Source organism: Ochotona princeps, chromosome 2 (genome assembly GCF_030435755.1).
Source record: "Ochotona princeps isolate mOchPri1 chromosome 2, mOchPri1.hap1, whole genome shotgun sequence".
Classification (NCBI taxonomy): Eukaryota; Metazoa; Chordata; class Mammalia; order Lagomorpha; family Ochotonidae; genus Ochotona; species Ochotona princeps.
The window spans coordinates 10,381,454-10,521,365 of record NC_080833.1 but is presented as its reverse complement, the minus strand read 5'-3'; the positions used below and the strand labels follow the sequence as shown (position 1 = coordinate 10,521,365).

Here is a 139,912-nt window from a genome sequence, read left to right as displayed (position 1 = left end):
GCTCATCCTCGACTGCTCTCCCAGGCCACAAGCAGGGAGCTGGATGGGAAATGGAGCTGTCAGGACATGAACCAGTGCCTGTTTGGAATCCCAACACATGCAAGGTGAGGATTTAGCCACTAAGCTGTCATGACATCCTCTCCCAAAAAAAAATACTCTTTAAAGATTTACTTACTTGAAAGATACAGTGACACAGAGAGAGGAAAGAGAGAGAGCCTCACTTGCTGGCTCATTCCTATAATGCCTGCAACAGTCAAGTGTGAGCCAACTTACACTAGGAGCCCAGCTCCCACGTGGGTGCAAGAGCCCGAGCACTCAGGCCACCTTGTGCTGATTCTTCATGTGCATTAGCAGCAGGGAGCTGGATTGGAAGCAGAGCTGCCAGGACTCAAACTGGTGCTTCCAAATGGGCCACCAGCTTCACAGCTAACAGCTTGACCTGCTGCAGTACAACCTTGGCCCCTTCGAGTCGGAGCCAACAGCCTTCATTTTGTTTTGTTTTTGCCCCTTCCTCCTAGTACGCAGGTATCATTGGGGTTTACCTTTTCATGAACCATGTCACCTGGACAGGTGCTGACTCCAGGCTGGTTCGCAGGTCATACCTGCTACTTAGACAGCTTCAGCTCCTGTGTTGTGTGCATCTGTTAAAAGCAAAACTCAGCAGGGCTGCTGTTGTGGCATGGCAAATAAAGCTGCCACCTGCATCATCGGGATCCCAGGTGGGCACCAGTTCAAGTCCTGGCTGCTCCACTTTCAACCCAGCTCTTTGCTACTATGCCTGAGGCAGCGGAAGAGTGGCCCAAGTGCTTGGGTCCTTGCGCTCACGTGGAAGACCCGCTCGAGTTCCAGGCTCCTTGTTTTGATCTGGCCACGGCTATGGCTGTTTTCGCCATTTAGGGAGTGAACCAGAAGCTGCTAGATCTTTCTTTCTGCCTCTCCTCTCTTTAACTCTGCCATCCAAGCAAACAAATAAATAAATCTCTTTTTTCTTTTTAAAGATTTCTTTATGTTTGAAAGGCAGAGCCACATAGAGGGAGATGCAGAGAGAACTTCTCATCCTCTGGCTGAAACAGCAGGAGTGGGACCTGTTGAGAACCAGGAATCAGGAGCATCTTTGAGATCTCCCAGCTGAGTGCAGGGACCACTGCATTCTCTGCTGCTTTTCCAGCTGTATTGCCAGGGAGCTGGGTTCTAAGTGAGGTAGGATGCTGGCGGCATGAGTGGCAGCTTGATTGGCTAATCCTCCTCCTGCAAGTGCCGGGATCCCATACAGTCACTGGTTCTAGCCTGGCTACTCTGCTGCCAATCCAGCTCCCTGCTTTGGCTCTGGGAAAGCAGTAGAAGATGGCTCAAAACCTTAGGCCCTGCATTCGTGTGGGAGACTTAGAAAGAGCTCCAGACTCCTGACTTCAGATTGGCCCAGCACCAGCCATGACAGCTATTTGGAGAGTGAATCAGCGAATAAAAGGTCTCTTTCTCATAAATTCCACCTTTCAAACAAAATAAATAAATACATTTCAAAATGACAACAGCAGTGAGTTCTAACTTACGGGAATCTCTGAGGGCTGTCGCCAGCTCGAGCTCCCTGCACCCTTGGTCTGCGTCCACTACTTTTATTGTTTTAATCTTTCTCCCTCCCACCCTTTTGAATGTCTCCTGCACTTTCTGGCCAACTTAATCACAGCCAGTGGAGGAAATGCCATCTTTGACTTCCCAGTCCAATGGAGGAGGGCAGGCAGGAAGGGAGTGCCTTTCCCTAAGCCCCCGAAGGCAGTGGCTCTCCGGGTCTGGCGGCTGCCAGCTCTGGCCAAGTTGGCTGAGCCTTCCTGACAGGTATGTAATGACTGTAATTAACATGGGAGACTGTGGTGCATGTTGGGTAGCTGTTAGGCTTGTGGCCAGGGAGACAGCAGGCGGCCTCCATGACTCACTGAGAGAGAAAGAGAGAGAGAGAGAGAGAGAGAGAGAGAGAGAGAGAGAGAGAGAGAAAGAGAGAGATTGAGAACTACTGGTGTACTCTGGCTGCTGGTGGTGGCTTCCAGTTCAGGGTTCTTGGAAGCCTCTGGTAGCCTATGTTCACCAACACCAGGCCTGGTCCCAAGCCCTCAGTCAACAGAACAAGCATGCAGAAGATTGTCTGGGCCTCTGTCCGCCAGGGCTGTGAGGACACAATGAGCGCTCAGCACCTTGGCTCCTGCTCAACGATGCTGGTCGTGCCTATCATCCCCACTGCCATTGAACAGATGAGATAGCTGACGCCCAAGACTGCCAAGGGGTTTGTGATGGCCACACTGTGGCCAGGGTGCATGTCTGACTGTGCCTGACTCTGAAACTCCCACCTGGAGAAGTCACCTAGACAGATGTTCCAGGCCCCTAGTGGGGCTAAGAAGCATTTCAAGACATGCCAAGTGTCTCCCTGAGCTTGTTGCCCTGGGTTCCGAGCACCGTGATCCTGTCCACCCTTCTCCTTCTCTGATCTGTTTTCGTGCCCCAACCACCTCCTCCAGGGAGCCCTCCTAGACCCCAATCCCTTCCTCATCTCAAATCACAGGATTTCACGTGATTCACCACAGGCTAGCCAGAGACCAGCCACTGCCTGAGGCTCCAGCGACGCAGCAATGAAAGAGACAGACTAGGCCCTTTCTCCACACAGCTGACAGTTCAGGCGTGGAAAGGCATAATACAGATGCTTTAAACCAGTAAAGTTAATTGCCAACTGGAGTCAGAGCTACCGAAGAAGCAATCAGCAAGGTCTGCGAGAAAGTCTCACAGAAGCGGCTTCATTCAAACTGAGCTGTCTGGGATGAAGAGGCCTCAGACACTGTCAGGAATATTCGGACTGGTACTTGGCATAACAAATAAAGCTGTCACCTCGGGTACTGGCATCTCATAAGGGCACAAGTTCAAATCCCAGCTGCTCCACTTCCCATCCTATTCCCTGATTATGGCTTGGGAAAGAAGTAGAGGGTGGCCCAAAGCCTTGGAACTTTGCACCCACATGGGAGACCTGGAAGTAGCTTTTGGTTCCTGGTTTTGAACAGGTCCAACTCTGGCGGTTGCAGCCATCTGTGCCGTGAACCAGCAGATAAAAGACCTCTATCATCCCCTCCTCCTCCTTCTCTCTCTCTCTGCCTTTCAAATAAGTAAAATAAATTTTAAAACAAAAAGAATAGTGTTCTGTGCAGGAAGGCTTGTGCAAAGGCCCTGGTGGGGTGGGGAATATGGCCTCAAGGGTTTAGGAGAAATCCATGGAGACATCTATGAGCAGAAAGTGGAGAGAGGCAGGTACCAGAGCAGGGTCAGGCCCCACAGAGCCTTGGCCTCCGGCTGGGCTCTTGCCTGTGACGCTGAGTGAGGCGGGTCACTGCTAAGTTGTCCAGGGAGGAAGCCATGCAGGGAGTGAATAGGAAGGAGGGAGCTGCGGGGGCCAATACGGGACTGCTCAGAATCAGCTGCAGGGCAGGGGCTGTGAGGTGACAAGAGGTTGGCAGGTTGGGCTCTGGGGCGTCCCGGGCTCATTCTCTCACTCTCCGCTACCCACTGGTGCCCTATCCCTCCCTGGGATCTATTGCCCATCTCCAAACACCTCTGCCAGGAAGGCCTCCCTAACTGCACATCTCCAATTGGGGAGCCTCTCCTGGGGCTGTGCACACCTTTGTCACGCACAGTTATGACACCAGCAGCAACAGCTGAGGGTGACATCTGGGCCGGGGTTGGTCCCCGAGCCCACAGGCTTCAGTCAAACTCACTTCAATGGAGCTGCTTTGCCCCAAATCCCTCTAAACTCCCTCTGGCTCGAACAGAGGCTGTAGCTTGGGGCTCACAGTCTGCCTGGTAAGGGGGTAACCAATGGGTGCCTACCCCAAACCACTCAGGTCAGTGTCAGCTGGACCCTCCCCACCCCTACCCCAGTCACAGGCCTGACAACTCTCCCTTCTGAAGCTACCTGGCCACATCTCCACCCGTGCCAACCCCAGCCACCCAGGCCCTCCTCTTCCCATTTCCCCAAGGAGCACTAATTTAGTGCCTACTGTGTGTCTGGCTCCCTACTGGTCCCTGGGATCAAAGATACAGAGCCATGTCTCGGTGGAAGGAGTGGGGGTCACAGCCTGGAGGAGGCAGGTGGGGAAACGGATGCTGGGGAGGGTGTTGGTGTTGATGGTGATGGTGGTGATGGTGGTGATGGTGATGGTGATGATGATGATGGTGGTGATGGTGGTGACGGTGATGGTGATGGTGATGATGATGATGGAGATGGTGGTGATGGTGGTGATGGTGATGATGATGATGGTGGTGATGGTGGTGACGGTGATGGTGATGGTGATGATGATGATGGAGATGGTGGTGATGGTGGTGATGGTGATGGTGATGATGATGGTGATGATGATGGAGATGGTGGTGATGGTGGTGATGGTGGTGATGGAGATAACAGTAGAGAAGATGATGATGGTGGAGCAGGATGGCAGAGGGGAATGGGGAGGGATAGGGAAGGTAGCAGAGATGCTGGTGGTGATGATGACAATTGGTAATAGGGATAGGAGGGGGCAGAAGCGCCCATGGCTGAGGGGTCAGCTTGTCCCAGCCATGGGACTAAGCACTTGACTTACACTCATCATAGCAGCCCCATGAGGTAAGATAATGACCTTAACCATGGGCGGCACTTAGCACTCACTGAGTGCCAGGCATTCTGAGTGTGTCCTGTTCACGGAAGCTGCTGCTGTTGCGTTTTACAAGTGATGAAACTGAGGTGCAGAGAAGCATAACGACCTCCCTGAGGTCAGACAGCCAGTGAGCAGGAAGGCGGCCGTGAGCAGTGGATTCCATCTTCCTGGGCAAATCAAGGGAGGCTTCTGGGTGGAGGTGACTTTGAGCCAAGTCTCACGGGAGTAACAAGGAGAAGGGCAGTTCCAGGCGGGAGGATCAGTGGCCCAAAGGCCCAGATGTGTTTAGGGACCTGCACTGGAGGGCCGGGACAGGTACATTCAGGCTGCAGAGGCAGGAAGAAGCCGGGTTCCAGGGAGGCAGGGGCAGGCTGGGGGACTCAAATTCTATCTCCAAAGCAACAGGAGACTGGAGCCCCCATGCCTCATAACCCTTCCTTAAACAGGGCCCATTCAGCAGCCCCCACTGTCCCACCAAAGGCTGTGGCTTCTACTGCTGCCAACACTCTTGTCACACCCCAGACTGGCAGCCCTTGGGCCGCCCACAGTCACCCCAACAACTGCACCCAGGTTCAGCACATGGCTTCTCTCCCATACATGCACCCTGCACCTGTCCCCCGCCCACACACCCTCCAAGACCCCATCCACCTGTCTCCAGGACCTCCTCCAGGAAGCTCTCCCTGATCTCGCTCTCTCCTAGCTCTTTCCCAGTAGTGCATCACGTGGCAGCTGTCATCCGGTGGGAAGGAGGGAGGCCCAGCTGTCTTCTCCTGAGTCCTGTCTCCTCGGCTCCAATGGAAGGTCCTGGAGGGCCAAGTGGCGTGCCCAAAAGTCAGTGTGGAAGGTGTGTGCTGGGCCTGGATTCTCAGCACGGAGCCCTCCAGGAGCCGGGCTTGGGAGCATGCGTGGTCTCACTTGTGGTCGTGCTATCACTGAATTCGAGTAGCAAGCGGGTCTGTCACACAGAAAGTACTCCAAGCTCTATGTCAGCAGCTCCTTCAGGCATCACCCTGTCTGGGGGGGAGGCAGACAGCAGGTGCCCAGTAGATCTGGCCAGCTCTGGGAGTCACTTCTACAGGGAGAGCCACCCTACCAGCATCTTTCAGACAGGAGCCTTTGTTAGGGGTCACTATGTTCCCCCTCACTGGTTGTTGCTGAGGGCGCCAGCCACCAGCAACACTGGGGCTTGGATGGGCCCCAATCCTTCAGGAACTGGAGGCTGAGTCCCTCTGACCTATGCTAACCCAGCCCCATACAAAAGGCCTTGGGGAAGAATCTGGATCAAAGCCCAGAGGGACCCTGCAGGGCAAAAACAGCAGGCTGACATCACTCTGCCCCCAGACCCCCCCGCAGTGGAGCCAGGGAGCTGCCACCCTCCGAGCTCTGCCTGTGCTAGGCGGGGCTGAGCCACTCTCAGGCCTTCCACCTCTCTCTCTGTGACTACCCCCATGGCACATGATGCACACCTCCCACCCCCTGAGTCTGCTCACATCCAGCGAACACCGGCTGTGTACCACCAGGCCTGGAACCCAGAACTGGGGGCAGAGGGGAACAGGGAGACAATATGAGTAGGTGCTCGCTGGAATGATGCCTGCTCATGGATCCCAGGGAACAAAGACCCCACTCCTTATTAGGGCTGTGGGAGATGCAGAGCCAATCACAGGACTATGTCCTAGCAGAGACCCAACCCCTCACACCTGACAATGCAGGGAGCAAGTACAACTGCAGAGTGGCAGGAAGGGATTCTGGAACTACCAAGCTGCCCAGCCAAGGTGCAGGCCATGGCATCTAGACTACGATGCATGTGGTCAAGGACTGGCCTGTAGCTGAGGCAGCAAGGATGACCTCTGCCCTGGCTCGCTTGCGCGCTCTCTCTCTCTCTCTCAGGGGGCAGTGCAAGTGTGAGGGACCAAGCCACCAGGGCAAAACCCAGAATGGAAGCTCCTTGAGCCCAAGCAAGGGGTTCCCGTTGAGGCTGCGGCCTAAGCTGACTAAGGCACGGAGGGGCAGGGACTGGCCGGGGCCATCCTGCCCGCTCGTGTAGCCTGCAGTGAAGAGTGGCCCAGAGCCATGCAGCCTGGACAGACAATGAGCCAGCCAGTCCAGGGCCCAGCCAGTCAGGGCCCAGGTGAGTCCCTGAGTCACCAGTCCCACTCGCCAGGCTGGTGTGGCTTCCCAGAGGCCCCGTCATCCCTCGTGGTAGCCACTGGGCCGCCGAGCTGTTACTCACGGGCCAGAGCAGACAGAGGTGAGAGATGGGCCTTGGCCTTGGCCTCTGGCCCACTCATGCCCCAGCTTCTCCCCTTAGGTTCCTTCTCAGGGTTCTGTTGCTGGGGCCTCCCTGTGGGACCTCCCTCATCAGACTAGGGTTTACCCCCTCAGACTCTGGTCTCTACTAGGCAGAAGCTGAGCCACCTCTTAAGGAAGCCCCAGGCAACCAGGGTCTCTCCAGGGCTTCCCAGGACTTCTCCATCCCCTGGGAGTTCCGGAGACTGTCCCCCCAACTCAGGGGTACAGTGACCCTGGCAGGCTTTGTGCTCCCCGCTATAGGGCCTCTTCCTGGCAGAGGGCCCCCAGGCACCTGGCCTCACCCCAGAGCCTCCTGTTGCCTCACCACGAAGCAGACGGCAGCTGCCGCCTCTGCCACCTGCCTAGGGCCAGGGGAAGGGAGGTGCCAAGGAGATAATGACACGGTGGCATCAGCTGCTGAATGGAGGGCTTGTGGGTGAGTCGCCCTCACGTGGGCACTGTTATCCTGATTATAAAAGGAACCACAAGGCATGCCCACACGGCACAGGGCCTGTGCACGAGTTTCCTTCCTGCCGTGGAGGAGGCACAAAAGCCAGGAAGGAGCCTGGAACGCAAGGCAGGTCCTGGGCAGTTGGTGCCAGAGCTCGCGGTGCCCCTGACCTACAGTCGCCATCCTCCTGGCTCTGACCCTGAATCCTTATCCCAGCAGACACAGGTATCTGTGCTGCGTCTGGGAACTGCTTTCAGGCTGGGTGCCTGGGCGCACATCTCTCAGAATCCTGGTTTCTCATCTGAGAAATGGGGACAGGAGCTGCCCATCTCCTGGCAGTGTGCCACCAGGTGCTCAGGACCCCGCCCCAGAACATCAGTGATGTCTGTCAAGTGTCTACAGGTGTGTCCTGAGCACCTGCTCCAGGCTTGAGGTCTCACTTAAAATGTCACCTGCAAGTGTCTGAGGACAACGGTGTTTCTGCGGAGCTGAGCCGCCGTTCAGGGAAGCCTGGTCTGACCAGGGGGTTCTCCTAGATCTCTCATGTCTCCCCCATCCTCCAGGAGCTCTGGGGAACACCCCCTCCCTGCTTGAGGAGGCTGTGAGTCCTGGCAGGCTTTATCCTCACAGGTCAGGAAGCTGGCTTAGAATGCATTTCCAAGTCGTGCTCCCTGGGAATTGGGGTCAGCAAAGGGGATTTGCTCTTAAGGGGTCATTGGCTCCCTCAGGATCAACACTTGAGAGAGAGAGAGAGAGAGAGAGAGAGAGAGAGAGAGAGATCTTCCATGCACTCATTCATTCCCAAATGGCTGCAACGGCGTGGTCTGGACCAGGCTGAAGACAGGAGTCTAGAACTTCATCCGGATCTCCTACATGAATGTCAGGGGTCCAAGCACTTGGGGTATCCCTCGCTGCTCCCCAGGCATGTCAGCAGGGAGTTGGAGCAGAGGCAGAGCAGCCGGGACTCCAACCGTCACTCCAGTACAAGGTGCCAGTCCCCTGCTAACATTTTGAAGTCTTTTGTGTTGACGTTTCTTTTCAGAACTTTTGCCTGTTAACACATATAAGGGGACGTTCAGCTTTGTAAGGAAATGAGATCCAGACAAGTTTCTTTTTGATGCAAAAATTTCTGAAGTGTATGCATAGTTTTCTGTTCCAATTTATTTCAAAAGCAGAGTTATAGAAAAAGGGGAACAGGGAAAGAGAGAGAGAAAGATGTTCCATCTGATGCCTCACTCCCCAAATAGCCACAATGGCCAGGGCTGGGCCGAGCCAAAGCCAGAAGCCTGGAATTCCATCCAGGTCTCCTACATGGCTTGCTGCAGCCCAAGGACTTGGGTCATCCTCCAGACTTTCCCAGATGCCTTAGCAGGGAGCTGAATTGGAAGTAGAACAGCAGGAATCAAATTGGAGCCCAAAAAATGGGATTTCGGCATCTCAGGCAGTGGTTCAGCCTTCTGTGCACAGAGCCAGCCCCAGGCACAGCCTTGTCATTAATACATTTCCCATGAGCTTGATGAAGATTTTGCACCCAAGTAAACTTGCCTTGTAATGTGATTTTCTCGTGAGCTTTGGGAGGTTCTGCCACCCCAGCATGCTCCCCACCTTTGAATGGGCAGCAGGTGAGCACACACACCTGGGCATCAGGAAGCAGGATTTTTCTGCAACCAAATGTCATTTTTGTCTCCCTGATGGTAGAAACCTAAATCGGACACCGAGCAGCCCCAGGCATGGGCCAATTAGGATACGTTCACCTTTGAGCAGATCATGGCAACGAGTTGCCTCAGCGTTTCTCGCCCCTTCCAGGAAGCCAGGAGTATTTGAAATTCCAGTTCATGACTTGCGAGCAGCATCACCACATCCCCGGCCACAACTGGGGCCATTGGCCCTCGGGTGTTGTCAGAGGCAATCGTGAGGCACAGTTTGTGTCCCTGCTCCCCGCCCTGGGGCCTCCGCTGCCTTGGCCCTGTGCTACCTGCTCGGATCCCTGGTCTGAGATGGGAGAACTTGAAGGGGTGCTGAGGAGTGGTCTTTTTCAAAAATTTGTAGTGCATAAAAATGGTGTCCAATGATCACTGAAATCTGAGATTTGGTCAATATAAGTGACTTCCCATCTTCTTCCCATTCTGCAAATGAGAACACAGAGACCGGGAGAGGCGCCATGGAGGCCATGCAGGTGGTGAGCAGGGGAGCTGGCCTTCGGACCTCCACGGTGTCCCGGGCTCTCCCATCCATCCTCCGGTTCTCAGTTGACGCACACCGGCACTGCAGGGGGAAGGCAAGAAGCGAGGAGTCCCACTGCTGTACCATGGAGGACACTGCCAGCCAGAAAGCCAAAAAGCTTTGGGCTTCATGACCCAGCAAGTCCAGTCCCAACTCTCCCCTGGGGTGGACATGACCCTGTCCCAGGAGGCTCCCACACTCACAGACCCGCCCACATTTCTAAATTGTGCCCATCTGCAGAACTGGCCTCAACCACCCAGAACTCAAAAACCATTATCTTGTACGTTCTGCCACATCTCTGGGCAGCTGCACAGGGCTGCCGGAGGGGAAAGTGGAACCACAAAGCTGGGATTAATCCTCCACCCCGCAATTACCGCAGTCATGTGGGAAGGGCCTGGTTGCTCCCAGAGTCTGGAAAAGCAAGATCAAAAGCCAATCCCAACTGCGGCAGAGGGAAGTCGGGCCCACTGACCAGGGGGCGGCTACTGTGTGCAGAGTGGAGAGGCTCAGAACAAACAGGCTTGGGAAATTCCAAACTCAAATCCCACCCCACAACCCTGGGAACCAGATGATCTATTCACGCCTCCAGCATTAGCATCATTTAATAATACTAATAGTAATAATAGTAATAGCAATCACTCCTTTTTAAGATTTCCTTTTTAAGATTTATTTACTTACTTACTCATTGAAAGACAGAATTACAGGGAGAGGAGAAAGAAAAGTCTGTCTGTTCACTGGATCACTCCCCAAATTGTCTCAGGGGCCAGAGCTGAACCAGGCTGAAGCCAAGAGCAAGGAAAGCCATCCGGGTCTCCCACGTGGGTGGTGGAGGTCCAAGCACTTGGGACATCTTTGGCTGCATCAGCAGGGAGCATCAAGGCCTTGAAACAGTGCCCATATGGGATGTCAATGTCACCGACAGCAGCTTAACCCTCTACACCACAACTCTGGACCTATTTGTTTTATTTGAAAGGCCTAGTGAATAAGATGGAGAAAAGAGAGAGAGACAGATACTGCATCCACTGGTTCATTTCTTAAGTAGCCACACACCCAGGACTGGGTCAGGCTGAAACCACAAGTCCAGGTCTCCCAGGTGGGTAGCAGAGACCTCAGCACCAGGCCATCCTCTGCTTTCCCACGCGTATCAGCAGGGACTTTCCCTCCGCTGATCAGCAGTGGAGCAACCAGGACTTGAGTTGGTGCCCCAATGCAGGATGCCACCATCAAAGCTGGTGGCATGACACTGCACTGCCACCCCAGCTTGGAGACCTAGGCCCCTCTGGGTCAGGGAGTGTGTCTGACTTGTCCTGCATTAGGTCTGTCCCCAGCACAGGGACTGGCATTGAGGAGGTGTTGAAAATGGCATGGTTACCCTCTCTACGAATGCAAACATCCTCTCATGTAACTTCACCTCCCTTTCTAGATGAGGAAGCTGGCTGGGAGAAGCCAGGACGGGGCACAAGTCTGTGACAGCTCCGTCTAGGTGCGTCTTCCTCCTGGATCTCTCTGATTTCTTTTCCTTTCCTTTTTTTGTTTTTTTAAAGATTTATTCTCTGCATTTGAAAGGCAGAGTTAGAAAAGGTGACGTGGAGAGATCTTGCTTCTATCGGCTCACTCCCGAAGTGACCAGGTCTGGACCAGGCTGAAGCCAAGAGTAAGGAACTCTCTCCAGGTCTCCCATGGGTCCAGGGGCCCAAACACGTGGGCCATCTTCTGTGGCTTTCCGAAGCACACTAGTAGGGAGCTGTATTGGAAGTGGAACAGACAGAACACGAACTGGTGTTTGTATGGATGCTGGCATCACAGGTAGAGGATTAGCTTGATATGCCACCACGCCAGTCCCTCACACTGAGTTTTATAATCTCAATGTTAGCTGTCCTTTTATGATAGTTTTTTGCTTGCAGTATGAGACAGCAACCAAGACCCAAGTCCCACACCCACATGGGAGACCCTGAAGAAGCTCCTCGCTGCTGGCTCCTGGCCTCGGATCAGCTCAGCTCTGGCCATTTGGGGAGTGAACTGGATGGAAGATCTTTCTCTGTAAGAAAGAGCACGCTAGAGATGCCTTGCCCTCAACCTGGAGCCTGAGCATGCGGCAGGCGGAGCAGACACTAAGGATGGGGAGCTAATCCTGGATTATGCAAATGAGGCCCTCTAATGGCTTGGGGATCCAAGCCAGAAACTTCCTCCTGGCTGTAGTCCCAGGGAGACCCCACCACACAGCAGGGTCAGAGGGTCACAACTGGGCTGACAGCAGGGCTGGAGGAGGGTTGCCAGCCAGGGAGGAGTGCCGCACAGTCACCCCGGCCCGCCCGGAGAGACTCTCCCCACCTTCGGATGACAACAGGGCTTTGTTGAGCCACCCCCATCCCCTACCCCTACCCTCAGCATGGGTGCTCTTCTGTCACAGCTTCCATGGAAGCCAGATGCATTCACTGGGGAGAGCAGGTGTCACAGCCCTACCTCCGTGGGATCCAGTGGGAACTCAGCCCCGGAGTCACCCAGCCCGAGGGCCAGGGCCGATTTTCAGAAGCACCTTGCTCCTCTCTAACACGCAGGGCCAGTGTCCCTGCCTATCAAGGAAGCCCTGGGCCAGGAACCACCCCAGGCCTCCCTCCATCACTTTGATCTTGAGCCTGGCCAGGGTGCCAGCAAGGAGGAGGATTAAGGGAGAGTCCTGGATGGGGCTGGAGCCAACAGAGGCCCAGGCCAGGCCCAGTTGCCAAGAGAAGCGAGCGCTAGGGGGTGGGGGGAGAGCGGAGGCAGAAACTTCCAGATACGGCTCCCACTCGCAGCACGATCCCTTGTGTCCTGCCCCCCACTCCCAGCTAACCCGGGATTCCCTCTAGTCAGGTATGTCCCCACGTCCCCAGGGACCTCTCAAGGGGAGACAGTGTCACACGGAGGTGTAGAAAGAGAATTCCAACCTGGTGGGAACCTGTGCCAAAACCTCCAGCGTTCCACAGTATTTAGGAAGGATTAGAAGCAGGGAGCACTTAACACAGATGGCCATTAAAGTCCCGGTAAGCTCCACTCCCACCCCCAGGAAGTAGTTAGGGGAGGGGGGCTCCTCCCAGACAGCCAGAACAGACCTTAACTGAGCCCAAGGTTTCAGCACCACCCTCCCTTCCCCTCCCCACTGTGGGATCCCAGGAGAATGCCTGGTCCCTGAGTGGGTTACTAGGAGCGGAGAGAGTGAGCAAAGCGGAGGCAGCCCGCGGGAGCCCAGCAGTGTAGAGTCCCCGCCGCATGGACACCTGGCCTCCCTCCATTTTAAGATGTTTAAGGCGCCTCCTCTTCCACGCAGCCCCTCCAGCACATACACTATAGTTATCTCCCGCCGAGGAGGAAGCTGTGGCCCCACGTGGGCCACCGGTGCAGGCAGAGCCGGCTCTGGCTCCTGCGCGGCGCGCACACACCCAGCCTCCCAGCTTCCCAGCCCATCTCCGGGAGACTTTGCCCAGCTGTGGTGTAACAGGTGGGGCTCCTGGGCCCACGACTGGAGCGTCCGGGCTGGTCACTGCGCCATAAACACTGCCATCATTATTGGCTGCGAGTTTTACCGCAATCCTGCGAGAAAACTGAGGACTAGATCAAGCAGTAGGCAAACCGCGCAGGGAGGAATCGAACCCTGAGCCCGGTTGCACCCAGCGCCACTCCAGGGATACCTGGGACCACGGACCATTTAGGGCCGCAAAATTTCTCTTTGAGAAGCTTATGTTTCTTCCAGAAGAAGATTCACACACACCACACCACCACCACCAGAACCATGACCATCCTGCCTCCCCAGCCCTGAGCCTCCAGCCTGATGAGCCAAGCCAGGAGCTGCACCCGCAGCTCTGGGCGCTCAAGCCGCAGCCAATAGGCCCCGGCGTTTCTCCCGCCCCTGGGAGGTGGACTTGAGACTCCGTCTGCGATTGGAGGCGGGCGCCGCCCCGCCCCTCGAGGGCAGGGAGCTCCAGGCCGCAGCTACCCGGAGAAGTCGGGGATTAAGTTGCTAAAGCGTTTGGCCGCCCGCGGTAATCCTCGTTAATACCTCGCTAAACCCCGGCTGCCGGCTCATCCCCAGCCCAACCGGGCCTGGCCGTCGTGGGTCAGGGATCGGCCAGGAGTGCCTGTTCTGCGCCCCACTCCGACCTCACGTTGTACCCCTCTCCTCCCCACGCCCAGAACCCCCAGGCACAGCCACCAGCCCTTGCCCTTCACCTCAACCTCCCCACCAGAACAAGAAGGGTCCCCGCGGTTGTGGTCCAGGCCGACGTCCCCATGTCACAGATGGGAAGGGTGAGGCCTGGCAGGAGGGACCATACCAAGGGCTGGCAGAGTCAGACACACCTGTGGAGTCCTGCATAGCAGGCTTGGCCGTAACTGTCGCTTGGTTTGGCCTCTAAAGTCGGGAGTTAGCACTTAGTCTGATGCCAGGCACGGTGGTAAGGATTAAAGATAAATGAATGAATCTGCCCAGAGTGACACACCAAACTGATGACAAGGCTGTGACCTGGAGACTTAAGTGGGAGAAGGGAGCACACGTGTGTTCTGGAAGGGATAGAAAGTGCAGGAACATGTGCCTGTGTTAGCCCAGTAGCTGCCAGCAAATGCAGCCTGCCATTTTTCTGTTTTCTCTTTAGTTGCACTTAGCAATGGGAAAACTCTTCCATCTCCAGTGCAGGGCTGGTGGTAAGCTTGCTTTTCCCTTCCATCCTGTGAGCTGGAGACAGCGGTAAGGGGGGGTGAGAAATTCACCCAAAGCCCTGCAGTGGCGACTCAAGCCGAGGCCGATGCTGCCCTGCCCCAGGATTCCCACACTTTGGGTGCCACAGTGCTGCCCAGGATTCTCACACCTGTGGTCCCATGCCACTGCTCTTTTACTAAATTGGGCTCCCAGGAGATGGCAGGCACCTCACCTTATCCTGGTGCCTCAGGCTGTTCCCAGCCTTGTGGGCAAGTGACCCCCAAAAGCTTCAGGCACAAGTGGCCCCCTGATTACCCTCCTTCCTCCAGAGCTGCTCCTTTGCAATAGTTCTCCCAGGGAACACACCAGGTTCATGCTTTCCCCAGGGAACGTGCCAAGTTGTTGTACCACACAATGGTTGTCCAGCTGCTTATAACTGATCTGTGTTGAATCGACACAGCAGCATTCAGCATATCCATGGGGTTTCTGTGATGTTTCCATGATTGTATTTGTTGTCCAGTTTCCACAGAGAAAGCTTAGGATGGTGTCTTCAGAGAACTGGGCCCTTGCCGTTATGCAACTTGGTTCCACTGACCTCTCCTGGCACTCAGTAACAACTGGAGGCTGAACAGGGGTAAGTTACAAGGGGCTGGGTTGAGACGGCAGAGACAACCCACAGACCCCTCCTCTCCTCCCCAGTGCTCGAGGCAGGCATCGCGTTGATCCCAGCACGCTTTCCTGCTGGCAGCCACCCACTATCAAGGGGAGAGGTGCCAGGAAAGATGAAACAGTATGTCTTCCCTGGACTAAGAGAGTGTAGGGTCTGCCTGGCCTTGCCCTTCAGCCTGATGGCCTCCAATCCCACTGGGGTCCCTGGCCCAGGGCTTTCTCTGCTCCAAGAAAGAATTTTCCTGCCACAACAAGGGGCGAGACACAGCTGGGCCACCGGAGAGCATGGGCCTGCTTTCTAGCCCTTGCCAAGAAGGCCCAGCACGGCTGCAATCACACATCAGCCCCCAGCCCAGAAAGACCACATCAGCTCCAGCCACAGCTCCAGCCACAGCTGGGAAATGAAAGAAGTATTGACGTCTTGGGGCTGGCATTGTGGCACAGTAGACTAAGTCTCTGCTTGCAGCACTAGCACCCTACATGGGTGCTGGTTTGAGTCCTGCTGCTCTACAGCCCATCTAGCTCCCTGCTTATAGCCTAGGAAAGCAGCAGAAGATGGCCCAAAGCTTTGGGTCCCTGCACCCATGTGGGAGATACAGAAGAAGCTCCTGCCTTCAGATGGGCTCAGCCCCGGCCATTGCTGCCACGTGAGGAGTGAAGCAGCAGACAGATCTTCCTGTATCTTCCCTCTGTGGATCTGCCTTTCCAATAAAAATAAATCATTTTCTTTTTTTAAAAAAGGGTTTGTTTTCTCTCTCTCTTCTTCTCTCTGTAACTCCACCTTCCAAATAAAAACACAATAAATCTTTAAAAGACAAGCACAAAAGAACTACCATCCTTAAGCCATCTGGACAAGAACCCATGGAATATCACCTTTCTTGCACCCTCCATGCTTGTGTACATGCAACCACTTCCCCTAGCCAGGAGAGCAAAGTCTATTTCTGCCTCACTCCCTTCTGGAGTAAAATTTCTACAGGTAGAATTGCTTCTTCATCCATCATGGCCTTGGCCCAGAGAAGGCAATCACTCAGTGTCTGTGAACCTGCTGCCCCAACCCCCAACCAGGCCAGTGGCAAGACCTGAAACAGCTACTGAGCAGCCGGAGACGGACTCACTGCACTTGACTTACAGGTGACTCCCACAGAGACCTGCTGAGGGTCCCCTGCCCCTGCCACCAGCTAAGCCAGGCACGACCCTCAACTGTCCTTCCCCTGCATGCTCAACCCTAAGTGTGCACTCAGTTATATTCCAGTTCATGCGGGAAAGAACTCACGCCATCCTAGCCGACACGCTGCACCACGTGTTTCAGAAAACACCTTTTAGGAAAGGAAGAGACGGGGCCGGTGCTCTGTGATAGCGGCTTCTGCTTACAGCACTGGCATCCCATATGAACACTGCTCTTGAATCTCGGCTTGCTTCACTTCTGCTGCAGCTCCCTGCTGATACACCTGGGAAAGCAATAGAAGATGGCCCAAGTGCAAGGGCCCTTGCACCCACGTGGGAGAGGTGGAAGGAGCTCCTGGTTCTTGCATTCGCCTGGGGAATAGACCAGAAGACAGATGGATGATCTATTTCTCTCTATCTATAACACTGCCTTTCAAATATGTAAGTAAATCTTTAAAAAGAAAAAAATATAGAGAGGGACTAGCATGGTGGCACAATGAGCTAATCCTCTGCCTACGATGCTAGCATCCCATATATAGGCACAAATTCATGTCTTCACTGCCCCGTTTCCAATCTAGTTCCCTGCTTGTGGCCTGGGAAAGCCACAGAGGATGGTTCAAATCCTTGAGTCCCTGCACCCATGTGGGAGACCTGGAGGAAGTTCCTGGCTCCTAGCTTCAGATCGGCTTAGCTCCAGCCGATGTGGCCTTTGGAGGAATAAACCAGCGAATGAAAGATCTCTCTCTCTCCTTCTCTTTGTAAATCTGGTTTCCAAATAAAAATAAATAAATCTTCAAAAGCTAAAAATAAACAAATAGAATTTAAAAATAGAACAGACAAAATGCTAATATCCATGATAAACAAAGAGCATGCATGAATAAACAATGCAGTAGTTATTCATCTGGGATTCCTGTGTCCCAGGCACTGCTTAGTCACGGATGTGCATAATGAACGAGGGAAGATCCCCGCTCTCACAGAAGGATGTGGAGAGGAGAGGGGAGCAGTAACAGCAAAGACACACGCCGCCGTGGGGCGGGGGAAGCAGCCGACTCAAGGGATCTCTCTCTTTTTTTTTTAATATATGTTTTTATTATACTATTTATGTATCTGAGGTAAAGGGGGATATTGAGGGAGAATCCCCACCCAGTCTCCCACCCGCCCAAAGTCCCGGATGTGGGGCATGCTCTGAAATACTTGCTCAAGTGGTCTTAATAGTCCTCCAGTTATGGATCGCTGCCAGTCACATCACTCCCAGCTCGATGAGGTCGTTGAAGAATCCACTGATTGTCACAGTCCATCACAGAGTCTTCATTTGCCCAGTATTTCGCTGCCCAACGTTTAGCTGAGGTGGTTGATTGACCTGTTCCGTCCTCCGTCCTCTCCTAGCCAGGGCTCTGAGTCCAGCAGTTCGATTGGGGAGATCACCAAAGAAACTTTGAGGTATTCCCAGATCAGATTCCCCTGTGTTCCAGCAAGCACCGGGCCCGGCACAGTCGATCTCCACGATCAGTTGGTGGTTGCAGTCGCTGGGCTGGCTCCGCTCTCAGTCCCGACTTGCACTGGAACCAAGGGTGTTGCAGTCCAGCCTGGTTCTGCCCAGCACGCACTCGACTCTTTCATCAACCAGTGGGGGCTGCAGCCCAGTCGGGGTGACCCACAATAACCCCCACCAGGCCCGCCCCCCACCCTGGCCTGCCAGTATGCATAGCAGACTAGTCCAGTCTGTCCTGCTTCCCATTTGGCTCCAGTACCTGTCAATGGGCATTGAAGCTTAGTTCCCTCCAACCAACTCAACTATCCAGCCCTCACGGATATTGCTGAGTGCCTCTCCTTCTAGCCACCCCAGCCCCTGTCCTAGTTTTCATGCCCTCCCGCGGGAGTAGTGACCCAAGAGGGGGAACCCCACCACTTCCCTCTTGGGTCTCTCTCAGCCCCGGTTTATGATCTCTTTGGGTGGTTCTGTGGTTTGACTTGACAGAATTAGCCCCCAGTGCCAGCTTCTGCCAGCTGTCTGCGGTTAAGCCCAAACAACCTTCACCCACTCCAATTTATGCTAGAACCAGCAGGAATAATCAGCCCAGCCTTTTCCCTGATCTAGTCCACATGCGGCGCTCAGGTGTTGCAGCCCTGCCCAGTCTGGTCTGTCCCCATCCCAGCCCACACTATTCAGTGAGAGTAGCTGTCCAGGGAGGGGACCAGCCCCCCCATCCCCCCGCTGGCTCTGCCCTCTCCCTTCCTGGTTCTCACACGTGTTGTTTGGGTGCTGCATTCAAATCCAGTACAGTTAATCTCACCCTGGCATTCCATATCATGCACTAGTTTTTGTCGCAACCAAACCTGGCCCGACCCACACTCTCCTCTGGTGTTCAGGTTTGCCAGTGGATGACATGAACTGATTTAGCCTGGTCCACCCCTGACCCATGCCAAATGTATGCCAGTGGGAAACTTTCCATGGCCCATTCTGGGCTGTTTCCTATCATACTTCTTGAGCTTATTTTGCGCATACCAGGGGGTCCATGAGCCAGCCCTTCTCAGTTCACCTTCTGTCCTAGCAGGAACAATGGCTTTTCATGGCTGGCTTTCATCTCACTCTGGTTCCCATTGCTGGATGTCTCAGCCCAGCCATGGCTCGTCCATACCCATGTATAGCTCACACATGGCTCAGTAGGGGATTGAGACCTAGCCAAGTCAGTCCCACATCCACCCTGGTTCCCCAGGATACCAGATGGTGCTGGGGTCTGGCCCGGCCTGGTGCATCCAATCCCAGCCATATTAGTGCCATGGGAGACTACAACTGTTTCCTAGTTAGAACGCAGCCCCCATTCCAGCACACGTGCCCCTTGGTGGGAACCTCAACCCAGATAGGGTGTCCCCCCAGCTGTCCAACTTGGCCTGCTCCTAGCTGCAGATCACGCACCCGACAGTGGCTGTTCTGACTCAGCTTGTCTCAGGACCTCTCCTGTCCTGGCCCCTGCCCCAGACACCGTGGCCCAGCATCCCCGACTAAAGTAGACCTGCAGGTGCAAGCGCAGAGTTACATGTCCCTATCACTGGCAATCGCCAGGAATTCATGCTTCACCTATACTAAAGTTGGTCTAATTCATGAGTGTCCCTGAGCAGCTATTACAAATCATAAAAGCCCCAGAGCTTGCCACTGGGTGGCCAGCAGGCAGAGCCTGGCACCAATTGGTGCACTGGCCACCCGAAGCCAAGGACTCATCCACCACCTTGCGGGGTGGTTTAGGCTCGAACCCTTAGCCGGATTCTGCTTAGCTGAGGCGCCTCCCCGCAGCTGCCACCCTGTGAAGTGGTTCAGTCCGTCCCCGGCCCCAAGAATGGAATCCGCCCTAACTTGTCCTGCCTCCATGGCGGCAGGACGGAGCCAGATTAGTCCAGCTCCCAAATTGCCCTCATGGTTTGTGAACGAACTGGGGTCCGCTTACCGGAGGGATCATTGCTCCATGGGCGTGGAGAAGACTAAAGGCTCGTCCACCACCTTGCAGGGTGGTTTTGGCTTGAACCCTTAGCTGGATTCCGCTTAGCCGAGGCGCCTCCCCACAGCAGCCACCCTGCGAAGTGGTTCAGTCCGTTCAAGGGATCTCTTATAGGTCATAGCACCATCACAGGTGACCCAGGAAATGTCCTCTCGGAGGGATGCCGCCTGGCTTCCCAAAGTGGACTTCACCTCCCTCCACATGTTCTAGTCAGGAGGAAAAGCATCCAAGGGAGTTTCAGGCCCTCACTCCAAGGAAGGAAGTAGGAACCTTCCAGAAGCCCCACAGCAGGCATGTGGGCTCAAAAGAAGCAGTCAAGTAGGAAAATGTGGAGTCCAGGAGGGGCCCAGGCAGGAAGCCAGGGAGTGAGGGGAGGTTGAGGCAGGACAGGGACAGGAGCGGGTGACTTCTCCAAGACCAGTCTCTGCATAGAGAGTGAGCAAGTTGGGGCCAGAACAGAAGCAAGGAACCAGCGGGAAGAGCCTGGCCCAGTCCAGGGATGTGGATGAGGACAGGGCACGGTGGCAGGATGCGTGTGGCTTACATGCAAATGCTACAACATCACAGGGCACCAGTGCTAGGAGGGTGGAAGCAGTGTGATCTTGGTGACTGGCAGTCATGGCATGTGCCCTTTGGGAGAGGCTCTCACAAGAGGCTTGGTTTTGAGAGCCTGGCTGAGCAGAGCTCCTCTCTCTGCATGTCTCTCTCCACAGCCCACCACGCTCTTCATAAGCCAGAGCAACGAGATACCCGATCTTGGACTGTGAACCTCCAAAATGGTGACCCAAAGTCGAGCTCCTTCCACGGAGGTGCATGTGGTGGGGTCCAGCTGACCCAGACAGGACTTTGAGTACCTGCAGGCATTGGGATCCGAGGGAGTTCCTGAAACCAATTTCCTGCAAATTCCAAGAGATGACCACGTACCCATCTGGGAAGATGGTGGAACTTTTCCTCAGAGGAGAAAGGGGGCTGAAGCGTGATTGGAGAAGTTTCAGAAGAATAGTAACAGCTCACAGGTTCGGTCTTTCCTCTCCTCCTGGCGTCTCTCGTGGAGAGAGATCTCAGCCTTAGGAGTTAGGACTTGGGTCTTGGTATTCCCACATTACAGGGTTACCCTCCATGTTGCAGGATATTTAGCAACATCCCTGGCCTTGGGCACACCCCCATCCACCCAAGATCTCTCCCAACACTGCCCAATGACCCCTGCACAGCACAAGACCTCTCGCATCATTCTAAGGAACACCCTTCAAGGCTGATCCTGTTAGCGTGCCCATTATACAGACTGAGATTTCTTTCTCTCTTCTGGACAAGTTTGGCTTGAGTACCATCGACCATCCATGGGGCTATATCATACAGGCAGGTGTATGGATGTCCATGGCCTGGGAAGGTGAGAGAGGATGGCTCAAGTCCTTGCACCCAGGAGCTCCTGATTCTTGCCTTCGGGTAGGTTCAGCTCAGGCTGTTGCAGTCATTTGAGGAGTAAACTAACGAATGGAAGACTTTCACACAGAGAAAACTCTTTACTTCTCTCTGTGAGCCTACCCTTCAAATAAATATAAATTAATTTCCAAAAATCTGGGGCCGGAATAATAACTCAACTGCCTAATCCTCTGTCTTGCACCACCAGCATCCCATTTGGGCACCAGTTTGTATCCTGGCTGCTCCACTTCCCATCCAGCTCCCTGCTTGTGGCCTGGGACAGCAGGGGAGGACAGCCCAAAGCCTTGGGACCCTGACTGAACACACATGGGAGACTGAAAGCAGATCCTGGCTTTGGATCAGCTCAGTTCGGCTGGTGCAGCCATTTAGGCAGTGAAGTAGTGCATGGAAGATCTTTCTGTCTCAGACTGGGCTAGTCTGCTATACATACTGGCAAACCAGGGTAGGGGGCGGGACTGGTGGGGGTTATTGTGGGTCGCTCCGACTAGGTTGCAGCTCCCACTGGTTGATGTAAGGGCCGAGTACGTGCTGGGCAAAACCAGGCTGGTCTATAACACCCATTGGTTCCAGTGCAAGTTTGGACTGAAAACAGAACCAAACCAGCAATTGCAACCGCCAGCTGATCATGGAGATGGACTGTGCCGGTCCCGGTGCTTGCTAGAACATACCAGAATCTGGTCCTGGAATACCTCAAAGCTTCTGTGGGGATCTCCCCAATTGAAATCCTGGACTCAGAATCCCAGCCAAGAAAAGACAGAAGAAAGAACAAGTCAATCAACCACCTCAGCTATATGTTGGCAGCGAAATACTGGGCAAATGAAGACTCTTATCAATCAGTGGATTCTTCAACGAACTCACCGAGCTGGGAATGGCAAAAATGGCAGCGATTCATAACTGGTGAACTATTAAAACCACTTGAGCAAGGATCTCAGAGCATGTCCCACATCCGGGACTTGGGGAGGGTGGAAAACTGGGTGGGGCTTCTCCCTCAATATCCCCCTTTACCTCAGATACAAGAAGGAAACAATATGGACATAATAGTCTTACCCACTTCCCTATAGCCCCTGAACCTTTTTACCGTAATTAACTATGTAAAGATTGTCAACAATATAATTAAAAAATAAATATACATAAAGAAAAAAATAATAACAATAAAAAAGATCTTTCTGTCTCTTCTTCTCTTTTTAAATCTTCCTTCGCAACAAAAATAGATAGATCAAAAAAAAAAAAAAAACCTGTGGCTGTCACACACCCAAGCCCATCTTCCTCCAAGCCCTCATCAGCTGGCCTTCCCCGCCAGCCATCACTGTCCTTGTCTTCCCCAGAACCACGCTCCCTTGGCTTCTCTTCGACTCCTCTGCCTCTCCTCTACGTGCCGACGGTGTCCAGGGCCTGGTCCTCCACTTGCTGTCCTTCCCTCCTCGTGGGCCACCTGCTTATTCCTCCACACAGGGAGCACAGCCCGCTATGATCTCATTTACACAGCAGCTGATGAGAAAATGTAGGCAGCCAGTGTCCAGTGAAAGGACGGGCTCCCCTCTAACCGCAAGCAGAGAGGGGTCATCCAGACATTGAGTGGCTCTTTGAACCTGTCACAGTGGCAGAGATTCAAAACGTTACCAACACTCAGCAATGGTATCCATGGCGGGCTGGGGGCACTCACACGCACCTTGGCCAGCAGGAAAAGGGACCAATTCTCGGTGGCGCCCAGTAAAGCAGACAGAATGACCAGACGCCCCTCTGTACCTGTAAGGGTCGGTTCCAGGACTCGCTGCAGTCAGCAGAATTCAGCACCATTCTCGGGTGACTCATCCCTACACATCCTCTAGTACACTTTACATCCGTCCCTCCTGCACACGTCGTAACACCTGACACAAATGGAATGCTCTAGAAACAGCCGGATAGGTTAGGGAATCATGTCTGGGAAAAAGTCTGTATATGTTCAAGACCAACCCAGCTTTTTCAACCAACCTGCAGTTGTTTGAATCCATGAGTACAAAACTCACGGATATAGAAGACCAACTGTTCTTCACCCAAAGCCTTTTTTATTTCAGGTTTACAGAAAAGAAATTAGCGGAATAAGACAAAGGACCCTGTACCCTTCTTCCAGATCACCTTCATTCCCCTACTGACCACACTGTGCTTCTCCCCTGCCCCGCCTCTTCCCCTTCCTCGGCCTCTTCCTCTCTGCCTAGAAAAGGATGCACTTGAGGATGGTACGAGAGCTCTCATGCCATGCATGGGCAATGTATATAGTGTGTATGTGTGTGTATATATATCTTTGCAGTTCATATCTTTGCATATATTTTATATATCATGTTTTTTATAATATCCACCTCACTTAATGGTTACTTGCAATCATGGTGTCCTTTTTGGTAAATACTTGACTCTTTTTTTTTAAGATTCATTTATTTTTACTGGAAAGGCAGATATACAGAGAGGAGGAGAGATAAAGAGGAAGATCTTCCATCCAATGGTGCATTCCCCAAGTGGCCGCAACAGTTGCAGCTGAGCCACTCTGAAGCCAGGAGCCAGGAGCTTCTTCCAGGTCTCCCACACGGGTGCAGGGTCTCAAAGCTTTGGGCTGTCCTCGACTGCTTTCCCAGGCCACAAGCAGGGAGCTAGATGGGAAGTGGGGCTACTGGGATTAGAACCAGCACCTATATGGGATCCTGGTGCGTTCAAGGCGAGGACTTTAACTGCTATGTTATTATGCCGGACCCAAATACTTGATTCTTTTCCAGACATTTGGAGTTTTCTGGCATCACCAGAGCATAATTCCCAACACCAGGAAAGGGACGCTGGTCCACCCCCAGTTAACTGCTCCGTGCCTGCTACCTGGCTCTCTCCCACTGCCGGCATACCATCCGCCTTAGCAAAGGAAATCCAGACGCATGCGTTGTGCCTGGCTCAGGCCTCGTGTCTCTCTAGTTTTGTTTCCAGCTGGAACAGCTCAGTGGTCTTGTATTTCACCATGACCTTGATCATGCAGAGACATCTCTAGGCAAATGACTTTCTGGAAAGGCCCTGCTTGTCTGGTGGCTGCCTTGGGACTGCAGTCAGGTGAGAGTTGCCCCTGCCTCTCTCCCTGCCTGCCTTACAGCCTGGCCCTCAACATCCCCAGCTGCACCCTTCTCCCTTTCCTGTGGGGCTCCTTCCCATGTTACCTGCTCCCAACAGCCTCCCCAGGGCTCCCTGAAGAGCAGGTGTCCTCCTTGTGGGCCACCTGCTTATTCCTCCACACAGGGAGCACAGCCTGCTATGATCTCATTTACACAGCAGCTGATGAGCCTATGCCAGTCTCTTCCATAGAGAAAGCCCACGTCAGCAGGTGCCTGATGGGACTTGTTCTGCCTCTCACTCCAGAGCCTAACTCATGTCTGGCACCCAGCAGGTGCTCTATACACATTTGCTGACCAAGTAAGTAATGGCAGCAAACTGAAGCCAAGTCACAGAATGGAAATTATGATACTGCTGAGATCCCATGGAGTTTGCTGGAAAACTCAATATACCAGGAAGCTTCCAAACATGCGTGGCAATGTACATTATCTTACAATCCCATTTCCCATGGACTTCTTGACGTACCCTTGGAAACTTCCAAGGTTCATGAAAGTGCAGCTCAAAGGTAGGTTGCAGGCAGTTAAGGGCTTGGGAATACGGAATAAGAGCTTGGGATGCTCTTATTGCATATCAGAGTGCCTGGTTCAAGCCCCAGCTGCTCCACTTCCAATCCGGCTTCTTCTGATGCACATGCTGGGAGGCAGCAGGTGAAGCTCAGGGGCTTGTGTCCCTACAGAGCTCCAGGCTCCTGACTTCAGCCTTGTACCCCTGGCTGTTGGGTGCATTTGGGAAGTTAAACAGTAGATAAAGGATCTCTCTCTCTCTCTCAAATATGAATAAACATTTTTTTAAAGGCAGGTTTCTTTTTGACACAAAAGTTCTCAAGACTCAGGGCTCCCCAGCCTTCTTCTGTCCTGGGGCTCTCACCCACCTTGCTGCCTGAGTTGCCAAACCCATGGAGGGAGACATGGATAGAATTCCTGGCTCCTGGATGTTGTGGCCATTGGGAGAGCTAACCAGCAGATACCAATCTCACTCTTTCTCTAACCTTGCCTTTCAGATGAACAAGTAACTCCTGAAAAGCATGCACAATGGCTAGTATTACTCCCTAGTGGGGGCAGGGTAGTGGACTCAGCATTAAATAGCATCCTGACCCCTGGAGCCGTTCCTTCATGGGGCCTCTTCCATCAGAGCTCCCCCTGGAGGAAGCCGGAGCCGTCTCTCCCCGTCTCCAGCAAAGTTCAGCCTTTGGGCTCCCAGAATCACTGCATGGTCTCCCCAGAAGTACTGGTACTTTCCTGCGTGTATTTCATAGGCATCTGACTAGGGCAAGTGACCTTGATTTTTATTTATAGCAAAGACCCGGACCTTCCAGAATAGCCATGAATCTAAAAACTGAGTTAACTTAAAATGTTGAGAAAATAATTCAGGTTAGGACATGCACGTGAGAACAGTACAGAAGCTGAGCCCACGGGGGACAGAAAGACTAATGGCAGTTTTGGGGCCTGCAGTGAGTCCTCCGAACCCCACCAGCACCCCCAATCTTCCCCTAACCACGCCCAGAGCCATCTGACACCTGCTGATCTCTGAGTGTCCCTGGGGTTCCTGGGGACCTCGGCTTCAAAGAGAAACACAGGACCACCCGTGATGACTGTCACCCCAGACTCCACTGGGATTGGGACAGAGAAACCCACAGCCATTACCTGCAGGAGGGTGCCCTCGGCTAGGAAGCCCTCCGCCCCCCACATCCCAGAGTGGGGCTGATGAAAAGGGTTTCTCTCTGGGGCACAGCCCTAAAACCCTGCACTGCCTGTTGCCCTGGCCCTGCCCCCAAGGCCCTCTCTCAGGAAGATGCCACAATCTGCAAGGTCCCCACCCCCAAATTATAGAGCAGGGCCACCCCACCTCCCAAGAGGGGAATGTCAGGGTAAAGCCCAGCAGCGTCCTACCCCACCCCGCTGCACCAGGAACAAGTGGCCCAAAACCCAATTGCCCAGCCAGAAACTCTCCAGGTAAGGCCCCGGTCCACTGACAGAGAAATGTGATATTTTTAATATTTATTTGTTTTCTTTGCAAGGCAGAGACAGCGAGCTCTCCCATTCATTGGTTCATTCCCCAGTGATTGAAGCAGTCTGGCTAACACTCCGTCCAAATCTCCCAGGTGAGTGTCAGAGACCCCAGGGCTTGAATCATGGTCTGCTGCCTCCCAGGGTGCGCGTTCACAGGAAACGCGTGGAGCAGCCCAGACTCCATGGTCCGGCTTGTGGGTGTCTCGGGCAGCAGCTAAGGCGCTACATCCGAGGTCCACCCAGTGTTAACGTTTTTTAATGATCGGAGGGAAATTTTCAAGGAAAAAAATATCATGATACATGCAAATTCAATTAAACCTAGTTTCTGAATTCACAAATGCTTCTTAAAAAAAAAAACTTCTTTTTTAATTTGAAAGGTAGGGTGACAGAGAGAGAGAGAGAGAGAGAGATCTTCCATCCTCTGATTTGCTCCCTAAATGGCCACAAGAGCCAGAGCTGAGTCAGCCTGGAACTCCCTCCAGGTCTCCCGCATGGGTGGCAGGGGCCCAGGTACCAGAGTGGAGCATCAGCCGGAAGCAGGACACAGACAAAGAAGAACCGAGGAGGCAGGAGGCAAAGGCATTAAATGTGTTCTTTGTGCAAACTTGCCAGCGGAGCCCACTTCAAGCAGCAGCTCCTCCTTGTGACAATGGCATCCCATACAGGCACCTACTCGAGTCCTGGCGGGTCCACTCCCCATCCAGTTCAACCGGGAAGCAGGGAACTGCTTCTCCCACCTGCCTCTCCAACTCCCATCAAAGCCTGACCATGGGTGGTATCGCAGAGCAGCTGGGAGCCAGCTGGGATACTACCTCGGGGAGGCAGGCTGCGGGGCCAACGGGCACATCGGGAAAGGGTATAGCAAATGGAGGCCACCGAGCTGCAGGAGAGCCTGGGGCAGTCAATGAGGGTGTCATCAACGCTGTGAAGGGCAAGACAAAGAAGGAAGAGGAGAGGGAGAAAGGAGAGGATGATGGTAGTGGCGAGGAAATGGGTCCCAATGCCATTTTTTCTTGTCACCCCTATGCGCAGCTCACTCCATTTAAAGAAAACAGTTGTGGGGTTGGCACTATGGCATAGTGGGTTAAACCTCCACCTATAGTGCCAGCATCCCCTAAAGGAGCCAGTTCAAGTCCCAACTGCTCCATTTCCCATTCAGCTCCCTGCTTGTAGCCTGGGAAAGCAGTGGGAGATGGCCCAAGTCCTTGGTCCCCTGCACCCCCGTGGGAGACCTGGAGGAAGCTCCTGACTCCTGGCTTTGCACTGCCCCAGCTTCAGACATGTGGCCATTTGGGGGAGAAATGGAAGGTTTCTCTCTGTGTGTGTACTTCTGCACTTCAAATAAAACAAATTTTTTAAACTAAAGAAAGTAACCTCAATGTCAGGCTAGGTCTGTGTGTGCAGTGTCTTTCTCTGTACTGTTAACACACTGCTGAAAACGTGTCTTCAGCCAGCCATGTCCTGGAGGTGTTTCCAGCGACCCTAGCCCTGTCTGCGTCCACGTGGCTGGGTGTAAATGGACGTGGACATGAACAGCGGCCCTGGCGGGCACACAGCACAAGCTGGGCATTTCTTAGGTGATCAGCTTCGTGTCCTGGGTCATCTCTGATACAGCTCTTACTCCAGCTACACACACAAGGTAACCATACACACACACTCACACACAAGTTAGAGCTGTTGTGCTGACAGTCTGGATGTTTCTAAGCAAACACATTTTTTAAAAAAATTATTATATGAAAAGAGAAGTCAGCCATCTCCAACCACATTTGATCCTGGCTCCAGGCAGCCCACAGGGCTATGTCACGGCTCTCACTCGGCCGCGTCAACCAAATTTCAAACACAAACCAGAATGCCCAAGCTTTCCTCTGTAACCAGGGGAGGAGGAGAAGCCTGTCACCGCCCTTACCCAGTTCCTCTGAACTGTGCCCATCTACAGACGGCACCTGGCCCCCACCCCCAGCCAGCCCTGTTCTCTCTTGCTCATTCGGTCATTCAGGAACCATTTCCTGACACCTCTTCCGCACCCAGCCCTCGGGAAGTTGACACGGGTGGGGGTGCAGGGGTACTTAACACCCAGACTTGCCCTGCCCTCCCCACCCACGCACTCAGCACCTTCCTGAAATTAATCATAGAATCTTCAAATTATAGGATGGGAGGCGCGAAGGTACCTGGCCAGGTGGGACTGACAGGACCTGCGGGCTTTGAAGTTCTCCATAGCTTTTTTGTAGATGCCTGGGATTGGAAAAAAAAAAAAAAAAAAAAAAAGCAGGCACCCTTCCAATGCTAGGATTAGGGACTCCTGTGGAAGCTGAATTATCAAAAAATAAAAACCAACCAAGCACTAAAATGGTGAGATTGTGACTAGCACAGGGCTTGGAGTTTGCAGGCATCAGGTACGCCCCCACTTGCTGGGCGTGAGCCCCAGCAGCCGTCCTCTTGTCCTCTCCGCGGAGATGCCTCTCTAAGCTCCCAGCCCCTGGAGCATCTGACAGCACAGCCTCTGCTCGCATTACCTGCTGATTCCCAGATTGGTCCACAGTCGATTCTACTTCCCATCCCTGCTCTCCACTCCACCCCTGAAGACCACCAGGGCCATCCTGTCTTCCAGCCTAGCCCACCTGCTTTCTCTGCCCCACCAGCTCTTCCCTTCTCTCCTCACCTTCTCACCCCTCCCGCCCCATCACCTGCAGCTTCGTTCCCCTGATCCACAGCTCCCCAGCCTCACATCCAACTCGGGTCTACAAAGCACTGTGAGTCTTCAAGCTGCCAAGCTGCAGAACGGGCACAGCTCCTTGAAGCGGCTGTTGAGGGATATAGCAGGAAGCAGGAAGCATGCTCAGCCAGGCTGTGATCCACGGAAGGACTTGGGCCAGAGGAGCCCAAACTCTCCAGGGCATGCTGGGTCGCCACAGGTGGTGAGAGAACAATGTCACCATTCAGCCCCCGCATGGTGCCTCTAAAATTCCTCTGAAACACCAACCCCAAAAGCACTATTGTAGCAGCCGGAGTGGTGGCCGTTTGTTTGTAACACGGGCATCCCACATCAGATTGCAAGTTTGAGTCCTGGCTGCTGCGCTGCTGATTCAGCCCCCTGCTCACTCACCCAGGAAGGCAGCAACCAAATTAAGAACCAGAACCCCAACACCTAACAACAGACCCCAAGCCCTGGCTGTTTGCCACAGGTACCACTGCAGAGTGATTCGAATGAGGCATTGGACCCATGCCCAGGAAGAAGGGGGCGCATCCTGGCAAAGGAGGTGCCTCCCAGGATCATTCCATGAAAGAGGATGAGCTGCACCTGCTGGGAAAACGAAGGTTGAGTGTGGGAGAGGGGAGAGACGAGAATGGGGTAGAGGTCTGTCACCTATCCTGGCTGAGGGTTGAGATCTTTGCTCTGAGACAAAGCCAAGGAAAACCAGCCAGAAACAGATCTGTGCACTTACTGAGCTCTCACTGTTTGCCTGGGGCTGGGCCGCACCCCAATGTGCTCCGTTTTCTGAAAGTGTTTGACAGTGGAGCCCGGCGGATCTGACCAGAGTTCAGCTCTGACACTTGCTGGCTGTGTGACCTCACTCTCTCTGGTCCACGGTTTCCTCACGTGGAGCTCAGCTGAGGGCAAGACAAAGTCTCTTCCTGCTACCCTTCCAAGTTCTCTGCTGTGCTCCCAGCACCAAAGACAAAGAGGAAAACGAAGGCACGTTTTAGAAATGGTCCCCATGGGCCCAGCGGCTGGCCTAGTGGCTAAAGTCCTCGCCTTGGATGCACCGGAATCCGATACGGGCGCTGTTCTGATCCCAGCAGCTCCACTTCCCATCCAGCTCCCTGCTTTTGGCCTAGGAAAGCAGTCGAGGACGGCCCAATGCCTTGGGACACTGCACCCACGTGGAAGACCCGGAAGAGGTTCCAGGTTCCCAGCTTCGGATCAGCGCACACCAGTCGTGTGTCTCACTTGGGGAGTAAATCATTGGATGGAAGATCTTCCTCTCTGTCTCTCCTCCTCTCTGTATATCTGACTTTGTAATAAAAATAAATAAATCTAAAACAACAACAACAGCAAAAGAAATGATCCCCATGAGGCAAAGGAAATGAGCAGACACTTTTCAAAGGAACAAATCCAAATGGCTAACAGACATATGAAAAAATGCCCACACTCCCTAGCAATAAGCGAAATTCAAATAAAACAACACTGAGTTTCGACTTAACTCCAGGGAGAATGGCCCACAAACAGAAAGCCACCACCAACACCTGCTGGCGAGGGTGTGGGGAAAAGGGAACCCTACTCCACTGCTGGTGGGATTGCAGGCTGGTACAGCCACTATGGAAGTCGGTATGGAAAATATTCAGGCAACTAAAAATTCACCTACCATATGACCCATCAAACCCACTACTGGGAATATATCCAGAGGATCTGATACATGAGAAAGAAACTTGCACCCCTGTACTCCCTGAAGGGCAATCAACAATTGCAAAAACATGCAAACAACCTAAATGTCCATTGAAAGAGAAGTGGATAAAGAAACTGTGGTATAGCTACTCTATGGAGTACTACTCAGCTATCAACAAGAATAAAATTGTATCGCTTGCATCCCAGTTGGCTCAACTGGAGACCATTTTTTTTTTAAAGATTTATTCATTTTATTACAAAGTCAGATATACACAGAGGGGGAGAGACAGAGAGGAAGATCTTCCGTCCGATGAGTCACTCCCCAAGTGAGCCGCAACGGGCCAGTGCGTGCCGATCCAAAGCCGGGAACCTGGAACCTCTTCCGGGTCTTCCACGTGGGTGCAGTGTCCCAATGCATTGGGCCGTCCTCGACTGCTTTCCCAGGCCACAAGCAGGGAGCTGGATGGGAAGTGGAGCTGCCGGGATTAGAACCGGTGCCCATATGGGATCCCGGGGCTTTCAAGGCGAGGACTTTAGCCGCTAGGCCACGCCGCCGGGCCCAACTGGAGACCATTATGCTAAGTGAAATGAGCCAATCCCAAAATGGGCAGATAACACATGCTCACATAAGACAACCTAACATAAGACAACCTCCATTAAAAATACATAACAAAAAAACACATAAAATAAAGGAGAACACACACACGGATGTAATGGAGACCAGACAACCAGGAGTCAGGAAAATAAACAGACGGCATCTCTACTAAGGAATGAAGGCAGACTCTCAATGAAACTTCTAAGTATACCTAGACAACAAAACACTACACTCAGAAACCAACATGCACTCCTATGCTCATAGCAGCACAATCAGTAATTGCAAAAACATGGAAGCAACCAAAATGCCCATCAACAGAGGATTGGATAAGAAAGCTATGGTTCATCTACTCCATGGAATACTACTCAGCTATTAAAAAAAAACAAAATGCAGTTCTTTGTGGCCAAATGGGCCAAACTGGAAACCATAATGCTAAGGGAAATGAGCCAATCCCAAAAGGTTAAATACCACATGTTTGCCTTAATTTAAGATGATATGATGTTATGTATAACATGTTATGTTATGAATGTTATATGTTGTGTATAAACTAAAATTGAAGTGTAGGTGAGGTGGTCACAGAAGGTGGCTGGGAACTCGCATTTACTTTTAACATATTGGTTACTCATTACTATGTCAATTAATTCCATAATGATGTAAATTTTTGCTGATGGTATGATGGAGCTTTCAATTGACTGGGATGATACTCTGCTGGCTCTGTCTTCAGACCAGAGAGGGTATACCTAAGAAGCCGTTGAACTTGACTGGACAATAAGATGTTGGACTCTAGGTTTGGTATACGCTTGCAATGGGGGAATCTCAACTGAACTTGAGCTGTGGTTATGCAACAAGGTGGAGGAATCCACCATGGTGGGAGGGTTTGGGGAGGGGTGGGGAGAACCCAAGTACCTATGAAACTGTGTCACATAATACAATGTAATTAATGAAGTAAAAATAATAAATAATTAAAAGAAAAAAAAAACACTACACTCGCCAACAATGTCACCTACATAAAGAGCAAGAAGTTGGAACCACTTCTCTTTAATTCTAAGTGATCGACCCCCGGTGGTGCTCAATGCTAATATGGCTGAGGCGTTGTTTTGCTTGTCCTCTTAGGAAATGGCTGGCTATTGTTTCAATTTGCAGGTTTTTTTGTGTGTGTCAAATCTATTTTTGCTGTGAATTTTACTTTTTCACACTTCCTAGTCATTTGTATCTTTTTCAATAAGTTCATGTAATCATCAGTCAATCACCCGAAGGAGACTTGTTGATTGCTTGTAAGCACCTGAGGTTGTAAATGCCCCTTTCAACACTGGTTTTGCTACAAAGAAAAGAAACGGTCTGTGAGACACGGGAAGCTTCGCAGGAACATGAATTCCAGAGACACAGTCAGCCCAAGGGTCCTGAGTTGCACTGGACGGGAGTGGGGGTGTGGGGAAGGCAGAGGGACAGGGGGCAGCCAGCAGGGGCATCCGTGCTCGCCCTCTGCTGCTGCTCGCACAGCTCTGCATCCCGGGAGTGTTACAGACACAAGGTTCATCCCGGCTCCTGGTTCTGCAGGAGGTCCAAGGTCAGGGGCTGTGTCCATGAGGCCTCCTGGCTAGCACAGGTCCAGGGTGGCACGAGATACTCCATGGAGAGAGAGAGGGAAGCCTCCATGTTTCTGTACATGTGTGCACATACACGTGTGTTGTGTGTATGTGTGAGTGATGTGTGTATGGTTGTGCACATGCCAGGGCATGATGTGTCTGCATGGGAATATATGTGTGTATGTATTTATGTGTATACACGGTGATAGATGTGTATACATCATGTGTATACGTGTGTGCATGTGCTTATGGGTGTACATGTGTGATGTGTATATACGTGTGTATGTATTTATGCATATACACGGTGATAGATGTGTATACATCATGTGTATACGTGTGTGCATGTGCTAATGGGTGTACATGTGTGTATATGTGTGCATATGTGTGCATATGTTATATGTATGTGTGTGCATGTGTGTATGTGTGTTTTCCTCTTCTTAGAAGGCCACCTCGATTCAGCCACCGAGCTCTGCCCTAGTGACCTTTTTATAAAAAGATTGATTTGTTGAAAGGTAGAATGGCAGAGATCTTCTATCTACTGGGTTCCCTCTGCAAATGGTCACAATGACCAGAGCTGGGCCAGGCCCGAGCCAGGAGCCAGGAACTCCATCTAAACCCCCTACCAGGAAATTGAGGGGGAGGGAATCCCAGACTATACAGAATTGTACAATACAAATCAAAATTCAGGAGAATCCAGATGGCGGAATAGGGTAAGGATACGTTTAAACAGATGGAGAAACATTAGCCAGTGTGAAGCAGAGAGGGCACATTCCAGGAAATAGGAGAGAACAGAACAACAGCAGAGGGCACCTGGAGACTGACAGACACAGGAAAGCAGCGGACACGATGGTGTGGTATTGCAGTGACTGATACCCTAGTGACATTTACCAAGTGGCGATCTGAACTCCACCACCAGCTGGAACTCCACCAGCAACAAGGTGGGAAGGGATGTTTACCGGGAGCTTCAGAGGTGAACCCAGACAAAGAACTGCCCATCTTGCTGGTCCATTTGATTTGACCAGGAGCAGAGACAGAGCGGCAGGTCCCAGATCGGCAGTGTGGGAACAGGGTGGATTTTACAGCCCAGTCTGCTCCCTAGAGCCGTACTGGTCGCCATTTTGTTTAAGGAGCCAAAGGCTAAAGGGGCAGGACTGCGCATGCACTGAGCTGGAAGTGAACTCATTTCTGACTCAGTGAACTGCAACAGTGTGGCATCCTACAGGTTCCACACAAGACAGGTCCAGGTAGCCCTTAGACCTGATGGCCAGCAGATCAGGAACTCTAGTAGTGGCACATCAGGCACCATTTTGTACAGTGCGACAAAGAATTTAAGACTGCAGGGGACAACAGTGAGCTGTGCATGCACTGAGCTTGGCGAGAACTCACTGAGCTCAGTGGATTGCACTGGTCTCACAGAAAAATAATACCAACTATGCCATTGTATGGGTCAAAATATGTCCTTGTGGCCCTCAGACCTAACAGTCAACAGGGTCCAACAAGATCAGCACCACCACCAACTTACCTGTATAGGACACCTGGTGTCTCCCTAATCCTGGGACCTGTTCCAACCAAAAGTTGGAGAAAGATTGTACAGACAATGGTGCAACCTTAGCACAGGATCACAGGAGGTGGAGATTGGTGAGCCAGGAGCTGGGGCTACAGAGATCATGGTAGAAATCTAACATAAGAACCCAGGCCTGGAACTCGCTGGAGGGAATGGCACAAGTGACTGCAAACAAAGAGCCATGTGCCAAATGCAATAAGCAAAACTGAACTGTTTTACCTGTTGGTGACAGAGCTTGGAAACCTGCCCCAAGGAGAAGAATCTGATAACTACAAGTACAATGACCAAGAGCAAAAGAGGAGACAAAGGCATAATGAATATTACTGAAGACTCCCCTGCAAAGGAGCAAAACCCTTTGCCAGCGTCAGAGTTCACTGAGGAAGACATTGAGAAAATGGGGGACACAGAATTCAAAACACTTGTTATAAAACTTCTTATCAACAATGAGGAGCATGTAAAGCAGGCGCTCAAGGAATTCAAGGACTATGTCACACTGGAAATGAATCAAATGAAAGCTGATCTATCAGAAATGAAGAACACAGTGAAGTGAATTAAAAGCACAGTGGAGAGTCTCCAAGATAGAATGAAACAAGCAGAAGAAAGAATCTCAAAATTAGAAGATATTTCCTGTCACCAGGGGAAACAAACAAAAAGCTGGAAGCAGAGCTGGGTCAGGACAAAAAAAGTATTCAAGAATTGAAAGACACTATTAAAAGGCCAAATATAAGAGTTATGGGAGTTGCAGAAGGTGCAGAAAGAGAAGCTAGGTTATGGGAGTTGCAGAAGGTGCAGAAAGAGAAGCTAGGTTTAAAAAATGTATTTAATGAAATAATAAGGGAAATTTTCTCTAATCTAGGGAAAGAATTGGAAAATAACATCCAGGAGGGGCATAGAACTCCCAACAGGTTTGACAAAAAGCGATCTTCACCAAGACACAGATAATCAAGTTCTCTTCAATCGAACATAAGGAAAAGATCGTTAAAACTGCACGTGAAAAAAAATCAACTGACATATAATGGAATGCCAATTAAACTCACAGGAGACCTCTCACAGGAAACTACAGGCCAGAAGAGAATGGAGTGACATATTCCAGATTGTAAAAGCAAAAAAATTGTCAGGATAAGATACCCAGCAAAGCTTTCCTTTGCCTTTGAAAATGAAATAAAATTCTTCCACAGTAAAGAAACGTTAAAAGAATATGCCTCTTCCAAACCTGCCCTACAAATGATACTTAAAGATGTTCTCTCGCATTTACTTTCAACATGTTGGTTACTCATTACTATGTCAATTATTTCCATAATGATGTAAATTTTTGCTGATGGTATGATGGAGCTTTCAATTGACTGGGATAATACTCTGCTAGCTCTGTCTTCAGACCAGAGAGGGTATACCTAAGAAGACGTTGAACTTGACTGGACAATAAGATGCTGGACTCTATGTTTGGTGTATGCTTGCAATGGGGGAATCTCAACTGAACTTGAGCTGTGGTTATGCAACAAGGTGGAGGAATCCACCATGGTGGGAGGGTTTGGGGAGGGGTGGGAGAACCCAAGTATCTATGTAACTGTGTCACATAACACAATGTAATTAATGAAGTTAAATAATAAAAAAAAAAAGATGTTCTCTTGACAGAGAAAAGGAATAATACCCACCAAAACCAAAGGCAAATGCAAAGAACATCCCAGTAAACTAATAACAGAAGACTTAATCAACGAACAACTCACAGCTAAAATGACAGAACCAAATTACCACCTATTTGTATTGACCCTGAATGTAAATGGCTTAAACTCATCAATCAAATGTCATAGATTGTGGGTTTGGGGGAATAAGCCAACAGAAGGGGACCGAGCTAGCTCTCTCTCCCTGCCTTTCAAATAACAGAGCTTTGGGCCTGGCGGCGTGGCCTAGCGGCTAAAGTCCTCGCCTTGAAAGCCCCGGGATCCCATATGGGCGCCAGTTCTAATCCCGGCAGCTCCACTTCCCATCCAGCTCCCTGCTTGTGGCCTGGGAAAGCAGTCGAGGATGGCCCAAAGCTTTGGGACCCTGCACCCGTGTGGGAGACCCAGAAGAGGTTCCAGGTTCCCAGCATCGGATCAGCGCACACCGGCCCGTTGCGGCTCACCTGGGGAGTGAATCAACGGATGGAAGATCTTCCTCTCTGTCTCTCCTCCTCTCTGTATATCTGACTTTGTAATAAAAATAAATCTTAAAAAAAAAAAAAAAAAAACAAATAACAGAGCTTTGAAAATAAACTTGACCCTTGCGTAGCTTGTAACACCTGCACATCACCCCGCAAGCATCCACATTCCCTCAACACTTCTCTGCCTCCTGCTGTGAAAGTCCTGCCCCAACCCCCACCTGTCAAACTCTAAGGGCACCTGTGAAGGAGTGCTCCAGGGCCACTTCCTCCCAGAGGGCCTCGTAGCCTTTCCTCTGTTGAAGCACCAGCCCGATTCCGGACACCACCTGCCTCTCTTCATCTGAAAGTTTTCTCCATCTGCAAGCAGCAGGTCAGGAGCGCTGTGGAACTACCCGACGACGCTGGCACAGCCCTGGCACTACGTGGGCACAGCCCTGGCCCCACTGGCCGCGGGAGGATGAATGCCCCAGCTCCCTGGCCCAAGGCTGGGACGCTCTGAGGTTCCTGCTGCACTGTCAAATGGGGGAAGTTCCACACATTGCTTGATGCTGGGCTCTGCCTCGCTCCCTGGTCCATCCTGTCTCACGCCCCAACTAGGGTGTCCCCAGCTCATCTTTGTCCTGGGAGAACCTTCCACTGGGTGTTTTCTCCGAGGTCATCAGCAATGCCTTTTATGAAGCCGGCTTTAGTAGGCTTTGCTTCTAAGATGGGGTTCTGGCGCCACCTTGCGGTCACCACCTCCCCATCCTTGGCAGTATTTTTTTTATTATTATTTATTATTTTTAATTCATTAATTACATTGTATTATGTGACACAGTTTCATAGGTACTTGGGTTCTCCCCACCCCTCCCCAAACCCTCCCACCATGGTGGATTCCTCCACCTTGATGCATAACCACAGTTCTAGTTCAGTTGAGATTCCCCCATTGCAAGCATATACCAAACATAGAGTCCAGCATCTTATTGTCCAGTCAAGTTCAACGGCTTCTTAGGTATTTTCTGTTTGTTCTTGAGCGGACCTCTCCGGGAGCTTCCCAGAGCTATTCTTCTCCAGGGGTTGACCAATTGTGCCCAGCTACCATGCTCAACCCAGAAGAGACCTCACTCGCAGCAAGGTGTCCACAGCCCTCTTCAGAAGCTCGGAGGAGTCAGCCAGCATTGCAGACCCGACTCCAAGCCCGCACATCCAGGACCAAGTCCTGCGGCCTTTAACAGAGTTGTCACGAGCAGCCAAGCAGGGCAGTGGGAGCAATGATCCCGTCGGACTCCGGATAGGGTGTCTGGGGCAGGTGGTTTGGGTCAGGCAGGACAAGTACTGGCAGTGGGAAACTTCTGAGTCTCCCTGAGGGAAAAACAGGGACCCTAACATGGGATAGGATCTGTTGCTAAAGTTCCCTTTCAGAAAAGAACAGCAACAAGAGGGGTCTGAGTTTGGGGCATCTGGAGAAATACAGTATAGGAACCAGTCAGACTTCCCTGTCCCCCTCCCTATTGGAATAGAACCAAACTGGAAAAGCACACGTCACCTGTGACTGCAAATGTTCTAGGACCCACAGCTTTTAAAAACTTAAAATCGATGAAATTAATTTAATTTAGTATTTTGACTTAACCGTCTATATCCAAAATAGTATTTTTTCAGCATGTAATCAATCTTTAGGTTACCTCTTTATTTCCTTTTGAAGATTTGTTTTATTTATTTGGAAGGCAGACTTACAGAAAGAAGGGGAGGCAGAGAGACATCTTCTACTCACTGGTTTACTCCACAAACAGCTTATAAGGGTCAGAGCTGGGCAGGAGCTGGGAGCTTCTTCCAAGTGCCCCATGTGGGCACAGGGTCCCAAAGCTTTGGACCATCCTCTACTGCTTTCCCAGGCCACAAGCAGGGAGCTGGAAGGGAAGTGGAGCAGCCAGGACATGAACCGGCGTCCATGGGGAATACCGACACTGCAGGCAGCAAGTTAACTCTCTTTGCCACAGCACCAGTCCAATCTTCTTTATCGGATGCCAACTGAGATCTGTGTGTATTTTACGCTCACAGAACATCTGCATTCAGATTCCAACTTGAAGCACTCAGTAGGACCGGGTGGCCGTGGCCACCAGGCAGGGGCCACTGACTCTTCTCCCTCGCGAAGTTTCCAGGCTGTGCAGTTCACACTGTCAAGCACCACATCCTCTCCCTGGCTCCACCAGCCCAGGACTGTACAGGCTTGAGATTTGTCAGCCTCGAGGTCACGTGGGCCAAAGCCTTAACATACCACCAGCACCATAGCATGGTGGGTTAAACCTCTGTCTGTGATGAAGGCATCCCATATGGGTGCTGATTTAAGTCCTGGCTGCTTCATTTCCCTTCCAGCTCCCTGCTAATGGTCTGAGAAAGCAGCAGAGGATGGCCCAAGTTCTTGGGATCTGGAAGAATCTCCCAGCTTCCAGCTTTGGGTCAGCCTATTTGTAGCTGTTTTGGCCATTTGGAGAGTGAACCCGTGCATGGAAAATCAATCTCTCTCTCTCTCTCTCTCTCTCTCTCTCTCTCCCTCCGTAGCTCTGCTTTTGAAATAAAAATAAACTAATCCTTAAAAAAACCACAGCCTCTCAGATGCAGACCCCCATGTACCTGTGCACACATACACAACCAGACAGCTGCAGGACTTTGCCACGCACTACAGGAGCACAACCCACCACGCACAGGCTGCCCACCCAGCGTGGGGCCAGAGCAACCAGACGCAGCGCACGGGAGACAGCCAAGACTCTGCCTGCCTAGCCTGGCTGCTTCACCTCCACCTCCAAATCCGTCTCTCAGTGACTTGGTGACTCAAGTGTCGCCTCCCGGCACACCTGTAGATGCTATCCTTTAGCTGTTTGGCAGTGCCGAGGGCTGGATCCCACTAGCATCGCCACCTATGCTTGCTTGATGCACCGTGTGGCAGTGTGATGGCGGCCCGAAGGGCTCCTGCTCACCCAGGATCTTACGGGAGCAGCGTCACAGGTGCGGCTTGTTATGGGCTGAAAGGTCACTGTGCGGTACGTGGCTGTGACCACGTGAACTCTCGGGTGGAGTAGGGTGGAGACCACGCCCCAGCCTTGCAGGGTGAAGGGCTGAGGCTGAACAGGAATCACTGCTCCCCTGCCGCCCAGGGCACCTCTGTCCCCACACAGTTACCTCCGACCTCACTCAGCCCAAGGGCGTGGGAATAGAGTGGGAACCACACTGGGAGGAGGCAGCCCTGTGAGGCCCCATGGCGCAAAGTCCCCTGGGCACAGAGCCCCCAGAGCCCAGGCCCCTGGCACCTCGCTACTCCAAGTCTCCTGCCAGGATGGCCATGTCACCGGACCTGCAGTAGCCAGAGTGAATCCCCTAAGGCACACAGCGTGCCACTACTGCATTCCCCGGGCCCCTTCCGGCTTCTCTGAGACCTCACCATAAAGTCCAAAAGCTTCATCGGGGCCACAAGTCATAAGCTGTGTGTGACCCAGCCCCAGCTGCAAGTTACCAGCTATGTGTGATCAGGACATGGTCAGGCCAGCCTGCCCCAAGTCATGCACAGACAAGCCCCATCTTTACCAAGACCTGGAGTGTTGGCTTGGAGCCCTGGAGTTCTGTACCCATTCCTATGGCTCATCCCCCCCCCCCAACTCCTCACCCCGTGGCAGTTGCTTGCAGTTCTCCCAAAACAAGTAACAGAGGCCCAGAGAGGACTCCCAGCTAGGCAAGGGGCAGAGCCAGCCCCAGACACCCCCAAATTCAAAGGCCTTGTTCTCTCTGGGCTGGCCAGCGCCCGTGCAGTCTTTGGGTAATAACAGCTCCTGTTTCCCAGGGCTGCCACGAGGGTGAACCAAGAGCTGGGGTGTGTGTCGATCTCCACAGAGGTGCTACTCAGCTTCACCCTGTCCTGGGCGGGGTCCCCCAAGACTGCACTCAAGCCCATTCACGCAGTCAGGGCAAGTGTAATATCCACCTTTTCCGTAACAACCAGGTGCTGTTGACTGGCGAATTTCTTTCTCCTGCTCAGAGCCGTTGCCAACTTCAGCCTCCTAAAGTTGGCCCAGAGATGTGTCAGCTACCTCCCAGCTAGGTGCCTCTCAACAAAGAACCCCCACCCCAACAAAAGGCCCCAGCAAGAACCAGTTGCACATAGCTGCCTGTCACAGACACAGGCTTAGCAGGAGCAGGCACTGGCCAGGGGGTGGGCCCAGCCATGCTAAGTCTGGCCTGTGCCAGCATTCCCCAAAAGCCCAAGAGATTCCTCAGCGAAGCGTAGGGGGGTTCTTCCAGGCCCCAGGGGAACCAGGGCAGCCAAAGTGGGAGACCTCCGGCCTTAAACCCACCAGCAGCTGTGACCACTGCAGCTATTTGAAACCCATGGGCACCACAAAACCTGGCACTTACACCAACACTGTGGGGCTTGGGCCAGCGTGGGTGCCCTGAGTGTCAGGAATGGGTGGGGCAGGATGGCTTTGGGGAGGGGGCTTTCATTCCCTTGTGCCAGACTCTGCTGGTATTTTCAGTACAGATGCTGTGGTCTCCCCCCATACACAGTGGGTTATTTCCCAGAAGTGGAGAAGGGAGTGTGGATGGTCAGGGAAGGGGTCCAAGACACTTTGCTGATGGGTCAAGCCACAAGGAGGTGAAGGGCTCCCCCTGAGTGAGGGGCGGAGCCAGGATCGGGACCTGGGAGGCCAAGGGGTGCAGGGGGATGGGGCAGGAGCGGGGTTTCCCTGTGTCACAGAGCTGGAACTGTCTCAGCCTTCCCCTAGGGTGGCCTTGGACCCCTCCCCTGACCATCCAGTCTGTGGAGATGGAAACTGGGGGCTCACTGGGATGCTGTAATGACCCAACACTAAGACAGCACGCAGTTTCCCCCAACTCCAGGGGGGAGTTTCACAGTGGTGAGATGGGCTGCTCTATGAACCCCTATCTCCACAAGTGGGGAACCCTGGAATCTGGGCTCCATCTGCACCAGTAAGGGCTCAGTGAGGGCAGAGGGGCGCCCAGGGGCATGCCCAGCTGGGGGACATCGCAGTCAGCTCCACCTAGGCAGGTGGCCCCACGGCACGCACAAGCAAACCCCATCTTTACCAAGGCCTGGGGAGTTGGCTTAGCCACCCATGGGCTGCCTCCTGATTGGACAATGAGCTCAGAGGGGCTGCCAAGAGCCAATCAGAAGTTTCCCATTTCTGGAGGGCACACTGCAGAATTCCGGAATCCCCCACTGCACAAGAGTAACTAGGCTCCTCACCACTTCTGAACTTGGGTGGCTTTGGGGGCGAGTGTGGCAGTCACGGGGCTGGGTGGGTCAGCTCTGGGCGTTTTGTCCACACCCTTTCCTGGAGCTCCCACAGCCCCACCGGGCTCCTCTCACAGCTTCTGCCTATCCCCCTACCACCACCACCACCACCACTTTCTGGTCTAGCTCACACATGACTGAGCTGTCCCGGTCCCAAGGGAAACCCCTGGGAGGCAGCAAAACATCGGGTTCCCATTGAATGTCATACCACCCCTCGGGCTCCGCAGGACACACTGACCTCTGAGTGGCATCCCTCCGCAGTCCAGGCCAGAAACGGGGCCCTAATCCTCGCCCCCTGCCTATCCCTCAGCTGGCACATCTTTTCCATCACCAGGTGCCATCCAAATCTGAGCCCATAAACACCGCTCACAGCGATCCCCTCCTCTCCGGCCCTGTCACGCTGCTCCCTGCCAGGGTCCTCAGGCCTGTCCCCAGCCCAGGAGCCTCGCCCAGGGCACCAGGACCGCCCAACAACCCAAGTCACCACCGCCCCTGTCCAGGCTCCTCCCTTCACGCGCCTGTCAGTGTCTTGGCTAGACATTCAGATCAAGGAGCCTTCGCTCCTGGGCTTCACCCCCACCCCTCTGCATCTTCCCGGTGTGAGGTTGATGTCATGCTTGGAGGTATGGACAGGTACTCGGCTCTGTCCAGCGTCCTGGACCCACTCAGGCAGCCCCCTCTCCTCCCTTCCGTGAGCAAAGACCTCCTTTAAGAAGAAATAGCCCGGCTCTGTCTTCAGACCAGAGAGGGTATACCTAAGTAGCCGTTGAACTTGACTGGACAATAAGATGCTGGACTCTATGTTTGGTATATGCTTGCAATGGGGGAATCTCAACTGAACTTGAACCGTGGTTATGCAACAAGGTGGAGGACTCCACCATGGTGGGAGGGTTTGGGGAGGGGTGGGGAGAACCCAAGTACCTATGAAACTGTGTCACATAATACAATGTAATTAATGAATTAAAAATAAAAAATAATTTTAAAAAGTAAAAAAAAAAAAAAGAAGAAGAAGAAGAAATAGCCCGGGCCTAGCGGCTAAAGTCCTCGCCTTGAGCGCCTCGGGATCCCATATGGGCGCCGGTTCCGATCCCAGCAGCTCCACTTCCCATCCAGCTCCCTGCTTGTGGCCTGGGAAGGCAGTGGAGGACGGCCCAATGCTTTGGGACCCTGCACCCGTGTGGGAGACCCGGAGGAGGTTCCAGGTTCCCGGCTCCGGATCGGCTCCCACCGGCCGTTGCGGCTCACTTGGGGTGAATCATCGGACGGAGGATCTTCCTCTCTGTCTCTCCTCCTCTCTGTATATCTGACTTTGTAATGAAATAAATAAATATTTTTTAAAAAAAGAAAAAAAAGAAATAGCCCCTCTCTGCTCTCAGCCAAACCCCATCTGGGGCATGGGCACCCAGACCTGCCTCGCGGTGCCCAGCACCCAGGAGCCACTGAAGATCTGTCGAAGGCGAGAAAGAGCCAGGAGCGAGTGTCTGGGGCGACAGAAAAGACACTATTGGGGACGCCTGTGTACCCCAAACGGAAGTGTCTGGGTTCAAGTGCTGATGTGCAGCGGCGGAGGCTGCAGCGACAGATTCGCATTGGGTTCCCGCCCTCCAAGGGCGACACCTGGCCCAGTCCCAGCTCGCGAAGCAGCAGGGTGCCCATTGCTAATCCCACACCACTGCAGGGCGGGTAGGGCTGTGGGCGGGGCCACGCTTGACGGATGGGCCCGAGACCCACTGGGAGAGGACCCTGGCGAGCCGCCCCGCCCTCCTGCCCTGCGATAAGGCGCCCGTAGGGGCCGCGGCTTCCCAGGCTGCTGCAACGCGCTCACCTGCTGCAGGTGCTCCCTGCAGACCCGCACGAGCGAGCGCCGAGAAGATGCTACGCGAACGGACCGTGCGGCTGCAGCACGGGAGCCGCGTGGAGGCGGTGTACGTGCTGGGCACGCCGCTGTGGACCGACGTCTACAGGTGAGCGCCCGTGAATCCCTCCAGACGCAGCACTAGGGGGCCCAGATGCCGACACCCCCCCCACACACACCGTGCAAGGAACCCTGAGACTCCTTCGGGGACGTGGGCAGCCTTCCTTCAGCTGCCCCTCATCCCTGGGTCCTCGCACCCCAAAGCCGAATCGTTTCTACCCTGAAACCCAACAACCCCCCCATCTTGTGTCTACTTACTTGCCCGACGTCCCGAGACCGTCCCGGGCACCCTGACACAGCCTCACGACCGCTGCCCCCCTGCGCCCCCGGCCGCCCACTGCCGCTCGCCGCGGCTCCGCCCTCGCACAGCTTCCCCACCACCGCACCGCTTTCACTTCCCCACCGCCTTCGCCTCGGACCCTCCTGACTCACCGCCCACCACTGCCGCTGCTCCCCATGCCCTGCCCTCTGAGAGTGGCTAGGGACTGGGACGGCACCGATGAAGAGCTTCCCCCGAAGGAGGAATCTGGCCTTGGGAATGACCAGGGCTCCGATTTCGCCCTGCAGGGGCTGCTAATGCTTACCCTCCCCAAGTACTGCCCTTGAGATCAGTGTTCCCAAATGGCTTTCCCTGACTTTGCTCAGGAACCAGAGAGGGTCCACAATCCACCTGCTGAGGGCATTGGAGCAAGAATCTTTGAAGAGCTCTCCACGATTCGGGATTCTGTCCCGCCCCCCTTCCTGAACTTGGCGGAATTCCGGGTTTTTCTGAGCCCTAGCACCACCCCAGGCAGGCCCCAGGATGCAGCCAAACCATGAGCTGCTCCCCCAGTGTGCAGGCTAGTGTGAGTGAAAGGATGGGTGGGGTCCCCCATGGGGTACCACCCGAGTTTGATTGGTAGCCTCTGCTCCAAGCATTTGAGATTCCCCTTTGCCAGGGTGGCAGGGGTCAGGGCTGGAAGGCAGGGCTCTGCAGGGACACCATTGCCGCTGACCAGGGTGTGTCCCCTAACTGCTCTGTGCCTTGAGCGGTAGGGTCCCCCAGCCAACGTACCATTGCGCCTTAGTTTTCCAAATGGTGCTGAGCCCTGGAACACCCAGGCCCCACCAAAGTCCCCCCCCCATGTGTCCCCTCAAGCCGTCCCCAGCCCATTGTCTCCACCTCCTCGGCCCCCCCGCCACAGGTGCCCACCGCGCTGAGACCACCACACCCTGGCCCAGGACGATGCTTGGTTCCTCTGCCCCTCCCCGGCAGCCCCACAAGCAAACCCCCTAGGACGGGATGGATGGTCTCTGAGTATCGGGCAGCAGGGAAAGCGTGGTCACAGTGCCAGCAGCCTAGGAGAGCACACCTCCTCCCCCACCCCAGCTCTGACCCCGGCACTGCCAGGGAATGGAGCAGGAGCCAGGATGCCGAGGTCTCTAAGCCTCAGCTGTCACCAGACCCGCCTGTTTGTTTGCTGGGGCACTTTTAGTGCCACCTGCCAGGCTGGCCTGGGGCCTCCAGCAGGGGGGTGGGGAGCAGAGGAGGGGTTCTGCTCCCCACCCCCCCAGCAGGTAAGCATCTATGGCTCTGTGACAGCTCCCTCTATGGCACCTCCAGATGCCAGCCACGGCCATGGCGCCAGCAGCCCCCTGCACCTGGGAGCCCCTCAGCACCCGGGGAAGCAGAGCAGTCTAGGCCAACGCTGTGGAGAGCAAAGGCATACATGAACTGCAGTTGTCATTTAAGTGCTCCAGCTGCCTGCATTTTTAAATTCAAATAAACAGGCATAATTAATTTGAATGATAGCTTGATATAGTCAAAACATGAGTTCCAGATGTAATCAAGGTGTGAGTTATTAGTGAGACAATTTGCCTTATGTCTTCTGTGCTAAGTCTGAAATTGACTGGAAGTGTTACACTCAGACACCCACTGGGGCCCAACAGCCACGTGGTCCCTGCAGGGAAGCCCTCAGCGTACCTTCTCCGTCTTGGCCTGAGTGCATGTGGAGCTGCGTAACTTTCTTGCATTTTTAAAAATTACGTATTTACTTCTTTTAAAAAAAAGATCTATTTATTTATATCGAAAAGGCAGATATACAGAGAGGAGGAGAGACAGAGAAAGATCTTCCATCCGATGGTTCACTCCCTAAGCAGCTGCAGTGACCGGTGCTGAGCCAATCCGAAGCCAGGAACCTCCTCTGGGTCTCCCACAGGGGTGCAGGGTCCCAAAGCCCTGGGCCCGTCCTCTACTGCTCTCCCAGGCCACAGGCAGGGAGCTGGACGGGAAGTGGGGCCACCGGGATTAGAACTGGCGCCCTTATGGGATCCTGGCATGTTCAAGGCGAGGACTTTAGCCACTACACTACTGCGCCGGGCCCCGTATTTACTTCTTTATGTAAGAGTCAGAGAAACACAGAGAGAAAGCTCCTACCTGCTGGTTCTGTTCCTTATGTGCCCACCATAGCTGGAGTCGGGCCAAGCCGGCATTTAGGGGCTGGGACCCCAATCCAGGTCTCCTGGCTGGGTGGTAGGGACCCAGCAGCTTGAGCCATCACCCCTGCCTCCCAGGGTCTATGTTATCAGAAAGCCAGGTACCCCACTATGGGATGCAGGTGTCCTAGCCATTAGGCCAAATGCTGGCCCCCAGGAAATTCCTTACTCTTGGGACACTGTCCTGAGCATGGCAGGACATTTTATGGCACTCCTAACCACACCCGCTATCACTGTCCCCAAGCTGTGTAGGCCACATACAGCTGCTGTCATGCTGACCGCAGCAGGACACATGCAGGAGCACCTCCTCTGGCTCTGTCCTAGCTGCAGGGTGCACAGATGATGATTCTGTGTCCCATTCTGCAGATGAGGAAAGTGAGGTTCAGAAACCTGAGGTCATTTGCCCTAAGTCACACGGAACTCAGGCCTAGGTCCATTTGCATGGAGACAGCCCCAAAGCCGGTAGACTACAATACACAACTCTCATAGCCTGTGTCCCCACCCCACCTTTGTCCCCTGAGACTTCATTCCCAGTTGGTCTCCACTTCCTGCAGAGTTCTTCCGGGCCCAGAGATAGTCCCTGGGCTCAAGGCTGGGGCCTCTGAGGGAACCCCAAGGAACAAGGTCTGGTAGGCTGTGGACCCGTTCAGTGGGAAATGCTGTGAGTCACAAAGGTGGGTGAGCTGCCCTAGCACCTGCCTGCTCCCCTGGCTTCAACTCCCTCCCTGAGCTGCACCTGCAGCGTCTTCCCCTTAGACCCACAGCAGTGGCCCCTGACCTGTTCCTCCTCTGCTCTGGTGGCCTGGACAGGAGCTATCCTCCCTGGATGAGCCCCCTCTGCCCTTCACTGCAGGTGCTCAGGGTGAGGATGGATTCCAGGTGCTGGGAAGGCTGCCGGGCCGTGCGAAGAGGAAGGCTTGAGGTTCCCACTCCCTTGCTGTGTCATTTTGAACAGACACCTTCACCTCTCTGAGTATCCATCAACCCAAAATGAGATCCCACCAGAGGACACAGCACACTGCACCCCATGATAAGGCCACGGTGTTGAGCACCCAAAAACTGCACCCAAAAACTGCGGCCAAGAGCTCATCCAAGCCACCAGGAGAATGGGTGCTATGCAGCTCACTCTCCTAGAAAGACTGGTCCCTTCCATGGCTGCTGGTCTCCAGCAAGCCATGAATATTTGCAAAGAAAGGAGGAAGTAGGATTTTTTTCTAGAGAATATTTAGTGATTGTTATTAAAGATACTTGCTGTCTCTTACTGCTGCTCCCAAATATATTTGCCCTAGAAATGGCTCAGGTGCACCTTACCTCATGCCCCCCACCCCAAGGGGCAGCCCCACGCCTTGCTCTCCCTAGTGACAGCCCTAAGCCCCCACCCCCAGGGACAGCCCCTGGGTCGTTGGGACTGGCCTGGGCCCTCACCTGACTCACACTGACACTGGAGTCAGAAGTAGAGTGGGGGCCACTTACACTGCTGTCTCCCCGCTGAACCCCAAGACCTGGCCTTGGAAATGGCATCTTGGTTGGTGTACTTGTCTAGGATTGAGCATTCTGGCTACAGCCAGTGTCGCTTCTTCTGCATCCTGAGGTCCAGGGATGGAGAACAGGTGACCGCCACTGTCTCCTGCACCTGCAGAGGGGGTACCCACTCACACCTGATCACACCCGTGAGGTAGGGGTGGGGTGCTGCAAGGTGCTGCCCCTGCTCCTTGCCTAGGAGTCCCCAGGTTGTAGGCTGAGCAGCTATTTTGCTCGCCCACCACTCTCTGGCAGAAGACAGAAAGAGGGTTCAGGGCAGCATTCCTAGACTCAGATAACATGTGCGGGAAGTGGAGAGAGAACAGGTGTGCATCCTACTTGGAGATGAGCCTGGAGAACTGAACCTCCCTCCCTCTCCCCCTCCCCGTCCTCTGACTGTCCCTCCAGGCTTTGTCTCTGGCTGGGAGCAAGTGCTGGCAATGCATTTACTTCCAAAAGTCTCATCAGGACAGAGGCCGGGAGGGTCTGAAGTCCACTTTGCGGTTCTGGGATCTTGCAGTGCCAAGGGGTCCTCCTCCCCAGAGTGCACCAGGTCCTGGACACTGTCCCCTGGCAGGTCCCCTGCACAGGCTGCATGGCAGCCATACTGGCAGTGTTAATACTCTTGGCCTTTGTAGGCATCAAACACCCAGCCACTTCAGGGTCTTTGCACATGCTGTCTGAGCAGTCCCTGACTGACACCTGTCAGTCAAGCCTCAGCTCCAATACCCCTCCTCCAAGCAGCTCTCCTGACCACCCCGAAGCATGTGGCGGTGCCCCAAGCCAAGCCCTAGGCATCTCAGCCTAGTTGTCCATTTTATTTTTCCATTGCAGATCAGCCTGTTCCTCTCTCATTGTGAGTGGCCTGTACTTGTGTGCCAGGCAGCCTGCTTAGCAAAGTGCCTGCTCATCCCACGTATGGCTCAATCTCATGACCTTGTAGCAGGTTAGGGACTACTGCCACCCTCCCCTCCTGGGGTGGGGGAAGCAGAAGTGAACACTTTTGGTTGGAGGTGACACGTCAGGTTGTGGGGGAGCATGGAGCCCCTTCCATCCCCACCACCACCTGTCACCTCTGCCGGGCTGCCTCCTGAACTCCTCCCATATTGCTCTCCTCTCTAGGGAGGACTCTTGGTGGAATGAATGAATGAATGAATGAATGAATGACAGGAGGAGGGCAGTGGTGTCCCTGGATCTGCCCATCAGGGGCTGAGCTCCCCACCCTCAACCACCAGGGCCTGGCACTATAGAAGGTCAAGGGCTTGTGGCCGAGTTTGGCACTTGTTCCCGAGTGAATGATGCTAGGTGGAATCCAGCCCAGGTCAGGTGGCCCCATAAATTAGAACAACACCCAGGGCCTTCAGCTCCAACTGGGAGGTCCTGCCAGAGCGGCTCCTAGGCTCTGGGTTCAGGCCAGCTCCCAGGCAGTGGGAGGGTGGGGAGGCAGGCCTGGGCCACAGCTTGCTCACTGCAGAGCTGGGGTCCCTGAGGGTCTTCCTCCTCTGGCCCAGTGGGTATCCCTGGCAGGGACTCTCCCCACTGCCCACCACTCAGCTGGCCAGGCACCTACCACACTATGGTGGAGACTGCCCTCTCCACTGGGGGCCCTGCCAGCCTCTATGGTCCAAGACCAGCACAAGCCTGCTTATCTTGCTCATTTATCAGAGAATCAGGAACAGGAAGCCAGCCTGCAGTACCCCCCAGCTGGGCCCCTCACTCCCCCATGGGGTTCTCTCCTGAGCTAGGCCTGACTCTTCCCGCCCCCTCCAAGCTTCCCTACTGGAAGGACTGCAGGAAGGTGAATTCTGTCCCAGACTAGGAGCAGCCAGGGCTGGATATGTGGGAGCTTACTGCACGTGGCAGTCTGTCATTACTGTCCGTGAAATTTGGAGAAAGTGTTGGCCTTGCACGGGCCTCAGTGCACCCCTCTATAAAATGGCATGGCATTGGCACAGAGCTCATGGAGTCCTCAACAGAAGGCATTGAAACCATGTGGACAGATACTCGGCAGCAGTCCTGAATTTGCTTTACTATATTGTTATGGACACAAAGACTATGAGACAACAAAAGGGCCCCTGCCCTAAATGAGTTTGTAATGCCTGTGGGAGGGGTGTTAGTTGAGGAGCCTGCAAAGAAAAGGTGAGATGTCTTCTGACTGGGGAGCTCAGGGAGGACTTCCTGCAAGGGGTGGAAACTCAGCTGGGTCTCAAAGGATAGGTGAAGGCTCAGGTTGAGGATGTGCCCTGCAGGAGAAAACGCACTTGGCAGGAAGGGCGGGGCTCACAGAGGCGGAAACATCCTGTCTATCATTGGAGTATATGGAGGATAAGGTGCCATAGGACCAGGGAGCTCAAACACAGACTTCAAGTGCATCATTATGGATCTGAAGATAGTAGGGAGCCATTGAAGACTTTGGAGGAAGGCAGTCACCGTAGACTAAGCTGTTTGGTCACTAAGGAGGAGTCTGGGGCAGCTGGAAGCACCAGTGCCTATGGGGGAGAAGCTGCTGGGGGCACCAGGAGGAGGAGGACGCTGGCTGAAGGCTCAGTGCGCCCTGCCTGCACTGGGGCCTGTCTGGAGCAGCTGCCTGCCACCAGGGCTCCTGCCGTCCTGAGACCTAAACTGACAGCTTCCAGCATCCAGGCTGCCCTCCTGGCAAGGCCAGTGGCTGGGACTCCCCCTCAGATTCCCCCAAGCACCCGAGGGCAGGAAATCACACTCAAGCTGCCAGGAGCGGGGCTGGGCCTCAGCAGGTGTTAACGAGGCCCGGGCAGGATGGACAAGCTGCAAGAGGCAGGTGTCAGCCAGGGCAGGCGTGTCATGGCCTCAAGTCGGGTGCTGAGTGAGCCACCCAGGCCCTTCAAGCCGATGTCCCCCTCCACTGCCAGGGGCCCTCTCCTCCCTCCATAGCCCTCACCCTGCTCTCCCTCAGCCACACCACCTCCTTCCAGGTTCCAGACCTGCTGATGTAGCACCCACCCACGCCATCCTCACTTCCCGAGGAGGGGAATCTCACTTCCTGTCCCTCTCCCTTTTTCATCCAGTCCAGTAGTTCTCAGACCATGGTCCCTGGACCAGGAGCATCAGTATCATTTGGGAGCCTAATAAGAATGCAGGTTTCCTGGCTCCAGCAGAGGTGAGGCTGATGCCCAAGCTTCAAATGCTGGTAGCACTACTTGAAGCCATGCAGGTCTGTCCTCCAGAGGGGGACAAAGTTTAGCCCACAGCACAAATGCCACTTCCTCCAGGAAGCCGCCCGTGAAACCCAGACCAGGGCCTGGAAGCGCCCATGCCTCTTCACTGTTGCAATTCTCACAGCTTGGATCACGCCAGAATCGTGTCCTCTGTTGAACACAAGCTCCACGTTCTCTTCTTCACCCAGCTGGCTCTGGGAGCCCTCAGGGGTTGACGGACTGGAAGACCACAGAGTCTTCTCTCGTCCCTTCCTACAACAAACGCTTGTCCTTACTGTGCACCTGCTCCCGGCCAGGTACTAAAACACAGAAACAAAAAGAAGGTACAATCCTGTACCTTCAAGAAGGCATGAGAGGAGGTAAAGCTGAGGGCAGCAGATGGAGCCGCATCTCCCAGAGGGATGGGCTTGGCAGGTAGAGAATGCAAGGAAGGGTGTTTCCAGTAGAAGGAGCAGCATTTGCATAGCTGTGCGCAGAGAAGTCATAGCCAGTGGAGCTGTTGACCGCTCATCCCCAGCTAGACACCAGGCAACAGGATCTGCAGTCTGTAGTTCCAGTAGGCACCAAGGGGCTTCTGGACATTTAGGTTAGCACGTGACCTGATTTCTGCCATTCAAAATCACTGGTCATGTGTCCTGGCAGTCAGAAAGGATGAGTTCATTCATTCATTCATTTCTCCCCAGGTGACGCTGAGCACAGCCATATCCTGGGTGCCAGGATGCCATGCGGGCAAGGTGCCAGGGGGCCATAACCACCCCGTCACTCCCCTACCCTCTGTGCTGCCCTGGGCCCCTCCCCATTGCCTCCAGGGACAGTGAGTGTCCAGGTGCCCCAGCTCTCAGGTTTCTGCAGGGGTAATGGAGTGGGGGCAGGTCCTAAAAGTTTCCTCCGGGGTGGAAGGCAGCCAACAGGATGCAAAGAACACTGGCTGCCTTTGTCTGCCCAGAGCCATGGGCTCAGTGTGGAGGGCAGGACTGGGGCTGCATGGCAGGAAGATGTGGGGCCCGAGCATGACCACCCCCCCTCCCCACCCTGAGCTCTCAATACCTCTTCTAATTGCTCACTGGCTCTGTGGGATAAAGGCAAGTGGTATGCATCCCACAGGGAATCAGGGTGAGCGTCGTGTGTGTGTGTGTGTGTGTGTGTGTGTGTGTGAAGCCGTTCTTCCAAACAGCAGCTCAGGGATGAAGCTAGGTGGCAGAGTCGTGGCTGTCCAGGTCCAGGTCCAGGTGGGCAGACACCTAACCGGGAGACAACCCCCTGCTCTGGCCTTCCATAGCTTTCTCCCGCATTCTGCCCAAACTCTGCCCCCACACCCTGGACTCCTGCTGCCCCAGCCAGTCCCATCCACCCACTTGAAGGCCACTCAGGTTTTCCTGATCACTTTGTTTTGAATGGGGACAGCACAGTGCGTTTCTTGGTTGCCATGAAGAGAAACTGTCTGCTTAGCATGGTTGAGCCACAGTTGCCTGGACTCCTGACTCTGTCCTCCCTGTGGGAAAGGTCCTCCTACTGCCCCCGCTCCATCCTGCTCCTGACTGGCTGTGTGATGTGCTGGGCCTCGGATCCAGCCCCTGATAACAATGATGTGAACAGAAGGCACCCAGCCAAGGCCACCGAGCACCCAGCCTCACATGGGCCCCTGCCTCCCACAGAGCTGGGAGGGAGGCAGATAGGGGCAGGAGTAGCCCTGCAACTGATTTCCTCAGCTTCCCGCCCACGCTTGTCCTGCCAGCCCCTTGGCTCTGCCAGTAGCTCCTGCTGTCTGGGACCTTCGTCAGGGACCCGCACCAGTAGCCTTGGCCGCCCAGGTCACTAAGCACTGAACCACCCTGCTGGATGTCTCCAACACCCATTCTCCAACCACAGATGGTTCAGGCAAAGTGCACTATCCTGAAGTCATAAAGAAACAGATTTCACTCGAGAAGTTCTGAGCGGCAGCTGGGCTGAGGAGAGGCTTCAGGCAGGCCAGTGGACGCTCACCTCCCAGGAAGAGCGCAGCTTTTACGGTGGCAAGCACAGGATAGACCCAAGGAAGCGAGCATTAACGATTATGCAGATCTTTGGGGCCACAAGGGAGTCTGTTGGAACAATCACAATGCGTAGATTCCATGAGATTCCGTTAATGTAAAACTTCACAAGCGCTGGGTATTCTTGGCATGACCTTGTTTAGGCGGGTCAGTGGGAACATCCTGAACTTGAAGACGAGCCTGCTGGCAGTCTGCTGCCTTAGCTAAACATGAGGTGTTGTATCGTGTTGCCCTCTAGTCTCCACCAGCTCCTTAACTGGGTTCCAACCTTCCCCTGCCACCCCTGGCAGCCTGGCTGAATGTCTTGCAGCCCCAGCAGCACCTGGAGCTGGGAGCAGGTATTGGCACAGTGGTTAAGAAAGAGCCTACATGGGCCCAGTGCCATGGCCTAGTGGCTAAAGTCCTCGCCTTGAACGTGCTAGGATCCCATATGGGGACCAGTTCTAGTCCCAGCAGCCCCGCTTCCCATCCAGCTCCCTGCTTGTGGCCTGGGAAAGCAGCTGAGGACGGCCCAAAGCCTTGGGACCCTGCACCCCGTGGGAGACCCGGAAGAAGTTCCTGGATCCTGGCTTCGGATTGGCACAGCATCGACCATTGCAGTCACTTGGGGAGTGAATCATCAGATGGGAGATCGTCCTCTCTGTCTCTCCTCCTCTCTGTGTATCTGACTTTGCAATAAGATTAAAAAAAAAAAAAAGAAGAAAGAAACCCTGCTTGGGATACCTGTGACCTGGATCAGAGGACCCAGGTTTGAGCCTCAGCAGTACTGCTCGTTACAGCTTTCTGTTAATGCTCACCTGGGAGACCCAGATGGAATTCTAGGCTCTTGGCATTGGCCTAGCTGCTGTAGGCACTTTCTCAGACACAGGGAGCCAGGGTTCTAGGTCCCACTCTGCCTTGCTTCTGTCTGGACCTCAGTCATACCACCTGTTCCCCAAACCCACCAGAGCTGCCTCCCATCATCAGACGTGCAGAGAAGCCCATTAGAGGCTCCCACCCTCCGTCCAGCCACTGACTCAAATGCTTCAAACTCACACCAGCAATACACCCATCTTTACTACCCGGTGGATCCAGCATGGCTGGGTTCTTTGGTGGGAAGTCCCCTACACCAGGGAACCCAGAAGGCCCTCACCATTACTGGCTTGCTTCTCCAGAAGTCTCGCCCTTCTCCCACCTAGTCTGCACCCCCCTTGACCCCCACCCCTCTCTCCCCACAGTGCGGCACCAGCGGAAGCCCGGACCTTCAGTCTGAAGCACTCGGAAGGCGTGTGGGTGGAAGTGGTGCGGGACGGGGAAGCAGATGAGGTGGCTACCAACGGAAAGCAGCGCTGGCTCCTCTCGCCCAGTACCACACTGCGGCTCACCATGAGCCAGGCAAGCACCGAAGCCAGCAGTGACAAGGTACCATGTGGCAGGTGGGGATCGGGTGTGGACAACCACCCTCCACAGGGGACAGGAGCCTGGGGGCCATGCTGGGATTTGGGTGGCCTAGACCAGACACCTGTGCTCCTTTCTGCTTTCTCAAAGCCACAATAAAGGACACAGCAAGAAGTAGGTGGACCAGCCACTCCCCAGCCTTCCCAGACCCAACTCTGGAGTCACGGACAGTGCAGCCTTGGGTCTTTGACTGACCTGCTCCCAGTGAGTCATTTGACCCATGAGATCCAGAGGGGCTAGAGACTTCGTTCAAAGCTACATGTTCAGCGCTCAGTAGCCACACGTGCCGAGGGGTTGCTGCATGGACAGGACAGTCAGGGCAGACCCTGGGGACTGGCAGTGCCAGGCACCCTGTTCTCAGAACCACGAGATCATCAGAAGTGACAGCCATAAGCCACTGTGGGACACCAAGTGCTTGAGGCCAGGCACAGTGGTGACACTGGAACCAGAGCTGTCCCCCCAACTGGACTTTTGAAGGCCACCCTCACCATGTGCTCCCCCAGGAGCTGATGGGCATCATTTTCAGTCAACAACCCCCCACCCCAGCCCCTGGAGTTCAGGAGGAAGGAGACACCCATATGGTCCCTGCAGATGGAAGAATGCCCCCGGGGACACAGGCCCCTGGCTTCCTGGCGTACTCTCCGAGGAGGGGAGTCCAACCATCTGGTTCAGTTATATGGGCACATCAGCCCAGCAACCCAGGAGTGCTTCCTGGAATAGGGGGCTCAGGGGTCAGAGAGGGCTCAACAAGCACAAGACAGGGAGGGTTGTGTCTCTGGGCTCTGCTGCTTGTGACCCACGACCCCTGCTCTTCACTGCTCCTATGTGCTGTCCCCACCAGGTCACCGTCAGCTACTATGAAGAAGAGGGGAACGCCCCCATCGACCAGGCTGGGCTCTTCCTCACAGCCATTGGTGAGTGGGGGTCACTGCTGGGTGTCCTTGGCAAGCCCAGCTGCCTCTCCCCTGCCCCCCCATACCCAGTGCAGCAGGGAATGGGGGAGCACAGAGATGCAGCCTAGGATCCTTAATTCATCTGGTCCATGCCCATGTGACTCACAAGGCTCAGAGAGGTTAAGGACTTTGTTCAAAATCACACAGCAACTTGATGGCTGGCCAGCTCCAGAACCCGGGATTATTCCTACTCTTTTCTCTGACCAGGGCCCCAGGAACCAGGCTGCAGGCAGGGGATGTGGGGCCTGAGTCATGGACATGCCCTCTGCTTAGCCGGCAGTCAGATGTCACCCCCCCTTGCCTCCTGCATGCCTTTTATTTTGAAATCATAGACTACTTGAGCCAGGAGGACATTTCGGAGGGATTGACTGTCTACCCAGCCCTGTTTTAACCTTGACAGACTTGCATGCGGGAGGGGAAGGAGCCCTGACTGCATGCTGAGGCTTCCAACAGAACTCTGTTGGCTCAGCCCCTGTGCCGTGTCTAGGACCGTGCTCGGCACTTTATGATGGGGAGAGAGAGGAGGAGGAAGAGGGGAAAGAGGGGTGCTCCATAATGCCAGGCCCCAAGAGCAGACACTCCGCCATCGCAGTTTTTGTCTTTCCATAGGGCCCTTCCCAGGGTAGACGCCATCAACAGCCCCCTTGTGCAGGTGAGAAAAGCAAGGCTCAGATAGGCTGTAGCAAGCCACATCCTGGGGGTGGTGGTGGTGGCACATCAGGCCACTTCCTGGGTTCCCCCCTCCCCAGGGTGGGGGCAAGCTCAGCACCTCCCCAGGAAGCAGGCTGCTCTTACAGCCTTCTCTGTGCCATGACTGGCAGAGGCTCAACCCAGAACACTTCCATTTCACACCTCATTCCTGAGCAGCTTTGCTCACCCATCACCCTGACCCTCTCTCTGCCCGGAGGGGGTGCCCTGCCCTGCAGTGAGAGACCTGACCGTGACCCCAGGGGCCCTGTGCAGGGGGAGGGGGAGGTAACCAAAAACTCCTGCCTCGGGCAAACCCTGGCACGTGCCTGAGCTTCGCCTGCACCCGCCATGCCCAGGCCATCTCAAATGTCCGTCACCAAGGAAACACAACCCCCACTGAGACAGGGACACCTGAGGACGTGGGGACAGGAAGGGCAAAGGCCAGGACCATGCAAGTAATAGCCAGAGGGCTGCCTGTGCCCGTAAGGAGCCTTCTAGCAGGCCTGGGCTCTCCCCACGGCTGAAGAGAGATCCCAGGTGCCCACGCTCCAACCCTAAGGTGCCACGCTTTCACTTGTTAGTAATGAATTCTGTCATGGTCCCAAGTCCCAGACAGGCAGATCCTGTAAAATGCCCCTTTCCCCAAAACAAGAGACAGCTGCAGTGCTGGCACAAGAATACAATGGAAGCATCCGTGGAGTAGCTTGCCATCCAGGATGCCCACGGCAAGCTCACTTGTGAGGTGGGCAGGGCCTCATCTCAGAGCACAAGGCCTTCATGGGCATTGCGAGGGCCAACATCAGCTCACCCCCACTGAACCCGGGGTTCCCAGTCCTTCAGGGATCCTGGGGTTTCTCTTGAGACTCCCTGGTCTCTCTGACCCCTCCGGGTTCTCTCTTCCTTTGGTCATCTTCCTCAGGAGCCCTGGAGCCCCCACATTCCAAGGCAGGTTCGCCCTGGGCATCCCAGGCACAGAGGTGACTCCATCTCACTGGCAGGCCCTCCAGACCCATCCAGCACTTCAGAGTAGCTGGAAATGGGCCCGAGTTCCAGCTCTGCTCCTTGCTGCCACACTGTGACCCTGCAGAATGAGTTTCCCATGGTGCCGTGCAGGAGTGGATGGATGGCAGGTGCACAGGGCTCATGCAGAGGCCCCTGAGTAGGTGCTCACCAGGGCAGCTGCCTTTTCCTGCCTCCCTTCCTCCCAGGCCACTACAGGTTCTCTTTGCCTGGGGCAAAGTTGTTCCCTGGGATTTGGGAACAAGCCCACCATGCCCTGCACCAAATCAGGCCACAGGTCCAGCTTCCAGGTCCCTGCCAAGGACCTGTGACCTCGCTCTGTGACCTCAGCAAGAAGCCCACCTTCTCTGGGCCTTGCTTTGTCCAAGCTCTAGGGGAGAGCCTGGACTAAGCCACCCCTACAAGCCTTCAAGCTTCCCACAGGGACTGCTCTGCAAAGCCTTCCTCGTCGAAGGGTAGGATGGGGGATGAGAGATGGAGAGGACCAACCCCCTCCCTTCCTGTGCCATGGGCTCCACAGTACCAGCTGCGCACACACACACACAGGACCTTCAAACAGTTCATGGAAACAATGAGCCCCCAAAATGTTTTTTTTTTAATCCACCCAGATTTTTCATGATTCACACTTGTTGCTGCAAACCTTTTGAAGATCCTGTAAGTGTGGACCTTGGGCAGTTTTAGCATCAACCTAAGGAGCCCCTCCATGTTGCAACCCCTCAGTCCAGCCCAGAGCCCCAGGATAACCGGAGCCAGGCTAGCCCTTGATCCCTCCCTGACAGTCCCTGATGCTCAGCCCAGAGCCCCAGGATAATTGGGACCAAGCTAGCCCTCGTCCCCTCCCCCACAGTCCCGCCTCCTGGCCAGCCTGTGCCTCAGTGTCTCAGTCCGGGGCAGATTGCCTTGAGCCCACTCCTTGTGACATTTTCCGGTAATGCGTCCCACACCCAGGCGCCACCTGATGCCTGGGCTATTCCTGGAAGCTGAGGTAGGACCCAAAGCCTCCGGGAGATGCCTGTAGCCCAGAGGCCGTAAAACAGGTGCCTCCCACACCCCCGCAGCGTCCTGCTCTGCTCCACCACAACCCAGCCCTCCCCGACATCTCCCTCCCCTGGGAAAGCCTGGGCCACCCCAGGAGGCCAGCACTCTGGCAGATGGGACAGCCCTGGGCTCTGTCCCTGCAAGCACCATGCCGTGTGGCTCCCTGGGGACACCCCTGCAAGGGACACCTCGGGAGGTGGTAGGGGGAGGAGGAGCTTGGAGTAGGGAGCCTTGAGGGAGGGTGGCAGGCACAGGAGAGGGTTCCCATGGGCTGCGAAGAATGTTTGAAGTTAAGAGACTTGCAATGCAGTCAGGCAGAGTCCCAGGGTCGCAGGCCAGGGCAGGGTGTAGGGACCATCCAGCCCAAGTAGGTCAGCCTGAACTGAACCTGATTCAGCCTCAGTTTCTCCACCCGTGTTGTGTGGTCGGGGTGATTCCCAGCAGCTATTGAAGCTGGTAGGATCCGTTGCACCCCGGGAGTGGCTCCTGCAGGAGGCTGGATCTGCAGCATCCATTGAGTAGGACCACCAGGAAAGTTCTAGAAGGTCTGGGAAGAAGCCAACGCCTGTGTTGGTGTGCCCCAAAGCCCTCAGCTGGGAGGCCACCTCCTTCTTCTGCTAGGGTCCTTCCTGCGGGGGTCAGCGCAGTGTGTCAGCAGTAATCTCCCCAAGCCTGGGTTCACTCACCCATGACCTGGGTACTACCTTGGTCACCCCCTGAGAGCAGCCGCTCTGTGTGGGCTGCCCAGTGCCCCGCTCAGGACTATGAAGAAGATCAGCAGCAGGTGCTGATGGAGCCATGCCCCACAGTGCCAGCACAGCCCAGGGCACTGGCAGCTGCCAACACAAAGGATCCTACAGTCTCTGCCCTCTTGCCTCCTTCTGGGCCCAGAAAAACCACCTTTGGGGTCAGGAAGGAATAAGCTATGTACATGGAGGACTTGAACCTGAGCCTTGACTCCTATGGACTGGGTCACAGAGGAAAGAATAACATCAGTGTCCTTCCTATGCCAGGACCCTCCTCCCCGCTGCCAGGAGTGCACCTGCTCCCACCCCAGTCCCAACGCGGTCCAAGTCTTGCCCTGTGTGAGACGAGTCTCCTCTGGGCCCTGGAGCCGGCACACCTCACTCTGTGACAGTCCCAGGGCTTGCTCGCAACACCCTGAGCCCAGCCTTTGAGTGTCTAACTCAGTCTTACCACTCAAGAACATCTGACAGTATCTTGAGGCACTTGTGATTGTCATCTTAGGGCGCCTAGTGGCTCCTTGCGGGCTGGGAGCGGGCAGTGCCCGGGGCAGTCCCCCACATTGCTCACGATGCCCAGAACCCCCGAGGGCAATTAGTGCAGGTTCTGTAGCCAGAAGGGTGTCGTGGTACAGGTGAACCAACAGGTGAGCAAACAGGGCCTCTGAAGGATTGTGCAGCCTGTCCACGGTTTCCTGACTCAAGCAAATGTTAGAACGCACCACCATCTAATACCGCAGCCCAACAGGGCTGTCTGCATGACAGAGTCCTTCTCCCACGAGAAGCCAGGAAGGAGCCCCAGGTCCTCCCAGGAGCCCTGGACATACAGACACCCCTCCCATGGAGAGACTTGAGGGACACAGCACCTCCAGAATGAAACCCTTGGTCCCTGGACATGCAGTGTAGACCTTGGGAGTTCTGAGGAGTGGGGGAGGGAGCAGTGGAGAGAGAGAGAGAGAGAGGCTTTCTTGTACCAGGACAGGCTGGGAAGGCAGTTAGCAAGTGCTGGATTTGTCAGTTTCCAAACTGCAAGCTAGTGATCAGACCATACAAGCAAGGAGCACTCCAGTTCTGCTGACACCACTCAGTGACCTTGGCCGTGTAACTTCACCTCTCTGAAGAGAAACCGCCAGAGGTGTCCAGAAGATCATGCTCCCCACTGCCACACACAGCAATAAAGGGCCAGGAGGGTTCAGAGCTTCCCACCTCCCCTCTGGGAGCTGGGAGCTAGGAGCTGCCTGGCCTGCAGCGTCGGCAGAAAGGGACTTTGGCAAGGCCCTCTCTTTCCAATGTCCAAGTGAACAAATGGTCCTGGACCTTCTCACACCCAATGCCAACCCCAGTGGCTGGCCCTGAAGCTCACCCATGTCTCCTGTCCCCAGAGATCTCCCTGGACGTGGACGCAGACCGCGATGGTGTGGTGGAGAAGAACAACCCACAGAAGGTACCTGTTCTAGTGGCAGACCCACCCGGCACTTGGGAGCCCTGGTCCTCCTCCCCACTGAGTCCATTTCTCAGAGCAACAAACTGAGGCCCCCAGTCAGCTCCCAGACACGCAGCAAACCAGGCTTTCTGAGGGACACCTGCAGAGCAGGTTCTGAGCGTGTTCCCCCAGCCACAGCATGCACCCGCTCTCCCAATCCGTGCCCGGGCCATGGAGCTGCTGGGAAAGACAGAAGCACTGGCACAGAGCAAGTGCAATAGAGGGGCCTGCCCTGACCCTGTTGTTTTTCTTTGCCAGCTGAGGACACGGGGAGGCCTGTTGCCTCTGGGGCAGCAGCCACAGCCCCTCACCCTACCCCGTTTCTGCTCTCATTCATTCATTCATTCATCTCTCTCCTTCATGTGTTCCTGAGGTATTTGTTTCTCTCCCTTCCTCTGTCTTCCCCACTGCTCCCCAACCAAGGCCCATGTCTTCCTAGGAAGTGGGTGGCATGACAGGTGGCACGGTGGGCATGCATGCATTTTTTCAGTTGTGCAGAGAGCATGACATTCCCTGCCTCTGCTCTTCGGGCTTTCTGTTTAACCCAGGTCTTGGGGCCAGTCAGGGTGGCTCCATGCCCCTCCAGGTCATGCTTCTGTGTGCGATTGCATCGTTGCCATGGGATATGTGACTTTAAGAGTAATCACTGGCTGCCTGGGTTATGTTAGAAACAGAGGAGGCTTTAGAAGGTAGGGTAATTGCAGCCTGCCCATGACTCCTCTGCTCGGCTCATGTGATGGGACTTCAGGCCAGCTGGGATTCCCTGTCCTCCAGGCTCCTCTGTGGGGTACCCCTCAGCCCTGAGTCAGCCCTGCGCGCGTGCACACACACACACACTCAGCAGAGGTCCAGCTTCCCACCTCCTCCCAGGGGCTTTGCATCCTCCACAGTCACACCAGCCCTGAGGGCTTAAACTTGGTTATCACTTCTACACCTGGTCCAATGACGCTTTCCCATTCTCTTGACTCAACCTGGTAAGGAGTGCTGGATGTCATAGATATTGCAGAACCAGCTCAGGCCCAGGGGTGCAGAAAGGTTCAGAGACCCACAGCACCTCTCCCAGAGTCCATGGGTGGGGGATACCCACATTGGAGAAATGATGGCACACTGGCTGTATTGGCATCACTGTCCCAAGCACTCCCCTAAAGGATGCTTCAAGTACTAGGTGTAACTCTAGTCGGGACAATCAGGAAGGACTCCTGGAAGAATGGGCAGCTATGCTGAGATGGGAAGGGAGAACAGAGAGGGCCAGGAGAAGAGAGGCAGGATGATAGACCAGCACCAGCGAAGGCCCAGGAGCTTGGAATCTGGGCAATGGTGAGGCTGCCACTGTGTGAGGCACAGAGAGCCAGGGGCAAAGCAGAGAAGATGTGACAAGGAGAAAGAGGACCCATTAGGACTTGGGACTTGACACAAGTTAGAGGGGATCCCCTCATGGGACCCAAAGCCGGGCAGTAATCAGGTCAGTCTGTTTCCACAGGCCTCTGGCAAGGACCAGGCAGGTCCCACTTGGAGCACTCATCATGCAAACCCCTGGGGATAGCAGGGCCTGTCATGGAAAGTCTGTTTCTCATGCTCTGGCCACCCACCCTCTGCCTGCCTGCCTCCACCCTACCGGGCAGCCATGTAAGGCCCACCAATGCCATGGTCAGCGAATCTGCTGAACTTTTCTCTGTTGCCCAGGCTGGTCCTCCATCGACATCAGACCTGGGTATCCCAACTGCAAATGGCGGCTGCCTTGGTGGGCACTGGTCACTCTTTCCTGTGTCCTGGGACTGTCTCTCCTTTGGGGTCCATGTGGGCACGGAGGAGGGGCCACTGACCTCTCTTCCTGCCGCTGCAGGCATCCTGGACCTGGGGACCTGAGGGCCAGGGAGCCATCCTGCTGGTCAACTGTGACCGTGACACGCCCTGGACACCCCAGGAGGACTGCGGTGATGAGAAGGTGTACAGCAAGGAAGGTGCCAACGAGGGGGACCCCCTTCTCCATGGGCATGGGCAGAGACAGGCCACACTCCTGCCTAGGCGGGGCCGAGGGTGGGGCCGGTGTGGACCTGGGTCTCCCAGGAATGAGAACTACAACCCCCACCAGCAGAAAACAAAAGCATGGATCCTGTTCCATGAGATGTGCTGGTTTTTTTGTTGTTTTTGTTTTTGTTTTGTTTTGTTTTTCTTTTAAACCCACTCTTTAATTCTTGACATTCTAGAACTAAATTGAGATGTGTTAGCATTCCGCTCATAAATTTCTAGTTGACAAACAGAAATCGGTAGTGAGCCAAAAAGCTCAACACAAAACCAAAACTTGGGGGAAAGCTTATCCAACAAAAAAGGGATTGTGGCAGCAAGCAGCTGAACAGGAAATGTGATTTTTAAAATTCTTAGTAAGTGATAAAGTATAGAGTGAACGTGTCAGCATTATTTAAACCCCAGAATTGCTGGCTAGAAACGACCCTGTGGGATCATGGGAAGGCAGTAGGAAAGGGTAGCAAGTGACCCCACGCAATCCCAGCCACAGCCCGTGTCCTTCTCAGAGGACACCTGGCAGCAAAGCCGTGGCACTGACATCCACCAGGAGAGCCTCCTGCCAGGCTGGCAGCTTTGATCCAGGCCCTGACCCCTGGCGGATCTGGGGAACATTGGCGGATCTGGGGAACATTGGTGCTCTGGCAAACAAGGGGAAGAGGAGGAATAGAGGGACATCCCCCCACAAGGTTGGTAGGAGGTGCTCTGTGCTGCGAGCTTCTTGCTTCTCTGTGGCTCAAGCAGGTGTCACCAAAGCAGAAGGCAGAGGCCAGCCACTTTCCCAGCCATAGGACTCTAACCTCCCTGGCGCCTGTCTGCCCCTCAGACCTCAAGGACATGTCCCAGATGATCCTGCGCACCAAAGGCCCTGACCGCCTGCCTGCCGGCTACGAGATGGTTCTCTACATTTCTGCTTCAGACTCGGACAAAGTGGGCGTGTTCTACGTGGAGAGTGAGTGACCCTCCCTGGTCTGGTCCTCCGGTCAGCAGTGATGGCCCCTGCAGGTGCCTGGGAGGGCGGGAAGTGACTGTGACTGCAGATCATTGATGTCCCAGGCAAGGAGAAAACTCCCCAACCCAAGTGATTTGGCTCTGTGTTCTCCCTACCCCAGTAACCAGGAGAGACCAGGCTTCGGTGGGCCCCCTTTCCTGAGCCACAACCCCGTGTGATACCTGAGGCAGGGAGGCAGCACCCACAGGGTGCTGAATTCTCCAATGTTTAAATAATGGCACCCTCAGGGAGTTGACCCCTTGTTTCTTGTGATGGTGGTGGGGTGCCCTGGGTCCCCACAGTGCAGGGACAATGTTCCCACCACACAACCAATCCTTTGCCACTGTCTGGCCTATCTGATTCCTCCCCTTGAATGCATGGTGAGCCCCTCAGTACCAGCTGCTGAACGAGAGCCAGGGTCCCTTACAAGAACAGGATAGAAAAAAAATTTAAAAACAAACAAACAAACAAAAGAACAGGACCATCCCACGCCACTGCCTGGGAGCGGCTGGCAGCCAGCAAGGGAGACAGAACCAATAGCAGAACTAGAGGCAATGAGATGGACCCACCGGTGCTGCCTGCTGAATGGTCCAAAAAGGGGAAAGCAGAGCTGAGACACAGAAGGACACTGAGCAGGTGCCAAGGAAGATGCTGAGAGAAAAGGGTTCCAAGCAGAGGGAACAGGGAAGGGAGGTGTTGAAAGTCAAGGTCAGTGGGCAGGCTAGACCAAGGGTCAGAGCAAGCAGACCAGCTTGTTTCTGAAAGCTGTGGAAATCCATTAGAGCGTTTTAATGTCTCTGCATTTCTCCCTCAGCAGAACAGTCCTGGGGCAGGTGCAGGGGAAGGGGGCGCAGAGGCGGGAGGAGGTAGGGTACCTGGACGGCCCACTAGCACCAGGCAGTCACCGTGGGGGGATTGGGGAGGCAGGCTGGACAGTTTGGCCAGAGCAAGCATGGACAGGGATCAACGGAGGTCAGCCCTCCTCTGAGCCTCCCTGGACACTGGGCAGTGACTTCAAACAGGTTGGAATGTCTCTGGAATCCACCACTATTTCCACAGTTCTAGGGGCAGGGGATGTTGATATTGAGGTCCAGGCCAGGGTTACCATAACAAGAACAAGAGGGCTGCAGATAGGACCCTGATCTGGGCTTCCTGACCCCAGAAGCCTGTCGCTGCCAGTGGTGTCTGGGCTACAGATGTCTGTTAATGGGAGTGAACTCAGCTCTGTGCAGTAGCTCCCCTCCCCCTCACTTGCTCTACGAGATGGGTCCTGAGTCAACAGGTGGAAAGCGGAACCAGGGATCTTATCATCCTGCGGAGAGCAGCTGTTATTGAGACCATGAGAATGTGGCCTGCAGGGTGGATCCTCTCAGATACATGCGAGTGCACTCATAGACACACACAAAGAGAAGGAATTCGCTTATGGCTCCACTTCCTTCTCTTCCTCGCAAACACTTCCAGGTGCTGTCAGATCTGCATAGGCTGGGGTTGGAAACAGCTGGTATCACACGAGCCTCCTATGGTCACCTGTGTCCTGGCAGAACCTGGCCCTGAGCCGGAGGGTCAGACCCTGGGGTCTGATCAGTCTCCTCTGACCTCAGGTGTGGTGCAGCATGGAGATGACCTGAGTCCCAGCTGTCCCTGGGACAAGGGTTGTGTTTTGGGGGCTCAGTGCACAAGCTGCTCCCGGGAGCCTCGTTATAAGCAGCAGGTGCTGCGTGTCTGGGGATCATGTGGCATCGACTGTGACAGAGAAGGCAGAGGGCAACAGTTTCCAGTTGCCCAGACAAGACCTAGGCTGCTGCTGCTGCAGCCCCAGGTTCTGCCCTGAACCCCAAAAGTCAGCACCTTACCCTATGGGATGTCCAGGCGTTTCCTGGCATTGTCCCTGAAGACCCCTCAGGCCAAGCAGCTGGGACCACTGGTGACACGCGGCACCCAGGGGGATGGTCCCAAAGGGGCAGGAAGTATCAGATTGTGCCAGAGGTTGGCCAGCTCAGGCCAATGCCTGGACCCCAGGCTCAGGGCCACTCCTCAGGGAGTTGGCAGTGTCAGTACCTACAGGCAGAGCTGGCCGTGCAAAGGGGTGTGGTCTGCAGCCAGTGGGACCCGAGGCGGGGGAGGAGGAGACTTCCAGGAACAATGGCTGCCTTGTTCCTGCTGAAGAATCAACCCTCAGTGGAGCTGGCCCCAACTGCCAGCGAGAGGCCCCGGATAGAGCCCCATTGTAAGTCACAGGGCTCAGGCCACGTGAGCAGGGCCAAGGCCATGGGCAGACGTACTGGAAAGAGAGCCAAGTCTCCCCCTACCTCCCCAAAACCTCCAGCAGCTGGCAGCCCAGGGAAAGCTTTGGAGCTGTCGCTTGTGCCCATTGAAATGGCTCCTAGGCCTGTCTCACCCAGAGCCTCAGTTCAAGTGCAGCCTGGGGCATGTGAGCGAGGGAGGACCTATGATTACTGTAGGCAGGTACACCTGGATGTGCCCATGCTAGGGTCCAGGGACACAAGCTGTCCTTTCTGGATGAGAAGGCCTTTGCCTGCTCTGTGTGGCTGTGACAAGTCCCTGGGACATTCAGCGTACTTGTACCCAATGAAGGAAATGTGAAAGGGAAATTTCTTTTTTAAAAAAAAAAAAAAGATTGCTTGATTAATTTGAGTGGCCGAGAGAGAGAGAGAGCACACTGCCATCTGCAGCAGCTCAGAGTAGGCCAGGCCGAAGCTAGGCTGCTGGAACTCCATCTAGGTGTCCCATGTTATATATATATATATATAACACCAAAACAGCGGGACTACCGAGACCAGGTTTATGGAAATCTGCTCCCGGGCGAGGGTCATTGGTCTGCAGGGTAGCTAAGGTAGCAGGCTGCTGAAGTCGCGCCTGCACTGAGCACATAGTCCTTGTGACAACTGGGCTCGAGGTAAGGGTATGTGTTGTCTTCTGATTGGTCAGCTCCATTTAAATTGGTATGGGGCAACTACTCTCTTGGCAGGAACTTTTGGCACCACCTAGCGGCTTTCCGCCTGCCTCCGAGACCTCCGGCTAACATCCCACATGGGTATCTGGGCCGCAGTGCTTGGGCCATCACCTGCCGCTTTCCCAGGCACATTAGCAGAGATCCCGACTGGAAGCAGAGCAGAACCAGAACTGAAACCTGCACGCCGACATGGGATGCAGACAACACAGATGGCAGCTTAACCACACACACACCCATCACGACCCCAGCCCCGAGAGCCTCCACCAGAGTGCGTTAGTAAGCAGGTGGAGATTCATTCACAGGCTCTGATCACGCCACATGTGACTGAGGACGCTCCTGGCGAGTAGGCGACAGGGATGCTGTGTCCCTTGCAGTGACCCTGTGGCATAGATAGCAGGATTCCCCCATTGAACAGATGAACAAGCTAAAGCTTGGAGGCTAAGTGAACTCCCTGAGGTCTCACAGCTTATCGAGCCAGAGCAGTCCTTGAACCAGCGTCCCTGGGAACCTTAGTTCTGTACAGAAAATGCCCCTGGTAAGATTAGGCATCCTGATGGCCCCGTTCATTTCCAAGGTCTCACCATGCACCTCCCTTGTTGGTGCCCTAACCCTTGGGCTACAGGTCACTAACCCCTGTCATTGTTCCCAAAAGCCTTAAGCTGAGCCTGATTCTGCCCTTCCAGCTCTGCAGGGCTTAAAGGGATTCCTGCTGAGACTGCCTAGGGCCCTATCGCCATGCCTTTACCAACGCAAGTAGCAAGTATCGTCTGTCCCTCCTGCTCCCACGCTGGCACCCACGGGAACTCACTGATCACTTGCTCATCCTCCTTCCCACTACAGATGCCCCCCCTGACCTCTCTTGGCTCCCCTGCCCTTCTCCCTGCCCCAAGTAACCAGACAAGAACTCCCACCCTCCCCTGCTTCGCACGCCTCCCATGCCCTCACAGTCTGGTCCTCGGCTCAGCACCGCTCATGGAGAGAGGATGCCCTTGGCCGTCCTTGCCCTGACCGGTCATTCACTCTGTGTGCTCTGAATCCCCCACGTGGGCCTGGCCTGCCCAGCAGGGAGCCACTGGTTCTGTCAGCATACAATTATTAAGCATGACCACGTAGCAGACAGGCACCAGTCTGACTCCACCTGTCCCTGTCTGCCCGCTGGCCAAGCTTGTTCAGAAAGACTACAACAGGGAAAAGCCAAGGGCTGCAGAAACCCCCAAATCCCACGCTTGTGAAGATCTTGGCTGGACTTTTACAAATGTCACAAACCAGGGCCTGAAGGAAGTTGGACACAAGTGTCCGCATGAGGGAACCAGCGCTGTGCCCAGTCAGCAAACAGTTCTCAGGGGACACTTGTCCGTGAGAAGTCCTGTGTCTGCACCTTCATGGTTTCCATTACATGGAGGGAACTTGTAGCACAAACGGGCACACCCATGTTTTATTGATACAAAAGAAATGAGAGTGTGAGACTCAAAATTAGGCCTGAATTTGAGTCCCAGCCCAGCCACTTAATGGCTTTATGATCTTAGATAAGCCCTCTCTCCTTTCAGAGTCTCAGTTTTCCCACCTGTGATGTGCGACTAATCTGAGCACTATGCTCTCAGTACCGCCCGCCCTCTCTTTGTGTGCGCCATCCACGAGGGGCCAAGCTTGTGCACAGGTGCCAAAGTCAGCCACCAGGTGCCTGACGACCCTGGCAGGCAGGTGTGGCGCCACGCAGCAGTGCTGGGCAGTGAGTGACGGTGATGGGACTATGGCCAGTTTCTGCCTACGCTTTTCTCTGTGTGTCTAGAGGACAGTCACTCTGCCCCCCTTGTCCGGCCTCCCCCTGCCAGGGACTCTCCCTAATGGGGCAGGTCCCTTTCTACCACAGACCCATTCTTCGGCCAGCGCTACATCCACATCCTGGGCCGGCGGAAGCTCTACCATGTGGTCAAATACACGGGCGGCTCGGCGGAGCTGCTCTTCTTCGTGGAAGGCCTGCGTTTCCCCGACGAAGGCTTCTCAGGCCTGGTCTCCATCCACGTCAGCCTGTTGGAGTACATGACCAAGGTGAGGGTTTGGGCCATCGCACCCTGGGCCAGGGCAAGTGCCAGGAGCTCGTGCTGTCTGTGCTAGGTTCCCCTCAAAAAGCCATTTGGGATGGGGGAGGCAGTCTACACACGCCTGCCGCACCAGCCCTTGCTGGACAGGGACTTGTGGGGGGTGCTGGCTTCTGACCCTGCTCCCTGCAGTGCTGTGGGCCTGGGTCAGAAGCCTAGTGGTTAGCACAAGGCTCAAGCTGGGCCACCCGGGTGAGATGTATCAATCCACTGTGTCCAGTCCTTCCTGGCCTAGCTGCAGGTGAGCCTAGCTCTGACCCCAGGCTGCATCTCCAGTTCGGGTTTCAGATTGGGCTCTGTTCTGGTGTGGACAGCTCAGCCAGCTATACTTTTACTCTGGAACATCCCTGCTGGCCCCTGGTTCAGAGTGTTTCCTGCTGACAGGCAGGACCCGCCCCCACCCCACCCCCATGTGTGCCCCAGCCCATCTTGGGGTAGTACAAGGGAAGGGCTTGGTCCACCATGGACTTGGGCTCAGTCCTGACTCAGCCACCATGAGGCCCTTTGCAAGTGAACTACCCTGTGCCTCGGTTTTCCCATCTGTAAAACAGAGCAAAGCATCCAAACTTGATCCCATCGGGGTCCACGGCAGCCTCTTGGGCCCCTCCAGGGCACCAGCAGGGCCCACACAGTGCAAAGCAAGAGAGACGAACTACTCCTACAGTGCCTGCTCGCACCCTCCTTGCCCACTTCCAGTGGCTTTTCGAGGGCAGCCACGCCAAAGCCCCCAGGAGTCCTGTGTTCATTTCCTCCAGCCCCTGGTAAACTGCCTGAACCACTCCCTAAAACAGAAAAGCCTCTGGGTCTAGCAGAACAGCCTCCAAGCAAGGCCTAAATGCTCACTTGGAGAAGGGCAAGGTCCCCAGAGCCAGACAGGAAGGCATCGGGCTGGCTCTGGCACCAGGTGGGTGGACGTCTGAGAATTTGATGGGCCAGATCAGATGACATCTGGGAGTGTGGACCCAACAGCCAGACCGCGTGGACTGGAAGCCTGGCTCTGTTGCTCACTAACCACATAACCTTGGGCCATTACTTAACAGTTTGTGACTCAGTTTCCCTCATCCGTAAAGCAAGGATGATCATAGTCTCTGTGTGCTCTAAGGCACGCCTGAACAGGTGCCTGTGAACATACTCAGAATAGTATGCAGTAAGTGCTCAATGAATGTGTGACTGTCTTCAGTTCTACCCTCTTGGGGAGCAGAAGTGAAAAGCACCCCAACCTGGCTTTCTGATACTCCCCACCTCCAGGAGATCCCCCTGACACCAATCTTCACGGACACCGTGACATTCCGGATCGCTCCGTGGATCATGACCCCCAACATCCTGCCCCCTGTGTCGGTGTTTGTGTGCTGGTGAGCGACGGCCATGGCTCAGAGAGCCCGGTGCCTCTGGGTGGCCATGGGATGGAACACAGGGATGGACAGACCTGAATTGGCTCCTGACTCTGTCACGTACCAGCTATGTTGACCTGGACTCACCTGGCCTCTCTGTGCCCCAGAGACCATGGCCTTGACCACCCCACGTGGGTAGCTGGGCTTTCTTGGCCCTGTGTGCATCAGTCTTAACAAAGGTGACTTTGAACACAGATGGGTCCTCTGTCCCCCCGTCCTTGTCCCTCCTCATCCTGCCTCCTCCTCTTCCTCTCAGCCTAAAGGACAATTACCTGTTCCTGAAAGAAGTGAAGAACTTGGTGGAGAAAGCCAACTGTGAGCTAAAGGTCTGTTTCCAGTACATGAACCGCGGCGACCGCTGGATCCAGGTAGGGTGCCCCAGCTGGTCGGAGGAGGAAGTGGCCTGCAGTCAGGCAGGAAGAGGAGGGCTTAACCCATATCCCTGAACTCAACAGTTAATTCTGCGGGCAGGTACATGATGCGTTGGGTCCTGAATGGCCAAAGATGCCAGTGCCACCCAGACCTGCATCCAGGCAGCCCTGGGTGCCAACCTGGCTGTGAGATTCCCAGCAGTGGCTAAAAGCAATACAGCCCGTCTAAACCCACAAGTGCAGAAAGCATTCAAATTAAGTTGTTACTCGAAGGAGAATGCTTTCAGATGCTGCTGCCGGTGTGAGTGGGGGCCTGAAAGGAGCGCACTGGTAGCTGAGCTGCGCCACCACCATCACGTGCCCGGGGGGTGGAGAGCTGGAGACGGGAACTCCCTACCAGCCCCCATGTGATGCTGAATCACCTGCCACTCACACAGGTGCTCTGTGCATCTGCCTCCCTCCCAGGTCCCTACCGGGCTCACCTGTCGGCTCTCCTTCCTATCCTACAGGATGAAATTGAGTTTGGCTACATTGAAGCCCCCCACAAAGGCTTCCCAGTTGTGTTGGACTCCCCCCGCGATGGGAACCTGAAGGACTTCCCCATAAAGCAGCTGCTGGTGCGGTGCTGAGGGTCCCTGGTAGGAGGTGGGGGGCGCTGGGGAGGCTGAGACGCGGTGATCTGGAGAACCCGGGCACCCTTGACAAGTTCACCTGCTACCCCAGGCCTTGATTTTCTCCTTTCTGAAATGTGTCCATTGAGATGGTGACCCGTAGGGCCCTCTGCCACTCTGAAGATAGGTTTTTCCATAACAAGTGGGAGATGGGGCCCACAGTTCCAGAGGCTCCTGCCCCATCCCTCCAGTGTAAGCTTCAAAGAGGGCAAAGCCATGGTTCCAACTCGGAAGCTCATCAGGCCCTTCAAGGTGTGGGTTGCTTCAACAGCACTGGGCTCCGCCAGTTCTAAAGCTAATGTCCTTGCCCTCTTAGGCCCCGGCAGCCTGCTGTGTGAGGCAGAGCCAAAACCAGCCTCTCTGTTCCCCTCCAATAGCCCGGAGAGATTGAGACAGAGTCTGGGGCAGATCAGGGTTGCACTCAAGGGACCCCTTCCCCACCCCCTTAGCCGTCAGGGCTGCTCAGAACCCCTCCACCCCACCAGGCACAGCACCGCCAACCCATGACCATTTCAGTGGGGCCAGCAGGAGCCACACCTACTAACTCCAAGGGATTTTAAGAGACTTTCATCAGGCAAGATCAGCCCCAGGCTTGTGCAAGCTCCCACATAGGATTGCTACAACTTTACTCCTAAAATCCTGAAAGGAACCTGATTATCTGGTACCTTCCACAGTGTGGGGGAGCTCTGCTAAGATGGATCCTGAGGCTGCCTCCAGGCTCTGTGGGTGGAGACAGCGTTGGTGCTGCATGTCTACCACACCTGCAGGTGGTGAAAGGCTACTGGAAGTTCCCGGTCTCAACAGACCAAGACAGCAGAGGCTATCCACTGGGAGCCGATACCCCAAGCCTTCCTCCTCCCCAGAGCCCAGCCCACAGGGGCAGCCCCAGTCAGGAAGTTCCCAGCACGGGTTGTGGTACATCACTTGGCAGCTACACTCAAGGTACCCCCTTGGCTTCTGCTCCTAGCTGTAGGTGTCCCTTCTGCTCACATCTCATTGGTCAAGGCAAGTCACGTGACCAAGCCTGTGTGGGGCTGGCAAGTGAAGTCCTTTCACAGAAGTGACCCAGCAGTGGGGCAGGACGCAGATGGTCTCTTATCGGGGGCAAGAGGGAAATGGGTAGCAGATCTCTGCAGGCAGCACAGTCTACTGCCCTGCCTCCGTTCCCCGGGTCCCACTGAGGGAGGTTATGTGACCACCACGTGCCAGACCAATGAGTGGTCATCAGAGGGTAGCTGTCAGGGGCTCAGAACTCCCTGCTGCAACAGACTAATAGGAGGTGTGTGCCCTCCACCCAGGGCCCCGATTTCGGCTACGTGACCAGGGAACCCGTCTTTGAGCCCGTCACCAGCCTCGATTCCTTTGGGAACCTGGAGGTCAGTCCACCCGTGACCGTGAATGGCAAGACATACCCCCTCGGCCGGATCCTCATCGGGAGCAGCTTTCCGCTGTAAGAGAAGCCGGCGGGAGCTGGGGAAGCTGAGGGTGGAGGAGTGGGCTGTTGTTCCTCTTCCGGGTACCCTGGGATGCTCAGATATGGAGCAAGTGGCTGGGAGACCAATCCCCTCACACAGCTCTGTTAATAGACACTTACAGGGAAAGAAAACAAGGTAGCCTTTACACCCTAGTATGCATTAGGATCTGCCGGATCACTGCATAAATCACTCTCTTCCCTAAAGAGCAGGGTGTCTAGTGAGATGATAAACCGGATGGGGAAGGGGTCACAGAGAAGGAACACTGGCAGAGGATTCAAGGGAATGCCCCGACATGCTGTGCCCTCAGGGTGCCCATGCACAAAAGAGACTTGAGAAGACATGGCCCCATCCCAGCAGCCTGAGTTCCTGGATCCCTTGGCCTTGTCCACACCTGTCCCTGCTCCCTGCCCAATTAGGCCACCAGCCAAAGAAAAGGCAGATTCTGCCTAGGTCAGGGCACTCGCTGGATAGACAGTGAACACCTCAGGTTCTCACATCGCAGAAGGGCTGCCAGGAACCTGCATGTGTGACATCAGCCAGGATTGGGGCTTTAAGACTCTCTGAACCACAATGGATGCTCTGCCCTGGGCGTGGCCACTGGCTTGAGCAGTGATTGCCTGCCCCTCCCCCTTCTCACTCCACTCACATCCTCTCATCAGCTATTCCCTGATGACCAGCTGTGTCACACCTGGGCTCTCCAATGTGAACCCCCCAGTCCTGTCCTCCAGGACATGCTGGGGTCACAGGATCACCCAGGTGAATGAGAGAGGCATTTGGCAACGGGAAGAGGGAGAGTCAGGGGCAGCTTCTTAGGGACAAGCACCCAGTCCGTGCCAACACTGCCCTCGGCTCTGGGGACAGAGGTTAAGATGCCCCTTGGAATAACCACATCCCACGTCCAAGTGCCTGGGTTCAAGTCCTAGTTCTTCTCCTGGCTCCAGCTTCCTGCTAATGCACTCTGGGAGGTTCCCTGCCACCCCCAGGGGACCCCGTTGAACTCCTGGCTCCAGGCTTCAGCCAGTGCAGCCCCAGCCGCTGCCATTGTGGACATTTGAAGAATGAACCAGTAGCTGCCCTCGTCTCCGTGGGGCCCCGGGAGTGTACGTATCTGTGCCTCCCCCATTCACTGGTGTCCTCAGGGCTGGGCGCTGGGCTCTGTGCCTTTCACAGGCCATGGCCATGGCTGGTGCCCAAACCCCATCCTCCCTGTGCCAGGATCTCTCAGTCTCAAGCTCCTTGCTAGGCCTTCTCTACCAATGCTGCCGAGGTCCAGGCTGGGCTCCGAGGCTGACCCTCCCTGCAGACCCTTTGGGGAGGTGGGCACAGAGGCAGCCTCCTGAAGAGCTGTCTCTTCTCCCACCCTGCTCCAGGTCTGGCGGTCGGAGGATGACCAAGGTGGTGCGGGACTTCCTGCAGGCGCAGCAGGTGCAGGCACCCGTGGAGCTCTATTCAGACTGGTTGACTGTGGGTCACGTGGACGAGTTCATGACCTTCGTCCCCATCCCAGGCACAAAGGTGAGCTCACTCCAGCGATGAAAGATGAACAGGAGTATGGAAAACCCGTGTTGACCATCCTTTGCCAGCAGAGGGTGGGCAAGAGGAGATGGGTGGGGTGGAGGAAGAAGGAAGTAGTCTCAGGCTGATTTGTACATGGTCACTGTGGCAGGTGTATTTTGAAACCAATAAGCACAAATTGTTAATATTGTAGAATACGCAATTATTTTTAAGGATTTATTACTTTTTATTGGAAAGGTAGATTTACAGAGGGGAGAAAGAGAAAGATCTTCCATCTGCTGGTTCATTCTTCAAATGGCTGCAACAGTTAGAGCTGAGCCAATCCAAAACCAGGAGCCTGGGGCTTTATCCAGGTCTCTCATGTGCGTGCAGAACCCCAAGGATTTGAGTCATGCTCGGCTGCTTTCTCAGGCCACAACCAGGGAGCTAGATAGGAAGTGGACAACTAGGACATGAACTGGTGCCAATATGGGATGCTGGTGCTTGCAGGTGGAGAGTTAGAAAGCTGAGCCATCATGCCAGCCTCAACACGTGCAGTTAATAAGCAGAGCTTATCAGTTTGTGTACCTACTAGATCTTCAAAATCTGCTGAGTATTTGACTGGGGAAGAACATCTCAGTGGGGACCCAGTACTGGTGGCTACTGCACTGGCAATGACCCTGTGGGCAGCCGGGGATGTGGCTGGAATGGAGCTCTACCAATTCCTGGGAAGAGAAAGCTGTGACTGCTTAATCCGGAAATGCCACTTGGGAAGTTCCTCGCAGAACCAGTTTTGGCATCCTTGATGTGGGAGATTCGAGCCCCAGGGGTAGAAAGGGCTCCAAGTCCTTGAGGCAGGAGCGCCCTCTTGTCCCCGGCCCCCACTTCCTGTGCTGACACTGTCATCTCTGTCCTGTGTCCCGCAGCACTTCCGGTTGCTTATGGCCAGTACCGCTGCCTGCTACAAGCTCTTTCGAGAGAAACAGAAGCAGGGCCACGGGGAGGCCATCTTGTTCAAAGGTGAGTAGCCACAGAGCCTTAGCAGCCACAGAGAGCCCGAGGGACCTTCAGCCATATGGAGCAGAGGAATCCTTGGACCCCAAAACCCCAGCTCCATTTCCCTGGACATCTGCTCCACCACCCCAGGCTTGCAGGATTGCCATGGCAGGAAGCGGTCCTGACCTCCTGTGGCCAGGCATAGCAATGAGCTGACTCCTGCATGTCAAAGTAGTGGTACAAAGTGCAAAGTGGTGGTGTGAACTTGGCATGGCTTCAGACCAGGGCCAGCTTGGATGATCCCAAACTGGCATGCAAGGTGCGTTGGAGGAGCCTGCATCCTAGGAAGGGAGGCAGAGAGAGGAAACGACACACTGCACTTGAGGCACAGGGAGGAAAGTGGCTGTGGAAAGCTATAGCCACTGGTCAGTCACAGTCACTGCCAGCCCTGGTGAGAGAAGTCACCTGCTTAATTTAGATGTCCACACAGCAGGGCTAGCCAGGGACTGGAATGAGGCGCGTGCCTGAATTAGTCATGGGAAAAGGGAAAGTTGAGCTTGTGGAGGCAGACAGCAGGTAAGAGAGGCCACAGCAACTTCCAGTATTGTTTTTGGTATGGTCAAATAGACATATCTGTCATTTGGGGCCATTTGCAAGTACGTGACTCAGGGCTATTAATACCATGTGGAATAACCATCACTGCTGATTATGCATTTTTTTTCTAGATTAACTTTGCCATATTCAGGCTGTTGTCTCCGGCATGCCTCACTTCCGAGGCTGGCTGGTGCCATCGCTGCACCCCATATCCCAACACTGTCACAGACAGATGAAAACAACCCAAGAACATCTTATTTTGCCAGTACCCCACTGATCAATGCCATGTTTGCCTTGCTTGCCTTGCTTGGATCTTGACTCTCTGGAAACTTCCTTTAGGAAACCATTGTCTTTGCCCCCAGAAAGATGGAGAGCCTTTTTCTGCCAAAGGCCATTTGAATATGTATGACATCATTCATGGGCCCTGCAAAATGGCCAAGTTAAAAATGAACCTGTTAAAAGTGGGTGGGATGGCAGGGCCAGACCAGGTGATGCAGCGGGCCCCACAACCAGGGCCTTCCCTACCCGGGCAGAGAGCAGGGAAGGGCAGCTGCAGAGGCAATTGGACACAGGGTCCTATAGCACCGGGCTCTTTGCTACTGGCAGGCTGCAAGTCTGGAAAATTCTGCCCCTGCCACACTCCCCCTGCCAGCTGCTCACCCTCATGAGCAGGCTGTAGGCTGGAGACCCCGGTGAACACTGGGGTCCTCCCCCACTAGCTTGAGATCAAGCCAGGCAGCCCCTGTCCCTGTCTCAGTTCAGGAGACGTGGCCTGCCCTGGAGAAGGAAGTGCCACTGCCCCAGGCAGAGGGGCCTGACTTGCCCAGAGTTGCACTCCCCAGCCCCCGCCCATCCTCCCCCCTCGGTCCAGCGGTCAGCACTGGGACTAGAGGCTCCACCCACCTGTCCTCTGCCTCCACAGGCCTGGGTGGAATGAGCAGCAAGCGGATCACCATCAACAAGGTCCTGTCCAATGAGAGTCTCGTGCAGGAGAACCAGTACTTCCAGGTGAGGCCAGGGCCGCAGGGCCGTGAGAGGGACCAGCCCCACCCTCACATCCTCAGAGCTTCTCTGGAGAATGGCCCAGGGCAGGATCAAGCCAAAGTCAGGAGCCTGGAGGCCCATTCCGGTCTCATGGGTATAGGAGCCCAAACAATTGGGTCTTCAGCTGCCTTTCCCAGGATCATGAACAGGGCGCTGGATTGAAAATAGAGCAGCCAGGGGACCTGGTGCGGTGGCCTAGTGGCTAAAGTCCTCGCCTTGAATGCACCAGGGTCCCATATAGGCACTGGTTCTAGTTACGGCAACCCCGCTTCCCATCCAGCTCTCTGCTTGTGCCCTGGAAAATTCTGCCCCTGTCACACTCCCCCTGCCAGCTGTTCACCCTCATGAGCAGGCTCTGGGCTGGAGACCCTGGTGAACTGGGGTCGAGGGCAGCCCAAAGCCTTGGGATCCTGCACCCGCTTGAGAGACCCGGAAGAGCTCCTGGCTCCCAGCTTCAAATCGGCACATTACCAGCCATTGCAATCCAGTCACTTGGGGAGTGAATCATCGGACGGAAGATCTTTCTCTCTGTCTCTCCTTCTCTCTGTATATCTTTCCAATAAAAATAATAAAATCTTTAAAAAGAAGAAGAAGAAGAAAATAGAGCAGCCAGGACATGAACGAGCACCAGAATGGGATGCCAACGCTGTGGGTAGCAGCTTGATTCAGTGAGCCACGATGCCAGCCCTTGGGTCCTACCCTCTGGTCTCTTAGTCTCAAGGGTTCCATCTAAAAAATAGAAACCAATCTTATTAATTTCAATTAAGTCACTCTTTATTTGCATGAGCATATTTTAAAGGACCAAGCTTTGAAAATGAAAAGCCCAGAAAAGGCTTAAATAAGCGTTCCGTGTACAGTGCTCAGGATGGTGCCGGGTACCTGTGGTCACTGTTACCGTGATTCACTGCCAGTGCTACTGTCAGCTCAGGGGGTTTCCCGAAGAGCCCCTGTGCTGCAGCGTGGGCAGCACCAAGCTCAGGACCTGACTTGTGGTCAGAGCTCTGCGTCGTTTCTGGGAACTTCCATCACATGGCTCTCACTATTCCTGCAGCTGTGCCTGAGCACCTGGCAGAGGGGGCCCCAGGACAGATGGATGGCAGTGGGGTGGGTGCTAGCCGAGTGCTGGGAGGCTCTGGAACACCAAGGCCCCAGACCTAGTACGATGGACCCAGGTGGGAAGGGACCGGGTGCAGGTGTGTGTCGCCTTACCTGCCTGTTCTCCTGCCCCTGCCCAGCGCTGCCTCGACTGGAACCGTGACATCCTCAAGAAAGAGCTGGGCCTGACAGAACAGGACATCATCGACCTGCCCGCACTGTTCAAGATGGATGAGGGCCGCCAGGCCAGAGCCTTCTTCCCAAATATGGTGAGCCCGCGGCCCAAGCCCAGGGGGACAGTCAGATCCAAAGGGGTGCCATCAGGAGACCCAGGTCCAAGTCTAGGCTAAGGTGCTGTGTGGCCTCACACTACATCCTTGCCACTCCCTCCTAGGCCTGATGTGTTCATTCTAATTGCCTCCCTGGCATCCTGGGGACCTTGGACTCTAAGAATCAGGAAAGGTCTTTGCAAAAGGCAAAAGATCCTATATGTGGACCAGAGGATTTATTATGACAGAGGGGAGCTTTCCATGAGCTGAAAAGAGCTTAGACCAGCATGCACACACAGTGCATACATGCACATTTGTGCATGCCTGTACCCAGCGCACCTACACACACACACCCCCGTTCACAGGCAGTCAGCCCCCTCCAGCTCTGCCTTCACAATGCACCCCATTTCCCTGCCCAGAACAGAGGGCATTGTCAGAGTGTCCAGCTCCCGACATTGTGGTCTGCAGGGTTCAGGGAGCTTGGAGCACAGCCAGACACACTGAAGGTGCTTGCTCTGAAGGGTCGCTCCCCACTGCAGGTGAACATGATCGTGCTCAACAAAGACCTGGGCATCCCCAAGCCGTTCGGGCCCCAGATTGAAGAGGAGTGCTGCCTGGAGATGCAGGTGCGTGCCCTGCTCGAGCCACTGGGCCTGTCTTGCACGTTCATCGATGACATCTCTGCCTACCACAAGTTCCTGGGGGAGGTGCACTGTGGCACCAACGTCCTCCGGAAGCCCTTCGCCTTCAAGTGGTGGCACATGGTGCCCTGACCCACAGGCGCCCTGACATGCCCCCTCTACCCTGAGTTCTCCAGATGTCCCCCCACCACACCGAGTCCCTCCAGGCCCTCCTCAACCCTGCCCCCACCTGACCTGGACTGGATGACCCTGCTGGAAGGCCTTCTTTGGGAAGTGGGTGGGATTTGAGGTGTCTGTGTCTCACCCTTCCTGGGAAGGAGTCTTAATCAGCCTCGCTCTGTCCCTCCTGACAACAGTTGACCATGACCGTTCCAGTCCAACCCTGACACAGGAAACAAAACCCAACACAAAATGCCATGTCCCCTAGCCATACCCCACGAGCTCTTAGTCTCTAGTCCAAAAACCAAACAGAGGGAGGGGGACAGGAGGTGCTGGGATCACAGCCTAGAGGTAAAGGGGAACACATGGAGAAGGACCTGGGGACCCCTCAACATCCCTTGAAGAGCCTTTGTCATTTCAAACCTGTCCCTGATTACTCATTCCCTACCTGCTCTCTCAAACTCTCTGACTAGCCCTCCCCAGTCTCCAAGGGGCTGATCCTTCCTTAGATCCTTCTGGAAACATCTCGTTTAGGAGCTTCTCTGTAGCCTCGTCTTTCTCAGGGTCACAGATACCTGGGATTTCTCCCCAGGCCAGCACATGTGGAGTTCCGTGTAGATGTCACGGTTTGGCCGTATCCACCTTCTCCTGCTGGATCCCGGGCTCCCTGGCCAGTCCCTGCCCTTCTGCCTCCCATCAGCTCCACTTTTCCTGTTCTGGAGGCCGTCTCTCCAGGCAGCTAGCCAGGCAGTCGTCCCTTCCTCCAAACCCAGTCCCTCCTCCATCACTGGGTGTGATATTTTCCCATCCCTCCCCCACAGACATCAGACAGCATCAGGCCCCCAGCCTGGCCCCACCATGAATGAACAGGTCTGAGCCAGCTCTGGCCTTGGACATGAGTTATTCCCCTGAAACTCACCAGAGTCTTTTAAGACCTTCTCCTTTGGCTAGATCCAAACTAATTTCTGGTTGTAGTTAGAACAAAAAAAAAAAAAAAAAAAAAAAAAACCTCAGTTTCAACCCCAAAACATTCAAAGGACCGGGGAAAAAGTGAATTTTGATTCCACTCTGAGAGCCTGGCGACCGCCTGGTAGCAAAGGAAAGGTCATTACAGGTGTATTCTTGAGGAATAAGATCTTTCACAGCAGCTCATTCCCCAATGAATAGCTTTTGCGTGTCTGCTGGGCATCAAGCAACGTGTTGGCTCTGAGAACCCAAGGAAGCTTCGGGTGTTCATGGCAAATGTGCATCCGCTTTTCACTCCATTTTTCATGAACTTTGTAAAGCCCCTTGGCTCAGCGGTTAGCAGCAAATTAGACCTGGCCCCCGCCCATTTGGGACCGGCCACTCACCAACCAACATGCCGTGTGCACCTGTCAAGGTCCAACACATATGTTGTCAATTACATGTCAATCCCACCGTCCCTCAAGAAGTATGCAGGGCACATAGCTTCCTGCGAGTCACTGTCTTAGAGAAATGGGGTCTGCAGACCCCTATGCCACCCAACTGTGCCAGTGCCACTGGTGTGATCAGACCCCAGAGCCTTCGGATGGTGCTGTTCCCCTCTGCAAGGTCACAGCGGCCCCTACCTTGAGAGTGGGGAGGGTGGCAGAGCCCCCAAAGATAAACAAGTACCTATTAGAGGGTGTTTGGAGACTCGGAGTTTGCCGTGTCCTGTGTGTATTTGGTTGGTTAATGTGGGTTTCCAGGTTTGCTTTCACTTCGTCTTAGTCTTCATTACAGGGCAGTTGTTTCTAAAGCTCTCTGCTGGCCTGAAGTGGCCATCTGTGACAGCCCCAGGCCTCCAGCATCAGACACCTGTTCCCACCCCACCTGCCCGGTTCCCAGTGTGATGACCCACAGTTTGGACATATCCCATGGACTCATGGCTCTCCCCCACCCCACTCCCATTTTCTAGAAATGTAGGTCTAGAACTAACACTTCTGTGTTGCACAACTCAGCTGACTTCCTGTTTCAATCTTGCTGTTAAAATTCTCTGTGAGAGGGCAGGGTGTCGTGGAGATGGTAAAGAGAGAGAGCGGGATACAGTCTCAACTCTGCAGTCCTGAGGCTCCGATGGAGATGGGGCAGTGCTCAGGGGGAGAGCTTGGCTAAAGAGCAATAAAATAAATGGTCCAAGGGCAAGACACATGGCTGCTGTGTGACGTTCTTCGCGACTTGACTGACCTGGCTGGGTGCCACAGATGGTCCCCCTCCTGCAGCCCCTGCTGAGCTAGGCTCAGCCACCAAGCCCTCAACACAAGCTTGGAATCCCTCTCATACTCAGTGGCTTCCATCCAAGGTCAAGACCACTGTCCACTCTGTCTGACTGTGTTTGTGGTAGGATCTAACACAAGCCGACCCTGAAATGAATGATTCGTTAAGAAAATGCCTCCAGGAGAAACATGTAAGGGATTTGAGGGAGCCAGACAGGGAAAGGGGAGAAGCGACACCGAGGTGTGACTTCAGATGCCGTCTTAGCCTGGCTCAGGAGCGCTCGGTGTGCGGTTTAAAGATGTTCTGCCTGAAGGCAGAGTCCTTGTGCACCTGCAGTGGTCACTCAGCAGGCCTGGGGACTGTGGTTCTCTCAGTGAGCGAGGGGGCACCCAGGGCCCACAGCAAACATGCAAAGAAGGTTCTGGCTACAGCCGCTAGGAACAAGGTCACAGGGGCTGGAGAATGATCTCAAAGGATGGGCAGGGAGGTCAACAGTTAACAATCCACTGTGCTGGGTAATACCATGTTCCCTAATTTTTAAGACTTACTTCCGTTTCTTTATTTGAAAGGCAGCGTTACAGAGAAAGAGGAAGGGAGGGGGAGTCCATCCACTGATTTCTTTCTCCCAGATGACCCCAACAGCTGGAGCTGGGCCAGTCGGAAACCCGGAGCTTCTTTTGGGTCTCCCACGAGAGTACAGGGGCCCAAGGATTTGGACCACCTTCTGTGGCTTTCCTAGGCATGTTAAGCAGGGAGCTGCATCAGACGTGGAACATCCACAGAGGATGCCAGTGTCAGGCAGCGGCTTTACTTGCTGTGCCACAGCACCAGTCCCACATGTTCTTTTTATAAAGAATTATCACAATATCACACATCAATATTTGGAATTTGGCCTATGGTATAAAATCCCACATGGGGCAGGCATTCAACCTAGCAGCTAAAGATGCTGGCTGGTCCCTCAGATGTGTAGCAGGACCCGAATCCCTCAGGCCATCACCACCACCTCCCAGGTTCTGCATTCACAGGAAGCCAGAGTCAAAGCCAGGTACTGCAGACATCTTGGCCACTAATCTGAATGCCCAGTTCCATGCCCAACTAACTCCACCCTCCAGCACACACTTATGCCAGTAGGTGCCACTGCCTGTCAGGCCAGGCCCGCCCCAAGGCCTGGTTCCCCAAGTCCTTGCCAGTGGGAGCTGCAGCCCATCAGAGAGGTGCCCAGATTCTCACCAGTGAACCCACCCCCTGCCACATATCCTGCACATTCCAGGTGGCTCTGCAGTCTAGCTCAGCAGGACTTTCCCGCAGTTCCAGCACTTGCCAGCTGTTGCTGCGACAAAGCCCAGCCCGGCAAGGCAGATGTTCAAGAAGTGGCTCCTTAGGATTGCTAATGTATAAAACAAATTCATTCTAGTGATAATTCCACATTTGGCCAATCACCCACCATGTGGTTTTGCTGAAAGCCATTGAGACTTCCAGAATCTTTTTCCAAAAGAAATACAGTGTGCCGGGCCCGGCACAATAGCCTAGCAGTTAAAGTCCTCGCTTTGAATGCACCAGGATCCCATACGGGCACCGGTTCTAATCCCAGTGGCCCTGCTTCCCATCCAGCTCCGTGCTTGTGGCCCAGGAAAGCAGTCGAAGACGGTCCAAAGCCTTGGGACCCTGCACCCACATGGGAGACCTGGAGGAATCTCCTGGCTCCTGGCTTTGGATTGCCTCAGCTCTGGCCGTTGCAGCCACTTGGAGAGTGAATCATCGGATGGAAGATATTTCTCTCTGTCTCTCCTCTCTCTCTCTCTCTCTATATATATATATATATATATATACACACACACACACACATATGTATATATATACATGTATGTATATATATCTGACTTTGCAATAAAATAAATACATCTTTAAAAAAAAAAAAGAAAAGCAAGTGCAAACCACAGGCACAAGCTCTTTAGTAGCCATGTCATCAAAGCAAAAAAAGCAGATGAAACTAGTCTTAGTAATATATGTTCTTAAACTCATTACATTCAAATGATTGTCATTTCAGCATGTAGTCAGAAATGTTAATGACATCCTTTATGTTCTTTTTTGTGGTAGGTCTTTAAAATCCAGTGTGTATTTCACACTGATGTTACATCTTTGTTGGGGCTGGCCACACTTCAAGTGCTCACTGGCCACGTATACAGCTACCATATTGGAAGGCATCATTCTAGAATCTTCTCTGTGAATCGGCGTTCCAGTTGTGGTAACAAGCACTTTGCTTAAGTGTGCAAGTCCAGCACCTCCGACTGAGAGAGGAGTGCAATCCCATTGTCATAATACTGAATATGGACGTGGGCTTCTGCCGGCCTTGGAGCACACCTCGCTCTTCTGTGAAGTCCCCTGCCTGAGCCGTGGCTGCTCTCAGGCCACCAGGACTGACCTCTCTCAGGCCAGGTCCCCTCTGCACACTGCCCTCCGCGTGGGAAGGACAAACCCAATTCCCCCGCCTCTGCTCTTTCTCTCGCTGTTCCCGCACAAAAGCGGGTTCTGTCTTTAATAGCAGAGGGGTCACAGTCCCAGGTGACAGGGTGTAAACCAGCATTCTGACGTGTTCGCTCCAGGTGTGATCTTATCCCAGAACTCCCCAAACTTTGCACGCAAGCAGCCCATCACGGACACCGCGGGGCCGGCAGCAAGTGGGTATGTACTGCAAAGCGCACAGAGTAAGGAGCCGGGCAACTGCCGCTTACCTCCCAGGCTCCTGGAGCGCTGGGGTGACAGTTCCCCCAGACTGTGCTTGGCTCGTGTGCGGCCCCTGGCTGGGCTGCAGTGCCTGTGGCCCTCTTGTTGCTTGATCAGCAACTTCATGTTTTGGGGGAATTTGGGTGATAGCGAAGTGTGCGGTTAGTCTGGGGCTGTTGACTTCTGCCCAGGACCTGGGGTTCAGGGAAGAGCTCTCAAGACAGGAGATGCTATCTACAGGGCGAGTTTGGTGATCAGGGCCCCAGTGGGGCCAGCTGTGAAACTTCCTCCATTGTAGGAGCTACTGTTAGAAGTAGGTGATTTGCAAACACCAAGGCGGGGCAAGGAAGCTTTCAGCTGAGGGAGGGAGGCAGAGAGAAGAGACCCAGGAGGGAGACGAGGGCCAGGCAGTGTCCAGCGTCCGCCTGCAGGGCACAGCATTGGGATCCAGAGTCCACCCGGGCCGGATGCTGGCAGGGACCACAGGCCTGAGCGAGTGGACCTCCTCCCTCCAAGACTGAAAGCGGCCAGAGCTGGATTCTACTTTTGCAGCGGGACTGACACCTAGGGGTGGACAGCAAAGCCACCGGGAACTTAATATAGGGAGGGACACCCAATAGCAGCATATGGGGTTACTCCTCTGGCTGAACAAGTGGAAAAAAGCTACAGCCACACAAAGCATTCAGCTCTGAGGGCCTCTCTCAAACCGGGCTGAACTTTATCTTTTTTATCTTTTTTTTTTTTCTTTTTGGCTAATGCCTCTGTCCCTACTTTGTCCAGATAGACTTTTTTTTTCCAGCCCATCTTGGGATGGTGCTTGGTGCTTGGTGCCTAAGACACTCAGCTGCTACAGCACAGCTTCTCTCTGTTGCACACCCAGGCAGGCAGCAGCTGAGGGCTCCAGCACTTGTACCTCCTGTGGGAAACCTGCATGGAACTCTGGGCTCCTGAGTCAAGCTCAGCCCAGCCCCAGCTGTGAGGGGCATTTGTGGAGTGAACCAGCAAATGGAATCTTTCTGGTGTGCATGCTTGCTCGCTCTCTCCTGTACTCTCTCTGTCTCTTTGCTATTCAAATAAATCATAAAACATACAAATGTAAAGGTCTTCTTCCAATATTCTCAGCAAACTCCCAGGCCCAGGCTGAGCCTGCTCCTGCCCCACCCTCATCCTCCATAAGCTTGGATCTGCCTCGCCATCTGGGCAGAAAATAGGTTCTAAATAATGGAATGAAAGACACCTCTTTGTGGGTCCGATGCAGTAGCCTAGTGGTTAAAGTTCTCACCTTGTATGCACCAGGATCTCATATGGGCACCAGTTCATATCCCAGCTGCTCCACTTCCCTTCCTGTTCCTTGCTTGTGGCTTGGGAAAACAGTGGAGGATGGCCTAAGACTTGGGATCCTGCACCCTTGTGGGAAACTTCTGGCTCCTGGCTTTGGATCGGCTCAGCTCTGGCCGTTGCAGCCACTTGGGGAGTGAACCAGGGGATAGAAGATCTTTGTCTCTCCTTTTCTCTGTAAATCTAACTTTCCAATAAAAATAAATAAATACACATTTTTTTAAAAGACACCTGTTCAATCAGGCAAGGACACAGAAAAATCAGCCCAGCCGTTTCCCTGATTCTGGGCCTGGCAGATTAAAGGATTCTGAATGCCATTTCAAAATTCACAATTATCATAAGATCCTATGGATCCACCTAATTGTTATTTTAAAGATTTACTTACTTTACTTAGAAATCAGAGTTACTGGGAGAGCGAGGGAAAGAGAGATCATTCTTCCATCCACTGGTCCATCCCCCTAAGCGGTCACAATGGCCAAAACTGGGCTGATCTGAAGCTGGAAGCCAGGAGCTTCTTCTGGATCTCCCATGTGGCTGCAGGAGCCCAAGGCGTTGGACCATCCTCCGCTGCTTTGTCAGCCCGATAGCAGAGATCTGGGTCAGAAGTGGAGCAGCTGGGACTCAACGTGGCATCCGTAAGGGATGCTGGCGCCACAGGCACATCAGCCTATACACCTCGCACTTCATGTTTTACATCCGTCACCTCACCTGCTTCTCAAAGCAGAGCTATGAGGTCATCATTTTCGCTTTGTAGGCAAGGAGACTGAGGCTAGAGGGAGGAAGTGACTTGCTTCCAGTTCACACAGCAGGAAAGAGCAGATGCAGGATTTACACCCTGCCAAGCTGCTGCCTCTCGGCCTCCCCCTCTTACAGACAGTCTTGGGGGTCTTCATTATGTTCTTCTGAAATGTTGCCTTGGGGCAGAAATGAATGTTGCTAAAGACACTGCCTGGGATACCCACATCCCACCCAGCCTGAGTGCCCAGTTCTGGTCCCAGTGCTGCTTCCAAGTCCAGCTTCCTGTTCAGACACATAGTGGGAGGCAGCAGGTGATGGCCATGTGTGCAGGGGCCTGCATCCCACATCGAAGACCTAGACTGAGGTCAGGCTCCTGACCCCACACCCCATCCATTTCAGACACGGAGAGCATGAATCGGTAGATCAAAGACTCTCTCTCTCTCTCTCTCTTCTCTGTCTCCCTTTCAAACAAGTAAACAGTAATTGGAGGCAGGGGGCCTGGAGTCATGACACAGTGGGCTTAGCCGCCACTTGCAACACCAGCTCCCAGACACGCCGGTTCAAGTCCCAGCTGCTGCATTTCTGATCTGGCTCCTTGTGAAGATGGTTCAAATTGTTGTGGTCTCAGGCACCTAGTTCAGGGTCACAAGCTTGGAAACCACTCCTCCCCACCTACATGCTCCTCCTGCCCACCTGTGATGCTCACCTATCATCGCCTCGAACCTGAGACGGGCAGCATTGTTGTGTAACCTCTCCCCTCACAAGCCCCCATAAACACCCATGACACCGAGGGGCTTGCTCTGTTGATTGCATGCTTCCTTTGCTCTCGCACTCCGACTCTTGGCCTCCCCAGGACCCGCTTGCTCTCAAGCTTCCCGTGGACAGACTCCGAGGACAGGGAGTCCCTCAGCATGGCCCCGTGTGTCTGTACTCCTCACCCTCTGTTCACTGCTCGGATGAGTCCGTGAAGATGTGACTGCCAAGATGCTTTGTACTTCTCATTTATGTACTTCAAGAGTTCCAGGAGAGGTGAGACCTAGCAGTAGTGGAATGCGGGCAGAGAAGCCAGGAAATGGTGAATGTTTGCAGCTTTGTAAGTGTGTCCAGATTGTTCGCTACATGTGTCTTAGGATAATTTATATTGCTGGGGATGCTGGGACATAGGTCTTCAGTTTAACAGACGGGTTTCATGATAATGACCATTTGCTCCTCTCAGGGTTTCAATTCAGACTAGATTGCCATGGTGACTTCAATTGCTAATTTCTGGAGGGCACTGCCAATTGCCAAGACTCTTTAATACATCTTAGACTTGTCTGCTTGGGCCCCTGCGTCCATGTGGAAGACCCAGATGAAGCCCCTGGCTCCTGACTTTGGCCAAGCTCCTGCCGTTGTAGTTATTTGGAGACTGAGCAACAGATGGAAGAACTCTCTCCGTAGAAGATGTTCTCGCTCTATAACTCTACCTTTCAACTCAAATATATATATATAATGAGGCACTGCATCTTACATTGGGTGCCTGGATCTGAGCCCCGGCTCCGCTCCTCATCCCAGCTTCCTGCTAACACGCATCCTGGGAGGCAGCAGGTGATGTTTCAAGGGCTTAAGGCACCTGACATGACCGACCTGGGGGACGAACCAGAGGATAGGAACGCTCTCACTGTCCCAATGCTTTTCAAATAATAAAAAAGAAAATAAAGAATAAGGAAATAAATAACAAAAATAAACAAAATTTAAATTTTTAAATAAATTATGGAAAGCAAATTGTATTAATTTACCCACCCGTTTTTTTTTTTCATTAACATTTGATGAGCATCTGCTAAGATACATGTAAAACTGGAGTGATCTCATAATTGTTCGTCTAAACCAGAACATCTCTGAGAGCAGTTCCGCCAGGACAAAGGATGAAGCGAGAGCCATGCTGGGGCAAGTCAGATCTTTGCTCGTGCTGGCAAGTTCCCCGCAGAAGCAACCTCAAGAAGCTGACTGCTGGGCCCCGCGTGGTGGCCTAGCGGCTAAAGCCCTCACCTTGAACGCACCGGGATCCCATATGGGCACCGGTTCTAATCCCGACAGCTCCACTTCCCATCCAACTCCCTGCTTGTGGCCTGGGAAAGCCTTGGGACCCTGCACCCGTGTGGGAGACCTGAAGGAAGTTCCTGGCTCCTGGCTTCAGACCAGCACAGCACCAGCCGTTGCAGTCACTTGGGAGGTGAATCATCAGACGGAAGATCTTCCTCTCTGTCTTTCCTCCTCTGTATATCTGACTTTGCAATAAAAATAAAATAAATCTTTTTTAAAAAAAAAAAAGCTGATTGCTGAGTCGGAGAGACAAATAGAAGGACAGACCAATGGAGGGGGTATGAAAGAAGTTAAAAGCACACGGCAGTGTGAGGGAAAAAAAAGTTTAAGATGTATCTGTTTTGGTCCCAGCTGGGCTCCTGAGCCTGGCTCCCCGTGCAAGCCCACCAAGGCAGGAAGCAGTGTGGCTCGACTGCTCAGCTCTCTCTCTCCATCTACTTATTTCTATCTCTCTGCTTCTCAAATACGATAAATAAATAAATGATTTTTTTTAGACTAAAGAGCAGCAAGCAAAGCCATGCGTTTGGGCAGACACATATACATGTAAATACTGTGAAACAAAACGCCTCTGGAAGCCAGCCCGTGAAACTGACAGCAGTAATAACCCCTGGGAGAGGAAGAGTGGCCAATGGGATTTCAGCTTTATCTATGCTGCTTGAAACTTGTACCTAGCAAGAATTTAATTACAGACACATTTTTAAAAATTGTAAAGCTATCCCAAATCCCTAGCGTCTGATTTTTTGCTGGATCATCACATCCTGATTAGCATAATCTACCCCTTTAACAACACACTACTTTCTCCCACCTCTTTCTTCCCCCCCAGCTGCGCTTGCCCCATAATTGAGGATGTAGAGGTCCTACTTTTAACCCTCCTCCTTGCAAGGTGACTCTAACCTGTCTTCCCCTCCATTTCACACTATAGACAACGTGTGCCGAAAGAGATCAAGCCCCTTATCAAGCAGCTGATGCCACAGGGCTGGGCAGCCCCAAGCCACCCACACCACCAGCCCACCCCTCTCCTGCCTCCTTCAAGGGTCAGCTTGGTCATAACACTCAGGGTCCTTCCGGTTTGTCTTGTTACCAGTCTGTAAGCATGTAGCCATGGCTGCTTTATTGCATCTTATTGGCTTGTCCCCGCCTTAGATAGAAGGGCATACTGGAAATTCAGAGTTGTATGTGCAATACACTGTGTCTGCCTCGCACACAGCCAGGAGACCCAACGAGCTGCCGTTTGGAGAGTGTGCTGGTGGTTGACAGGTGTGTGTGTGGTCCCCAGCAGACCTTAAACCACTTGCTAAGTGTGCGCAGCTGAGCCAACTTCATTGGTGTCAAACACAGGACCGGGGCGTGGAGCAGGGGGCTTGTGACTTTCGCTCCGGGAGTTCCACAGAGGCTGCTGGTGAAATTAGAGATGCGTGCAGTGATTGCCCCTGTTGCACTCCAAGTGAATATTTGCAGGAGGCTAATTATATGTGGGGCTTGCCTGGGATGAAGAGAGCAAGCTTAGATAAGCCCTTCCTAAGGACAAACGAGCAAGGTCAGCGGGTGCTGAGCGCTGTTGTGGGGCGGGAGCGCCCTCTGCAGCCGGACTAGGATGGCTGCAGCTGCCCTGTGTCCTAGCCCAGCCTGAACCCTGTGGAAAGGGGCCCAGCCGCTGTGGGGCCTGGGGTGGGTTGTTGACCCTCTCTGAGGCTCAGTCTCCCTAGCCATACATGACCAATCGTCCCTACCTCGGGCGCTTGCGCTGCTCACTAGTAAGAGAAAATATCCTCCAAAGAGTTCTGCACAAGGCCCAGCACTCAGCCGCACAGGGTCCCACCATCACCACTAGCGTCAGCGTAGGGTGGCCAGCCAGTGGCCCCCTATGAGGACAGGAAGTGACCCTGCCCAGGCGGCACGCGGACACTCTGGGAGACTGTCATTGCCGCTTCTCGCCGGCGCTCCCTGGTGCCTAGAAGAAAATGCCCAACCAAGGAGCTCAATGCTGCAGCCCAGCCTCTTCTGGTCCACTTCTGCCGGCCCAGGTCCCTGCCTTCCTCTCTCTCTCTCTCATCTTTTAATACCCGCAACTACAGGGAAATCGACAGGGTTTACAACTGAGCAACAATGGCAACACCCCCAAAATGGCAGCTCCCCAAAGGTGGTGGAAAGACGAGCTGGCTGCCTGCCTCCCCTGTACCAAGACAGCAGTTGATGGTGCTCGATTCCCCTTCCTGAGTCAGTCTTCACCTAAACATTTGATATTTTATTTATTACCACCCTTATGCTTTTTTTCTTTAAAAATGTTTCACTAGGGCCCAGCCCGATAGCATAGTGGTTAAAGTCCTTGCCTTGCATGCTAGGATCCCATATGGGCGCCAGTTCTAATCCTGGAAACTCCACTTCCCATCCAGCTCCCTGCTTGTGGCCTGGGAAAGCAGTTGAGGACGGCCCAAAGCTTTGGGACCCTGCACCTGCGTGGGAGACCTGGAAGAGGCTCCTGGCTCCTGGCTTCAGATTGGCTCAGTTCCAGCCGTTGCGGTCACCTGGGGAGTGAACCATCCAATGGAAGATCCGCCTCTATCTTTCCTCCTCTCTCTATACCAGCCTTTACAATAAAAATAAATACATCTTTTCAAAAAAATGTTTCACTAAGGGGCTGGCACGATGGCATAGCAAACTAATCCTCCGCCTTCGGCCACCAGCATCCCATATAAGTGCCAGTTTGTGTCTCGGCTGCTCTACTTCCCCTCCAGCTCCCTGTCTGTGGCCTGGGAAAGCAGTGGAAGATGGCCCAAAGCCTTGGGACCCTACACCTGTGTGACAAACCTGAACAAAGCAGACGGTGGCCTTCAGCCACCAGAACCACAGGAGACAAGCTGGTGAGGAATGTCCGCTTTATTAGCCACAGGTTACAGGTTTTAAAGGGTAAGGAAGGGGCGGGCAGGAGGGAGCCTTCCGGCAGACCCCACGCCCACCAAAGACGCTGTAATTGGCTATATGACGTGTCTATCTCCCTAGATCTTCTGGTCACATCAGAGTTGTGTTCAGGTATACTCGCCTTGACCTTGTAGCCCTTTTGGAAGTCACACTGTGCCTCAGGGCATGCAGAAGGTTAGGCTTAAGCCACACCCTTCAGGTAGCAGGGAGGGGCCTGGGGCAATGGCCCACAGTGAGGAATGAGAGAGGGATGTGATACCAGGACTGCGTGGCCTGTAGCAGGCCTGCAGTCCTCAGAGGCCGCAGTGGGCAGGAGTGACCGCAGAGGGGAGCAGGTACAAGGATGAGAACAGGTGTCCACTGGGTGGATGATGGTACAGAGGGGTGAGCCACTCAGTCGGGACAGTCGGGGACCAGGGTGACCTGGAAGGGGCTCTGGGACACCCAGCTGGAGATGACCAGGACACAGCTGGACAAAGAGCGAGGCTCCACCACAGGGCCACAAGGGCAGTGGCCCCAGGGGCAGAGACACATTAAACCCTGAATTTTGGCTGAGAAGGTCTCAGTGTCCCACCACCAGGGATCAAATGGGGTGAAGTAGGCTTTGCTTGGAGTCAAATAAATCTCTTAGGCACTGACATCATGTGATCTTGCCCCCGGGATCCAACCCCCCTAAGCCCTCTGGCTGGGGCGGGGGCGAGTGGGAGGATCAGCCTGGCTGGTCTACAGGACAGTCGCCAGTACAAATCACAGTCCACATGGAGCAACGCTTTTGATGCTTAATTCCACACCTGATGGCCAGCGCCGATCAAAATGTCCACCCCAGCTTCCTGCTACTCCAAGGCTAAGGGGTCTGTAAGATGGGAAAGCTGTTGCACGTGTTGGTAAGATGTAAAGCTTCTAACAGACCCTAAAAAGCAGCGCGGCACCTTCTAGATGAAAGGACACAGAACCCACAGCCTGCACAGTCAGCACCAGGTCACCGTGCGGAGATGGCAGGAGCTGGCGACGAAAATGCTGGCCGGCAGCCAGGCCTTGCTGGAATCCAAAGTTCAGGGCGGAGGTACAGCCGCCCGGGAATTTGCTCCTCCGCACCCTTTGAGCTGCCCCAAATCTCCATGAAGCTCAGGAATGGTGTGACTGCCAGGCGCATGGGCCCTTGGCACCAACGGCCCCTCCATAAATCAAGGTTTCACTCCTGCTGGATGCAAGCGGCTTGTTCCAAGGTGACCTGCACAAAGCGACAGGGTAGCCACTGGTTGAGAGTTGGCATATGAGATGAAAGGACCCAAAAATGCCCAGAGGACCCATGTGCCAGAAATGCCCCCATCCCCAGAAGAAGATGACCACTTGAGAGAAAGCGGGGGAGTTTTCCTGTGATTGGAGCAGACAGTGATCCAGAGATCAACTGGGGAAGGAAGGCACATGGAGCTTTGTATGCACAGTGCTGGGTCAGGGCCCGGGAAAGTCAAGGCTACCCAAGACAGCCACGTGAATCACAGAATCTTAAATCAACCGGCCCAAGCCCCCTGTGACCCAGGCAAGGAGACCCTAAGCCAAGGTCTCATGGCCTGGCGAGGAAGAACCCAGGGGAAAGCTGGGGCCCAGGAAAGCTGAAGTGGCAGTGTAGCTGGGTTCCAGGCCCGGACCCCCGTCGTTACCCCTTCCCCCCACTCCTGCGGCATTTCCCCAGGAGCATCCAGCTGAGCTGTGAGTGTGGAAACCAGAGCCCATGAAGACATTTCCAAGATGTGAAAACCACGTGGACAGAGAGCGAGAAACCTCACTGCTGGGAGACACGGAGGCCCCAAACGTCCCACCTGAACACCTGGGGTGACAGAGGGGACCAAGCACAGAGGACAAGGCCTGCCCGGGAAATCAGGCCCCCCAGTGAGGCAGGCCCTGAGAGGGGACGGTGGAGGGGCTGGAGAGAGCCGCTGGGGTGCCTGCGCACAGACGGTAGATGGCACAGGGAAGGGGTCCCTGACGCCCCGCGCTGGTACAGGTTAAGGAAGCCACCAAGGACTTGGGGTCCCTTCGTTGCCAAAAGAGAGGTAATTCAGTAAGTGGCTCACTCCACACAGCATCCCCCGTCACACCCAGCGCTGCCGCCAACGCCACGAAGCAGGGGCCCCAGATACACTATGAATGCATGCGTGAACACCTATGTCATCTGTCCCATTCATCAGCTGTCCTCATTTTCCCGGGACTGAAGGAGTTAAAACCTACTACTATAAACCAGTGTGGTGACTGAAAAAACTTTCAGGAACTAACGGGTTAACATCTGGGCCACGCAGCAGGTCCGGTGGCCCCGCCCCCTCTGAGTCTAGCCCCGCCCCCACACTGCCCCAATTCTCCGACTCCTCCCCGTCCCTCTGGGAAGGTCACCTCAGACTCGCCAAGTGAGCATGCGCCCGCGTCGGCCGTACCTGCGCATGCCCACTGTGGCCTGCACTCGGTGGCTCCTGCTTGGCTAGCGGGTCCCCGGAGGAAGCCCCTGCGCCGCGGTGCTCCACGGGACAGCTGCGGCGGTCGGCCTCAGGGTGAAGGGGCGGGGCTGACGTCAGGAGCCAAGATGGCGGCAGTGGTCGGGGTCTCCTTGAGGCGCCGGCTCGCGCCCACAGCCCTTGGCAGAGCCTGTCTGCAGGTGAGCCGCGAATCCGGAGGCCGTGGGGAGGCAGGGAGGTTACGGGGACTGCCTGGGGCGCCGCGGAGAGGCCGCGGGAGCGCTGGGCCTCGGAGGGGGAGGACCGCCTGCCACCCGCGCAGGGCTGTGCTGGGTGGCCAGGAGCATCGTCGCCCGTTATCCTGCCTCGCAGCCCGACTCCGCGCGGCCACCACCTCCTAGAGGTCATTTTAAAAGGAAAAAGTCATCTCAAGGAGGAAACTGGAGAGGCTCAAGGTCACCTGGCCGGCGAGCAGCTGTGGGAACTAGAACTTGAACCCACACATTTGGATTCAAGTCCTTTTTTTGCCATCAAACTATCGCCTTTGTAAGACAGGGGAAACCTGTAGGGTGTGAACCCTGGGGATTGGGGGAGCCAGGTCACTCTGCCAGGGTACAGGGGTGAGGGACTCTGGAAGGAGGGTCGAGATAGCGCAGGAAAGGCACCGCTGGAGGAACTAACTCCCCACCCTGCCCGCCCCCAGGCTCCGGTCCTGGGTGGAGGGCGCTGCGATGCCTCCCACAGATCCACTTGCTGCCCTCCTCGTGCCGGCAGGGGCGAGGGATACAGAGCTGGGCGCTGCTGTTACTAGGGGAAGTGGGCTGGGATGGGTTTCACTTTGGACTGCATTCTAAACAGGAACAGTTTGACCAGGCAGAGAACCTGGCACTGCCTGCCACAGGGGGCTAAATACTTACAACCGCTTCACGGTGTCTTCTGTGCAAACAGGAATTCTTAAACGGAGGCTACCCCCGCACCCCCCAAATGGGTGGATCAGGGACAGGGTTTTGTTTGTTTTTGTTTTAACCTGGTATCTGAGAAACTCATGAAATTCATGTGCAGAGATGCAACAGAGCTCTCATCGTGACATGTGCCACCCTGTGTGACACAGAACACAGCGCCTGGGCTCTGCCCACGCTCCCCAGGTGGCGTGGGAACCCAACTAGCCATTCGCTGTTACCCACCGCCTTGTCCGACAGGGGTGAGCTGCTCCCCCAGCCCTGGAGCCCGGATTGACCCTGACCGTGTTCCTTTCATAGTTGTTGGCAGAGGAGGTCAGATTTCTGCAGAACAGGCCCTTCCTGCAGGAACGTGTTGTCCTCAGTGTTGTGAATCCAGGGGCCTCTGGAAGGTTCGCCCCTGCAACCCCCTCACATGCAGTGTGCACCCCTACCGCACCTCTGCCTGTAACGCATTAACTGTCTGTTTGTTTCCTCCTTTCTTCATCTAGACTCTGATCTGTGGGAGGGTGAGAGCTGCCTGCATGTCTCATGGCTGCTAGCATTCCCAGGCCTTAGGGTCTGTCTGTGTGCTGCTAAGAATAACCTGGAGACATTGCCAGTATTAGAAAACAGGAATGACCCCCACCTCACCTTCCTGGCTGTGCTAGGAGCATGGCTATCTGTAGGAGGATGTTGTGACCCTAGAAGGCACAGGATTACAGTTGATTGGACAATATTTGTATGATAAACAACTGAATGGGTGTCTTGTGTGACTGATTGGGTATCCTTTGCATGAGAACAACTGAATGACTACCTTTTGTGTACCTGATGGGATATCATTTGTATAAGAACAGTTGAGTGGAAAGTAATATACAAGACAAAAGGACTTCCAAAGGCATAGAAATAGTTGATGGGTTTGTTGATGAGCTAAGTATCTCTGCCCTAATCCTATATGACCCTCAGTGTATAAAGTCTGTTGCCCGTAATAAATTTGGGCTATTGATCATCAGTCAGTAGTCCATGTGTGTTACTACTGGCTCCGTGCACCAAGTCCATTGCTGCAGGACAGCGACAGCTGTCCAGTTACCTCACAGTGTAGCTATGAATTCTGCCCAAAGCAGCTGGCCAGTGGGTACACAGATGACAGGCAGGAGAGGTGGCAGTGCAGGGGTCGGAACCAGTGCCACTCATGAGTTTGGGAAACCAGCCTGTACCTGCCATGTCTTCTGCTTGTCCCAGGAGTATCTCCCTGCAGACCTCATGGCACCTGCAGCGCCACTCCCTCTTCCCCTACCTCTCTCTCTCTTTTCCTGTCTCGCCTCTGTGCCACCCCATGCCTGGTCCCTGCCTGCTCCCTCAGGATTAACTTTCCCAGAGGAAGAAGAAGCAGTGTTCTACAGGGTCCGGAGTTTACCCTTCCCCTCGGTCTGGTTGTTGGTTCCCTTGCTTCATTACAAACTAGGAAGTTAGGGCCCAGTGCCATGGCCTAGTGACTAAAGTCCTCGCCTTGCATGCGCCAGGATCCCATATGGGCCCTGGTTCTAATCCCAGCAGCCCCGCTTCCCACCCAGCTCCCTGCTTGCAGCCTGGGAAAGCAATAAAGGACGGCCCAAAGGCTTGGAACCCTGCACCCACATGGGAGACCTGGAGGAAGCTCCTGGCTCCTGACTTCGGAACTTCGGATTGGTTTAGCACCATCTGTTGCAGCTGCTTGGGGAGTGAATCAAAGGATGGAAGATCTTCCTCTCAGTCTCTCCTCCTCTCTGTATATCTGCCTTTCAATAAAAATAAATAAATCTTTAAAAGAAAAGAAACAAACTAGGAAGTTAATCTTGTATGGGCTTTTCTAAAATGTGCCCGTGCCTTGGTGACTGAGGTAGCGGTGACTGCCTTGGTGACTGAGGTAGCGGTGTATTTGCAGGGCCCTCTTCCGGGATGTACTGGGAGAGTCGGGGTCGGGGACCTCACTGTCCGTCTGCTCTCCGCCCTCTGCCTCCCATCAGGAGGAGCACCATCAGTGCCCCTCCAGCCAGCCCCTCCCTGGGGCCATGCGCCCTCCTCCCTCACCCATCCAAGGATGGTCTTCCCGTAATTGTCCCCTTTCTCACGCGCTTTTGGCTTTTTCTGTTTTTGTTTGTATGGTATTTGTTTTTTATTTGTTGTTTTGTTTTAGATTTATTTATTTGAAAATCAGAGTTACAGGGAAAATCTTCCACCCACCTATGGTTCACTTCCCAAATGGCCAGGAGCCAGGAGCTTCTTGCAGATCTCTCATGTGGGAGCAGAGGCCCAGGCACTAGGGCCGTCTCCCACTGCTTTCCGGGATACATCAGCAAGGAGCTGGCTCACAAGTAAGCAGCCGGGTCTCAGACCAGCAGCCACCTGAATGCAGACACTGGAGGCAGTGGCTTTAGCTGCGATGCCACACTGCCGCACTCTGTCCCTCTCTCTGGCCGAAAGCACAGCTCATTATCCTTAGCACATAGGCAGGCTGTCACTTCCCTTGTCTTCTCCCTTGTCTTCTTCCCTTGTCTTCTCCCAGCCTATTCTCTACTCATCTCTAACGGAAAGAGTGTTTCAGAAGAGCTGTTTAAGCCTCCTGTGCAAAATTCATCTCTCCGTTTGCTGCTGAGCCTGTCCCAGTCACCACATCGCTGCACTTGCTCAGCTCAGACTCACGTGTGATGGCCAGCGAAGTGTTTGTCACTGTTGCCCACACCTCCTCAAAACCGGCTCAGTTGGCTTCAGGACAGCCCAGGCCCAGTGATGGCTTCCTCACGCGGCTGCTCCTCGTCCCGCCAGCCTCTGGCCTCTTGGTCGGAGCTCCTGGGGCTGTCTGGGGTCAGTGCCCATGGCTACTGATGACGCTCAAGCCGACATCCCCAGCCAGCCTGCCCAGGAGCTCCAGGTTCAGTTCCATCCTCAGAGCCCCACGTGGATATTAAGACATCGTGCAGTGTGGGCCGTTCTCCTGTTCCCGTCCCACCCAAGACCCCAGCTTTCTCCATCCCTGTCCCAGTAAATGACTGCTACATCTTCCAGGCTCGGACCCAAAACTGCAGGCATCCATGACACTGCCACGTCTCCCTGGCCACTCGGTGAGCAGGTTACATCAGGCAGTATAACAGAGAGAAAGACACCCCGAGAGAGCTTCCACCCACTGGTTAACTCCCTGAATGTTCGCAATGGCCAGGACTGGGCCAGCCTGAAGCCAGGGGCCAGAATTCCATCCAGGTCTCCCACGGGAGTGACAGGAGTCCAGACAGCTGAGCTATTAGCTACTGCCTCCCAGGGGCATTAGCTCGTGGGAAGCACAGCCAGGGCTCCAGCTGCTACTCTGTGGAATGTGGCCTTGCGACTAGCTTAACCCACTGCACCACAGCACCTTGCCCCGATTTTGTCCTACACTGGGTGCTCTCAGCACCGCCACTGCCACCAGCATGGTTCGAATCCCCATCAACTTTTGACTGATTTGGGCCTTACTACTCTTTTCATTTTGGCACTTCTGCAGTTAATTCTTAAATATTCCTTGCAAATTTCAGTCTCTGAAAACCAGAAATTCTGAAACCAGTCATTTTGCTTTTTACTTGCTAAAGCTATTAGCCCTTTTTATTGTAATAGAAATTTGAAATATGTTATATCAAAAACTAATGAAAGAAGGATGGGAGGCAGAGAAGAGAATATCATTATCTCTGATGTAGAATGAGGGCATCCCAGATAGGATTTTAACTGCTATACCAAATGCCCACCCTAAGAAACCTTGGGCCCAGCACCATGGCCTAGTGGCTAAAGTCCTTGCCTTGAACGTGCTGGGATCCCATATGGGCATCGGCAGCTCCACTTCCCATCCAGCTCCCTACTTGTGCCCTGGGAAAGCAGTCAAGGACGGCCCAAAGCTTTGGGACCCTGCACCTGGAGGAAATTCCTGGCTCCTGGCTTCAGATCGGCACAGCTCTGGCCGTTGCGGTCACTTGGGGAGTGAATCTTCAGACAGAAGATCTTCCTCTCTGTCTCTCCTCCTCTCTGTATATCTGACTTTGCAATAAAAATAAATAAATTTTAAAAAAAAAAAGAAACCTTGGGGCCCGGCGGCGTGGCCTAGCGGCTAAGGTCCTCACCTTGAAAGCCCCGGGATCCCATATGGGCGCCGGTTCTAACCCCTCAGGTCCACTTCCCATCCAGCTCCCTGCTTGTGGCCTGGGAAAAGCAGTCGAGGACGGCCCAAAGCTTTGGGACCCTGCACCCGCGTGGGAGACCTGGAAGAGGTTCCTGGTCCCAGCATCGGATTGGCACGTACCGGCCCGTTGCGGCTCACTTGGGGAGTGAAACATCGGATGGAAGATCCTCCTCTCTGTATATTCGTCTTTCCAATAACAATAAAATCTTTATTAAAAAAAAAAAAATACCTTCTAAAAAAAAAAGAAACCTTGTATGGAAGCCTTCTGTCATAATTGTAGTAGGGTTTTACTAGTTTGTATGAACTCATCAAATTATGCATTGAAAACGGTGAGCACTGGGACGGTGTGCTGGCGTGGGGGCTAATCCTCCACCTGAGGTGCTGCATCCGATGTGGACACTGGTTCATGTCCCAGCTGCTCCACTTCCAATCCAGTCCCATGCTTATGCCTGGAAAAACAATGCAAGATAACTCAGGTCCTTGGGCCCCTGCACCTATGTGGGAGACCCAGAAGCCCCTGGCTTCAGATAGGTTCAGCTCAGGTTCAGCTCTGGCCCTTGTGACCATTTGGGGAGAGAACCAGCGAGTGGAAGAGCTCTGTATCTTCTCTCTGTAAATCTAGCTTTCAAAATAAAAATCTTTTAAAAGTAGTTGTGAGGGCCCGGCAGTGTGGCCTAGTGGCTAACGTCCTCGCCTTGAAAGCCCCGGGATCCCATATGGGCACCGGTTCTAATCCCGGCAGTTCCACTTTCCATCCAGCTCCCTGCTTGTGGCCTGGGAAAGCAGTTGAGGACGGCCCAAAGCATTGGGACCCTGCACCCACGTGGGAGACCCGGAAGAGGTTCCTGGTTCCCAGCTTCGGATCAGCGCACATCGGCCCGTTGCGGTTCACTTGGGGAGTGACTCATCGGACGGAAGATCTTCCTCTCTGTCTCTCCTCCTCTGTGTATATCTGGCTGTAATAAAATGAATAAATCTTTAAAAAAAAAAAGTAGTTGTGAGCATTGTGGCACCGCAAGTTAAGCCTCCGCTTGCAGCATCCACGTCCCATTGGAGTGCTGGTTTGAGGCCCAGCTGTGACACTTCTGATCCAGCATCCTGCTGACAGGCCCCAAGGAGGCAGCAGGCAATGGCTGTGATGCTTCAGCCCTGCCACCGCTGTGAGACTTATGTGGAGTTCCTGGCCCCTGACTTTGGCCCAGCCCAGCCCTGACTGTGGGGGCGTTTGGGGAGTGAATTAGCAGCTGGAAGAGCTCTGCCTTTCAAGCTAATGAAAATAAGTAAACTAGTTGTTGGATCCCAATGTAATTTATTGTACCTTATTGCATCTTAGGCTGAAATGCAGCCTGCCTTGTTGGCTAGGAGTATCTTCAAGGCTTTCCGTCTTTCACTTCCTCCAAAAGACCACCAGGTGGCGGTAGCCAGACGCTCATGTTTTACAAAATGGCGTGGCTGGTGCAAACAGGATCATTGGCACACAGGACTTTGCTTTCGTTAATGACCTCTGCCCCTGGCTGCTGAAACACGGCTTTCCTCTTCACGTTCACTGTCCTCGTGTTTGTTCTTTCAGACTCAAAGCTGACATTTGTCTTTTCAGCTTCAGTTAATTTGGGGCATTTTGGCCAGCAAATAACAAACACCACTGAATTTCTTGGTTAACCTTCAGAGGTTTTTTTTTTTTTTTAAATTTGTTTTTTGTTTTTTAAGCTTTATTTATTTCTGTTGGAAAGTCAGATATACAGAGAAGAAGAGAAACAGAGAGGAAGATCTTCCATCCTTTGATTCACTCCCCAAGCAGCTGCAACGGCTGAAGCTGAGCTGATCCTAAGCCAGGAGCTTCTTCCGAGTCTCCGACGCAGGTGCAGGGTCCCAAGTCTTTGGGCCATCCTCTGTTGCTTTCCTGGCCACAAGCAGATTGCTGGATGGGAAGTGGAGCAGCCAGGACACGAACTGGTGCCCATATGGGATCCCAGCGCGTACAAGGCGAGGGCTTTAGCTGCTAGGCCACCATGCCGGACCCTGAGCTGTTGTTCTTATTTAATTAACAGTTTATGAAGGAGTTGCCTGAAATGCAGTCTGAGTTTGTATGGCTGTTGAAGCATCAGTTTAAAATCGCTGTGTGGACTGCTGGGATCCTTCCCTGCCCGTCCCCCCAATAGCAGCTCAGCAAGACCAGCCATGGTCAACACCTCCCTGGGTCTGCGCAGCGGGGAGAGGGCCTCCCGGCGGGGGCCAGCCAAGCAGAGGGGCACTTGTTGTGACAGTGGTCCTGTTGAGCACTTTAAGGTACTCTTCTTAAGACTACATTCTTCTGTCAGTCTGATCCTCAGCTTTTGCTGCCTTCCTCACTCCTCCCCACCGTGGATTGAAGCACTGTAGGCCTGACAAGGGTGCTGGGAGAGGGCTGTGACACTTGGGGAGCCGAGGGCGGAGAGACGATGGTCGGGGAGGAGAGCCAAGGAGGCGCCAGGGGAGAGCACACCTGGAGGCCACACTGGCCGCGCCCACCTGCCGGCACTCCCTGCCCGTCCTGCGCACCTTTCACATGAGGATTCAGCAGAATAATTAGTAGGAAGCCTGGCAGTGAAAATTAGTGGCTGTAAAAATGAGAATGAATTTAAATATAAAACTTTTGGGCAACAGCACCCTTTTTTGCAAATGTGTCCTTTGGGGGAAGTGGTTTGGGGGCAAGGAGGTAGAGTCCGATCTCTCCCCCTTCCCACCACTTGCCGGCAGCCCCTGTGGTGGTTCCTGGACTCCTCAGCCCCCGCATGTACCCCACGGTAGAGACTGAGTTCTGGGGGGAATGGAGGTGTCTGGATTCGAGTCATCAGAGCGAGCGAGCAGAGCTCAGCTCTTGGTCCTCCAGGGGCTTCGTGGCCACACGCAGACGGTTCTCTGCTTCGACCCCTGGCTACCTGTTCCACTGGAAAGCTGATCTTCTAGGTTTTGTTGCCATCTCATTGCTCTGGGGATAAAATCGAAACTCAGCTCCCAAGTGTGTCCTGCGTCTCACGGCTGCCACACCCCTTCCTTCCTCAGATGGACTCTGCACGTGCCCTGGGTCCCCATGGCCTTCCTCGTGCTGTCCCCTCATCCTTCCCTGAATCCGTCTTCCCTGGGACTCAGCATAAACATCACTTGACCCAGCCTTCGCTGACCTCCGACACAAATTTAAATCTACTGTGTTTCTCTAGAGAGCCCAGGACTTTCCCATCACTGTCACCACCCCACCCTTAAAAGGGGAAGGGGGATAGAGAGATTTATTTATTTATTTGAAAATCAGGGTTGTAGGGACCCAGGCAGGGGAGGGGACAAAGAGATCTTTCATCAGCTGGTTCCCTTCTCCAAAAGCCACAGTGGCCAGGGCTGAGCCAGAACAGATCCAGGAGCCTCTTCCAAGCCTCCCATGTGAATGGCGGGAGCCATCTTCCACTGACTTCCCAGCAGTGTAGCAGTGTAGCAGGGAGCTGGACCAGACAGTGTGGTGGCATAGCATGGTAGTCCTCCACCTGCAGTGTCGGCATCCCGTATGGGCAACAGTTCATCTCCAACTGCTCCACTTCTGATCCAGTTCTCTGCTTATGACCAGGGCAAGCAGTGGAGGATGGCTTAAGTCTTTGGGCCCCTTCACCCACTGGGTGAGCCCCAGGGGAAGTTTCTGGCTCCTCCTGGCTTTAGATCGGCTCAGCTCTGGCCATTGTGGCCATTTGGGGAGTGAATCAGCAAATGACAGGACTGTCTCTCCTTTTCTCTGTAAGTCTGCCTTTCAAATAAAAATAAATAAATCTTAAAAAAGAAAAGGAAGAAGTGGAGCAGCCCTCTGAAAGGCCAGTGTTATAGGCAGCAGTTTAACGTGCTGCAGCACAGCACTGGCCCCAGTCACTGTCACTCTTAGATTTGGTTATTAATATTTCAGTTTGGTTCAGGACTTGGTACATTGTGTGAAGACGTAAGTTTTGTCTGCAGGCTACACTGCTCCTGAGCCTGGGACCGTGTTTGGTGCTTCCCTCCAAGACCCTGAAACAGCTCCGAGAGAGCTAGCCAGTGCCTGCTAGTCCTCTCGGGGAAGACTGCCAGCCAGGCGCAGCCCGGCTCCGGTGTTACCACAGGGGGAAGGGATGTTCTTGCGTGTCTAATGTCTCTTTCCCTTTCACATTCCAGGCCTGTCGAAGGGCCCAAACAGCCGCAGCCACTGCTCCCCGAATCAAAAAATTCGCCATTTACAGATGGGACCCTGACAAGGCTGGCGATAAGCCACGGATGCAGACTTATGAAGTTGACCTGAACAAGTGAGTTCCTCCGGGGCCGGAGCTGAGCACAGGGAGGGCGCCAGCCCTTTGGCTGCCTTGGGACACGCTCCTCCCCCCTCGGGATGCTCCAAGTTCACATGCACCCCGTGACGCTGGGGTCGGTGAGCCAGATTGTACCAGGAGAACCTGTGTGTAAAATTCCCTTTATTTCTCCAGATAAAAGGATGGTGAATTGCAGCGCATTTGAAGGTGTTTGGCATGTTAGCACTTGTGAAACGCCCGGCCTGTCATGATGTCGGGTGTGTCTTGGCCTCTGTAGCTATGCTAATGAGAGACCCCGGGAAAGTGGCTGACAAGATGACGGGACAAAGTGGGGATGGGGTTAAAATATTGCAAGTCCTCTGCACCTGTGTGAGCCGACTGACTCCCACGTGGTGGCTGTAACAACAGCATTAAGTTACTATCGTCACAGTTCTCAGGGTCAGGAGGCTGCTTGGGGCCCAACAGACTAACATTGGGAGGCTGGCAGCCACGTTCCTTTCTGGAAACTAGAGGGAAGCCTTTTCTGTTCTTTGAGGCTTTGGACAGAGATTAGCTTCTTGAGCTGTGGGCCTGCGGACCTGTTTCTTACCGGACTGAAACTGAGGGCCTCATTCCTTGGGCCACACCCTTCCTCCAGCCTCAATACCAGCGGCACAGCAGGTGGAGCCTCCTCCAGTTGTGTCTCGCAGAACCACTGCTCTTCCATCTGTTACCAACCCCACAGGTAGCCCAGGGGAGTGAGAACGCTAAGAAACCAGAGCTGGCCTGCTGCTCTGCACTGCTTCTGCCAGCACAGCCAGGCGCCTCACCCGTGAAGCTTAAACAATCAAGAGTGATGGAGAAGGAGAGACAGAGGGGATCTTCATCCACTAGTTTGCTCTTCAGATACCCACAGCAGCAGAGCTGGGGCCTGGGCAGAGCCGGGAGCTCCGTGCAGAGGGGCGCTGGGCAGCAGGAGCCCCTGCTCCGCCCATCACCCGCTGCCTCCCGGCGAGTAGCAGAAAGCTGCTCAGAAGCAGGGCAGAAGGCAGTCCCTGGCTCCCGAGGGGCAGTGCATCCTCCCCAGTCAGCCTTTTGTTTTTCCTGAACACAAGCTCCTGTGATATCTAGACAAAGCTTTGAAAGCCTGAGTCTTGAGTGCCTTGTTAGACTTTCTGTGTTAGATGAGCTTCTGCATTATAATGAGAGAATTGATATGTAACTTCAGATGGGCCAAAGTACTCCTTAGCAACATTCAAAGGAGTAGAAATTGTACAGTGTATTTTCTTGTCTTAATTTTTTTTTCAAGATTTGTTTATTTTAAAGTCAGAATTGGAGAGAGAGATCTTCCATCTGCTAGTTCACTCTCCAAACGGCTTTAGTGGGCAGCACTGGGCCAGGCCAAAGCCAGGAGCCAGGAGCTTGATCCAGGTTTTCCACGAGGGTGGCAGGGATCAGAGTGCTGGGCCATCGTGTGCTGCTTTTCTCCAACCATTAGCGGGGAGCTAGATCAGAAGTGGAACAGCCAGGATTTGAACCAGGATGGAATGCCGGCATCGCAGGCAGCAGGTTTACTCACTATGCCACAGCACGCATTCGGGTCTGCACTCTCTTGCTGTAATGCGATGAAACCAAGGGGCAGGTTGGTGTAGTGGTTGGGCTTCTGGTTGGGGTACCTGTATTTCATATCAGAGTAGCCAAGTTCAAGTTCCACCTTTACCACAGTGCCAGCTTCCTGTTAACATACCCTCTGAGAGGCAGTGCTGGGGTTTCTGCCACCCATGTGGGAGATGGGCACCAATGCCCTGGCTGCCGGCTTTAGCCTGACCCAGTCTCGGCCATTGCAGACATTTAAGAGTAAGCCAGCAGCTGGAAACTGTCTCCGTCTATCACTGTCTCACAAATGAAAACCAAAGTGTATTTAGGGGATCTGACACGATAGCTCAATGACTAAATCCTCACCTTGCATGCACCAAGATCCCATATGGCTGCCAGTTCATGTCCCGGCTGTTCCACTTCTCATTTAGCTACCTGCATGTATCCTGGGGAAGAAATAAAGGATGGCCCAAAGCCTTGGGATCCTGCACCCACCCACATAGAAGATCCAGAAGAAGCTCCTGGCTCCTGGCTTCTGATCGACTCAGCTCCAGCCATTGCAGCCACTCGTGAACTGAACCAATGAAGAGAACTCTGTCTCTCTGCCTTTCAAATAAATAAAATAAATAGCAACATTTTAAAAATAACTCCACCAGGCCCGGCACGGCAGTCCTGGCCTTTCATGTACCAGGATTCCATATGGGCTCTGACTCATGTCCCGGCTGCTCCACTTCCCATCCAGCTCCCTGCTTGTGTCCTAGAAAAGCAGTCAAGGACTGCCCAAAGCCTTGGGACCTTGTACCTACGTGGGAGACCTGGAAGAGGCTCCTGGCTCCTGGCTTCTGATCGTCTCAACTCTGGCTGTTCGGCCACTTGGGGAGTGACCCAGCAGATGAAAGATCCTTCTGTGTCTCCTTCTCTCTGTAAATCTGACTTTCCAACAAAAAATAAACCTGTAAAAAGAAAAAGTTAAAAATGTTAACTCCATTGAGCCAGCACTATAGTATAATGGATTAATCTGATGCCTGTAGTGCCAGGATCCCATATGGGCACCAGTTGGAGTCCTGGCTCCCCCACTTCCTATCCAGCTGCCTGCTGCATCTAGGAAAGCAGTACAAGATGGCCCAAGTGCTTGGGCTCCTGCACCCCCTGAAAACATGGAGGAAGCTCCTGGCTCTATTCTTTTTTCTTTTTTCTTTTTTTTTTAATCTGTCTGTCTCTCTCTGTTATTTTGCCATTCAAATCAAAATCGTTTTTTTTAAGCAAATAAATAAACTCACCCTTATAATGGGAAAAACATGAGAGATTCCCTGTGTCCCCAAGCTCACACAGCTGAGGAAAGGCCATGTGGAAGCACTGAGCAGGCAGCCTTCAGCTGCGAGCTACCACCAGGCTGCAGCTGGTCACACACGTCCAGCCTCCTGAGCCGCTCAAGCCACCCTGTCTGGTGTTTTGTAATGGCCTTGAAGCATTTGCCTGGCAGGGATTTTAAAGCAGTTATTACATACACAATTTTGTTCTTGGATTAGGAAAATATGTTCATAATCTTAGCAGAGAAGTAGAACTCATATCAAGGCTACATGGAAAGTCCGGAGCTGAAAAATGCCATGCTTGAAGTAGAAAGTTCACTGGCCTTAACAGCAGATTGAAGAAGATAACAATGGAAAGATTCAGTGATTTTAAAAAGTAAATCTATAGAATTTTTTTTTACTCTTAAAAAATCAGAGAGGAAGAAAAGATCTTTCAAAAAGAAAGATTGATACATGGAAGCATGTATCAATCTTTTATCACCTCATTGACACGTGGAAGCATGTCAGAGAGTCTAATACAATGATTGAAGTAGCAGTGAATAGACAGGGAAGAGAGGTAAAGATCAGAGTATACAGAGTTCATGGCCAGAAATTTGCAAGGGGCAGTGGGCTGAGCCATCACCTGCAGTGCCAGCACACTGAATGAGCTCCAGCTCAAGTTTCAGCTGCTCCACTTTCGATGCAGCTGCCTGCTAATGTTCCTGGGGAAGCAGTGGAAAATGGCTTTAGGACTTGGTCCTCTGCTGCCTGCGTGGGAGACCTAGATGAAATTCCTGCTCCTGCCTTCATCCTGGCCCTGCCCCAAGCCATTGCCCTCAGCTGGGGAGTGAACCAGCAGGTGGAAGATATCTGTAACTCTGCTTTTCAGATAAGGAAATCTTTAATAATAATAATAATAGTGAAAGATAAATACTTAACTTAGACATCTTAGTGAACCCCAAAGAGGAAAATTACAAAGAAGACTTTACCCCAGCCTGTGATCAGCTGCTAAAGCTGAAGCTGGTGTTGTGGCCCACGGGGTAAGCCACGACCGACGATGCCAGCATCCCGTGTAGCAGCACCAGTTCAGATCCTGGCTTCCCTACTTCCCGTCCAGCTTCCTCCAGCATCCCTGGGAGGTAACGATCTTGGCCCAAGCACTGGGCTCCTGCTGCTGAGCTGGCGTTCCTGGCTCCTGGCTCCAGCCTGGCCCAGCCACAGCCATCACAGTCCTTTGGGGAGAGAAGCTGCATCAGATGGAAGGACTGCCTCTACTTCTTTGCCTTTCAAAGAAATAAATATCTAAAAAAAAAAAGGTAGAAGACAAAGTAAACCCAAAGTCAGAAAACTAGAACTAATAAAGTACAGCAGTGAAGAGGAACAGAGAGACAAATAGTGAAGAAGACTAGCAAAACAAAGTTGTTGGTTTTTTTTTTTTTAAATCCCAGTAAAATTCACTTGGGCAGATTGGTCATAGATAAGAGAAAATGAAATTACAGTTTGAAGGGATGTATCAATTCACAGATCCTGCAGATATAAGGGATCATTATGAATAACTTTATGGTGATAAATTCGAGTTTTAGTAAATTAACGCCTTGAAAAATACAGCTTAGCATAACCGATGTCGATGTAAAATAAGGAAAACGGGAGTGGCCATGTGTCCATCAGGGACACTGAATGTGTAATCTGAAACTTTCCCACAAGGCCCAGGTAGCCTGGCTGGAGAAGCAGAGCTCCTGTTTGAGAAGGGCTAACGCCAATATTGACACACATTCTTTTGAAAACAAAGGATTCCTTCCCCATTCATTTTATGAGTCTAACATAACCTGGTAGCAAAATATATAACACATTACAACAAGATGAAGTAACTCATTGATAGAAAAATCCTCAACAAAGTTCAGCACGTCAAATCTAGCAGTCCACAAAAAGTTGAAATATTTTGTATGACTGAGTTTGGGATTTATTCCGGAAACATAAAATTGGTTGAATATTTGGAAATGAATCAGCATCTTTCACTGAGCTAACAGACTACAGAAAGAAGACTGTTTTAAAATATGCAGAAAGACATTTGGCAAAATTGATTTCCAAATGACAGTAGGCAAAGAACTAACTAGAAGGAAAAAATGACAATGGGTTAGGATAATTTTTACATTTTATGTGCATGTATAAATATCAAGAATTTGAATTATGAGGAAGTCCTAATTTATGAGGAAGTACCTAATTCAGTAACGGTGATCTTAATAAAACTCTATAAATGGGGAGGGGAGCAAACTTCTGTGACCAGATAAAGATTTATCTGTGTGAAATCTGCTCAGGGCCTGCTTAACTGAAATAGTAAGAGCTTTCCTGTGAGACGAGGAACAAAGGGACAGCCGCTCTGCACTGCTGTTTGACATTGTACAGGAGGTTCTGGCCACACAGAAAAGGCAAACAGAGAGGAGGAAGTGAAACTGTGCCACCTCAGGTAACTCAGCAGGTGGTGGCACAGCATCAGACACTGCTCTGTGCAACCACGTCTCCCGTCGGTCACGTTCAAGTTCCAGCTCTGCTCCCAGTGCTCATCCTGGGAGACAGCAGGTGTGGTAGCTGAGGGTGCTGGAGACCGGGTTGAGTTCTGGGCCCCTGGCTTGAGCCTGGCCTAGATGTCTGGCTGTTGTGTGGTTTGGGGTTGAATTATGGATGTCACTACCTCTCGCTGTCTGTCTTTCATATACCTTCTCGTTGTTCTCCGACCCAGTGTTGTACTGCAGCAAGTAAAAGCTGCCCTGTCACGGTGCCAATTTCCCATATGGGTGCCAGTTGAAGTACCAGCTCTCTGCTACTGTGCCTGGGAAAGCAGTGGCAAAAATTTAACCAAAAAAAAAAAAAAAAGACTACTTAGGAACAAATGTAACAGAAGTGTGAGAGTTGTGCACTGAACTTCAAAATACAGCTCAAAATTAAAGACCTAAATAAATATGGTCTTCCTGCGTTGTGGTTACAGGACGAATATTGTTGAAGGGCAGGGCTGCCCACAATGGCTGATAGATTCAATACAATTCCTGTCAAAAGCCCTCCTGCCTTTTTTGCAGAAATTAGGAAGCTGATTCTACAATTCATGTAGAATGTGAGGGACCCAGATTACCCAGAGCGGTCTTGATATGGCATATGGATATGTTCATGTGTAGCATTGTATGTAGTAGGGAAGGGTTTTAAACCAGCCACCTGTTCTTCCGTAGGAAACATCTTTAGTAATTCCAGCCCTTCAGTGGACTTGGAAAGCCGGATGCTCCGCATGGGCTTTTTGCCTAGCGTTTAAAACTTGCACGTCCCATGTTGGAGTTCTAGGATCGGTTCCCAGCTTGGGCTCCTGATTTCAGCTTTCTGCTCATGACGTCAAGAGCGGTGCTGGCTCAGGGGACTGGGACCTTCTCCATAGGGGAGCAGTGGGTTGACTCCTGGCTTCAGCCCTGCCCAGCCGTGGCCATGGCAGGCATCTGGAAAATGGACCAGTAGATGAGAACTCTGTTTCTCTGCCTTCCATATAAAAAAATAAATACAAAATGCAATTATATATATTATTATATTTTTAAGTAAGAAAACACATTTTTTTAATTATTTATTTGAAAGGCCGAGAGAGATCTTGTTCCCCAATACCTGTTAGAAGGGCTGGCATTGTGGCATTGTGAGTTAAGCCTCTGCCTGTGATGCTGACAGTCCCACATATGGGCACTGTTTTGAGTCCTTGCTCCCTGGTGATGTGCCTGGGAAAGCAGCAGAGGATAGCTCAAGTGCTTGCAGTTCTGTACTCACGCGGGAGACCCAGAAGAGGCTCCTGGCCCCTGACTTCAGCATAGCCCAACCCTGGCTGTTGTGGCCACTTAGGGAGGGAACCAGCAGATGGGAGATCTCTCTCACCATTTCTTTCTCTCTCTCTGCTGTAACTCCATATTTCAAATAAAAAACAAAATATGAAAAAAAAAAGTGAGACCCAGCTGCCTCTTGGGAGCCAGGACTGGGCCTGGCAGAAACCAGGAGCCAGGTATCTAGTCTGGGTCTCTCATCTGGCAGGCCAAGACACACACACTTCAGCCATTAGCCGGAAGCTGGAGCAGGGAAGCCAGCACGGGTGTGGCTGTCCCAAGCAGTGTCCCCACCTGCCTTGATGCCATGCCTTAGTACTACTTAATAGTGCCTGCGTGTCATGTGAATTTAAAGGCTGACTTTTCAGTTTTGTATTTGAGATTTTTCTAAAATGCGATACTGGCTTTGTTTAGTTTAAAACAGTCCTTGGCTGTTACAGTGGCATAGCAAGCTAATCTTTCGCCTACTGCTGCCAGCATCCCATTTTGGGCACTAGTTGTAATCCTGGCTGTTCCACTTTCGATCTGACTCTGTGCTAGACCATGGGAAAGCAGCAGCAGATGGTCTGAAGGCTTAGGTTTCTGTAGCCATGTGGGAGACCTAGACGAAGCTCCTGGATTCCAGTTGTGGACCAGTTCAGCTCTAGCCACTGTGGCTGTTTGAAGAGTGAGCCAGCAGATGGAAGATTCCCTCTGTTTCACCCTCTCTTTGTAATTCTGATTTTAAAGTAAAAATAAATAAAACTTTTTTAAAAAGTCAAATCTGTATTGTGCTTCAACAAGAAGCACAATCATTAGAATAAAAGCACATCATTAGAATAAAAGAATGTTTCAGAATAGGCTTTAGTTTTTTTCTAATAGAAGATTCTGCTATTATGGGCTGGTGCTGTTGACATAGCAAGTTAAGGCTCCACCTGTAGCGCTGGCATCCATTATGGGTGTTGGTTGGAGTCCCAGCTTCCCTTCCAGCTCCCTGCTGGTGGTCTGGGAAAGCAGCAGAGCATGACCAAAGTCCTTGAGACCCGGAAGAAGCTCCTGGCTCCCGGCTTCAAGCTAACCCAGCACCAGCCATTGTGGCCTTTTAGAGGGTGAACATGTGGATGGAAGAGCCTGCTGTCTGTCCCTCCTTCTCCATGTAATTCTGCCTTTCCAATCAAAATAAATAAATCTTTAATACTAGAAAAATCTAGTATTAGCTCTAAGAGGGAATATTAAATCAGAAGCTCAGGGTTGAGTCAGTGTTGAAGGCAGTTCGTGAACTGTTTTGCTGTTTGGGAAGAAATGGTGTTTTATTGTAGAAGAAAATTGAAAATATGCTCATAGTGGGAGTGGCCTTTCAGCGATAGCACCGCAGGGAGCAGGTGTTCAGCTATATCAGTGTAAACATTTCACTCTCATCTCATGTATGTTTAAAATTCCATTACTGAGATTAGAAATCAAATAGGAAACTGCTGGTGAGTGTCAAGGGACAGGGTAGGATTAGCAACAGATAGGATCATGATGGGTTCAGATCTTTTTACAAAGACAGAATTTCCCAAGACACTCACCAACAGGGACAGAGGACACGGGCGACTGAGTGCAGCGGTCCCCCGGGTGGCAGTCCCAGTGGGCAGCAGTGTGTCTGCCTGGTCCAGCCTTTCCCCAGCCCAGAATGACTCGGCAGAATAGTCCTGCAGTAGCTAGCCAGTGAGAGAAGACACTAGCTGGTGAGTGAGGACAGCTTCCTGACAGATGGCCAGCCTCTAGTGCTCGGGGACCGCCGCTCTTGTCCACGATGAGACTGGCCGAGGGTCACAGCTCCCAGTTAGCCGGGGCCCTGTAAAAAGCATGTTGTGTGTTGCTGGCAGAAACACAGATAATACTAAGGCAGCAGGGACAGGGGCTTATATTAAACCCCCTGCACAGGAAATGACAGTAGAGATAGCAACCAGAAACTAGTTTGGTTGCATACCTGCCTGCATGCCAGGTGCTATAATTGCATATTTTAGCTAATCCTTGATCCCCAGGCCATAAATGCTAATCCCACTTTACAGATAAAGAGCTGACACCCAAAGAGAGTAAGAAATGTCCCTTAAAGCCACAGTGTCCACACGGTGATTGTCGGAGTTAGACTAGTGCATCCTTCAGGCGCTGCTCCGGGTATCATGGAGATTAACTCATGAACAGCTGCACTGTGGGACGCAGGAGAGCTCCCTGCGTCACGCCTGAGACCCTAGGGCACAGATCATGGCATCGGCCTATGTACTGGCCAGTGGCTGGGCCAGGCCTGCCCTCCTGTCCCAAGCCTGCTGTGCATTTGTGGCACCACACCACTGCCCCCACCTGCAGGGCCCTCGTGGAGATTTAGACTGGGGGGCTGTAACTAACGGATTTTCTCTCACTCTCTGAATACATATTCTGTTTTGCTTACCTATTATGTGTTAACCATTTTTAGCTGTGTATGTTTGTGACCCAAAAAATAAAACAGAAATTTTAAATAAATTATCTGGGAAAACTGAGGGGAGTTTAAAAGAAAATAAGGGCCAGTGGCTAGAAGTCGTCCTGTAACCGATGCCTTGCTCTGCCAGGTGGGCAGTGAGTGAGCTTCCCAGCAGACCTGGCAACGCTCATAGTGCCTCCGGATGGGGAAAACCACCCACGGCGAGGAGGGCAGACGGGCACGCCTGGGAGTTTCGGATCGCTGGGGTGAAGGGTGAAATGCTTAAATTTGAACTTATCATAAATAAGCCTGGGTGTTTCTTTGTCAGATGTGGGCCCATGGTGTTGGATGCACTAATCAAGATTAAGAATGAGATGGATTCTACCTTGACCTTCCGCAGATCGTGCAGAGAAGGTAAGTGGTTCCTTCTGTGCCTGGCGCTGCAGGGTGAGGTGTGTCTGCGCCTGGCAGAGCCAGGAGTGACTGCAGGCAGGGTCAGGGACCAGCAGCGTGGCAGTGCGTGCCAGCCCTTGTGCAGGCTCATGCTGGCCTGCTCTCAGTGTCTATGTCCCATGCTGGCTCCCAGGGTCACAGGCACACAGCACACATCTCTAGGTGGGCTGGGACAGTGTCTCCCACTGTGCTGGCTTCTGGTACTGCATGAGCTGACAGCCAGATGCAGGTCTGCATTTTCCAGTTTAAGGAGCTCTATTAAAAAATACAAAAATAAAAAATAAATACCTTGTATTTACTGGCTCATTTATGTGAAAGGCAGCAAGACAGAGGAGAGCTCTTCCATCTGCTGCTTCATTTTGCAAACACCTGCAATAGCTGGGACTGGGCCAGGCCAAGGCCAGGAGAACAGAGCTTCATCCAGGTCTCCGGCAGGGTTGGCAGGGCCCCAAGCACCTGGGCACCATATACTGGCTTCCCAGGGACATCAGCAGGAAGCTAGGTCATAAGCGAAGTAACAGGCCTGGCACGGTGGCCTAGTGCTTAAAGTCCTCGCCTTGAACGTGCCAGGTTCCCATATGGGCACCAGTTCTAATCCTGGCAGTCCTGTTCCCATCCAGCTCCCTGCTTGTGACCTAGGAAAGCAGTCAAGGACAGCCTAAAGCCTTGAGACCCTGCACCCACGTGGGAGACCTGGAAGAGGCTCCTGGCTTTGGATTGGCTCAGCTCCAGCTATTGTAGCCACTTGGGGAGTGAATCATCAAACAGAAGATCTTCCTCTCTGTGTATCTGCCTTCCCAATAAAAAAGTAAATCTCCACGACTCAAGCCCGGCACTCCAATATGGGATTCCAGTATCCCAAGCAGTGGTTTAACCCACTGCACCACAGCACCTGTATTTGTTTTACATGTTAGGAAAATACAGCTACCAGGTATCATGTGACAGGGACATAAATGGTCTATTTTTCATATGAATTTAGGTTAAAATGAATGATTTAAAGAAAACTCTAGTGGTACTTGAAAGAAAAAATGGGGGTGAGCAGGGAGGCCAGCACGATGGCTCAGTGGCTAAATACTCACCTTGCCACTCACCAGTTCATGTCCCAGCTGCCCCACTTCCCAACCAGCGTCCTGCTTTAAATTTTTTTGGGGGGGGGGTCTGTTCTGTTGGTCTGTGATCTGAAAAGGTTTTCCTGAGGAACTCTTTCAGAGCTAAACACACAAAGAACCAAAAAGAAACCCACGTGGACCAAAAAGAAGAAAAATCAGGCAGAATTGAAGTAGTTCCCACTCCTCATTCCCTTGTGTTTACCAAGGGGGTTGGCTCCCAGGAGAGCCTTTAAGAGGAAGTTCTTTGGGCCTGTTGTAAGTGTCGGCCATTTGTTGGGGACACAGATGCGCTAGCTGAATGCCAGGTGTACCAAGGTGCAGGGTCTCTTGGGAGAGGCTCTGGCGTCTTTCCTGAGGACAGACCTCCTGGGCTGACATGAGACAGGGTTGGGGGAGCGAGGCAAGTGGCCTTGCAGAGTGAGACGACCCGGCGCAGGCGTCACGGTCACAGTTCCCCAGCCTGACGGTGTTCAAAACATAGGGTTTAGATTACATCGTCATTTTTAAGCTCTGAAGTGTTGGGCCAGCCACAGGAAGTAAGTCCAGACAGAGAAAATGCTCCTGTCTGAGTCCTCGGCCAGCCGCTTGTTTCTGTTCACTTTGCTTTGCTTTGCTGTGTTGTTGGTTGGTCCATATTGCAGTCGGTGTAAGCGTGCTTACAGGCATTTCAAGGCCCAGGCTGACTGACAGACACTATAGGGTAAGAGGCAGGTATCCCCGACCTGGGTCCAGGCCTCAAGTTAGAGCGACCAGGACAAGAGTGGTTTGCTTTGAGTATCACATTTGCTCAAACCTTAGGTGACCAGCTTGAAAATAACAAGCTGGTTTTTCTCTTAAAGCACATGACCCACTTGGAACTAGAGCCGGTGGGGAACTCCAGGCCCCTCTGGCCCCATGCAGAGACCTCTTTAGTCAGCGGTTTCTGACCTCATGGCTCTCTTGTGGTCACACAAAAGTTTCCAGCGCTCCAGCCATTAGATGGGTGTTCTTGGCTGGAAAGTGGAAGCAAGAAAGAGATGCCTACAAGTGTGTCCCCCTGTCACTGCCCCTCCCACAGGCATGTCCTGTGTCGCTGCCCCTCCTGCAGGCATGTCCTGTGTCGCTGCCCCTCTTGCACAGGGCACAGGGATTGGGAGCCGGTTTGAACCTGAACCTGGCAGGAGGTGCCAAGCATGTCTCCCCCCTCAGGTATCTGTGGCTCTTGCGCCATGAACATCAACGGCGGCAACACCCTGGCGTGCACTCGCAAGATTGACACCAACCTCGACAAAGTCTCCAAAATCTACCCCCTTCCGCACATGTATGTGATAAAGGACCTTGTTCCCGTGAGTTCTCCGGCTCTCCTTTGTCTTACGGGGGGCGGTGCGTTTGTGTCTTAGGCTCTTAGTTCTTTAGCACAGCCTTTGTTTTGTAAGTATTTATAGCTAATTTTTTAAAAGATGTATTCATTTATTTGAAAGAGCAACAGATAGTGGTCCTCCCTCCCCTGGTTTGCTCCCCACATGGCCACAATAGCAGGCCAAAGCCCAGGGCCAGGAACTCATCCAGACGTCCTACATGGGTACAGAGGCCCTGACACTTGGGCCAGCTTCCACTGCTATCCCAGGTTCGTTAGCAGGGAACTTGATTGGAGGTAGAGCAGCCAGGACTGGAACCAGCTCTCTGATATGGGATGCCAGCATTGTAAGCAGCAGCCCAACCTACAGTGCCATGCTGACCCCTTTAGGTACTTTGCTAATTAGATGATGGAGTGGTGTGAGTGGCTGTCTGTGTGCAACAGGAGGACCCCAGTGTCCCTGGGAGGAGTAGGAAAATCCCTAGCCCAGAGACCATGTGGCCGAGTTTAATTAAAGGATTTGATTGGTGGAAGAGAAACACGTGGGGAATCCTCCCACAGTTCATTTGCCAAGGTTCATTTGGGCATACCAGGGCACGGGGTCTGAGCGCTGGGACTGCCCCCAACATGGGCAGTTTGGCCTTGACTACAAAGTGGTCAGGTGGAAATCAGCGATGGGCAGAGCAGCGGCCGCTCTTGCGTGAGCATTCCCGCCTGCCTCCTTAGGCCACGTTCCCTGCTCACCTGCTCTCTCCCCGGTAGCAGAGGGAGAGGCTGGGCCGCCTCACCTCTGCAGTCTCTGGGAACTTGCGTCCAGGAGGGGAGGCTCACCTCTGTCACCATGTAGACCAGGCGGGACGGACAGCCTGCAAGGTGGTGGCGGCCTCCAACCCATACTTCCTCCTCATTGCAGGATTTGAGCAACTTCTACGCACAGTACAAGTCCATCGAGCCCTACCTGAAGAAGAAGGATGAGTCCCAGGAGGGGAAACAGCAGTACCTGCAGTCCATAGAGGACCGCGAGAAACTGGTCACTGCCCCTGCTCCCTGTCCGGGCTGGAGGGATTCGGAGAGAGGCGGCGCACTGGGGCACATGCAGTGATGCGGCTGGCTTAGTGGGAGGCTTTTGTTTTTGCTTTAAAAAGCAAAGAAAGAGACAGATCTATAGTCTGTTAGTTCACTCTACACGTGCGCACATCAACCATGGCGGGGCCAGAAGCCAGAGTGCCACCTGGGACTTGTGTCTCCCAGTGGGTGGCAAGGACCCAACGACCTGAGCTGTGACCTGCCACCTCCCAGGGTGTGCGTCAGTGGGATTTGGGAGTGGTGCCTGGTGGCTGTACTCTGACAAGGCCATGGAGCGGCATCTGGTCGGAAGGCCACACGCCCTCCTGCCGGGGCCCATGGGTGCTACACTTTCCTCCTTAAAGCATCAAGGAAGGTGGGGGCTGTCCTGACTCGTGGGGTGACTGGTGGCAGTATAGTCGGGGTGGGAGTCGATGGACACTGGAGACCCCCTCCTGTTCCCAGGACGAGGCTCAGCCCCGCCCCTTCTGAGTCCCAGAATTTTACATGCCCCAAAACCCACAACAGAACCAGCCACTCTGGTCCAGCTGGTTACCTGGCATTCCTCGGTTGGGCGGGCTCCTTGCCAGCATGCCTCTCCTTGACGTGGCCTGACAGTTTTGGACAGAAGGGTCCCTGAGAATATTTTCCAGCTAATAGAAACTTACTCAGATACCAGATACTTATAAAGCATTTTTTTACTCTTCAAATTAGTATGCCAGATTTAACAAATAATTGAAAAATACAGAGAATTTTTTTTTCTCATTTATTTGAAAGGAAAAAAGAGAGTGCTTTCATTTGTTAATTCATTCCCTGAAACGCAGTAGCAGCCAGGTCAGAGCCAGACCAAAGCCAAGAGCCTGGTACTCAATCTGGGTCTGTGGTATAGGAGGCAGGGCCCAGGGGTGTGAGCCGTTCATCGCCTCTTGCCTCACAGGGTACGATTCGGCCCCTTCTGTGGTTGGAACTGGGTGGGCAGACGGTGTGGCAGGCAAGAAAGAGCAGACCACCAGGGCTGCCACCCAGCACTGCCCTGTGCCTCAACTGGCCTCCCCAGGCCCAGCTCCTAACCTGCGAGAGGGAATCGGGGAGCCCTCACCCCACCGGTTACTGGGGGCTCCGTCAGGACTGGCAGGTTCCTTGGCTGGCTCCTGCATCCACTGTCCTAGGCTCCCACTCAGGCTTTTGTGTCTGCCGGTTACCACGGTTCTTTCATGTTTGTGGTGTTGTTGATTTTGTTCTTGGGAAGTAAGAGGTTATTGTTTATTAAAGGGGAGTAAGCAGCGCGTCCTCGGATTTAAGGTCTCTGGACCGTCATCCAGCGAGTGCTTGCGTTTTAATTGAGAGGACTTTTAGGTATCTGATAAGTCTGTGGAGCACCCCCGTGTACACCTGCTCCCAGATGCTGTGTCCCGTCAGCTGACGCCCCCCTCTCCACCTGCAGGACGGACTGTACGAGTGCATCCTGTGTGCCTGCTGCAGCACCAGCTGTCCCAGCTACTGGTGGAACGGAGACAAGTACTTGGGGCCTGCCGTGCTCATGCAGGTGAGGCGCCCTCCTCTGCTGGCGGGGAGCGGAGCGCGAGCGTGCAACCACGCAGGCGCAGTGGAAGGCAGGATGGCTATGTCCCCCGTCTCGCATCGTTCGCTGTCACTGACCATAGCCTCCTCACGTGACTTCCTGTAAACCAGGGCCTTGTCTGCCGTGTGCCTTGGGTCACTGTCTTCAGGCAATCCCTGCTGTGCCCTGAGCTGCTCTTCCCCATGTCTGTGAGCAGGCTCCCGCCTCCCCCTCCTGGGCATAGGGGATGTACAGGCCGGGGATGGAGCGATGTCCTTGGAGGCGCCTCCCTGGCTGGACAGCAGGGAAATTGCTTGCAATAAGCGACAGCCCGGGCAGGGTTGCCGAGCACACCTGGGATGTGCCTCAGCTGCCTTTCCCCCTGACAGGGTTCACGCTGTGCAGTCACGGTCCTTGTTCCCAGAAAGCCCTGCTTTTCAGACTTGTGGTCTGGGCCTTCCACACAACTTCCCATTTCTTACTTTCCACAAAAAGACACTCCGTGATTGTGGGGCCATGGGCACAGTTTTGGCTCCTGGCCATGTACAAGTTCAGTAATGTGTATCCCCTGTACCAGGAATCGATGGGGTGCTCTCAGCAACAGTGTTGCAGCTGGCCCTGGGGTGCCACGGTCCACATCACGCTGACCTCGGGCTGTCTCTGGACAGTTCTAGCATTGGCTTAGCCACACAGGCCAGCATGGCCAGCTGCTAGGAGACAGGTGTGGGAACCACCATGGGCTGTCCCCATCCTTGCCTTCACGGTAGGTAGCTGGTGGGCGAAGTGAAATCAGGAGGAAGTGGCTCCTGTGTGGGGTAGTTGGGGAGCCCCAGCCACAGTGCAGCTCGAGGGGGCGCCTCATTCATGGACCTGGGAAGAAAGGGGAGCAGGCGGAGGAAGGCACAGGCCGAGAAGGCGCTGAGCCGGACAGGGCTGCAGCCAGTCTGCCACCCTCGGCCCAGCCACTCCATCCCTGGTCTCCATAGGCCTATCGCTGGATGATTGACTCCCGAGACGAGTTCACAGAGGAGCGCCTGGCCAAGCTGCAGGACCCCTTCTCGCTTTACCGCTGCCACACCATCATGAACTGCACACGGACCTGCCCCAAGGTATGTAGCATGGGCCCAAGCCCAGCTCAGAAGAGCGTACACCCCTCGGGAGCCATTGGCCGAGGGCACACATGATCACTGGAGATGGGCGAGAGGGGCCAGGGGTGCCTTCCATTTCCACCGGGCTGGGGGCCAGGTCACTCCTAGCTGCCCAGAATGCTGTCTCCCAGGGTGCCCCTGGAGCAGCCTTTACTTGCCACAGGGCACAGAGGGAGCCACGGGTACCATAGGATAGGAATCTGTGAGCAGAATCCTGTGTCCAGCCTGGAGCAGGAGGCGAAGCCCCAGCGCTGGGCAGCTGCGGGGACTTGTGCATCCCCAGTGTCATCCCCTCTGCCCTGCCCTCCAGCCACCAGCCCATCCTGCTGCCTGCCCTGAGCCGCTGGCTCTGACTCCCAGCCCCGGCTCCCTGGCTCGCTGGCCTCCAGCCAACCTCACAGACACACTGCTGCCTCTGGCTGTGCCCCACCTAGGCACTGCCTATCTTCTTAGCCTCCTCAGAGGGCATTGTGCTGGCACAGCCCATGATATGGTCTGGCAGGGGGTGTGGTTGGCTGCGGTTGGCTGCCTGTCAGGCCAGCAAGCATCTGGCAGTTCAAAATGACAACTGTCCTCGCAGGCGGGCCTCCAGGTAGCTCCGTTCCTTCCTAGCTGGAAGCTGCGACACTTCGACCTGCTCCTGGCCTCAGCACAGGCTGAGCAGGCAAGGGGATCACACTCTGGGCTTGGTGCCAGGGAGCTCTGACCTCAGGCCAGCTCTGTGTCATCAAAGGACTGAGCAGGCGGTGACGCTCCCACAGCGTGGGTGGCCTTCCCTGCCTTTCTCTTGTCACACCCATCGGCACCTTCTCAGCTGGAGCATCTCCCACCAGCCCAGGAAAATGCCTCTCCTTTATTTCATTCAAGGTCTCTTCTTGCCTTCCCTCTTTTTCCTTCTTTCCTTCCCTGACCCTGGAACTCCCTCGTGGGCCTCACTGAAGTCTTCCTCTGATTTCCCCAGAGACCTGCTAGTCGGCCTCCCCGCTTGGGTGAAGCCAGCGCTCTGTGGGGCTCATGCCCAGGCCCCAGCGCAGCCGACATCACAGCCCTCAAGCCACCTGCAGCTGGGGCAGTGGAGCAGGCTGGATATTGTCTTACAAGTGTTTAGAAAGGGTTGGCTGAGGGGGCTGTGTGTGCCACTTCCTGCTGCTGCTGGTACACTGTTAAGGCGGGTGCCTGGCTAATATTGACATTGGCCTGCAGTCACAGAAGTGGCACTCTCCTGGGCATCTCTGAGGAGTCAGAGAACAGGGCTCCGCCCTGCCCCATTGGCCTGCTGCAGGGAGCTGCCCCAGGAGGCCACGTGGCAGGGCTCTGGCCTGGAGAGTTAGGCGTTGCCACGTGTCTGCAGGTAGCACTGGCGTCACCACCCCATGCCCTCGGGTTGAAGGGCCTGGTTTGCACTTGCTTGCAGCGTCCCTGGTCCTGGGCTCCTCTCCCCAGCTGGCAGCATGAGGTGCTCATCCTCTTGTCCTTCTCCAGGGCTTGAATCCAGGGAAGGCCATTGCTGAAATCAAGAAGATGATGGCCACCTACAAGGAGAAGAAAGCTGCCATTTAAAACCATTCCCATGGAAGGCCCAAGGTGCCGGGCGGTCACCTCGCACGCAGCGTGATTCAGATCTAATTTGACTTCCTTCAGGGCTCTTGATTTTCCTCAAACATGGCATGTGTAATTAAAATGTCACAAAATAAATAAATCTTCTACTTTACTAACAAAAAAAGCCACTCTGTTCCTTCTCTGTGCTTCATAGCAGCATGAAGGGGCCGGAAGGAATCGCCATCCTTTCCTTTTATTGACTGGGGAGAGGCAGAGGGACAGACAAGACAGAATGCAACTGCCACAGCTGGCAGCAGCCTGGGCACCTGAGTCGTCGATGCTGCCTTCCCAGGGAACCAGTCAGGAAGTGGAGTATGCCAGTGTAGGCGTCATAACCAACCTCTTAACACCAGGCCAGACTCCTACCCTGGAGTTGTCTTCAAACAGATGGCCGTGGCTCCAGGACTGAGCCTCTGGGGGTTGGAGTGGGGAGGACAGCTAAAGGGACCTTGGTTGGGGCCTGCTGCCTGCCAGCTGCCCCTCAACTGTAGGCAAATGCCCCTGCCTCTTTGCTGCTACATTGCCCGTCTATAAAATACAGGTCCCGATTGTGGCTACCTCGCCTGCCTGGCATAAGGCCACCAGTACTTGTTCCACATGCTCAGTGGTATTAGTCGGCCAGGAACGTTAGCAGCCTGCCCGAGTCTGTGGCTTTCAGTGGTAGAACTACTGAAAACCGGGGCCTGGTGTTGTGACATTCCAGATAAAGCCATTACCTGTGACACCAGTGCCCCAAATGAGAGCCAGTTCTGGTCCTGGCTGCTGCTCTCCGATCCAGCTCCCTGCTCCTGCGCCTGGGAAAACAGTTGAGGACAGCCTCCCAGCCCTGAACCGTGTCCCAGGATGCCTGTAAGCTGCTTGCACAAACGACCTCAAGGGTGCCCTCACTGCAAACACACAGTGCCCACCCAGCAGCCTTGGCCCTGATGTTTGCTGCACATGGGTGCCCACCACAAAGCAGGAGCCCTCCACGCCCCCCACGCACAACTTGCACCTTATTCCAGCATATATCAGGGACTCCTAGTGAAACTCTAACAATGGCTTGAGGGCTCTGTGGCATGGGTGTAGCCCAATTTAACCCATCCCCTGTGTTACATGAAATTTACCTTCTTGGTTTGTAAATTGTTTATCTACTTGAAAAAAAGGCAGATCTTCCATCGGCTTTTTCTCTTCCCAGATACCTGCAATAGCCAGGGTTGACCCAGACCAGACCCGGGAGCCTGGAACTCCACCCAGGTCTCCCAAGTTAAAATTCTCACTGATGTATTTGGCAGTGGGAGAGCGAGCTCTCATCCCAGGAGTTAGCGCTCAGAGGCCAGCAGTGGTCCTCCGCAGGGGCTGGGTGTGGGGACAGGGAGACACTAAGCACCATCTAAGGAGGAGGCCACTGTGCAGGACTGAGTCCCTGTGCCGGGCACAGGCACCAGGCAAAACACAAAACTGACAGTCTCACCCTGGGGCTCCACGCCACCAACCAACCCAGCTGCTCCTCTGACCTCCCAGAACTCAGGTGTAGGGAGGCAACAGATGCCCCAACGGACAAGGTTCCGTTGGCAGGACTGTGACAATCCTGACTTCCTGTTTGTTCATCCTTACCCCAACAGGTCACTAACGGCCACCATGGTTGTGTCCTAGTCTGTCTCTCTCCCCACCTTACAAGGAAGATACCTCTGAAATAGCCAGCCTGCCCTTCTATAAAACCAACCATCTCTGCCAGGCCCTCCGGAACATCACTTCTAGTTTATGGGGTCAGATGTTGCCTGGTGCCAAGATCAACAGAAAGCCACTTAAGATCTGAAACTGGGCCCGGCTTGGCCTAGCGGCTAAAGTCCTTGCCTTCAACGCCCCGGGATCCCATATGGACGCCGGTTCTTATCCCAGCAGCTCCACTTCCCATCCAGCTCCCTGGTTGTGGCCTGGGAAAGCAGTCGAAGACGGCCCAATGCATTGGGACCCTGCACCCGCGTGGGAGACCTGGAGGAGGTTCCAGGTTCCCGGCTTTGAATCGGCGTGCATCGGCCCGTTGCGGCTCACTTGGGAAGTGAATCATCGGATGGAAGATCTTCCTCTCTGTCTCTCTTCCTCTGTATATCCGGCTTTCCAATAATAATAAATCTAAAAAAAAAAAAAAAAAAAATCTAAAACTACAAAAATTAGATCAGATAGACAGAGAGCAATAAGGAAAGCTTAGACAGGAAAAAGTCAGATTGGACTACCTTATACCTCACTAGGTAGGACACAAAGATCAGTTACTTCTCACTAAGGTATTAAAGATTTCTCTGCACACCCTTCCTAAAATTGTTCTGTTCCTCAATCGTTAAAATATGACTTGTTAGAATTATAAGCCTGTTTGGACCATCCTAAAATTCACGAAGTTCAGTAAAAAATCACACTTGAATTCTATAAGCTGCTAAATATAAAAATGGGGCCCTGGGCCCAGCGGCGTGGCCTAGCGGCTGAAGTCCTCGCCTTGAATGCCCCTGGATCCCATATGGGCACCGGTTCTAATCCCATCCAGCTCCCTGCTTGTGGCCTGGGAAAGCAGTCGAGGACGGCCCAAAGCTTTGGGACCCTGCACCCACGTGGGAGACCCAGAAGAGGTTCCTGGTTCCCGGCTTCGGATCGGCGCAGCACCTGCCGTTGCGCTCACTTGGGGAGTGAATCATCGTATGGAAGATCTTCCTCTCTGTCTCTCCTCTATGTATATCTGACTTTGTAATAAAATAAATAAATCTTAAAAAAAAAAAATGGCACGGCGTGGTAGCCTAGCAGCGGGAACCTCGTAACTGTGACACGCAGCATTGTGGTGGCAAGAATGTGTTGTCTCACACAACCCTTACCGCTAGAGACCCCCACCTCCCTGGTTCGGGGAGGCCCGGCTTTGGAAATTCTCCCTTGGGCTCCCTGTTACTTTGTGTGACAGGAGGCAGGCCCACGGTTGCAGTAAGTGCCAAACTATTTAGCTGGGTCACCTCTGACTCCTGCCCTTGTGAAAGGCCTTACCCACTGCTGCAGGGACAGACCAAACCCCAGCCCTTGGTGTTGATCGTGACTGTGTCCCTGACAGTGCTGGCTCAGGACTCCTGCTCACGGCTGCACTGTCCATGCCAGGCTCTGCCCACCCGTGCCTTCTCTTCCATCCCATGCTCCGTGCGGAAAGGACTGCCACTGCTCCCAGCGCCACCCCCCCCCCAGCTTGTTCCAGGATGAAGTGCTGAGAAGTGCAGCTTCCTGTGTGTGCAGACAGCCAAGATCCTACCCCGAGGTTGCACTAGGGCAGAAAAATCACCTTCTATTGCGAAAATCCAGCGCAACTAAAAAAAAAAAAAAACTCAAGAAGTACAGCCAGGCTCCACAGTGAATCAGTCCCAAGCAATGATCCTTTAAACCTCCCGCCCTTGGGCCAGGCATGTCCTGCTGCCCCTCCCACCCTGCCCCCCCCCCCCCAGGAGCAGCCCAGAAGGTCCACTCTGCCCTGCCCCGTGTGCGAATGGGAACTTCAGTCACAGTGTCTCAGACAGGAGGCGCCCACAGATCACTGGGCAGCCACACAGCAAGAGCCACTTCCCCAAAGTGAACTCCAGCAAGTGGCAGGGCCCCCCACATCTTTTGTGGGCTCGATGCGGCTTCCTCTGGCTGCCAGCCTCATGCAGGAAGTATGCCGAGCTGCAGGTGCAATGTTTTCCTGGATGGCTCAGGGATGGAGACGCCTTCACACCAGACAGAGGTCACGGCACTGGGACCAAGACGCAGCAGAGAACCCCTCTCTTATGAAGCTTCTGTGTTTAGTTTTGAATTGCAATATTTATTTATTATTAAATTATGTTAATGTTTATTATTTACTAAATTATCTTAACATTTAACCATTTTTTTAACATTCATTTATTTGAAAGGCAGAATGACAGAGAGGAAACAGAGAGTTCGTCTACCTGCTGACCTGCTAGTCTCTCCCCAAAGGGCCACAAGGCCAGAGCTGGGCCAGGCCAAAGGCAGCGGCCAGGAGCCAGGCACTCCATCTGGGTCTCCCACATCAGGAGCAGGGATCCAAGCACTTGGGCCTTCCCAGGCATGTTAGCAGAGAGCTTTAACAGAAGTGCAGCAGCCAGGACTCGAATCAGGGCTCCCATCTGGGATGCTGGTAGCACAAGCGGTGGTTCAACCCACTGCACCACCATGCCATCCCCTTAGGAAGCGTCTGACACAGCACCAGGCTCTACAGACGAACATTAGCTTCTACCAAGCACCTGCAAGTCATTTCTTCCTTCCAGCAGCTTCCACCGCACAGTTGAAGTGAGAGGCTAGGAAAAGGACAGTGACTATTTTAGGCTCACACAGCTGCAAAGTAACCACTACACCCAGATGTTTCCACGTCAGTGCCCAGCGCCTTGCACGCCTCTTGGGGCATCTGACCTATTTCCAAACACTACCATGCTCTGCTAATTAGCCTGTGTGAGGACATGCCGGCTTTGGGAAGTTCAGCAGCCTTCCCCATTGGAAGTATCGCCCACAGCCGAGGCAGATCGCCTCACCTGCCCCCGTGAGTCCCCAGCCATATGCCCACCCCCCAGTGGCTCCACAGTCCGACCCCAGGCACGCGGGCCAAAACCCTGTCCTACATCTTGGACTCGGAACATTCCTTCCGCTCCACACCGGCACCGACAAGCTCGCCCACAGGTGTTCCTGCACCGGGAGTTCACGGAGCGCTTCCCACACAGCACACCTGGCCAGGACCTTCCCCCTGCCCCGCAGGCCGTCCCCCACCCACAGCATCTCGGGTGCATCCCTGCGAGGCGCATGTGACAGCGGAAGGGCCAAGAACTGCGATCCTCAGGAGCAGTGCTATTGTCACCGCCACCTCGCGGGACAGACCCAGAGAAGGGAGTGGCTCGCCTACAGTCACACAGCCTGGAGGAAACAGGCCCCGCACGTGGCAGTCCTGGCCCCGCGGCCTCCCCGGGTCCCGCCCCTGGGCGTTTGGAGGAGGCGGAGCAGGACTACAAGTCCCGGCAGCTAGCGCGCGCGCGACGCGACGCGAACGCGGGCCACAGTGGGCCGGGCGGGGCTCGGCGGTGCGCTGCGGGGCGCGCTCCCGGCTGCGGCACGGTCGGAGCCGCGCCGCCGCGGTGTGCAGGTGTCTCCGGGAGATCGGCGTCTCGATCCCACTTCACCGCGTCCCCAGCCCGGCTCCCCGGGGGCCGCTGGGGCCTCGCGCACGCCGGGGCCCGGGCCACGGGCCGCAGCGCCGGGGCCGGCGATGAGCGCGAGGAGCCGGCATGAGCGCAGGTGAGTGCGGGGTCGGCGGGCGCCGGATGCGGCGAGGGTCCCCGGCCCGCCCGTCGTCGCTTCCGTGCGAGGAGGGAAGGCGACACCGCCCACCTCGGGGTCGCGAAGCAGCGAGTAGCCCGGCGCCCTCTTTCGTAGAGGCCAAGCCCCGGGACGGCGCCGCCCGCCGCCGGGTGCCCTGCTCTGCTGCCGACCCTTCTCTGCCTTCCTGCGCCGGGATTGCTGATGCGAGGGGTTCACTGGGGGTCCCGACGAGCGGGGGAAGCAGGTGATGGCCTTGGGCAGCGGCTTAGCTGAATGGTACCCAGATCCAAGGACTGCACCCTCCACACCTCCTTTACCGGAGTCTGATGTTTCATATCCCACCTGCTGCAAGTGAAAGGCCCAGCCCTGCTTTATCTGGAAGTGTATGGCCTCCAGGTCAGGCCCCGGGACCCCAGACCTCGGTAAGGGGGTCTTGGGGACCTGGGCTTCCTCCAGACAGCCCCACACCCTCAGCCCCAGCTCTGGGGCTTTGGCACCTGCACAGATGCCTGTCCTGGCTGCTGAAAAACCAGCAGATGCCCGGGGCCAACTACCACCTGTCACCAGCAGCAAGGTGGGCCTCCTGCCAGAGACAGGATGTTCCCAGATGCCTTGACAAGAGCCTTTGCCATAGGGCAGCCTTGCCCCAGGGTTGTAAACCCAGGCCAAGTTCAAGGGCAGTGGTGCTCACTTGTAGCTGTGAGGCTGTGTGTGTGTTCAGCCTCTGTGGACCACATGGAAGCTGCGATCTGAATCTGTTGGTCTCACAGGGCAGCCAGGAGCTCAGCTCTTTGCCAGCATGCCCCCTTTCCAGCTGGGCCTCAGTCTTCCCAGCTGGAAAATGGGACAGCAATCATTATCCCTCTGCAGGGGAAGGTATGGGAGGACTTGGCTCTTGGGCACCAGATGCCATGGTGCAGGAAAGCCCGAACAACTTGTTCTGCTCCCTCAAGCCTGCACGCGCCTGCTCCGGGCCGGCCCAAGCCCAGGACGCTTCCTGGGGCCCACAGCTGCGAGGAGAGATAACTGGGTGGAGTGGTTGGACGGGCCTCCATGTGGCAGCTTCCCCCTCCGGCTCCGCCCCCTCCTTTTTCCTGGGGGGAACAGGGTCCTGGGCCGAAGTGAGTGGTCTACCATAGACAGAGCAAGAGCTTCACCATGGGAATGCTGCAGGAAGGGGCGGGGAAGGGGACAGGCATCCCCCCACCTGGCACCTGGGCAAAACACCTGGCTCTGGCCGCAGCTTCTTGCCATTGCAGCCTCTAGGGGGCAGCAGTGATAGTCAAATAGTGGGGTCCCAGCTACCAGCATGGGGGACCTGAGTCCAGTTCCTTACTCTTGCTTCCCCTAATCCAGCCCTGGCTGTTGCCAGCATCTGGGGATAAACTAGGAGATAGTAAAAATCAATCTCTCTCCCCCGCCCCAACTAAAAAATAAGGGGGTTCGCACCTTGCCCCTCACAGCCAGCTGTCTGTTGGGGAGCAGATGCGATGGCCTTGGGCAGCAGCTGCGCGTCTGTGCTGTCCCCCCTCACACTCGGCACGCGGGACAAGGGTGTGTGTGGCTAAAGTGGTGGCGGAGACTCAGACAACTGAGTCTGAGTCCTGGCTTCCCCCGCTGCAGAGGGGAGCAGGTGGACGGAGCTGTCCCCACCTGGCCACTCGGCAGCAGGAGGCGACTGTGAGACTGAGCTGTGACCCTGAGAAAGGAGGTGAAGGAATGGGCTACAGCATCCCGTCCTCCTGGTTCCTACCTGGACAGAGCCCAGCACCTCCCAGCAACTGTTGTCCGCAAAGATGAGTCAGGTCCCCTGAAGGCGTCACAGCTCTGTGACCAGCCCCTATCATCAGACTGGTTTTCACATGAAACAGACAAGCCTCTTGTTTAATAAAAAACCTACCTGGGTAAGAGTTAGCACTTGGGCTCCATCTTCATGCTCCCGTGGACTCGCTGTGTGAAGTGGACAAGTGGCTCAACCTCTCTGAACCTGCTGCTCTTCTTTAAAACAAGGGTGATCGTCCCGGGTGCCTGGCAGAGTCACAGGGAGCACAGCTCGCAGGTGACGAGCCCTTGGGGAACACTGGCTCTGGAGATGAAGCCAGCACAGCCAGGGAGCCAGAGGTGTTGTATCTGCGGCAAGTGCTTGGCAGCATCAGGGCTGGTTATGTGGATGCTCTCAGGAGGGCGTTGGCAGATACCCCAGCTGAGGAATGAGCTGATCCAGCAAATTGGAAGGAAGCGGGGCCCAGGCACCTGTGTGCCTAGCAGGAACTCCCGGAGTCTAGCAGCAAATAGAAACCCTGAGAGGGGCTGCCCCTCTGGGCCCCAGAACACCTCCCCACCTCCGCTGGCCCTGCTGGACCACATGCCGGGGCAACCCTGGCTAGATACTGTTCCCAAGCTTCCTCCATCCTTGCTCCCTGGGATCACACCACCAGGCGCTTCTGTTCCTTGGAGTGAGCCTGGGTCACCAGCTCTGATGCCCGCAGTGGTAAAGTTTAGTAACATTTACCCCAGGGCCCCTGGGGAGCTGGCAGTTCTGCTCTCGGAGTCACTCCCAGCCAGACGGGACAGGCCCACAGGAGGCGAAACAGTGTAAGGCCCCAGCACGCAGATGCCTGGAGGTGTGAACCACTGGCCTGTCAGAGCAGATTATCCATTGGTGCTGCCTGCTAGGGCTAACAGAGCAGCAGTTGGAACCACCAATCGCCTTTCCATTCCTGCCTACAGACAGCAGCCCCCTCGTGGGCAGCACGCCTGCCGGCTATGGCACCCTGACGGTGGAGACGTCGATAGATCCTCTCAGCTCCGCAGTTTCATCTGTGGTAGGTGCACCTGTGGCGGGCAGAGGGGTGGTGCCTGGGCCCTGGCCCCCAGCCCACCCTGCCAGGCCCTGTGATGTGTGTCCACAGAGGCTGAGCGGCTATTGTGGCACTCCATGGAGGGTCGTCGGCTATCATGTGCTGGTCTGGATGATGGCCGGTATCCCTTTGCTGCTCTTCCGGTGGAAGCCCCTGTGGGGGGTGCGGCTCCGGCTCAGGCCGTGCCACTTGGCCCACGCCGAAACACTCGTCATCGAAATAAGAGACAAAGAGGTGAGGCTGAGGCCCGCAGTGGCCAGCCTTCAGGCAGGGGGAGCATGGCTTCCTCGGGCAACAGGTGGGCTCCCTCTTGGGACCTCAGCTCACTGCTTGGCAGGGTGAGCAGAAGGAGTGCTACCTTCTCCCGAGGGGCCACCCACGGGGATGGGACCTGGCAGGGGCCCAAACCCTGTCCTCTGTTTGCCAGGATAGCTCGTGGCAGCTCTTCACCGTCCAGGTGCAGACAGAGGTCATCCCCAATGGCAGGTGAGGCAGCCTGCCCACCCCTCCCAGAAGCCCTTGCTCCCCCTGAGCCCAGGGGCCTCCACCAGGTGGGTGTCCCACAACCCCCCTAAGGCTGCAGAGTTATTCCCTCCTCCTCAGCATGGAGCCACCGCCGCCAGTCCCAGGGGAGGATGGCAGGAGCCAGGTGGCTGTGGGGGCGGTGCCGGAGGGAGAGTGGACGGACACAGCCCAGCTGCACACAAAGACAGAGGCAGTGAGTAGATGGTGGCCCTGATGCATCCTGGGCGCTTCTGGGCATCTGTGCTGGGTTCCATGTTTTCCACCTGCTCCCAGCAACCCCTGTCCCTCTCCCTCCTATGGCCTGGCTGCCTGCCCGCTGCGCCTGGCACATGCATACTTCCGGCCTCTCCTCCCCTCCCCCCAGACACGGCTGCTGCGCTACTACCTATTCCAGGGCCAGCGCTACGTGTGGCTCGAGACCCAGCAGGCCTTCTTCCAAGTCAGGTAGGGCTCTGGGCTAAGGGCGGAGGGAATGGGGAATGGCACCCGCTCCCCTGCCAGCTCTGTGGCCTCCTCCCTTTAAGCCTATCCCAGATTTGGGGTGGACCTGGGGGCCAGCAAACCCCTGCCCGCTAGGGCCATGTGCAAGGTGAACCTCGTCACCCTGGATATTAAGCACAGCTTCCAGCCAGAGGAGGGGGTGCACCTCCAAGGCACTCTGAAAGGCTCTGTCTGCTCGTCTGTTTTTAGTCGAGACCCCAGAACTGAGCCCGGGACGAGGACTTTTGTGCAGGGAGGGCTTTTGGAAGGTGACCCAGACAGCACCAGGTGGAGAAGAGGCACTCTGTCCAAGGACCCCCTGCGGCCCCCGGGGATCTGGGGCCATGTCAGGCCAGGGCCCTCAGCTCCTTACAACATTGGTCATGGTGAGCCTGGAGCCCCAGGCTTTGGGCTTTCTGGGCCGGTGGAACAGAGCACACTGCCCACATAGCCAGGCAGCCATCCCGGAGACTCAGGCGTGGCAGAGGCGAGTGTCGTCGGAAGCTGCAATGGCACAGTGGCCTGGGCTGCGTCATGAGGATGGTGATGACAGTGGCCATGCATGGTCGCTGGAGGGGAGCCAGGACCTGGCTGATCACCCTTCAGCCCCCTCAGCCCCTGGAGGCAGGTGCTGTTTTGCAGGGGAGAAAGTTGAGGCCCAGCGAAGCTACTGACTTGATCTCCTGTGTCCCCATCATAAATGACAGCTGCCCTTGCCCCCACTTTCCACGTGTTCCCTCTCCCTGGTGAGGGTGGAAAGACAGTGGGCAAAGGAACAGATGCAGACAGCTCAATCCCCAGGAGCTCCATGTGGCAGACACGGGCCAGGAGGGGGCCTGAGTCCCACAGACCCCAGCCCGCATGGAGAACTCAGCGACCCCTCCCCACCCCGCAGCCTGCTGGACCAGGGCCGCACCTGCACCGATATCCTCCGCTCCCGCTCGGGCCTCAGCCCCCAGGACCAAGCCGTGAGGTGGGCACTGCTGGGGCTTAGGGACCCTGGCAGCTGGGGACTGGACTTGTTCCTGCGGGTGCCCATTTTCCTGTCACTTGCCTACCCTGGGCATCTGAATAGCTGTCACTGGGCAGCTCTGTCCCCTGGGGCAGGGCTGGCAACTGCAGCCCCTCCCCACCTCCAGCTCAGCCTCTGCTCTTGCAGGAAGATCATCTATGGCCCCAATGTCATCGGTGTGCCCGTCAAGTCTTACCCACAGCTTCTGCTGGATGAGGTAGGGCTGGCCTGGGGGTGTGCCCTGGTTTGTGGCTCCAGCCTGGGACTGGCTCCCCTGAATCCCCAACAGTGGCAGGCCAGACCAGCGGCACCTTCTCCACGGGCAAAATCATCCTAGAGTCAGTCCCAACCGCCAGCTGGTGGAGGGACCGGGGGCTGTGCTCTGGAGGTGGGATCCTTTGCATGTGCTATCCACTCTCCTCCCACAGTCCTTGAGTGGCAACCCAGGCTTCAGAGGGGATCAGGGGCACCAGTGAGCCAGGCAGTCCTGGGTGGTAGCATCCTCACCCAGTGGGCGGAGACTGGGAGAAGCAGAGCTGTGGGGTCCAGCCTGATGTAGGTTACAGCCTGCCCCATATGAGCAAGGTGGTTTCAGGCCAGGGACTTAACCCTTCTGGCCCTTAGATTGTTCACCTGTAAAATGGAGCCAGTGGTGGCACCCACCTTGAATTGTCATCACTGCTGTATGACACTTGAAGTGTATGACAAGGACCTCGTATGTCAGGGGTGCAGCATATGCCCTCCACCCTCCATAGGGTGGAGAGGAGAGGCTGGGGGCTGGAGAGAGGCTGGGAACCAGGGGGAGGATGGGATGGGCCCAAGAAAGGCTTTCCTTTAGTCTTCTGGCACTTGCTAAGCGCTCTGCTCTCCTGGTCACAGAAGGGCTGGCCACTGGCTGGGTCCCCCAACCTCGGGGTCTGGGATCCTGATGCTGCCTCCCCACCCTGCCCCCAGGCCCTGAACCCCTACTACGGGTTCCAGGCGTTCAGCATCGCGCTGTGGCTGGCAGACCGCTACTACTGGTATGCGCTGTGCATCTTCCTCATCTCTGCCGTCTCCATCTGCCTGTCCCTCTACAAGACCAAGAAGGTGAGTAAAAGGAGGTGGGCAGCCGGGCTCCCAGGGACTGCTCCTCACCCTGCTTCTCGGCCCCTTGCCCACAGCAAAGCCAGACACTAAGGGATATGGTCAAGCTGTGCATGCAGGTGCGCGTGTGCCGGCCCGGAGGAGGTGAGGAGCAGGGACGGCGAGGGAGGCCCGGGCAGCGGCTGAGGGGTCCCCAGGCTGTGCTGAGCTCCTATCCATCCACCTGCAGTGGAGGAGTGGATCGACTGCAGTGAGCTGGTGCCGGGAGACTGCCTGGTCCTGCCCCCTGAGGGTGGGCTCGTGCCCTGCGATGCCGCCCTGGTGACCGGCGAGTGCGTGGTCAACGAGAGCTCTCTGACCGGTGAGTTCCCAGTGGCCTTGCGTTGCGGTGGAGGCTGTTTTCCTGTTTGTGGCAGCAATGATCCTGGCTTCAGCCCTTGCCAGCTCCATGCCCTTGGGTGCCTCAGTCTCCCCTGTGGGCTAGGGGAGGGGGTCCTTCCTACCAGGTAGGCTGTGCAAGGACCACAAGTGGTGCATAATCAACGGCCACTGCATGCAAATGCTTCCCTTGGAAACGTTTGCCATGAAAACTCCCAGCCACACTGGAGAAAGGGACCCACACGCTGGGCCAGCTGATCCCTGGATTAACTGCTGGGAAGCGCTTGAGGCATTCTTCCCTACTTCTCTCTGGGTGCTGATGCAGGATGGGGAGCTCATGGGCAATATGAACTATGAGTACACCAGGCACCGGCTTTGCAGCTACACATGTCGTCATTTGCCCGTGAGCCTTGCACGGTGCTCGCAGGCACAATATAGGCACACGTGCAAGTGCCTGGGGCCACAAACACTTCAGTTTCCTCTCTAGCGGTTCACAGCCTGAGCGCTCCTGCCGCTCGGGCCACACAGAGCCCCGTGGCATGGACTATGCCATGTGCCCAGGAGCAACCCTTACCATGAGAGCTGCAGTTGGCACACCACCTCCACCCGCCCCCCACAGCCAGCAGCCCAGAGCCGCCTCTCTGTTGGTGTGCTCGGGTGCTTCTGACCATGCAGCAGGTTAACTTTGGGTGGATGCTGGGTGAAGGTCACTGCAAACCACAGCGAAGCGGCTCCTTCTAGGGCCGCTACCTGGCGGGTCCTGTTTGTAGAACAGTGACGACCAGCGTAAGGTGTGGACACGTGCCCTGGCTTAGCTCTGCTGGCCTTTCTCCTCCTGCTGCTTAGGCATCAGACACTGGCTGGATGCCAGAAAACAGCAGGTGCTCAATGATTGCATCCTCATAGGCATTCAGTAAGGGCTTATTACTCTGCCAGGCTGTCTGCCCAGGGCTTTATGGAGGTTGCACCTATGTATATATCTTTATTGGTTTGACTTATAAAAATAATGAGCACTTAACTATAAAAACAGTTCTGACAGAAGACAGGTGGCCTCTCCTTGCCCCCACCATCCCACACAGGACTGGCACAGCCCTCCTGAGCGCCCCGGTCCCCCTGACCGGTTGGCACACCTGCTTCCAGGTCGTCTCACTTTGTCCTCATGTCCTCCCCACTCCACGTCTCTCTCTGTAACATGGGATTGTGATTCCTCCTCCATGCGTGTTCATGGCTCCGTGCTCGCCTCTGGTTTTGTTGGGAGCAGGGGACATGGCCCAGAGGGTCTCCCTGGGGGCCTTATGTGACATCCCTCCCAGGAGAGAGTGTTCCAGTCCTGAAGACCGCACTGCCCGAGGGGCCAGGACCCTACTGCCCAGAGACGCACCGGCGACACACGCTCTTCTGCGGGACCCTCATCATGCAGGCCCGGGCCTACGTGGGACCCCATGTCCTGGCAGTGGTGACCCGGACAGGTGCGTACCAGGAAACCAGGAGTGGGGCTGGGCTCAGCACCTGCAACAGAGGTGTGCCTGGGGCCCCTGCTTACCTCTACCACCGCCCTGCTGTGGGATACTGGGGCTTCCCAACTGGAATCTGCTCAGCTGGCCTGGGGCCAGGCACTCAGAGTCTGCAAAAGCCAGTCGGACTCGTCTGTGCTGGAGGGACAGGCCTGTGGCAGCAGGACAGGCACCACCCTAATGCTGAGTTCTGTGAGAGCTGGGCAAGGCCCTGGGCCTTCGCCTGTGACCTTGAACTGTGTAACAGCTATACCAAGAGCTTCCCACCTTCCTTCCGAGAGCACAGCTGGGGTGGGTGCATGGTGAGACCCTTGCCCTCACCCAACCTCCCCTGCCTTGGTTTGCCATCTCACCCCCAGGGTTCTGCACGGCCAAAGGGGGCCTGGTGAGCTCCATCCTGCACCCCCGGCCTATCAACTTCAAGTTCTATAAACACAGCATGAAGTTTGTGGCTGCCCTCTCCATCCTGGGTAAGCAGCCCCCTGTGCACTCCACTCTCTGGACCAGTGCCCCGGGCCCAGCCTCCAGTCCCACCGCACGCTTCACTGTCTCCACAGCTCTCCTGGGCACCATGTACAGCATCTTCATCCTGTATCGCAACCAGGTGCACCTTGGGGCCGGGGCGGGGTGAGGTGGGGGGGCAGGGCGAGGCTGCCTGGGCTCAGGGCCCACCCAGCCTGGCGCTCATGGCCGCCTCCCTCCAGGTGCCTGTAAACGAGATTGTGATTCGGGCCCTGGACCTGGTGACAGTTGTGGTACCGCCCGCCCTGCCGGCTGCCATGACGGTGTGTACACTCTACGCCCAGAGCCGTCTGCGCAGTCAGGGTGTCTTCTGCATCCACCCGCCTCGCATCAACCTGGGCGGCAAGCTACGGCTGGTGTGCTTCGACAAGGTGAGGGCCGTGCGGGCAGCCCTCACACCCACATTCCAGGACATTTGTTGGAACACCATGGAGGACAGCAGAGGCTAGAGGCTGTTCTGAGAGTGGCTGTGGGGTCAGCTCAGATCCACAGCTGCCAGACAAATCCCCCTGGACATGTGGAATCTAATGGCACGGCAGTCATTCAGTCACCCAATCAGTCAACAAACAGCTGGAGTGCTAACCATGGCCTGATCCTCTTCTGAGTCCCCCAGAGAGCAAAGAGGCCACAGGTGGGCCCCAGAGTACTGAACGCCCTGGCCTGGACTTGGGAATTTGTGGGAGAGGAAATGGTAGCAGACCAGAAAGCATGGGAACTGGGGCAGGTGACGCCAGCAGAAGGAACCCCTTAGATACAAGTGCTGCGGCCAGGAAGGGCCTTTGTGGCCCCCACGCATGGGACCTGTCCCACCTCATGCCAGGGCTGCCCCCTGTCCCCTGCAGACAGGCACCCTCACCGAGGACGGCTTGGACGTGATGGGGGTGGTGCCCCTGGAAGAGCAGACATTCCGGCCATTGGTCCCAGAGCCCCACCGCCTGCCTCCTGGGCCCCTGCTCCGAGCACTGGCCACCTGCCACACCCTCAGTCGGCTCCAGGACACCCTGGTGGGCGACCCCATGGACCTCAAGATGGTGGAGGCCACTGGCTGGGTGAGACGGCCAAGGGGGAAGCCCCCACACACTTGTCTTTATTCTGGGTTCCAAGGGTGGTCTCTGTCATTCCCCTTCCCGCTCCCCATTATTCATGATCACAGCAAGGCCAGCGTCTGCTGCACACAGGGCCTTATCACATCGGCCCCTCCCCCTGCCCCAGCAGGCCTTCCCAGGGAGCAGACACACTGGGCAGAGTTGCAGTCACTTGTCCACAGCTACCACACAAGGGGCATTTGAAGACAGAGTTCCTCCATGGTGAAATAGGTTAAGCACCCACCTGCAGTACTGGCCTCAAGTCCTGGCTGCTCGCATTCCAGTCCAGCTCCCTGCTTATGGCCTGACAAAACAGCAGATGATGGCCCATGTCCTGGGACCCTGCACCCACATGAGAGACCCAGCTGAAGCTCCTGGCTTCAGCCTGGCCTAGCCCCAGCTGTTATGGTCATTTGAGGAGTGAACCAGCAATTGGAGGATCTCGCTCTGTCTCCCTCTCTGCAACTCTACGTTTAAATAAATAAACCTTTTGAGAAATGCATGATGTTTACAAGCCCACCCCACCAGGACCATGTGCCCACCTGTAAACCACATGATCTCGCCGCCTCTCCTCATGGGCACCATTCCCCAGGTGCCAGCCTTCTCTGCCTGCTTCCCAGGTCCTGGAGGAGGAGCCGGCTACAGACTCAGCACTTGGCACCCAGGTCCTGGCCGTGATGAGACCCCCACCACAGGCACCCGAGCAGCAGGGCATGGTGAGCTGAGGGGGTGGGGGGGCATGGTGCCCCCGGGGGGCTTCACCACCAGCCCCGCAGCTGTCTCTTCCTCTTGCAGGAGGAGCAGCCGGGCGCCCTGAGCGTCCTCAGCCGCTTCCCCTTCTCCTCGTCGCTACAGCGCATGAGCGTGGTGGTGACATGGCCAGGGGCTGCCCAACCCGAGGCCTATGTCAAGGGCTCCCCCGAGCTGGTGGCAGGTCTCTGCGACCCTGAAACAGGTAATGATGGGACATTGGCTCAGGACAGCTAGAGGGCGTGGGGAGTTCCCTGCGCCCCCTGCTCATCCAGCGATGCTGCGTCTCCCTGGCAGTGCCCCCCAACTTCGCCCTGATGCTACAGAGCTACACAGCTGCCGGCTACCGCGTTGTGGCCCTGGCCAGCAAGACACTGCCCAGGATGCCCAGTGTGGAGGCGGCCCAGCAGCTGACCAGGTATGCCCATCCCAGGCCCAGGCAGGGTCTGGTGACCTCTAGAGAGAGGCCTTGACCTCTAACCTGGGGCTGCCTACCCTCCAGGGACACCGTGGAGCGGGAGCTGAGCCTGTGTGGGCTGCTCGTTATGAGGAATGTGCTGAAGCCAGAGAGCGCGTCGGTCATCCAGACCCTGCGCAGGACACACATCCGCACCGTCATGGTGACAGGTAGTGCCGTCCAGGCAGGCAGCATCTGTGCCGCCCTGAGCAGAGGCAGGGCTGCCCAGCCTCACCCCGCCCCCGGGGCATCCTTCCATGTGTCCACTTCAGGCCAGGCCCTTCACACCAGCAGCCGGGTCTTCTGACAGCCCTCACAAGCCAGGACTGCACCCCTACTGGACAGATGTAAGGCACAGAGGCTCAGTGTGCAGGAGTGGTACCCTGCTGGGGAACCCCTCTGGATTCCAGGGACCACCTCTGAGAGGTCAGAAAAGTCACGTGGAGCCAGCAAGATTCTAGCCGGCATGAGCCAGCAGCAGCTGCTGGGTCCGTGTCCTCCTAGTCTGTCCCACCCCTCACTGCACATGTCCCACCCACAATGCACACACCTACTAATACACAATACAAATATACAACGCACACACACACATGCCCTCCAGTAGGAAGTAGACCCACTTCCCCAGAGGCCCCTTTGACACCCAGTTTGCCACACAAGGAAACTGAAGCCAGAGACGCAATTTCCCCGCTCAGGCTCACTTGCTTATGGCAGGTGGATTCCACCAGGTCTCACTTTTCCCATCTGTAGGGCTCAGGGTGAAATGGCTTCCCTAGGGAGCACTAAACTCTGACCTTGTCCCACACCCCAGGGGACAACCTGCAAACAGCGGTCACCGTGGCCCGGGGCTGCGGCATGGTGGGCCCCCAGGAGAGGCTGGTTGTTGTCCACGCCACACACCCTGAGCAGGGCCGGCCAGCCTCCCTCAAGTTCCTGCCAGTGGAGTCCACTGTGTCTGTGAATGGGGCTAAGGTCAGTCTGCCTCCCCCTGGGCCTCCTGACCCAGCCCCAGCTCTCCGGGGTGGGCGGAGAGGCAGCTAACCTTTTTGTTCCCCCAGGAGCCTGAGCCCGCCACCAGCTGCATGGTGGAGCCTGACCCCCGAGCCAACCACCTGGCGCTCAGCGGGGCCACATTTGCTGTCCTCATGAAACACTTCCCCAAGCTGCTGCCCAAGGTAGGGGTCCCCAGCCCGAGCACCCTTCCCAGCCCTGGCTCCCTGCAGCCGCAGCAGCCTTGCCCTTGTGCCCCCAGGTGCTGGTCCAGGGCACGGTCTTTGCCCGCATGGCCCCAGAGCAGAAGACAGAGCTGGTGTGTGAACTGCAGAAGCTCCAGTGAGTGCTCCTTGTCAAGGATAGGGTGGGAGCAGCCAGCAGGAGCAGATCCCTCCACCGCTGCACCCTCTTCATGCAGCCATAGGGCGCACCAGTGGTCCTGCTATTTACATATGCCACCAGCAATCCCCAGGGATGGCCTAGGTCATCTCCCGGACCCTGTCCACCAGGTACTGCGTGGGCATGTGCGGTGATGGTGCCAATGACTGCGGGGCCCTGAAGGCAGCTGATGTGGGCATCTCGCTGTCCCAGGCTGAGGCCTCGGTGGTGTCACCCTTCACCTCCAGCATGGCCAGCATTGAGTGCGTACCCATGGTCATCAGGTGAGGCGGGCAGGTGCCAGGGGCAAGACTGTGGCCAGGCCTGTCAGCCAGCCCCAGGCCCCTGATGCCCACGTGCTGCCATGCAGGGAGGGCCGCTGTTCCCTGGACACATCCTTCAGCGTCTTCAAGTACATGGCCTTGTACAGCCTGACCCAGTTCATCTCAGTCCTCATCCTGTATACGGTGAGTGTCTGCAGGCTGGCCCAGGGAGGGGACACATGGCGGTGCTGCTAGAAGCTCCAAGGGATCAGGGAGAGGTGATGTGGCCTCCCCCACTCTGCAGCCATGTGGCTCAGGTTGCAACGCATGTGGAGTGATGGGAGCCCCAGGTGTGCAGCTGGGCTCACAGTAGGTCCAGAGACGGCAGTCCCCACGGGGTGCTAGCTTCTCCCCTTGAGTTTGGAGCTTCCAGGCTGCAGGGGAGACCAAGGCCAAGTCCCAAGCCCTTACCCAGTCCATCAGCTCTACCCCCTCCCCAGAAGCATGTACTCTGCCCCAAACTACCGTACTACTGAACAGCGGGATCGGGCCTCCCCCATCAAACCAACAGCTCCCTGGGCCAGGACCGGGGCTCAACCTCCCCTCTTGTTGGGCAGATCAACACCAACCTGGGAGACGTGCAGTTCCTGGTCATTGACCTGGTCATCACCACCACTGTGGCAGTGCTCATGAGCCGCACAGGGCCGGCGCTGGCGCTGGGACGTGCTCGGCCACCAGGGGCGCTGCTGAGCATGCCGGTGCTGAGCAGCGTGATGCTGCAGGTGGCCCTGGTAGCTGGCGTGCAGCTCGGGGGCTACTTCCTGACCACAGTGCAGCCCTGGTGAGTAGGCGCCCGCATATTCCCCCTACACCCCAGCCAGCCCACATTCCTTTCCTGACTGCACACCCGCCCCAAACCACCAGGTTTGAGCCTCTGAATAAGACAGTGCCAGCACCTGACAACCTCCCCAACTATGAGAACACCGTGATCTTCTCCCTGTCTGCCTTCCAGTACCTCATCCTGGCTGCGGCTGTGTCCAAGGGGGCACCCTTCCGCCGGCCACTCTACACCAATGGTGCTTCTGAGGGCAGAGTGACTGTGATGCAGAGGGTGGCTGTGTTGGGTGGGACCAGCGCAGTGTCAAGGGAAACCCCCCAACATTGAACAACTCCTTCCCCACCCACAGTGCCCTTCCTGGTGGCTCTGGCACTCTTGGGCTCCATTCTGGTGGGCCTCGTCCTGGCCCCAGGTCTCCTGCAGGGACCACTGGCACTAAGGGACATCGCTGACACCTGCTTCAAGCTGCTGCTGCTGGGCCTGGTCGCCTTCAATTGCGTGGGGGCCTTCATGGTGGAGGTGGGGCCTGCAGGGTTCAGCAGCGGGTTGGGGAGGGGGAAGGCAGAACAGTCCATGCCCTCATGTCCCTGCTGCTGTCCCTGCAGAATGTGCTGGACCAGTGCTTCCCGGTCTGCTTGCGGCACCTCCGGCCCAAACGGGCCTCCAAGAAGCGCTTCAAGCAGCTGGAGCAGGAGCTCGCCCAGCAGCCCTGGCCGCCACTGCCCGCCAGCCCCGGGAGGTAGCACAGGCCTTGGTGGGCGCGCTGGAATGCCACAGCTCCCCACCTCTGAGACTCCCACCACCACACCACCCCCAAACACACCCCCACAGCCCTGGGCTGGCCATTCCTGCACTCCTGGCCAAGAGGAGACTACACAGCTGAGGCCTCGGGGCCCACCCTGGGGTCATGGTGGCTACTGTCGCCTCCCACCTGCTTCCGATCTTCCCTTGGAGACATGGCAGCTACCAGCTCCACTCAGAGGGAGCCACTGTCAGCACAGTAAATAAATCCTGATATTTTCCTGGCTTGGCCATGCCTGTCTCCTGCATGGGCACCATGGCCCTCCCACCTGCCCAGGACAGGCATAGTCTGCCTGTTGCCAGTGTGCAGCCCCTGGCACCCTGAGTTTCCAGACCATTCTGGACAGCTCCAGTGCCTGGGTCTGTTTCCGCTCCGACAGGAATAGTGGCTCCATTGCGTCTAGCCCATAACTTCTGCACACGATGTAGCTGAGGTGTTTTTGTTTGTTTGTTTTTGTTTCTTCCTATTTTTCACTTTTTTTTTTGAAAGATAGAAGTAGACAGATCAACCATCTGTTAGTTCCCTCTATAGATGCCCACAAAATCTGGGCCAAAGCCAAGAGCCCAAGACTCCATCCAGGTACCTCCTGTGGACCACAGAGACCTGACCCCCTGAACGTCTGTCACCTGCTGCCTCCCAGGCTGAAAAATTGGCAGGCAGTTCAAAGTCAAGTTCAGGGGCCTGGCATAAGAGCCTAATGACTAAATCCTCACCTTGCACATGCCAAGATCTCATGTGGACGCCAGTTCTAATCCCAGCGGTCCTGCTTCCCATCCAGCTCCCTGCTTGTGGCCTGGGAAAGCAGTGGAGGACAGCCCAAAGCCTTGGGACCCTGCACCCACATAAGAGATCCCGAAGAAGCTCCT

At 54.5% G+C, this 139,912-nt stretch overlaps 3 protein-coding genes and 1 long non-coding RNA gene across 5 annotated transcripts; all 4 read left to right on the top strand.

Moving 5' to 3' along the window:
• Positions 1 to 13,540: 13,540 nt before the first annotated feature.
• Positions 13,541 to 14,355, top strand: LOC131479551 (uncharacterized). Its single transcript, XR_009244961.1, has 3 exons — positions 13,541 to 13,643; positions 13,795 to 13,908; positions 14,253 to 14,355. It is a non-coding gene; the product is annotated as an uncharacterized LOC131479551 (long non-coding RNA).
• Positions 14,356 to 43,468: 29,113 nt separating this feature from the next.
• On the top strand, positions 43,469 to 79,520 carry PADI2 (peptidyl arginine deiminase 2). The gene is made up of 16 exons (XM_004592324.3): positions 43,469 to 43,706; positions 54,095 to 54,278; positions 55,156 to 55,228; positions 60,141 to 60,202; positions 62,085 to 62,202; positions 63,090 to 63,215; positions 68,099 to 68,277; positions 69,576 to 69,679; positions 69,975 to 70,086; positions 70,599 to 70,706; positions 72,059 to 72,210; positions 73,606 to 73,750; positions 74,656 to 74,749; positions 76,242 to 76,327; positions 77,599 to 77,727; positions 78,267 to 79,520. The coding sequence occupies exons 1-16, from the start codon at positions 43,615 to 43,617 to the stop codon at positions 78,498 to 78,500; spliced, it is 1,998 nt and encodes a 665-aa protein (XP_004592381.2). The 5' UTR covers positions 43,469 to 43,614; the 3' UTR covers positions 78,501 to 79,520.
• Positions 79,521 to 93,018: 13,498 nt separating this feature from the next.
• Positions 93,019 to 119,922, top strand: SDHB (succinate dehydrogenase complex iron sulfur subunit B). The gene is made up of 8 exons (XM_004592325.4): positions 93,019 to 93,189; positions 102,272 to 102,399; positions 111,856 to 111,941; positions 114,278 to 114,414; positions 115,339 to 115,455; positions 116,935 to 117,036; positions 118,038 to 118,160; positions 119,682 to 119,922. The coding sequence occupies exons 1-8, from the start codon at positions 93,118 to 93,120 to the stop codon at positions 119,757 to 119,759; spliced, it is 843 nt and encodes a 280-aa protein (XP_004592382.1). The 5' UTR covers positions 93,019 to 93,117; the 3' UTR covers positions 119,760 to 119,922.
• A 5,076-nt stretch (positions 119,923 to 124,998) lies between these two features.
• On the top strand, positions 124,999 to 139,120 carry ATP13A2 (ATPase cation transporting 13A2). 2 transcript variants are annotated; one of them, XM_058675824.1, is made up of 29 exons: positions 124,999 to 125,081; positions 127,836 to 127,930; positions 128,018 to 128,200; positions 128,394 to 128,452; positions 128,570 to 128,684; positions 128,856 to 128,935; positions 129,867 to 129,944; positions 130,131 to 130,200; positions 130,938 to 131,072; positions 131,147 to 131,213; positions 131,299 to 131,430; positions 132,761 to 132,916; positions 133,321 to 133,431; positions 133,519 to 133,565; positions 133,666 to 133,854; positions 134,326 to 134,532; positions 135,189 to 135,284; positions 135,364 to 135,523; positions 135,616 to 135,736; positions 135,821 to 135,945; positions 136,584 to 136,744; positions 136,831 to 136,947; positions 137,025 to 137,104; positions 137,275 to 137,427; positions 137,514 to 137,610; positions 138,024 to 138,247; positions 138,331 to 138,482; positions 138,594 to 138,763; positions 138,850 to 139,120. In XM_058675824.1, exons 1-29 carry the CDS (start codon positions 125,072 to 125,074, stop codon positions 138,985 to 138,987), a joined length of 3,528 nt encoding a protein of 1,175 aa, XP_058531807.1. In that variant the 5' UTR covers positions 124,999 to 125,071; the 3' UTR covers positions 138,988 to 139,120. The 2 variants fall into 2 exon arrangements, with proteins under 2 accessions (XP_058531807.1, XP_058531814.1); XM_058675831.1 differs by lacking the exon at positions 124,999 to 125,081 and having other exon boundaries at positions 127,836 to 127,934.
• The last annotated feature ends 792 nt before the right edge of the window (positions 139,121 to 139,912 follow it).

Excerpts from the sequence above, each read along its gene's own strand:
- PADI2 (XM_004592324.3), top strand. The coding sequence starts at position 43,615 with ATGCTACGCGAACGGACCGTGCGGCTGCAGCACGGGAGCCGCGTGGAG. Across the intron at positions 68,278-69,575 it reads TGTTGGAGTACATGACCAAG|GAGATCCCCCTGACACCAAT; the intron begins GTGAGGGTTTGG and ends CCCCACCTCCAG. Across the intron at positions 70,087-70,598 it reads GCGGCGACCGCTGGATCCAG|GATGAAATTGAGTTTGGCTA; the intron begins GTAGGGTGCCCC and ends CCTATCCTACAG.
- ATP13A2 (XM_058675824.1), top strand. Across the intron at positions 137,428-137,513 it reads TGCGTACCCATGGTCATCAG|GGAGGGCCGCTGTTCCCTGG; the intron begins GTGAGGCGGGCA and ends GCTGCCATGCAG. Across the intron at positions 137,611-138,023 it reads CAGTCCTCATCCTGTATACG|ATCAACACCAACCTGGGAGA; the intron begins GTGAGTGTCTGC and ends CTTGTTGGGCAG.
- SDHB (XM_004592325.4), top strand. The coding sequence starts at position 93,118 with ATGGCGGCAGTGGTCGGGGTCTCCTTGAGGCGCCGGCTCGCGCCCACA. Across the intron at positions 114,415-115,338 it reads TGATAAAGGACCTTGTTCCC|GATTTGAGCAACTTCTACGC; the intron begins GTGAGTTCTCCG and ends TCCTCATTGCAG. Across the intron at positions 117,037-118,037 it reads GGCCTGCCGTGCTCATGCAG|GCCTATCGCTGGATGATTGA; the intron begins GTGAGGCGCCCT and ends TGGTCTCCATAG.